Source organism: Atractosteus spatula, chromosome 1, assembly GCF_055471065.1.
Source record: "Atractosteus spatula isolate fAtrSpa1 chromosome 1, fAtrSpa1.hap1, whole genome shotgun sequence".
Lineage (NCBI taxonomy): Eukaryota > Metazoa > Chordata > Actinopteri > Semionotiformes > Lepisosteidae > Atractosteus > Atractosteus spatula.
Genome location: NC_142706.1, coordinates 12686784 through 12830962, shown reverse-complemented (window position 1 = coordinate 12830962; position 144179 = coordinate 12686784). Strand labels below are relative to the sequence as shown.

At 37.0% G+C, this 144179-nt stretch overlaps 1 protein-coding gene across 1 annotated transcript; it reads right to left on the bottom strand.

Annotated features, from left to right (window-relative positions):
• Nucleotides 1–28137: 28137 nt before the first annotated feature.
• Nucleotides 28138–94816, bottom strand: chrna8 (cholinergic receptor, nicotinic, alpha 8). Its single transcript, XM_088930221.1, has 10 exons — nt 94787–94816; nt 93519–93698; nt 65891–65935; nt 61874–61983; nt 47139–47218; nt 46502–46669; nt 41071–41265; nt 39059–39145; nt 34367–34476; nt 28138–30832 (listed from the first exon to the last, which is right to left on the bottom strand). Exons 1-10 carry the CDS (start codon nt 94814–94816, stop codon nt 30305–30307), a joined length of 1533 nt encoding a protein of 510 aa, XP_088786347.1. The 3' UTR covers nt 28138–30304.
• Between the last annotated feature and the right edge of the window lie 49363 nt (nt 94817–144179).

Genomic DNA, 144179 nt, shown 5'->3' with positions numbered 1-144179 from the left:
GCTCTGTCTATAATAGCTGTTTTATACACCAGTTCAGTTTCTGCATGACTGGTGAAGTATGTAATATTGATCGATCCAAACGATCCAAAGGAAAGGGATTCCTAAGCAAGTGACAGATGGAAGCAAAAAAGGAAAAAAGAAAAATTAAAGGCTGCTTTATGCAAATTAGTGGGCGATATTTTCTTACATTTTATAGCTACCACAAAATAAACATTACAGAGCTCAACATATTAGTACTGGGAGTAGGACTGGAGTAATGTGGAGGTGTATGACATTAAAATTGTGGGTTTAAAGTGCAAGTGCAGGACTGCTGTTGTACACTTGAGCAAGGCACTTCATCCAGATTGCTTCAGTAAAAATGTCCAGCCGTATAAATGGGTCCAAACCTAAGTAATTTTGATTAAAAGCATCAGCCAAATAAATTAATAATAATAAAAGCAGAAGTAAACAAGTTAAACGTGGCAGAGTGTGTGCTCATTCACTGGAACATTTTGTTTCCTTGCCCTTAATCTACTTTTCTGGATTTTAGCTTGAAGTCAGCTCTTTTTTCGGGTGTGCGTTACACAGCAACAAACAACCGAAGAATGAGAAAGAACATGAAGTTGAGACTTGCTTGGGTAGAAACTTGAAAAGCACGCTCACCTGTAATTTGTAGCCTGCTACTTCAAATATGTCTATATTCAGTTCTGTGGTTCCAAATGACAATTTCAGTGATCAGGCAAAATTACAGCTGAGACTGTTATAAAACTCAATTTTCTAAGGACAGTTTGGACAGAATTCTGTTTTGCATTCTGCATTTTGCCCAGCAGTTCTTTTACAGTAGTTAAGTTCCGTTTTCTTAGCACAAGCATGTCACACAAAAGGCCCAATGGGCCAAATCTGCCCCTCCAAGCTCATTTGTACAGCCCTTGTGGCAGATTCAGTCAAAGTCTCAGCTGGGATTCAATTCACTCCTTGTCCTGGCCTGTGCAGACCTCACACTAAGCAGGTGTCCTTGGTGATGTTACCATAAGACTCTAGTTTGACAAGGGTGTGTCTCTGCATGAAAACAATGAGAAAAATAGTTTGTTTTCTTTAGAACTGACGAGAATCGACTAAAACACTCTACCTTCCACCCAGTCGCTGAAATAAACAAAGGTGTTTCAAAAACAGAGACGTTATTTTTTTGGATGGCTTGTATTGAAGCAGAAGAGAATGGAAGAAATTCTGATTGAGATTCTGGGCACTGTCTGACAGGCATCGCTCTCTGAGTACTCTGTTGGCTCTGCGCAGATGTGGTCCGGGAACTCACAGAACAGCAGACCTCTTTGAAAAATTTGATTTATACTTTCCATTACAGCCATGTCTCATGCACTCACGGCAAAAAATAAACCTTGGAGGTTGAATGAAATCGTCAATGAATATAACTTGTTTAACCCTTTTAAAAATTGCAGCAAAAAGGAAGGGTGAATTTCCTTGTGGAGTTTAAAAGAACATTAACAATAATTGCTTGCATTTATACAGCTCTCCTCATCCCAAGAATGCTAAAGAAACTTACAGTACATATAAGGCCTACTTCATCCAGCAAACTGAAAAAGGGACATACAGTACAGTATCTACTGTCTATCTTGCACATTTTCAAGGTTGCAATATTACTGCGCATTGTGGAAGGTATTAGATTAATTGCAGTCATCCTTGTATGGCTGGACCAAAGTGAATGTTAAAGCAAGTTAAGATGATTTGTATTAACAGCTGCAGCAGCTAATTTCCTCCTATAAAGTTTTGAGAGTGGAAGTACAGTAGTAAACCTCTGACAACATGCCAAAGCCCCTAAGATTATGAAATGAACCTCTGACATGTATCACATGTCCCTATGTTGTATAAAGAGCTGGGAAACCCTTTCTGTTGGTCTGCCCTCTCAGTTCTCAGACCCAATGCTGCATTGCCATACAGTATGCACTATATCAGTTACGAATCCAAGTCAAAAAGTAGAAGGATCCTATGCAAATGAGAGAGAGGGTCGAGGTAACAGTAAGAATACTGGAGTCGAATCCGAATTGTCAGGCGAGATCTTGGTCAAAGAACGGAAAAACAAGGTCCAGATCCAAAGAAGTCGCTAACAAGAGGTTTTCAGAAAAATGGCGAGATAGGAGCTCTCGAGATGAGGAGCTAATACCGAGCATCGAGCAGAGAGGAATGAGGAATGTTGGATGAGATGGTTGGTTCAGGTGTATGGTCCAGATCTGAGGGGTCATGGATTCAAGCACTGAGGTTAAGGACCTGCACCTGTGGCTAGAAGGTTGCCGGTTCAAATCCTGTGGCTGGCAGAGGAATCCTACTCTGTTGAGCCCCTAAGCAAGGCCCTTAATCCCAGCTGCTCCAGTCGCGCCGTATAAATGGCTGACCCTGTGCTCTGATCCCAAGCTTCTCTCTCCCTGTCTGTGTGCCTGTGTCTCATGGAGAGCAAGCTGGGGTATGCGAAAAGACAAATTCCTAATGCAAGAAATTGTATATGGCTAATAAAGTGTTCTTATCTTATCTTATAACCATAATGCCGGTTAGCCTCTGGGTTCCACTTGCCAAGATTGGGTCCTTTGTGGGTTAGGGCTGTGATGGAGGCCACGACAGCGCTGAAATTTCAAATAAAGCCCTGTAGAAAATGACGAAGCCCAGGAAATGTTGGATCTGTTTCAGGTTGCGAGGGACTGGCCAGTCATTAATAGCTGAAACCTTAGAGGAGTCCATTTTTGACCCCAATTGGAGATATGATGTAGCCCAATATCGAGCTCAATAAAGACTGAAACTGCACAAGACTGACTCCTGCTCTTTTGAGAAAGAATTTCCCACAACAACACTGAATGGCTGCCCCTGCTCGGGTGACCAACAACGACCATTATACGTCAGCTGTAGTGTTTTGGCCATATTTTGACCAATCAGTGTCACTAGACCGGTCAGGTGACCACACCCTGTAGGTCCTCCTCTAGCCCTTCAGGGGGATATACTGTATAGTGAAGTAGGGCCCCTACTATTCTTTGTCCTCTGCTACCACCCTGATACACATCTTAGGACACTGCAGGCAGATTTGGTCACCTACAGTCATTTTATTTTAAAGAATCTGCCCAGTATTCGCAGCCATTGTTTAGCTTTATGGATGGGAGATCTCTTTTTAGGCCGATGATGGAAAAACTACTGGCCGACCAGCAGAAGAAAAGTCTATGTCTTGCTGCTCATAAAATTGAATATAAATCTGAGGTAATACGAAATGAGAAACTGTGCTATAGCACAGTTCCTTCAGGAATGCAGGTCCTGAGTACCAGTGGAATAACTCAGCTTATGACAGAATGAGGGCTAACCCTGCTGTCTTGGCTAAATTTCAATTCACGCTTGTTTAGTCTAGCCTTGCCTAAATCTCCCCCTGTGTTTACTTGGCAGAGTGAGTTCTCAGTTCTCCGCCTAATCTGCTGTGTACTAAGCTGCTGACACAGAATGACAGCTGTACCTCACCCAGGTGGTGCTGCGCTTCACTGGTGAAAGACGTGAGCCTGCCTTCTCTGTGCAAAATGCCTTGGGACCCTTCTGGATGAAAAACACTGCAATTGAAAGGAACTCTTACTCTTATCATCACTCATGTCCTGCTGTCTAGCCTGTAGGACTTTACAGGAACAGACACAATAACCAGTAGCGACGAGAAGACAATCTCTGATGACTCCCATCATACAAAAATGGCTTGCGTAACTGATTAAAAGACAGGAAAAGCAACAAGGCATGAGCCACCCTGTTAATTATTTTACTTTTGAGTCGTCAAGTTTTGCAGTTCTGAACTTCTGAACAGTTCTGAACTGGCAGTTCTTTAACTTCATCAGGAATTTTTACTGTCGGAAAAATGCAGGCACAGCTATATTTCTTTCATATTTAAGGCAGAATTTCATTAATTTCTTATTTATTTGGCTGACCCTTTTATCCAAAGTGGCTTACAGTTGAATGCATTTTTACATTGTGAAGTTTCACTGATGCGAGGAAGGAACTTTGCTGAAGGGTACAACAGCAGTTACCCCACCTGTGACCTCTGAACCCCACAACCTTCCAGTTACTAGCCCAGAGCTCCTAAGCACTTTTTGTCCGTGCGGCTATCAGTGTTCAGATATTCAACACAGCAGGCTGAGGAGTATCAAGACTGTTATCTTTTATACAGAATGCTGAATTTAAAATCAGCACTTGATTTGAATTTTCTTTTAGGATGGATAGTTGATTGCTTCTTTTTGATGGGTAATTTGCATAGTGAAGAGGTAAGAAGTGGCTTCTTCAGGAGTGATGAAATGTGGAGAACAGTGAAAAAAATCCTGCTTTTACAATATGATGTGTACAAGGACAGGGATAGGTGTCTCATCAACTTGTAAAATGTCATGAATATGAAACCATTAATCCTCAGACACAAGTCAGAAAGGGCCTGATTTAGATTTATATGTACAGAATGAGTATGTATGGCCTTTTTCAGAGGAAGCCCGATATTTTTATATTTTTAAATGCATTCATTTTTTACTTTTTCTAGGAAAATATCAAAAGTTGCATATGAAGGAAAAAATTGCATTAGGTTAACCCTGTGTCATCCTTTCTTGATTATGATAACCAGTCCCTTAATTTGCAATTGCAGTGAAGTCTTATTTTCCAGTGAGATACTGGGATGCAGTGTTCAGAGTCATACCAGGAAAAAAAAAATTCCATTATATACAGTAGTAATAACCCCAGTATATAGTAATTTCCTGAGTCACATCCATAAGCATTATCTACCCCATGTCTGAACACATTTAATCTGAAGTGTTTATTAATATTTTGAAAATTTTAATTTATAAATAAGAATAAATGTATAGAAAATACACATTAAGATAAACACATTAGTGATTACAATTGGCAGCAAGTGTTGGTGGAATTAAAGAAAAAAGTTTTTGAATTTTATCCCCTAGCCACCAAATAATTTCAGTCACCCCAATCTTTCATAATTTTAGATGTTCTGCAATCACAGCCCCAGACTCCTTACTCATTTAACAATAAAGAGATTCACTTCCAAAGAAAACTGATCTGCTTCTCAGGGCATTTCAACTCTGGACATCAACAGAGAATGTTACACATAGGGCATATGGAAAAAAACAGCCTGTGAAGTCCTTGAGAAACCCCTCATGAATTTTTATGCTCCAAACTCATGCCAGGCATCAAAGGAGCAGCAGTAGTTGTCCCCCTTCAGCATAAAAGTATCCACAGTGTATCATGTCCAATGATAGCAGTGCAACACAGCCATCAAATAACTTCTGAATCCTAATGGCTTCTGTCTTACAGCCCATACATCAAAGCCATGCCACTTTAAAAAAATATAGTAGAACAGAAAGGGAGTTCAAAAATGAAGGTAGAACAGCATTCTTAAAAAAAAATACACCGAGGAGAATCCATGCTGCAAGAAGAGAACAGGCATCGATTTTTCGGAAGTTAAAAAGAAACTTGAGTCAAGAAACCGCCATTGTAGGACAGTTTATTAAAATGTTACATTGTTTGCTTATTCTCTTCTGTCTAATTGTGTTTAGTTGCAAAGAGAGTAATAGAGAGTGACTCAATGCAGGAAGACAGTAATGAAAAAAATACTCAGATAAGCGAGACCCTTCAAGGTGTATTACCATGATGACTAGGTACAGTACATGTGGCAACTTTCAAGGCTTTTGCAACTAGTGCAAAAGTTAATTATACTGTAATACTTTTTTATCTCCAAATAAGATCCACTTAAAGTTTTGAATTTGCTTTTTACATTTTTTTCTTGTTTTTGTCTTTGCAATTCCTAAAAGAGAATCAAGTTACAGTTCTCTTGTGAACCTTTACTAAAAATACCGTTAGGTGTCGGCACATGCCTGTTTGGTTTCGCTAGGATTAAGTGTTTGAGCAATTATATTCTCACTGAGCAATGTGACGTTGGTTTGTGCAGTAGTGCAGTGGGGTTTCTTGAGCTTTCAGTGGCCTAGCTAGGACAACTGAATAAATGAATTAGAGACGTAATTTAAGCTATAATGAATGGAAACTTCATTGGCTGTGCTTGATATTAATTAAAGACTGAAATTTTACATTTTGGTAATCCCTAGGACCATCACTGCTCTGACTATGTCCACAGAACATCCATCCACATATTAGGCATTAATTCACACATACTGTACATTGTTTATATCATAGTCTAACAGAGATTTCACTGTGTTCTTCCAGGTAGAGACCAAAACTAACTACTGCATTCTAATTGAGCTTAGTGTGTAGCACCCCCACTCAGAAGCACAGTACTGACCATAGTATACCAAGTGCACATGAATTACTGCACCAAACTATGCCACATAATGCAACAGTCTCAGTTTGGAGTACAGTCCTTGTTTTTATCTGTGTCAGAACTGGACTGTCCTCATTTCATTCCAGTGCTGACATAGAAAGATAATCTGCTTTTAATAAATAAAGGGATTATCATTTTTCCCCAGCTCTCCTGCTTTTGACGTTTAAATCTCCTGTGTATTTCCATTAAAAAAATCAATTTTAGTCTATTCATTTTGCAGTTGAGCTTTACCTAAAAGGATCTATTCCCATGTCAAATATCAAGTAGAGAGAAATTATTCTGGTCATATCATGCAGTGTAATTCTGAGTGATGTAGTTTAGATTGTGAACCACAATGAAAGACAGAAATTCTCAAACACTATTAGTAAGATTTGATTGAAGGGCTAACAACTGTTAAATCTGATTCATTCACTAATCGTCTGAGGATAGGATTATTATAATTCTTGCACAACTGTACTACCTAAATCTTCCTTGGATTAAAAAAAATATTTCTTAGTAAGGACTGTATGCTCTGTTAGAGCAAATGCAGAAAAGGAAGGCAGATGTTTATTGGTCAGAAAATTATTGGTATGATTTAAACAGGACATATGCTCTTGGCTGCTTATAACTAGGCAGGAAGCACGTCACTCACCTTACATTGAATTGCATTTTTTCCCCCCAAATAAAAATGTTATATTTTGTGTATTTCGAAAACAGATTGATCAATGACCATTCCATTTTTCAAGAAGAAAATAAAAATCTGGTGTTTTCATATGGTGGTTTTTTTTTTAAATTGTGTTGCTGGAAGCGTTCCTCTACTAGAGCATTTTTATAACTTTCCATTGCTGATGTACTAGAGAAATATGAAAAACAGTTCACATTTTATATGCAATGTGGTAATTAACATTACAAGTTTAAACTGTAATATGCCTGTCTTGCCTTCTGTTAGTGATTACTGCTCCGGTTACATTGCAAAGGGCATTGGCTACACACGTGAAAAATATATCTTAAAAGACAATGTGACCTGTTCCTTAATTGCAATTTGAAAGGTTGATTTGCTGGGACTGCTCTCTCCCACATCTCTTTGACTAGTTTATTCGAAGTGCTTGCAATTGGAGAGGCTGTTATCAAGGGAAATAAGAAGCTTTAGGTCTAATAATGAAGGACAAAGCCCATTTCCTGCCAATCACTGTGTGTTTAAATGTGTGTACGGTACTTTATGTGTGTTATTTTCCAGAGTCTACCCCCCAGCTGTTTCCACTGCCGCCATCAATGAAACGACACTTTGGTTTGTCACAGTGGGGGGGTCTGACGTTTCCTCCCCTGACGTTCATATTGTCAGACAGCTTCCTTTCTAACTAAGTGGGTCAAAGCCATACGTGGCAAGAAATGCCTTTTCTTTTTCGCTCCGTATGTTTCTGTCTTACTAATTTGCTTGACCATTTTTGGAGTGTAGCCTGCAGACACCAGGGTAGAGACTCTTTAAATTCTGCGATTGCTCTGCAATCTTAAATACACCTCCAGTGTACGTCCAGGTGTCTAAAAAGTCAATCTCCTCAACTACCGTATACCTACTTGCATGTGGCCCTGATACAAAAGCATGATGAGATTACAATGCTGCAATACACCAGCAAACTACAAGTCTAGTCCTATAGAGCCCAATTCCATCAGGCTTTGAAATCATCTTCAGTCAATGGCCGAATCCCTTGGTATAGTACGTATATAATAATTATTAGTTTATATTATTATACAGTACTGACAAATGTTTTGGTACCCTTAATTGAAAACATTTTTACATTTTGTTTTGTTTACGCAACATTTTTATCAATAAAACACTTTCAATGTAAATTAACGCTAATTTATTACTGCTGGCATACAGCAGTAAAAAGTCTGGCGATGTAATGGAATTCAGACAGGAGACACAGAAATTTATCTTCGATTTGAATTACAGTGTGTGCCCCCTCCCTTCCCGCCAAGTAATTGGAACTTGTCACTGATAAAATTATTTTAATTTCACTGCATCAAAGAAGCTTAACTATGAAATACAAGATCATATGGTTATTACAGAATGTTTGAAAAACCTATTTAGAATCAATTCACTGCTGTAAGTCTTGGTACTATCTATTGTGCAATACAGTACTTTTAAAACTATCTACTTAAGTGCCTACTGTGTATTTAGAGATTTCCAGAATTACCCCATGTTCCAGAACCTTCTGTCCATAAATCGCATGTCTTCTTTTATTGCAGAAAGGTTTGATTTTAAGACTTGCTGCATCTAGATATGATAAAATACATGATGACAAGGGTCAGGTGTCCTTTGATGTGAATTACAATTGATGCACCCATCTCTTAACATTACATTACCTGTCCTCTGCTGGACAGTGAGGCAGTTGATGATAAAAAACCCTGTTATCATTTTATTAAACTATTAAACTATTTTTTAAACTATAGTATGATAAACTACTAGGCCTAAAAGAACAAAGATGTTTTTTTTTCTCCAGAGTTAATGTCCTCAAAAGTTTTAGACTTCTCCTTTTCTTCCTTTCTTTTCACTCAATATGTTTCATTCTCTATGCCGAAGCATGATTTCATGATAACCAATCGGTACTGCATCTTCAACGAAACCTCATAAAATAAGTTGTATGTTGAAGTGTAAAAAGTAGCTGTTTACCTTTATGGATGTGAAAAGCAACAAATCATGTTAAAGTTGAGGAACACCTAACAGTAATTCAATTTGAATTGGATTGATACATCTGCTGGATTAACTTTGACAGCATTTCGTATTGAAGCTCAAGCATTGATTCCCTGAGTTATTGTGATCAGGTTTTGGAAGATTCAGAAGAATGTGAGCTGCAGATTGCTAAATGAAAGCTTGATGTTTTCCCCATCCACACTGTATTAATAAAATGTCATGACAGTTAGGTGCTCAGTAAACCTTCGATGCTCATAACATACAGTACAGATAGTGTAATGTGCATGCCAGTTCAAAGGGGTTATTTAGACAGGACTTACCTGTATGAGCTCTGGTGCTCTGAGCACTCCACCAGTGTCAATGTTGCTGAAATACTTACAATGAGCCCAGTTGACACAATCTTGAAAGTATATCTCTTCGAAAAGCAGCACATTGTCCCCTAAGACATACAGGGAATTGGATTCTATTTTCTATCAAGAAAAGATGAATCCTGTTGTTGAACTGACATTGCCATTCCCAGTACATACAATAAAAAACCCATCTCTTTTGGTATTAAAATCTTGCAGAACACAGCAATAGGAAAGCTGTAGAAAAACTCACACATCCCTGTTCCAAATGTATTTCTGCTCACCAAAATATTTTTATTTTGTGAATGGGTTTAAGGGTATGGTTAACAAGAAGTGTTACCATTGAGAGGTGTAATTGACCACTGTTGTTGTTTTGAATTTATTAAAATGTGTCCCCTAACTGAGTGAAGTTAAGTGATGTATTCTGTACACAACAGGATGTTTAGGACTTGAGTGGATTATCCATTACTTTTCTTTTTTTATCATTTCAAAAGATGTTTTCCCGTTCTGCCTGGCATGTTCAAATATTATTTATTTTTGCTTCAAAAAGTACAAAACAGCCATATCCCATATCATAGGAGCTTAAGAAACCATTTAGGCATAATTCTGTCACTCCAGTGTTTCAAAGGTGGATGTCTCTCAATTTGCTTTCTTTGAGCTAGCTCACTAAAAACACTCAGAATCAAACTTCATCACTTCATAATGCAGTATTAAAGGTAGTTATCTACTGTATAAAATGTGGTGGGTAAAATGAAAAATAAATATGAAAAGCATATAATGCTGTTAAGTGTTAATGTGGTACCTTATTATTTCCAACATTGAATTTAAATAGTGAAGTGTCCTCTATTTAATTATATGATTATACTGTACTTTACTGCCATAATCTTTTCAATTTTTTAGTATTTTCATATACTAAAGTATCTGAAACTGATACTATGTGAAGCAAACTATCTGAAAGAGATACAGTACTAACATATCTTTCATTTGATATTCAAAGGCAAATCCAAGGAATTTTCATCACCTTAAAACTAACACCTCAATCTCCCTTCAGGATCAATAAAGTATTATCTATCTAAATAAATTAAACAGCGGTGCTCTTCTGAGGTGATTTTGCCATTGAAATCCCCCTATAAAGGATCTAATTCCAGCATAAAGCAGTTCTTTTTTGGGAGTTCCAATTGAAACAGGTGCTGAGTGAAAAGTAAGATGAGGACTTTTAGAAACCATTGGAATGAACGAATCAAAAAATTTCATGGATTTTATGCACTCGCTGTACGCATTTACTGTATGGATTGTGAACTCTCTAATCTTCTGTCCAGATGTTTTATCTGTTTTCAGTGTTTCAGTCAATGTACGGTAATTCTCCCTTTCAGACCGCTGGGGAGGTTTTCCTATTTTAGAACTATATCTGGATTCAGATTACGTGCATATTGAGAGTATTTATATAAATTGCTGTGGATTAGCTTTTGCACGAAAGATTAAGAGAATGTTTGATGATACTAAGAAAACTGAAAACAAACGAGAAGAATTTACATCTTTATCCTCAGCCTCTTAACAATGCAGCAAAACCTGTATATGCAGGGTAAGAGCCAATATACTATTCTGAACACACCAGAATCAATGAAGCTTATATCAAGCTCACATCAACAAATATTGCTTAAACCACAAGTTGTGTGATGAGAGGGTTTTGCTGAAATTCGAGTAACTGTCACAAGGGGGAAGGGTAACACAGTACTTAGCATGGCTGCCTCATGGAGCTGGGGTCCTGGGTTCAATTCTGGACCTGGGAATTTGTTTGTGCTCTCTGTATTTCTCTGGGTTTCCTCTGGGTGCTCCAGTTTCCTCCCACAGTCCAAAGACATGCTGGAAAGTCAATGGGCTTCTGGGAAAACTTGTCCTGATGTGTGTGCTTTCCTGTGTCTCTGCCTTGCAATGCAATGCAATCCTTGTGCCAGTTGCTTGCTGGGATACTGTAGGCACCAGCTCTTCTGTGACCCTGAATTGCATTGAGCAGTTAGAAAATGGATGAATATCACGAGAAAAGTCAAATGTTTTTTGGCTCAGTTTATCAATAATTTAATTAAAATAAAATGTTAATTTGGCAGGAAATGACAACTGTGGGAGGTGCTACAAATCCTAATTTTACATTTTCGCTCTCTTACACATAAATATCTTGAAGACTGAACATTCCTTTCAATTGTCTTTTCTGTTACCTCTCCCTCAACCCCAACTTCACCCTCGTTCAACCCTTAAAGGTGAGGGGCTCTTGCCAACCTTGACCTTACAGTTGGAGAATGAACATCAAATGTGACATTTTTAGGTAAAGGCTTTCCTTTAAATTTCGTAATCTTATCACTTTCACCAAAGAATTTCACCAAAGTACTGAAGTACCTGGTGGGCACTGCTTTGGACACAAAGCCTCTTTTTTTAAATTGAAAATGGCATTCAACATCGCTTTGCTTGGTAGGCGACATCTGCCGTACCTCGAGGTAAACAAATATGATTTGAAGTGAGCTGCTAATTAGATTTTAGAGAAGCTGACACTGCGTTCATGAGAGGAAAAATAAGTAGCAGTCCATGTAAGCATGTGATGAACTTCCAGTAAGGCAACCTCAAGCTGCACAGTAGCTTAAGTCCACAGAATGTACTGTAGGCCTGGATGCTGCAAGATGTTTATAGAAAGGTTCAGAGAGCAGCAATTGCATATAAAATAAATATCCAGTTGAGTGTCTTCGAAATGTCCAGGCTACACAGGATAAAGCAGTGTTCTTTTTTCAACTTTACATTCAAGACTTTTGCCTTAGGTTTCCGTTCCTGCCTGTGTGAGAAATAAGTACAGCCATACTGCGTGGCAATACTGCAGGTGTAGTTCTATCTTCCTCCAGTCAATCAGAATGCAGAGGACTGCCAGGTAAAGCAAACATTGTCAATGAAATATGGTCCCCAGCTGTCTTGTGCAGGACTTAATAAAATTTAGCCTTTATGGCATAAGCCAGAACCAGCAACTTTTTTTTAATTTCATTTTTTTTCCTGGCAGAAACTGTCATTATTCTTTTGGATAACATTTCAATACATGAAAAAAAACCTGCAAAAGGTCATTAACAAAGATCACTTACAGTACGTTTTCCAACGTCTTTCGGTTTCCAGTGTGGCTTCGTGTGTTGGAAACTGAAGGCTGCACCACAAGAGATGTGAGGAGTGAATACTCCATGTGATAACGCCACTGTACTCTTTTGATCAGTGGCTTTCATTACTGCAAGCCAGATGGCAGAAGCAGCGCGGGATCAATGATGAAGTGCTATAAAAAATCAAATTGGCTCCTGTTATTTTTAAGATGTTTTACAGGAACCAGGAAAAGGAGCAATCAGAGACCAGTTTTAATGCATGGGGTCCATCTGCCTAAAGTGAGAGGAAATGGAAGGAAAAATAGCACAAAAATACCCATAACGTTATAACGGGGTTGGTAGAACTACTAGTGTATTATATAATGTACATATATATATATTAATGTATAGTAATGGGATATTTAATGTAAAATGTTGCATTGGTCATACTGCTGCAAAGTAATCTTGTCATCCCACTTTAAGACTTCATCTGGTGTCTGAACTGTTAGATAGCTGCAGATGTGATTCTTTGTGTAGTTGAGACTTGCTGAGGATTGGCTAAATCCAGTACATGAGGCAACAAGTATTTTCCCAATTGTGGATTTGAACCAAATATTTACTTAAAGGCTGAAACTTAACTTCCATCTTAGTCTGGTGGCTTCATTTTAAGACTTACAGCACCTGTAGGTTTAAATGATACTGTAGATGATTTCATATATGTGTTTCTAGAAATGTAAATAACAACATCAATGTCATCATCATTTATTTTACCAGATAAAGTAAATAAACACATTTTCATTTCCAATGACAAACCCGGAGGCTACACAGTTGGCAGGCAATTTTACTGGAGCAATTTGACTAAACTACTTTGCTCAAGGGTACAACAACATGGATTTAAACCCATAACGTTTGAGTTAAGAGCCCAAACCACTTCAGCACATTGCTGCCAAAGAGAAAACCATTTTTCCACCTTGCCAGAACTGTGAAGCAAAACTAGTACTGCCTTTGCAAAACTAATTTTCTATCCTTTATAACTACTGTATTTGCTATTTGGTAATGATCTGTCAGCAGGATCAGGAAGCTACTGTACTTGGAGCTTTTTAAATTACAGTATATTTAGCACCGATGCTGCTTGTTTTGAAGGGGGGGGGGGGGACTTTATTACCTTTGGCAAAGATGCTCTTTATTAGATGTTTGTAATCTAATGGGAATCTATTGTTAAAGAACTTGTTCTGATTAATGGGTGGACACGTACAGTACTGTACAATGTGTGTCTGGAATGTATGAAAAATACAGAATATTTACAATGGTCCCAAACTTACAGTGGTACCCGGTTTACTTGAGCAACATTTTAATTGATTATTTCAATTTCACAAAAAAAAGAAACCTGTCTGTTTCAGTGGCTTTTGCTACTTGTTATTATGGCTAGTTGTTCCAAGCGTCCTTTTGTGGCAAATGCTGAGAGTTGATTAATCCTGGTGATTAGGGATTTTCAGACTGTACTCTGTAAAGCACCCCTTTCTAAATGCATATGAATAAGGACCCCCTACTTGAAATATAAACATTTCAACAATCAATCAAAAGTTGGGAGTCAACAGAAAACTGCTGTGAGGGCTAGTCCCCTGTACAAGAGTTTTGATTTTACTCTAACACTTTGCTTCTCCCTGCTTATACCATTCAGTTTTCTCAGTGTTCTGATATTATTCTAGATTTATGAGTCATAATATGCCTCTCGTCAAATACATAATTCTTCTCAGAAAAACCTCCAGGCTGCATTCTATTGTTGTCTTTGACAGAACAGAAAAGCAAAAAAGCTGATCGACACATACTGTATGTTTTCTCCAGAGTTGATTCCTGGAATGCCGGACTCTCTGGGGCATCTAAATTCACACTGAGCCAATGTTCGGAATTCAGCAGCCAAAATCCTTACCAGGTTGCGTGCAAGCAATCGCATTTCTCCTGTCCTGGAATCCTTGCACTGGCTTCCTGTCATGTTTTGAGTCAGCTTCACAATTCTCACCTATAAGGCTTATGTGACTTGAAACCTCAGTATTTATCTGACTTATCTTTCTACTGTTCACCTTGCAACCTTTGTGCAACACACTGCGATCTTCTATGCAATATGTCCTCCAAACTTGTTTATTGGACATTTTATGAGTGATAGATCCTTCGTGTGCAACACCCTGAATCTCTGGAATTCTATCATCAAAAATATCAGAGAGTCAGCTATCTTGGGTGCATTAAAATCTAGACTCAAAACTTTCCTGTTCAGAACAGCTTTTACTTAATTAATTTTAGTCTGCTGAATTTACAAATGTTGCTATATTTTATAACATTTTTTTAACAACTATTGAAAAGTGCTCTGAGGAGCTACTTTTACAGGGGGTACTGTACATAAAATAAAGTTTATATTATTACATGTAAACACATTAATTTAATTATTTAATTTTCACAGATTCTCCCTGCTCCCATGATTTCTCACCACACTTTGGATATAATGGAGTCCACCCACAAACACTTTGGTTAAATTTACCTCTATAAAGGTGTGGCAAAACTTAAAGCGATTTTGTTAGAAAGAAAAACACACCTCAGCCTTTCATACCTTTGTCTGAGTGCTGACTCATGGTCATTAAACAGAGCTTTATTGACAAGGATAGTGGCTGCGGCCATTGTACTCTTAACACGGACAAATCTGAAACCCTTTCCATCAGTCTTTATGTACCACAGAGATCTACAGTACATTACAGTACTGTTTTTGTTTTCCGCTACCAAAATTGAACTTTGGATTTTCATTATGTGAATGTAAACCTGAAAAAGGCACATCACGTTCACAAGCTACAGTATAATAACAGTTTAAATTGAACAAAAGTCTAAAAGAGTGTACAGTTTAAATTCTATAATTAGAGTCAGCATTGACTGGGATTCGAAACCGAGCGTTTTCTGGTGACAGCCCAAAAGTACCACACGCCCCGTTAAACTTTTACAGCTCCACCTGGGGGTTTTACGAAGAACTGTAGTCACACTACTGAAAATTTCTAAAATGCTGCGGTCTTCCGCAGTCTACCGCAATATTGCGCAGATGCTCAACCGTGAACTTCTGCAGTATCCCTCACACCTTCTGAATGGCTTGATCTGTAAATCTGTAAAATCTTCTTTTAAATCAATGGATCACTGTCACACAATGGCCTGAGGAAGGCCAAAGTAGGTCCGTTTAATAACCGAATGGCTCCGCCACAAAAGCACTCAAGTAAAATAAATGCAGTTTATTTACAGTGCTCCCAGTCCCCGACACCAGAAAACAAAACCCCAAAATAGAAACAAAACTAATTCTTCAAACAAAGATAAATCTTCCTTTTCTTATTGCTTTCTCTCTGTTTTCACTCACACTACCTGACATACCAACTACCAACAACCAACTCCCTCTTAGGCTGAGGAGCCAGCTTAAATAGAATGTAAGCCCCTCCCCCTCTGGAACAAACCATTTCTCCAATTCAATGCATGTGGTCTTTCCCATCTCCTTAAATAAGCCTTGAGAAGTGGGGTTAGGTTTGGCCTTCTGAGGCCACCATAGGCTGACCCACCCTGGAAGTACTGATTCCAAACAAACAGTGAGTATCATCAATTTTGAGAGCGCTCTCCATTCACACCACAATACTCACTCATGCCTGTGTTTAAGTATGTGTTTTTTTGTATGTGAATGTATATGAAATTAATGATGTGTTTATGTATGTAAATGTATATGAAATTAAGTAATAACAGTTACTAGTCAAGCCCTGAGTGTGCACCCTCAGGAACTTATCTAGCAACTGCTCAATGGAAGGTGTATGAATATTGTATTTCCCGTGCTATCTGCACCTCGTGACAGGCTCCTCTGTTACTATCACATTTTTACAGCTTATGTTGAGTGCAAAGAATATAAAAGGCCTTTAAAGAATCTTTATAGAATTACAGTATGGCTCAACCAACAACTGCAACTTTTGAAAACAGTTGATTAGGAAATATATTCTCTTATTTTGATTGAATTCATGAATACCCTTTTCTCAATTTGCAGATTACATTTTAAATGCTATTTTTTACATTTAAGCTATTTAATTTTGTTTTTCTATCTACACTATGCAACCTTTTTGTAGAGATCTAGATAACATTTTCCACTATTTAGGGGGTTACAAGTGTTTCATGACATCATATGCTGCCTTTCAAAATATTTCTGATTTAATATAAGATTTGTTTTGGGCAGAGCTGCATGAAAGCAGAAAAAAGCAAAGTTGCAGTTATAGGAAATGCCTTGGAATTCTAAGTAAAGCGATGATGTAATGGGATATTTTATAATATTTTATTTTATAGTTTAAGCTTTCTTGAAAGAAAGTGGACTGACAAGAGCAGTGGAATGTGCTCAATGTAAAATTTGAAATTATGCTTTTTATGCTTTTTTTAATATCCCAGAGCGAGATTATACAGTTTCCCCTCCTGGAACAGCTACTCTCTCACACTCTAATGCATTGTGCTAAGAGGGCGCATAGCCTCAGAAAAAGAATTTCATCCATTATTTATGTCTGGCTGTTAGCTTCTTGACTCCTGCTACCCTGGATGGAACTGTGGCTGACAGGGTCGTGCTTGTTGCTTGTTTTGATCAACCATTCCTCTATTTTGCTGATATATTGCTCATTCCTACTCCTATCACAATGCAAATATTTTGCCAGTGAAATTAATTAGATACCCCTCCCTAATACTCAGGAGGAAGGCCTGTTCGTCTTTGGAATCAATTATTTCAAGGCTAGGATAATGGTATCTGAGAGCTAAGGCCTTATTTCCAATATTGTTTGCCGAGGCAAGAGCAGTGAAGCTTATCATGAATGTACTTTGACGTAATATGACTTTTTAAGGATTTAAAACAGGGTTTGGTGGTCTGTGTGTGTATAGGATACTGTAGGTTCAGATTCAATGTATATTATTTTCAAGATCTGACAGCATGTCTCTTTAGGGCACATTTAAAGTCAAATAATATTTAATACACTTTAGTTTGATGGTGCAATATTTTCTTTTAATAAAAAATGCTTTGAAATCACCGTACCCTAGAGGTAAAGTTACAAAGAGTGCTGTAGACTTCTGACTACAAGAATTATATATTTAATGCAGTATTTTGTGGAACAATTTCATTTAACACAACCTGGTTAATTTATAACCCCAGTTTTTAGTCTCTGTAATAAAATGCATGAATTGCATGCATTTCTCTTTTCATAATTAAGTGCTTGGAAGCAAGATTTGAGGATTCATTGCTTTTTACAACAGTTTACAGAAGGAGGACCATTTTTCTCATTAATTGGGGCCATCTGTGAGGAGTTCTTCACCCGGACATGCAAAAAAGGACCAGTTATGATGGGATAATGTGTCTGAATACCAATGTAACAAATGACAGGCTAAAATTACACAGAGGGAAAAAGTCCATTAAACCAACAGAGAGCGAACAGGAGTGTAAGGATCATTTTGAGAGATGAGAGAAATACATAAATTGCCAAGTTCAAGGTCAGCCAGCATACAGCAGCACTGTAATCATCCCAAACAATTAAAATCCAGGCATTGAAACTGGGTCTTTCATTATGTCCCCACACAATTCATGTGCTGTTTTAATCAATCACAATTTTGAAGGAGGGTGTCTTTCTCTCCTTTAGCTTTTGATTTTTGCTTTTATTCATTTTACAAGGTTAATAGACATTGCCCTGCCCTCTCATTTTAGCATTCATATTGACCAATTTATCTACGGATGTTTCCAAGTTTTAAATATTCTATTTATTATTTATTCTTAAATGTTAGTGATTGTCACTTAGGTCGCCCAAGCACGTGGAACACATAAGTTAGCCAGCTCACTGTGAGAACAAACACTTTTGAAAAGGAACAAGTAAAGGTTTATTCCATGCTGAAAAGAGAAGAAAGAAAACGTAATGTTTCGGCTGTGTGTTTTCAAATGTGACACCTGTGTGTTTTCTTTCTTCTCTTTTCAGCATGGAATAAGCCTAATACTTGTTCGACTGCAGAATACACTATGCTGTACATACAGTAAGATCACAAAACAGGTCTGTACAGTATGTAATACCACTATAGTACCTAAGATAAAACTATCCATTAGGGGTTATGTGGCCATGTTATTTGCAGCAGATATTATTTTAACGATGGGTTATTTATGTTTGAATTGCAATGCACTGTAAAGTTGTGAAAAAATAGCCAACAAACAGTCCCCATATTTCATATATATATTTCCCCAATAGACATAGTTGGTTATCAGAACTACTATACATATCCCATTAAAGGAAAAGTTTTGACAAAAGCAAACTTTACAAAAGAGAGGAAAAGGTCACAGAGAAATCAGACACAAAAATCATAATACATTAACTCAAAAACTGTGATATTTCATTAAGAGTGATAAAACAACAGTGTTAACAGCGACATCAACATCAATAATAATATAATAATATAATTTTCTGTACTGTAGTTCTCACAAAAATGATGCATCAAGAAAAATATAACAAAATGCATTTTTTCGCTTTCATGAAACTTTTCACTTTCAGAACAGAATACAGCTTTGCGTATGTAACTGTTTTTTTATATGTATTACGTGTCCTGGACCAAAGTTAATACACATGCAGAGTAAAAGGTGTGCAAAATGAGACCACTAACAAAAAGTTATTTTTGACAATGGAAACCTTTTTCAAGTTTTGGTAATATAAAGTAGTATAATGCATTATCTTTGCTTTTGCTTTTTATGTTTAAAAGCCTTTCACCTTGTTGAGAAGTTTGTTTTTTTTTCTTGAATCATAATATTACTTTGCAGTTCTCAAATGAGTGAAAAGTACACATTATATACTGTACATTTTCATGTGGTGTTTGTTCATGTTCTGCTCCACGAAATCAAAGATTGTGAGACATCTTTTTCTTCAGGGTTTAGATGTGCTGCCTTACAAAAATGTGGGCAATATACTGTTAATGCTTTAAAATCTAGCAAGCTACATATGTAAAAATCTTTCAAGAGATGTAGTTTGCTCAGACTGTTTGATTTTGAAAAGATACAGCACACAGTTACAGAAAAGTAGGAGGCTGTAGGAGGTGGGTTAAGAGGTAAGTAGAAGTGTACAGTAATTGAAATGCAGACCTGTAGTCCAGATATCAATGGTTCAAATCTGGGCTATGCCATTAGCTGACTGTAGTGTTGCTGACAATTGGCCAAATGGCCCCACAATTTGTTGGATTTGAGGTTCCTATGGTAGTCTCAGCTTGAGCCACAGCTGCTTCCTTTTGCTAGGGTAGCACTGCTTTTGTAATTAATGTTCACTGTCCTGCATGGTAGCATGACGTTTGTGGCAAATAATGAATGGCTCTGAAGGATGAATGGAAAGGAAAACAGGCGCTGTGCTCATTCCTCCCTTTCTAGCCAAGTTTTGGGAAGGGGTGAACAGAAACATAAGACCCAGGTCCAGAATAACAAATATATGAAATGATAGTATCAGGTTCATTCTGCTCACACTGGGTGGCACCTTGGTTAGTGGTTAAGCCCTACAGCCTCTCAGCACCAGCATCCTGGACTTGATTCCAGGCTGGGGTTTCCACCTGTGTGCAGTGAGTTGCATGTGTTCACTGTGTGCATATGGGTTTTCTCCAAGTTCTCTGGTTCCCTCCCAGAACCCCAAAATATGAAAGTGTAACAGAGTGGCTGGTGTGTTTTGTAGTGAGAAAACTAAGTTAAGCCACTAGAGAGAAACATTAGAGGGACACTCCAGAGACAGAACTTCAAACTAATTTTGGTCAAGGTTATTAGAGGTACCAGCTTCAGCTGTCTACACACTGATTTCACTATAAGGAGGGTTCAACACTCAACAGAAGTTGTCTAATCAGAGTTCAGAATACCCTACTGAGACAACGCACTGGGTTAAAAGGTACTGTCTAGGGTTGAGACTGCAATAGGCTTGGAACAATACATTAACCTACTGACTACTGCTGTCCTAGCTGTTTTTATACTCTGTAGCTGTATTTATATACGTCCCTGGCCAAACAGGATCAGACAGTTTCAACATCAGAGATTGGTGGTCTGGCCTCAGTCCCAGTTCTTTATTTCCCTGTATCAGATAGGTTAAATGTTAAATTCTCCTATTATTGTTTGTTTCCATGGGGTTCAATGGGCTTCATACGTGGGGGGCTATGGGAAAACCAGGGAAATAGAACCAGGTGAGCTTGATGAGCTGAATGACCTCCTCTCATGCTCTTGTATGCTACATGGGACAGAGTAATCTCTGACATTCATCAGTTCAAGGCCAGCCCACCTTTAGTTGCAAGGCAGGGTTAACATTCAACTTAGGGTCTGGAGCAACAGGATATTTCATCTAATATTTGCAGCCAAATTTGCTGCTTTGTTTTCTGTTGTACCCTGGCGATAAACAGTGAACTCTGAGAATGCATGTGGCATTGTCCCATGTTTGGACATAATTGTTTTAACTATGTTATGCCTTATGGTTTGAGGGTATGCATGAGGGCAAGTAATGCAAAACATGAAGTAACTTTGTCATGCTATGTACTGTATAGTTATGATCAAGACCTTTGGGAAAAACATCACAAGACCTTTTACTTCTTTTCCTAAGCATGCTGCAGGCAGTGCTGAAATTTTCAAACTTACAATCAGCAGCTATAGAGCAAATCTGATGGCCGCTGAACAAATCTGATGGCCATTGAACAGACTAATCTTTAGTGCGCCCTCCATTCATGCAACCTGGTGAGTTTCACATGTATCCATAAAAGCTCAAGAATTAACCATAACAAAAAACATTACTCTTTCACCTTCATGGGTTGGTTAGTCAGCTAATGTATTTCAGTAGTTCAAGATGGAGTGAAAACATAATTAAAATTAGTTTGATGTGTTGACTTAACCCATCTGGCTGAGGGAAAGTCCGTTGGAATCTTCCCCTCTTAATGAGGAATGAGCCAGGGAGCTGCTGCAGGAGTGATGATGGAGTGCAGGGAGAGATGTGAGGTGATGATACGCAAGGGACACGTTTCAGAAACTCCAATTATAATACACTAACCCATAAGCCAAGCTGTGGATTTTTGTGAAACTTGTCTCAAGCCAAGGTTAAACAAAAGTCTTTCTTCCATATTCTATTCTTTTTTAGTCACCAAAAAATACATCTATTTATTAGGACAGTGCACTTCAGCTGTATATTTCGACATGCACAGTTGTGACAAAGAAATGACAGTGGATGTGAAATGGGCAGCATATTTGTCATTCCAGGACCCACAAACATGAATTATTGGTATCTACAGGAAAAAATGTTACAGCTCTACATTTCAGTGATTAAAATGTCGATACTGTTTCAAATCTTTCACTGTTGTGCAATCAAAACAATCTTTAAAAACACAATGTCCAATTAAGATGTGATTACAGTCTACAAATAATACACAGAAAAGGTGCCATTGCCTAAAATAGGTATCCATCACTCTAGTAGGAGAACTCTAGTAGTGTAAACTAACCTGAGACTAATTTAAGAACATTTGTCACATCTTCAGAAGTTAACAATGCAATAACAGACAGAAGAAGATTGAGAACATTGTATAAGTCAGCACAAGTTGAAGGTGGATTCTCAGGTATTCATGAAATAAAAGCTTTAGTTTCACAGTGACAATATAACTTTGTATGGGACAATATAAGCAAATACAGTACATGTAAGTTCCAAGATTACAGTACATACAATCACCAGAAATATTCATATTAAAATGTCTGAAGTCATTGTTGTTACTCCGGATTCTTTAAGACATTAAATAAGTTTGTTTACGTGGAGAACCACAAATATGGTTAGATTATTCACATACAGTAGATACTTAAAGTGTAAGTGGTTTTGGATCTGACATATTTTTACTATAAGTATTATACAGAAAACACCAGCTGAACTATCAGGACAGCCAATGTTTAATAACATTAATTGTGAATGTACTTGCTCGCCTTTGCACTAGAGACAGTATTATTTGCTGTTCCTATATACAAGTGACTGTTAAATCTTACTGGAGTGATATACTGGAGTGATAACAAAAAGTAATTTTGCAATGAGGCTGAACATCAGAATAAAATACATAGCAATTGTGCCAAATACTGTATGATTTGTGTTACACGTCTCAAGGGATTAGTAAGAGATTTGGTGCCTTTAGACACATAATGAAATTATGAGAATGTGAAAAATAAAGAAGATGTCTTATTTATGGATTTTAGATTAAAACGGCTTATTTTTTTAAGAATGAAGACAATTGGATTGCTTTATTTACCCAAGGATATGAAGTCTCAATATAAGACTGTGATTGGATGGCCTCTGCTTTCAGTGGCATCCAGCTTCTTCAAATATAGAGTAACTTTGTGATTACTCTCCACCTTGAGCCTACTTTAAATATGGTAACTCCCAAGCAATATTTCAGCTGTTCATCATGCACAGGTGGTCTTTTACCATATGAGTCTTTGCACAGGGTTTAGAGAGATATGAGTGAGGAGAATTAGTGCTGAAAAGTGAGACAATTAGTTTTCTACTCCATACCAGAATTTGACTCAACCTCAATGTTTTCTTCATTTGCAAATTTAATTAAAGAACTTTGTGCAAACTGTCACAAAACACATAATCCTCCTGTTCTAATGACAGGTTATTCGGGGTCAAGTGCATTCCAGTCATTGGACCAGTGCTGGACTCTGCTCTCCTGTGTGTAGACATACGTGATTCAATCACCTCAACTTTGTGTAACTTAAGTTCCAGTCAGGCCGCATCATTCTAAAGTATGACAGCAGGCAAAAAACACATGAAAAAATGAAGGCCATTTTCCTTAAATTGAGACGTGTCATTTTTAAAATTTTCGGTAGGTTATTCCATTCAAACTCCACACAATGGCACATCGGGCTTGAGCTTATCCTAGTTTCAAGGTGTGAAGTGATCAGAGGGCACTTGACATCACCTCTAGTTGGTATACCAATCCAATCCAGTGCCTTGGAGCAAATGGGATAATGTAGCTCAACCAAGGTACAACAGCATCTATAGTGGGGAGTTGAACCTACAATCCACTAGTTATTTGAGACTTACCTGCTATGAAATGCTGTCCCATGCAAGCCTGTGCAGTGTTGTACAGTTGGGTCAATGATGGTCTGGGCATATCCCTCATTGATGTCACTACGGGCTTGCATGAAAGCTTGGAAAGTTGGAGGGGCCACTTTTTCCTAATGAGCAGAGAGAGCCCTAGCTAACTATTATCTACTCTAACCTTGGTGAATTCCAGTTGCTTCACGGTATAACTCAGGCATCAGCAATCAACCTGTTCTAAGTACTATACTGTATAAGCATATTTATCGGTTTGGCTACTTGGGAGACCCTGTCATTTTTGTCCGCTGGTTACCCAGCCCTCACTGTAAAAGAGGAAAGGCAAAAATATTTGGTAGATAAAACACATATGAACCAGCTTGTAAGGGTGTCAATGCACATTTGCTTGCTAAAATATAAAGTAATGAAAAGGTAAATTCAAGCTTGTGTATTTAAAACATTTGTGAACAATATTGCTATTATTCTTAAGTATTATATGTGTAGATGTGTTTAGTTTTGAATACATACAGTATAATAATTGCAATAATAAAGTTTCTGATTAGTTGATTCTGTCAAAAGTGCTAACATTTGGAAACTAATATTATCTTTATCTTTCCACCCCCTATCCCTTTTAAGGCACAGCTGAATGTACAGTAATTCTTCATTCGTTTAGAAACCTCTGTTGTCAAGATATCATGACAGTATATTATATTTTATATAAATATGAAGACCAAAAAAAAAAATTAGGAACCCAGAGAAAATTTTGGAGAAATGAAAAGAAAATCTACAGCAGACGGAGTGTTTTGTAAAATAAATGAAGCATTTGAGATGTGGATTCTAATGCTATTCTCCCAACAGGCTTTCAACTGAAAAAAGAATCAGTGCTTTAAATAATCCATACTGTCCTCTTAAAGATTAAAGATTGCAAATAGAAGAATAAATTAAGAATATCACATTATTTATTCCTGAATGGCCTCTTCGAGTGTCTGGAAAAGTGTTTATCAAACGATGCCCCTTATTAATCACAGTCACTTCTCATGGTGTGGGGACCATCTGTCAATTCTGTAAAGATACTGATTCCCTGTAGATGCTTGACATGGCCAATCTCTAATTCCTCAGCTGCAGCCATGGCCTGAAGCAAAGCGGCATGAACAGTTGTGCTCGTCTCAACCTCAGAAAACAATATTTTTTTGATTGATAAACAGCATCTCAGTGTCTCAAACCTTTATGATGCCAGTCAGCAGGTTTATACTGGCCTGTGTTCCTTGTTACTTTAAAAGATTTCTGTACAAAGCCATCGATACAGCATTTCTTCAAACAGAACTGCTTGTCTACCTTCTGCTGTCTTTTTAGACTCTTTTTTACTTATTTTGTAAATTAATTTTAAAAAAAGTGAAGTCATCATTGAGACACATTATGTTTTTCCTCTAATCAGTCATTGCTGCTTTCATTCATTGGAATTGAAAACATTCCCATTTAATATTCCACAGGACTTTCAGTCTTTGATGCAGAATTTCCAACTTGGGGTTTTACATGACTTGTTATCATTGTTACAATTCATGTAAAGTAAGATAATGAAGGTGATTCGGGGAGAATGGTGAGAATGGAAGCTGGTAATGAAAAAGCCATATACAGTATGGGCAACAAAATATGGTGAATGTCTTGGCTTCATATAAACATTCTTTTCATGTATCTGAAAATAGACATTTTAAACCTAAATCAACCAAGATATGAATTTGATATAAGTAATGATGCTGACAGTGTATGCCCACAGCAAAGAGTTAATAGAGATTAAAAAATGTAAAAAGATATTTATTTCTTCAAAGCAACTGTATTTGCATATGTAGGGGATTATGTGACCAATATGCCAGGGTAGTAACCAGGAGTTAGAGCTCTTGCTGCCACATTGTTTTGCCCGTTACTATATGTTAGTACGTTGGGATTTTGAATCCCCCCCAATATGTGCAGTGGCACATAAAAAGTCCAATTTCCCTAATTGTGAAAAAGCAGAAAGAATTATTCTCATAAACTAATAATAAGCTCTCTTGAACTTTCCCAAGCTTGTCAACAGCTTATAAAAACTGAGATGGCAGCATCGTGTTATTAAAGTGTGTTGGTAGGTGTGAACTTAGATGTTCTTAGATCTCGACTATTCAACACTTGATCTCCAAAGTGAGCTCGGTCTTGGGTGAATGAAAGTAACAACAGAAGGTATTGAATAGCCATGGAGTGAAGCTGGAAAGTCTGGAGTGCCACTCACTTAAACACAGTGGTATTAGTGTAAGAAGAAAGTGAATGAAATTTAAAGTCAGATCAATGAAAAAAGCAATTGCAATGTCATTTCCAAATCTGGCACTTGAAAAATTGCTCTTCTGGAGGCCACAACAAGCCCAGAGTTCTCGTTGTCAATCTTCTATTGTGATGGATAGTGTCTTTTGAAAGAAAGCAGGCAATCCAACCCTTTTCATTTGGCTGGGGGCTCCGAGCTTTAATTTTACCTAGATACTGTATCCCAGACTCTGTAGAACAGAAATGTTCCTTTATAGGAAGAATGAACTAACTGAAGGAAGCTGGCATCTAGTCTTGCGTCTTATACCCAGTGGTGCTGAAAGCCCTCCATGCTGGCAGACAGCATATGTTTATCTTAGAGCAGTTAACAGAGTAGTTCATCAGACATGAAGGGCTTGCTTTGTCAAATCAGATGTATTTCTTCACAAAGACTAATATTCTTTGCAGTTTTTTTATTGTACTTATGCACATAGATAATATTGGACTTTGGCTAATTATTTCTGGGTTTTTGTGGTGTTACATTCCCTTGTTGAAATTGCCTCTTACTGTAGTTGCATAAGGTGGTATTCTCTTGTTTTTGTTCTATATTATTAATGTAAATTGAGACGTTGACTTTAGCATTTTATGCATTTTTTGTTTAATCTGAAAGCATTAGTGACCACCTTTGTATTTACTTTGATACTCCTTAATTATGTTTTCTTTTTTATTTTTATATTCTGTGAGAACGCATACTCTAATTATTCTGTTCAGAATTGTTCAAGTCGTCTGGAAGAATGGGAATGATTTTTATTATAAATATGATTATTTAAAAAAATATATTATTAGTTACTGTGGTTCTGATATTTAAAGGTTGGGAATATCAGTGTTTAGTCTGCATATCATAACACAGTAAGAGTCACAACAGTGACAACGGGAGGGGCCTGTGAGGTGTTGTGGTCCTAGTTGAGGCTCCCTCTCTTCCTTTGTTATTTTTCTGGGTAGGAGGCATCCTGTTCTTGTGTTGTTTGGCATGTTGGGTACATGTGTTGAGTACAGCTGTGACACCCTGTTAAGAAGGTTTAGGGTATCACTTAAGTCAATGTTAGTCTCTGCATTCTGGTTGCAGACATTTGACTATTCATGATGATATTTTTGTTCCTCTTTTAAATTATATTTGGTCTCTGATACCTGCTGTATGACCAGGCCTAGATGAAATCTCCAGGGAATTTCTCCAAACAAATATTATTCTGTAAAATCTGAATTTATGTAAAAGCTCATTTCAAGAATAAGCTCATCATTTATAAAAATATTTTGAAACATATGGCAGTGTGTAGATTTGCTGTTTGCTGACATGTCTGTTACAAACTTTATAAGCATTTATGCATTTTATCTGCATATTAATTTAATGTACTAAGCTGTTTTGAACAAGTTACAGTTATCCTTAACATTACCATTTCAGCTTTATCTTAAACAACAGTATTCATTCCTTTAAAATTAAGATTATTTTAAAATAAAATAGCTGTAAACTTAAAATATGCTCTTTGCTGTTTTAAATGTATTAAACTAAATGTAAACTCTTTGCTGATTGTCATTCAGTAAGTTCTGTTTAACCCCTGTTTCAATTATGTTTTAAAAAATTAATATATCAAAGTGTTTCAGACGAGTGACCTATATACACAGAACTTTTTAAAATACACGTACTTAGGATTCTTTCATCTGCCATGGGACATTTGCTGATTCATGATTTTGTTCTCTATTTGCTCACAAGAATGGCTACTAGTACTAATCATAATTGTGTATTCATGTAGAAAACAGAAAATAAAATTTGCTCTGAATTATTTAGGGTGAATATGGGAACATTGAGAAAAATAATGTGTAATCCATTCTTGTATCTTTTTGGCACAAATACTGTATGTTTTACATCTGAAGCATTTTTAATGTAATATGGTAATTTAATGTAAAGGTAATAGTACAACTCTTACTTTATATGGTAGATAAGTTGCTGACCCATGCGCATAAATAAAAGTGAATCAAATACTAGTTCCCTAAAAGTAATTAAATGTGAAAGTATGAAAATATGGGGGAAATACTTTCTCGGTCTGCTCCCAACCAGAGGTTTCACCTTCCAAATAAAAGCAATTACTCATACTGTATTTAATTGTGCAAAATAAATAAAATGACTTGAAGAAAGTCCGGTCTCTCCATATAGACTTCAAGATTTAACTTGTTCAAATTTGGAGAAATAAAACTAGCAAATATGTGTAATGTAGAGTCAAAGTCCATTCCGTGAACGAGTCCTGTGATCTCATTTCAAGAGACCTGACTCATCTTTCTTTTTTTACTTGAGTCTCCATTCTGTAACACCTGCCAGTGTGTTCCCATGGAAGTTGAGGTTGTCTTTGTAACAACTGCATAATCTGTTAGTTTCAGAGTAAAGCAAAGGGATTTGGATTCCTTTATCCTGACCTCACACAGGATGCAGTAGCATCGTTTTGGTTGGCCTCTCAGTAATTAAAAAATTGGGGGTAATGTGTTAAGAAAAATCTAAGTAAGGTTACAAATTAGAAGAGGCCACACAATTAATCTAGCCTTCAACAAAAGGGCTAGGTAGCTTGTTCCCACGGCCTTCCTGATCTTAGTTTTAAATGCCTTACAACATAGTTTAAACTTGTGCCTTCTGGTTTGTGTTTTACTGTTCATTCTGAAGATGTCTGTTGGGTTGACTTTGTCAGTGCCTTCGAGGATTTTGAATCCTTGCATCAGGCCCCTTTGCAAATTTGCAAATCTCTGTTCAAGACTAACAAGGTAAAGATCCTTTAGCCTGTCAGTGTACGACATACCCTAAAGCCCCTGAATGTATCTGGTTGCTTCTCTGTGGACTAATTCCAGAGCAGGATATATTTTCTTTTATGTAGTAACAAAATTGCACACATTATTTTAAACGAGGGCCTACTATTGTTATATAATTTCAACATAACATCTCTTGATTTAAATTCTACCACTTCTAAATATTCTATAAATATTTATAGTTTAATGTTTTTTCTTCCAGAATACTAAGCCCTATACAACGCCCTGTACTATTCTACATTAAATTTAGTATGCCAGGTGTTTTCCCAATCTTTTTCTTTCTTAATCTATTTGTATGTAATTTGCCACTTCTACTGTACATTGTTGGCTACTCTTCCTAATTTTGACACATTTCCTAATTACTAGAATCTACAGTAGATCAATCATATAAATTAAGAAGATTGACAAATGACAAAGACCTAACACAGATCCATGTGGCACACCTCCAATTACATTACCCAAGTTGGCTTATTCACCTCTTATTTATACAATTTTCTATTTAGTAACCAATCCAAACATTCATGTTTCCCAGAGTGCCCACCACCTGTAATTTGAGAATTAATCTATATTGAGGGATTTAAAAAGACGTCTCCTGAACATTTAAATATACCATATCAAATGCTCTTTTTTGTATTCATTACAGTGGTGGCTTGTTCAAAGACCTCTTAAAAAATTGTTTAGGTACAACCTAAATCCAAGCTGACTATTCCTCACTATCTGCTTTCCGTATAGGTGATCCTCTAATCTACTCTAGTTCCATAGATAGTTTCCATAACCTTACATTGTAAGACAGAAGTAAGAAGTAATAGAAGTCAGAGTAATTGGTCTGTATTTACTTGGGTCGATTTTGTTACCCTTTTTGTGGATGGACACAAGATTAGCTATTCCCTAGTCCATGGGTACTACCCTTGTCTTCAGTTACTGTTATCAGAGTAGTGTCAATTGTCTCTGAATCAAATCTCATGTTTCCTTGAGATGCCATCAGGCCATTAGTGGTTTATTAATCTTGAGTCCTTCTCGTACACAAAACACACCTCAACCTCTTTACTTCCACTGAGAACATTGTCCTATCACTTATACAAGCAGGAGTCTCAAGTTCTTAGCCTCCAATTTCCCTTCCCTATATTCGGATTCTATTGGACCCCGATATGAGACGGCAAGGTGTGGAGACATGAAGTGCTGCTTACAGGTTTTTTTAGGGGAAACCTGGAGGGGGGTAGCACTGATGGCTGGGTTGGAATTAAGGGGTGTTGTCTTCTAGTGTGACATTCCTATTTTGTTCTTTTATTTGAAAAATTTAATATAAAGTGGTTTATAGATGGACTTTGGCTTCACCACATATTAACTTACTGCTTGTGATGGGCTCCCTGTCCTTAACAACAAGGGCCAAAGTAACGGAACATGTTTTTATTTTTTCAGTTTTGTGGTAGAAGTTAATTATCTTAATTCTGAAGTGAATTAGTGGATGTGAAAATGTGCGGACCTTTTAAAAAATATAACAGCAGCGATTTCACAGTGAAGCTGGCGGGGCTTCAGTAGTTTATGTGATGCATATTTACACTTAAAATGTTATATTTAATTGGTTTTATGCTTGATTTAAATTTGACGTTTACTTTTTCTGGCAACTGCAGCGGCGCCGTGCGTTATTTTTATGTGAAGTCCTTCGAAACAGCTTCTATGAAATTGGGGGCTGACATCAGTATCGTGAAGGTGCAGATGATGGAGAACAGGGAGAAGGCCACCAGGCACAACCTGTCGACCACTGCCGCCGCGAACTTCCATTCACTGCAGATGGCCTCGCCCTCGTCCTGGTCTCTGAAGCGCCTGGCAATGTACTGCACCTCCTCCAGGATTTTGACGATTTCGGGGATGTGCTCCGACAGCACTTTGGTGTGTAGGGTTTCGGTGTCATCTGTGGGCGAGCTGGTCGTCCTTCCACACACGACCCCAGAGTCGCTGCTGGGAGGGCAGCAGGGGTTCTCCATGGCGTGGTAACCAAAGTAGATGTTCATGTTCCCATTGCTGGACTGCTGCCCTGGAACGGCATTCATCTCAATGCTGCTGGTGCTGCAGTGGTGCTGGGGGTGAGCGAACTTGTAAGCCAGGAGCTTCCGGTCTTCACCGGGCTTCTTCATTCGCAGGAACCAGGCACACCAGTTGAGCAGCACGACTCGTATCTGTGAAGGGTAACCCAAAAAAAGGGGAAAACTGCAGGAGCGACGTTGAGTTTTTGAACAAGGCAGCTTAGAAGATTCTTGGTATTTTCTGAATGGAAATTAAGTGAGGAGGACAAGCTTAAGTAAAATAGACTATATTTATATATACTGTATGTCCTACGACAGGGAAACTACTGTAATACTAAAGAAAATGATAAAGAACCTTTACAGAATTTTCTTTTAAGATAATCAAGAACCGTGTTTGAAAACTGATGAAATCTGAAAGCTCTTATCAAGGTGTTCTGCGCCTTAATAATTCTCACAGAAGAGTTTACATCAATGTTATTGTTTCAAGATACTCAGACCAAATAGTTTGTGGGGTTTTTTTTTGGTAGTGCAGCTGTATCTAGTACAGCTAAAACCTTATTCGTATTTGTTTGCAAGCATGCTTGTCTTCTTCCATTGATGTCCCCACAGTATGTCTTGAATTACAAATGATGTATACACATTCTTTAAAAATATTCATCAAAACCTAAATGCTTGGACTGAACACTTAAATGTTTTTAGCAAACCACTTTTAGCAAAATAGGCCAAGAAAAATAACATGTGGTAGAAGCATCTTGGGCAGCAATTACTGCAGTGAATCTTTTTGAGTACTTTTCTACCAACTTTACACATCAGGGTGATGATATTACAAATAGGGCTATACCCAGCAGTGTGCTAAATTATAACAAATCCATGAAATTCATAGTAATTACTATACTGCCAGTGTCACAAGAAAATGTTAATTAGCTGATAATTATGCACAGAAATTATTAGCTTTATTCCATAGGTTTCCTTAATCCTTCATACAAAAGGATAAAAGAAACACTTTGTTCTTTTTCCTTGTAAATATATTGTTTGATTGCTGCACATATCACAAACAACATTCCCAGCTGTTTAACTCGTACTATAGATTTGAATTTAATTCCTGTTATTTTCTAAGTGATTCATTAGTAAGTAGTTAGTGTGACAGCAAACACTCAGCATTTTTAAAGCAGTGTAATCTTATTGAGTCTTCCTTAAATTAAACAAAACTGATGCCCGGTTTTATCACACGTTAACTTTTGGAGGTAAAATCTGGTGAGCACTCTGTATTACACTGTTTATTAACATGTTATTAATGAAAACAGTGGGATTGACACATCGCACCAAAATCATACAAGACCAGTTCAAGGTTAGACAGGAGGGCCCAGTGTGAATGTACAGCATACCACTTTTAATCTCAATTCAGGTCAGAAAATCAATGTTATCCGGTGTCTCAGGAAAACCATTAGGGGTTCTGCACACCCTAGGTTTAGGGGAGCCGTGCTTTTCTTGCACTTTAAATAATTACTGTACCATCACCAAGGTGATTACTACAAAAAGGACTTTCAAACCACGTCTTTGTTCAAAAGTTTCCAAATCACTTTAGAAAGTGATTCAAAGCTTAAGTGGGTTTCTAGTAGTAATAATGCTACCATTACAGAAATTTTTATAATATATCAAATAATCTACCAATACTAAAGAATACTAATACCAGTATTATATCATATTATAGCAATATAATAATATACCAAACAATTGATTTATAAATGCAACTAATAAAAAGGAAAATGCAAGGGTTACAAATTAATTTTCAGTTTTATGGTTTGCCTTGCATTTTTTTAAAACAGTCTACAATCACGTCAGCTTTAAAGATGCATTAAATATGATGGGGTGATTTTCATTTTTACTGTCTGCTGTTTTGTAAATGTATAGAATATAAACAAGTGAATATCTTTTTAATTACCCTAATACAGTACGATTCTTTCAGTTCTTTTTCAATCTAAAGTATTCAGCCATTTTGAATAAAAAGTGTACACTCTTCTGCAGTTTCATTTCTTTTGCAGCATCTTGTAAAATCACCTACCTTTTATATTCCATGGTATCCCAACTATACGAAAGCTATAGTGCATATTACATCATTTTTATGTCCTTGAGAAAAGCATCTTAAATTAGGATTTTTTCTACTTTCTAGGGTAATCATAAAAAAATATTAATCCTACACTACTGTGTGTGAAAATGTAACCCTATCGGTCTTTGACCAGTACCACACTGTGCTAGAACATACAGTAAGCATACAAAATCTAGATACTTTTGCTTTTTTGGGAAAAAAAAACATTTACAATAAAAGCTTTTTGTGGGTGTCAGTTTTTACATGTATATAATTGAGCAATGTAAAATAAAGTAAATGTTGACTAAAATGTATATTTTACAGTAAATATTTGAAATCTGTAGTGCCATCAAATCCAGAATATGTTCTTATTCTTCTTATTCTTATTTTTTCCAAGCTCAGAGATATCCTGTCTTTCTGCAATGATTTGATCAGTTGCCTATGAAACCTTTTCCTTCAGGACAACAGCTGCTGAACTGCAGGATGACAGCAGGATAAAGTGTTTATTTTCTTTCGTAAAAAGACAGATTTTTATTCCAAAAATGACTCAATGTTGATGAACCGATTCAGAATCATAAAATCTGCTAGATTAATGGAGCAAAAATATCTTTCTGCTATCTGAATGGAGTTTGTATGTTTCCCTGTGTAGGTTTCCTATGAGTGCTCTGCTTTCTTCCCACACTCCAAAGTCATGGGTACTGTACGTTAATTGGTTTCTGGGACAACTGGCTCCAGTGTGAGTGTCTGTATGTGTTTGTCTATTCCTGCCCTGTGATGGGAAGATTGTCACAGGTTTAAACCAGTGGACATTGACAGATTTTGTCAAATAGTCAAAATGGGAACCATTTATTTTGAACAGATAGTGAACACAAATATTGCAAGTCTATGCAAGCTGACACACAAGTAGAAGGAAGTCTTACTGGCTGGGTTACTGTATACGACTGCCAACCCAGGAGAGACCGGATTGAGAAAGTGTGAAGGTTGTGCAATAATATATCTTCACTGGATAGAGTGATACAGACATAGTCTTAAAGGAGTACTTCAGGAATCGTAAGCCCATTTTGTTCAATAAAACATTTTATCAGCTGTTGTGAATGTTTTAACATGCCGGTACATGTGCTCAAATGGCTACCCTGTGCTTATAGGACTTAAGGTATTGTATGTACTGTATGTGTCAAAACTCCTCTCAGCATGGTGCTGACTCAGCTTTTGGCTCTCATCTATAATCTACAAATTAAAGCCCACAGCTATGGAGGAGTTTCACATACAGTACTGTAAGGGCACTGAACATCCCTACACCCTCCCTAATTACATGAACAATTATGCTTCTTAATCAATGTAACAGAGCTGTGTGTTATTTATGGCTGATTTACAATGTATTGGTTTTTCAAAACTATCCCTTGAACTTCCTGAGAGATGTCACTTCACAGAAACACTTGATATATGTGATTATCTTATCAAATAAGGGTATTTGCAACCTCTTAAAGGGATGAATTATGCCTTAATACTGGTACGCCTTAGTACAGCTGTTTGTAAGTGGATTCTTTTACACAGTCTTCTCCTGAGACTCGAAGTAACTGAACAGATGGAGATCTACTCACCCACTTTGGCATTTTTCCTCCATGGGGGTCATGGTGATGAAACTGAAGGACAAGCACTGTGACTACAACAGACAGGCCCACAATCATCATTGTGCTGGCAAAATATTGGGCTGAAAGGGTGGGAAATAAACACATTAGACACACATACGAACAATTCTGGATTTGTCTTCAATTCAGGTTTCCATACCTTGGCTTTTATACATTCAAATACATGAAAATGTAAGATAAGAGGAAGGTAGAAAAGTTCAGAGGCAGAAATTGCAGGATAAGAAGATTAATATTCTGAAGAAAAATCATGAATATAAGATCAAGTTGTGCCTTAAAAATTAGACGGTAATCAGCCATTAGTCTTTTTTTTCCTACTGCTTTTACTGAATAAATGTTTTTGGACTTTAACATCATCCTAACTTTTCATGAATTTGCTACCTTAGTAAGAAATCTTGACAGTCAACAGGTGTCCAACACTAAGAATTGGGAATAAAAGGGCATTTGTTCCCTGGAACAAAGATATCCCTGGATATCAAGAGGAATTAAAAATGGAACAAATTCACACTTAAACAAATAATTGTTGCATTTGTGAAGCCTCTCAATGTATATCAGTTTTCAAGTATACATAGAGGCCATGTACTGTAAGTGTTCAAGCATTTCGCTTTTGAGGTAGTTTTCTGAATAAAAAATTGTATGTGACATACTCTCTCTTGATAAACATTCTTCAAATACTTGGGCAAGAGCGATTGTTTCAAGGGCAAAGCTGTACAAAACATTTTAAAATTCAATGATATTATGTGCATCTTTTTGACAGTCCGGAATTTTTCAAAGATCTTGCCTTGAAGCAAGCCTTGTACACACCAGTTATAGTGCAAAAATGCTCTAGGTGATCTCAAGAACACTGACTAATAAGCATTCAAATAATTGTTCTTTTTCCTACTAACAGTGCCTTCAAGAAGACAATAGAAAAAAGAAAGGTCTATTGTGAACGTGCATTGGCCATTGATGGATTTTGTTGAATTTATAGATTTGCACCACATTAAAAAAACATCTACTGTACTTAATTTCAAGTTGCTGTGTTTTACATTAGGCAGAAATGGAATAATGTTTGAAACTCTCTTTAATTTTATTTTAATATGCTGGCTGATGCTTTTTTCTTGTACTTTTCCCTGGCTGTCTATCTTTTGAGCTCAGGGTGCTCTGCCTTTCCAGTGCTGTACTGTAAGTGCTTCAGTGTGGATAGAATGGGGGAGAATCTGTGCGTAGATAAGACTGTTTTCACTTTCTCACTCCAGCAAGTGAGCTTATGTTGTAAAAGAGTAAAAGATGATGCTGTGGATTCAATGCAACTGTGCAAATCTAAGCTACATTATAAGCAAAGTATGTACTGTAGGCGAAATGGCTGGGTTCAGGCAGCATTCAAGTTTGAGGTCACTGAATTTTTTTTTAGCTCTGCCTTAAAGTTTGATCTGGCTGTTTTATGTCTTGCCTGCTTGTTTTATTTCCCCTCTTCCTTTACAGTGCATCACATCAGGTTAAAAGTCCTGGGCATTTACTCTTTTTATTATGCTCAACATTTTAACAGCTACGCTGTATACCAATCAAATTGCTTTTTCATTCAATTCAGCAAATCATTTTGATATTTTATTTATTTGTGCTGCTTTTTTTAGACATTTATACATTTTTTCGTTGGTGACAATTATTAGAATTAAAGAACACAGGAAAAGTCAGTGTCGCAGACATCTTAAATTTTGTATCCGGTACTCACTACCCCAGTAGAAGTGCTGTCTTGCTGTATGAATAAGCCAGAATAACCAATTACACTATTCTGGCTTTTACTCACTCTAAAACACAATTTAAATCATTACTAAATAAATTGGTTTTGCAGCCGAGTTGGGTCAAAATTAAATTTGTTTGTAGTAAGAATAAAAGATAAAAACTAAGTGCTAAAGATTTAAAACTGCTAAACAGGATTAAGGAATCTGTACAACACAGGGGGTTTAGAGTGTGGAGCTGTGTCAGTGTGTGGGTAATAAATGAGCACATAGAACAGCTGTCAGTCTTGGGATATGGAGGTAAAAGCATCATCTTCAAAAAGGTGAAGACAACCTTCTCCTGAGCAAAGCTCCAAAGCTGAAAAGTTGTACATTTTCTTCTCCATGCTGACAATTTTAGTGTTAAAGAAAAAGTGAAAAGTGTCACAAAGACCCCTCAATCCCCATGCTATCCCACTGGAAATGTAAATAACCTTATTAAGTTAAATAATTGAAAGAATCAATACATTAAATTGTTTTGAGGGACAGCCTGGGTAAAAGTTTAATTTGCATTTTTGATTACCTCGTCTTCCCAAATTTCCTAGACATAACAGAAGAAAGTGTCTCTGCACCAGCCCCAATAGATTCAACATACTTTTGTTTGTATTTCTGTGTTGAAGGGGGTGTGAGGATTATTATTGTATATCAAGCTCTCATGAGGTATATGTACAATAAAAAGAAAACATTTCATTCAATGATGTAATGGAAGAACTGTAATGAAAATGTTTGATTATTTAGATTCAATTAAAAAGAGTACTGAATGTACTAGTTTTCTGTATTCTGCTTTATTCTTAAAATTGAGGTACAAAATGTATGTTTATACAGAAGAAAATGTATTTTATGTTTTTATTAAACATACTGTAAGTAGAAATCTAATTTTGCAGTACTAGTTTTATGTATTGATGTTCTTGTGGGAGCAGACATTGCTATAGTCAATTTAACTCACCTGGACAGCCTTTGAACCTGAAACTAATGTGCTACAGTATGTGCAATCGTTTGAATAAATAAATGAAAATGCAGTCTCTCACACTGTAAGTTTATTCCAGTTATAACCTAGAAGAACATACTAATAGATAAATTTAGACAGCAATTAGGAACAATTAAAGGAAAACTAAGTATTTGAAATGGAATTATTAGAATAAGAGTTGTGTAGTATGTTAATTCTGCAGAACTTTACTTCTGGTACAGAAGAAAGTAAAAAAAATGAGGTTTTATCTACAGTGTTTAATGCTTTAGCAAATCATGCCTGAGGGGAAATACTAGGAAAAGAACAGCAAAAATAACTAAAACAGTGGAGGTTAAGACTATATTTTCATTTTAGTGTACACTTTCTTTGGAAAATGCAGAAAATGGCAGTGAACTCAGGACCTGCATACTTTTTAAGTACTTAATGAATACATCGCATTGCTACTGAGCTTTTCATAGTGGCGCAGTGGTTAGCATTGCTGCCTCTATTCCTGGGACCCTGGGTTCAATTTTGGAGCTGGGGTACTGTCTGTGTGGAGTTTGGATGTTCTCCCTGTGTTTGTGTGGGTTCTCCTCCCACATTCCAAAAACATACTGGTAGGTCGATTGGCCTCTGGGAAAACCGGCCCTGGTGTGTTTGTGTGTTTTTGCCTGTGTGTCTGCCCTGCAATAGACTGATGTCCCATCTAGTGTGTATCCCTGCCTTGTGCCTGTTGCTTGCTGAGATAGGATTGGATGATGTGACTTAAAATGGATGAATGGATAATCCTCCAAAGGATTCCAAATGTCCTCCACAGGAGAGTTTCCACCACCAAGGTCTATCACCCACATAGTTACAGTACATATAGTATACATACATATATACTGTACAGTATATCACTTCACAGCAGAAACATCGTCTCATTTCAATGTCTCCTTTAAAGGCCAGCACTTCATACAGTACAGCATCCCCTATCACCATATTGGGATATTGATTCTGATATTCTGGTCCTCCAGTTCAGAGTGCCACCTACTGGTCTACCTGCCTCACTTACAGTACAACAGCAACCTTTACCAGGACTAGCCTGGCACAGTTTTGCCTAGCTTCTACAGTCTGATGAGATGAGCCTAGATGATGGTTATGCTGTTTTCAATAAGTGGTAATGCACTTTAATTTTAAACACTACTTGAATATTGATGGACTTTTTATCAGGGATCTCACCATTTTTATATAGTCCTGATAAATGTTTCTATGCTATGCTATAATTTGTATGACATATGGTTAATAAGTCTCATTTGCAGGATCATTGCTTATGTAATAAGTCTTGTTCCCATCTTCACTTTAGGATTGCTTTCTGTTAGAACTACAGTAAAAGTAATGAACTGAAACACAGCATACTGTATATGCTTTTTAAATCATAAACGTTAATGTGAATACAATATATCTATAATTTCCAGATAAACTCTTCACCATACATATATTTGACCATTTACTAAATAATTATCCTCTTTATAAGCTTCTCTTGCATAGTCATGATTCATTTTCTCCTTCTATAACAATTTTGTAAATGTGTTTAGCATACTTTAAGTGAAAAGTACAGTAGTTCATGTTTAACAGTCAGTAGCAGAGCTTAACAGTAATGGAATCTGTGTAATAGCTTTCCCTCTCTCTTTTAGGACATTCTGTTAAAGAAATAAGTTACTGTTGTTAATTATGTAAATTTACTTCAAATTGCTTTAGGGTCTAGCAATTAAAGAGAAGGACCTGGCACCTAATGACACCTAGCTCAGACAGTCACTGTGATCCTAAGCCTCCTGAAGTTCAATAACATAATAATGTTTAATAACAAAGACACTGCTTTTAAGTCAAGGTTCAATTAAAAAAGCGAAATTAAACAGCCTGTGATGTAATTTGTTCACGTACAAAAATTCAAATACAACTTACCTATGAGTGGCACAGAGTCTGATGTTGCAGGCATTATCTCAGCAACCAACAGCATAAACACTGTTAAGGACAGAAGGACAGTGATCCCTGAAAATAAAAAAAATGAAATAAAAGAAAATTATTTGAATTACTGGATCTCAATTAATGGCTTCCAGTCATTATTTCTGAAGGTTTTCTTCTTTTTTAGTAGCTTGGTGTACCTCATACAATATACTGTATTCATGGATCTGTATCATTATTGCATTTACTGCTGATGCCAAATCTCTCTATTATACTGTATTAAACGACTTTTCACACTTCAGACAAACTATATGTAATACGATATTTGCCATCTTAAAAAAACATATATTGTTGCTTAGGAATCAGTCCAGAGAAGAGCAATGAGATTCATTTCCAGGCTTAAAGCAATGCATTACACTGACAGGCTAAAACAACTAACAACTGAAACTTTTTAGTCTTAGAGAGAGGACTACAATGGGACCTGATCCAAATACACAAAGTTCTCAAAGGTATTGACAAAGTCAACCTCAATGGCCCCCACTGAGTTGAAACCTTTTCTCTAGTCCCATCTACAGCTTTATTTTTCAGCTTTCACGTAAGGACCCAACGACTTGTCAAGGCATTTCAAACATGTTTTCATTTACAGTTTTCTGGTACTTTTAACTTTCAAGGACAGATATTTGTGTACACAGTGAAAAGCAATATGCAGTAGCTATTCATTTAAACATACCTTATTTCTGCAGTATTAGGTGTGACTTTAATGATATTCCAAAACAGGAGAAAAATAGTATCAGGATAGTCTTTTTTTCCAAAGTTTTTCCAAAGTTTGGAAAAAGTTTTTTTTCCCTCCCCTAAATTTTGAATTCGTACTTGCCAATCAATTTTGCTTGTCCAACCGATCACCGCAAGGCAGTGATGCAAACATTCCACGCATACTCTATACAGATGACACTTTCATCCAAAGTTACTCATATTTGCACTCTGTTGTACATCTGGGCATTTTACTTGAACAGTTCAGGTGAAGCTTTGCTCAAGGCTACAACTGCAGTGTCTCACCATAGATTTGAAGCCAAATCTCCCAGTGTCCGGGACCCTAATCACTCCTCAACACTCCTGTTTGTCCAGCTGTCTGAGAAACCTGCACTGCTGAGCCACACTGTGAGACTCAAAACACCCATGTAGCTGAATTCACATTGATGCCACTCCCGTTGATTACACTGCCAGTTCACAGATGCCTCATAGGCCTTAGAAATTGCTCTCGCGTGGCAAAGGGTACCCTTCCTGACTCAAACCCACTCAATGCCAGTGTCTCCTGGACATGAAGCATTATGAAAGAGAAAAGAATGGGACAATTTAAAAAAGTTTCAGAACTACTGTTCTAATCCACTCCTTGGGGCCATAATCTAGAATGTGTCTTCACCTCATGAAACACTTCAGCACATCGGTGTCAAACTCAATTCCAGGGCCCAGTTTGGTTTGTGTTCCACATGCGCCTAATAGATGAATGCTTTGAGTTAACAATAAAAGACTTTAAGAAACATCCTAAATAAGAAAATAATTAGGTTAATTGTTTAATTGAGATCTCAGATTGGGTAATTAGGCAATTCCTCAAGGTATTCAGTTTGTCACCCTTGCTTTAAAGTCTGGGAAAGAGATTAAAATGATTCAATTAGGTGAACAATTGTTTCAATTAATTAATTAAAATTATAGTTACACTAGCCCTGGATTTGTTTTTGGTAAATGGCTGATTTTCAAATCCCAAAGCACCTCTTTCACTGCTACAGGTAACTAGTGTTCAAGCTGTAAAGGAACATACTGTACAGTGTAAAGGTTAATTATATGCTAATACAGTAAGTAGAAAGTAGAAATGTGGAGTTTCCAGCCACCAGAAACCGGGTCCAAATCTAAAATGCTGTGTCTTCTTCTTTCCTTCTACTTTTTAATATGAAATTGACCTCTACTTGTTCTTTACTGGTACAAATAGCCCCACTCAAAATGAACAAAAATCCTACCAAGTGAAATCTTCTCTCCCGAGTCAGCTGGTAAGAGAAAGACCAGAAGAGCCAGACCAGAAATGAGCACACAGGGGATCAGGAGATTGAGCCCATAGTATAGAGTTCGTCGCCGCATCACTACAGTGAATGTCACGTCAGGGTAGGGCTCCTTGCAGCACTCATAGTATTCCTCATTTCTCTTCCCTGGGACCCCTGTGTGTAAAACAGAAATCACAGAAATATGGTTACACATCCAGTACTGCGCTCCTGGGGACAGCAGTGTTCATAGTCCTGGACCTATACCAGGAGCTTGTGGGTTCAAACTGGTACTGTACCCAAGAAGCAAGACACTTGGCGCACAAACAATACACTGCAGTAAAATGCCCATCTATATAAATGTATGTGTATATATACAGTATAAATCTATTTTAGTAGCTCTGGATAAAAGCAACATCTGAATTACAATTATATTGTTCAGTTTTTGGCTCTATGGCTCAACCCTGCAATTATGAAAGAAAAATCCTTATTTTTAACAAATATATGAATATTTCTAACATAAATTCAAAGTTTTAAAATCTTTATGCTTTGATGTGCATATTAGATATCATGTGTGAAGATGCACTGAATTAGATAAAAAAAACATTAATGTACTTTCATGCAAACTATGTGATGGAAGTCATTGAAAGCTACAGGATAAGCTAAGCATTTAAAAAATTCAATATTTAAGAACATAGAATATAAATATCTCAAAGAAGAGGGGGCTATTTGGCTCATCTAGTATGCTTGTTTCTGGTAGCCAGTTGATCTAAGGATCTTATCTTCTTGAGAGAGGTCAGGGTAGTCAAGTCATCATTAATCGAAAGGACAAAGCTGTTATCTTTTGAAAATAACATTTATTTAGAGCTATTCTGAGGACAGAGTACAGCACCTAATTTTATTCAATCACACGATATCGTTAATGTACAATACAATCAATATCTTCAACAAACAAATACAAGTAAAATCCAGTCATTGTGAGCTAAAATAAGTTGATGCAGGAGTCTTGTGAAAATGGCAATGGTAAATAATTTTATTACAGTACCAGTGGAATGTGAATGCTGCAGGGCAGCCATGTCTTCTATTGTGTTTTCTCATATCATTTCTAGTGTTTTCTCAATATACTGTAATGTACTGTATAGTGTTTCCTCATTTAACTAAGATGGCAATACGAGCATGAATATACAGTACGTGAACCTGATGAATTTAAAATGAACTTCAAATGCCGAAGAGCTCTTTTACAACATAGGAGGGAAAAGTGGGATTTTAGGTAAATGGTATTTCACTAGGGACAACAACATCCAAGGACTGAGTGCTGAGAAAGTTTGGAATACTTTGTGGGGAAAAAAGTTTGGGTTAACTCGCTTGGTTCCTGGATAGGATACCCGGCCACAGAACAAGGAGGCACTCAGACTGAGTGAACCCAGGGGCAGCTCCAAGGGGGAGATGGGGCGGAGGAGGGATGTTAGAGATGAATGCGAAGGGAGGCGTCTGAGTTTGGTTTATGTAGCAAGTTTGGTGATGATAGCGATAAAGTGCAGCTGTGATCTGTAAGAATGACTCGTCAGTTGTTATCTCTCCCAACCTCCAGTTCATACAGTAACTTCCATTTATTCATCAAAGTTCACTAAAGTAACTTACTCGTCCTTTACTTTAAAATATATTGTTTTCAGTACTTGGTATTTAAACAATGAGATCACGTTCTTATAAAGGGGGTTTAATATGCATCATTGCTTCCATCATACATTCTGTACTCTTTTTATTTCTCTCCATTTCTTACCAGTTTTGGCAGCTGTTGTTAAATACATTTTAAAGACAATGTTGCCTATGCATGGTAGCCTATCTGATTGATAGACTAATCAGGAACCACAATTTTAGCATTTTCATGCCCAACAACCAGAAAATGAGACTTCTGTCCAGCACAGATATCATACTTGAGAGACTGGAGTCCAAATTAGGTGGGAAGTTAACGATCTGCTACAGAAAGGCTTAATTATCTGTTAAGTAAACAGTGGAATAATGCTTAATAGCAAAGTCCAATTAATTAATTACAGCAGTATGGGAAATTAGAGCATACACCATACATACAGGAATAAAGTAGTCGAGTTACACAAAATACATAGTTAAAATAAGGAATAATTATTTAATCCTATCAACTACAGCACAAGACAAATTGTACAGGAAGAAACACTGTCTAGGAGTTAATAAAGGACTAATTATAGTATGTGAAAAAGAAATGGTATCTATAGAACAGATAGATCTAGAGGATTTTCTTCCTAGCACCTTTATTCTTGGGAAGTGTCATATCTGAGTTAGAAAGGGCTGATCCTGTTGAAGTGCTCAAAGTAAATCACAGTAATTCACATGAAATAACATATTTAGACGTCCAGAATGTTTTTGGTAAAATAACATGTAAAACATTAATTCTCACATTAAAAGCTGCTGGAAATAATTGTGTGGGCGCACATTAGATTAGGAACTGGTTAATGTGTAGGAAAATGATAAGAGAACAAGTATAAATTTGAATCAGGGAAATTAATGAGATAATTAGAGGATTGAAAAATAATAGCGGAGTTAATCAGCAGTAGTCATAACACCAATAACGAGCAACAGTTGAAGTATCTGTGCTCTGCAGTGTTATTGTGGATGGGAATGGCATCTTTCTTTAGATGCAGGATTAACTGTGAAGATTCCCTTTCCTTTTGAACACATCAGACACAGCTTTTTTCTCACAATTCTTCAGAATTAGACTGCACAGTTGGAACACAATTGGAACACATGATTCATGGTACAGTATTTCATGTCTACTTTTCTGCCTATTGATTTACATTGATATTAAAGGCATAATTCTGACAAGAATACATACAATAGAAGTATGTAATAAGACTACATATTTTGCTTACTCACTTACAATGACTTGTACAATCATGTTTATGTGACACCTGAAGTACAGTGCTGCACCGTTTGGTCCTGCATGAACATGGAGTCCATTGAAATGATTATGCCCTCACACATCCTGCCACAGTTTCCCACTGCATGAATATTTTATCCTTATAACTTTAAACACTCACCCTCTTCAAGGGGAAACAACAAATTGTCTTTAACTTTTAACCTCTAACTTTTCCATTCTCATCTTCCATCCTCAACCCATTTATCAAAACTTCTATTACTGTCAGAGTGACAGAAGCATAGAACCTGCTTGGGTCGGAGGATTGTAGAGCAGTAGTACAGCTCTATACACCATTAATAATGGAAAGATTTTTGTCAAATAAACTTAATAAGCACCTTACAGTCTTTGCAGGCGCTATTCTTGGTGTCATGAATAAAGGAGAAAATTTATACCTTAGGGTTATTAAATCCAAAGCTCAGATTCGATCTCAACCTGAACAGGGATAATGGAATTCTAAAATCTTGAAGAAAATGGTTATATTTCAAGTGCAACTTGAATGTTAATGCATAACAATATCCAGATGGTAAACAAAAGACATTTTAAGCAATGCCTGTACAGAAAGACTGGAAGTAAATGAATAAAATTCAAAATCAGGAGTTGATCCTTTTCCCTCAGCTTTCTTTTACAGTAATATAACCCATTAACTTTAAATAAGATTGAATTACAAAGCAGCCAAACGAGCTCTCTTACTGCACAAAACAAAAATTTGCAATAAAAGAACAATAAGGACAAAAATCATAGGTTTGCTTTGCAGTTTCTGCAAAGGAGAAGCAAAGCGTTCCTGTCATAACTGAATATCTGCATCCTTTGTCATTTTAGTCCACACTGTAATCATATCCTCACTCCAGCTCCACACTGGGCTGTTGGCAAAGGCAATGACAAACATCCCCGCAACCTTCAGTTTACTGTCTGATCCAAAGCATCATTAAAGTCTGGTTCCAGCACCCTAGTGAGTTTGGAAGGAACTCTCTTTTTAAACCCTTTCTTATTTTGCTTTATCGACCTTTACAGACAGAGGTTTATCCCCTTTGAAGTTGTTATCTTTGCTAATACAGAACACAAGTGCCCCCCAAAACATCTCTCCACCCGGAAGAAAGCGATAAAGGAAGAGAAAAAAGAAAAAAGGAGAGCAAATTTAATGCTGAAACTTTAAAGCTCCCTATTAGACTCACACTCACAATATCTAATATATACACATATTTTGATAGTTTTGTAAAGTTCCTGAAAACATTGCTTTTATATTAATCTTCCATCTTGAAGATAGCAGTGTGTAAGGGAAAAAAAAAACAGCAAAAGATAGTACTGTTGTATTGCCGGGGTGGACAGCAGAGTTTCAGAAAAGACCTGGCCAAATTTTCCCCTGGACTTTAGCAATCATGGCCTCCTAATAATTCCCAAACATGAACTGGCTTCATCACTCTGCTCTCCTTCCCACTGATAGCTGGTGTGTGGTGATTGTACTATGTGAACTTTGGCTGCTGTTGCATCATCCAGGTGGTCCAGAAAAGTGCACAGGCTATTATTATTATTATTAGTGATAATATCATATAATATATAATAATATAATATAATAAAATATTAATGTTATATTAATATATTACTGTATACCCATTATATTGTTTAATTCATGTATTATTTTATTATTATTATTGGATATTATTGGATTGGATATTATTATTATTGGATATTGGATATAGTTAGGTGGTATTGATGTGACTTGCCTTCAGTCATGAATAAAGGAGAAAAACACAGATGTTCAAAGGGTGTTCCTAATAATTTACCCAGGTTCATTAACCTCATTTTATATACTGTAGAATAAATGCATGAACAGAAATGTAGGAAGTAAAAAGAAGAGAAGAAGGGAGAACGGATGTCTTCTTTAAATTGTCATCAGCATTGTCTTCATCACCATTATCATCATTTCCAAAGCTGTCCTGTGAGAAGGTTCCTTTATCTAACCAGACTGGGGACTACAGTGTAGATTCTGCCCAGTTAATCTAAGTGATAGAATGAGTTCCAGACTCATTATTATGCTGTTACTATATGATAATTTACTGTCTTCTTTATTTTAGGAAATCCTATTTTAGAGATACGTTGTTAGAATAAATAAGCATCTGTGCACAAGGGAGGATATTTAGTGCAGTACAGGATTCCTTTAGGATATTCTGAGCAGAATTCTGAATGTCTAAATTAAGAAGGATTTTGAATCCCACTGATTGGACATACAGTACAGTAGCTGTATATGGTGAGGGTTACAATTTATTGTTAACATATCTGTGTTTGTCTTGGCTACGTTTGGACCTAGTTATTACTCTATCATCAAGCTCCCCTAGAACACACATGCTGTGTAACACTTGATAATCCCTGACTCCACCAAAAGGATTTATCTTAATTTAATAATGGAGTGGAGTGTTAACTGAAATGGGTCTATCTATGACCCAGGGGCGTTCACTGAAAACGTACCTACTAAATCCCACTCTCCGTTCGGGATGTAAGTGGATATGTCCACTTCCAGCATCTGCAGATCCAGGAGCCAGCCGTTGTGTGTCCATGAGCCAAACTTCAGATTGCACTTCTGGATGTCGAAGGGGAACCAGCGCACATCGATGTAGCAGGTGCTCTTCAGAATCCCTAGTGTGCCACAACACAAGAAAAGCATCCAAGTACCACCTTTTTAAATTTTTTTATCTTAATAATAATAATAATAATTTGCAGTGACAGCAGTTATCAGAGAATTAGCTGCAGTAATGGCAGATTTATGAATTCACGATTTACATCTTAGATTGAATTAGAAATAGTGTGTGAGGATATATACTTATCCATACTGTACTGTATCTTGCAAAATATTATTTTTTATATGAACAAAACAGATTGTATGCTTTTGAATCAGAGAGTGCTTGCAAACCCTAGCCTTAAGAACATTTACAGTAAATTTAAGAATATATAAAATGATATAAGACAGATTGTATATATTAGCTGGCCATTCGGTAGTTAATAGCCAATTGGTCTCATCTAGATGTTTCTTGAAAGAAACACGGGTATTATTAGTTCATCACAATGTATCACATTCTTTGCTTGATTTGTTAAAGCATTAGCTTACCAGGAGGAATGTACTGGCACGACCCTGATGCATTAACCAGGACATTGGTGTGGAAGGTTGCATCAAATCTTTCATCTGCACTGAAAGTTAGAAAAAAGAAAACAACAAAATTAATGGAAACTGCTGTTATGTTATTGTGTTCATTGTTGCGTTTCCTGTCTCCAGATATTATAAAGACAATATGTTGGAGGATCATTTATATGAGACATCAAAATAATCGAATAAAATTGTTCCACATTTTTTAATGTGGAATCTTTTTCTGCTCTAAGGAGCAGGCCTTTTATCCATATGCTCAGAAAAACAGGTGTGAAACAGCCATAGACATTATAGTATATAAGTCTTTCAAATTGCTCTCCACACAAGAGTACTTTATAAAACACATTCAGCACTCTGCAGTGAGAAACAGTCAGGTACTGAAATTGTCTTGTCAACCTAAACATTACGAAGATGACTACAGTACATGAAGATCAAATTAAAGCCTTTACAGCATGAAAGAGTTCAAGCAAGCCTGGTGCTCTTGTGCAAACAGATTGGCAAAACGGCAGCATTTGACTGGGATGAATGAGAACAGGGTCTGCTTTGGTGACATAAAAACAGTAAATGAGGTTAGTCAGCACAGCCTGAAGCACAAAAATAAGTATATGTTAAACCTATTGACAGGGCTTGTATAACTAAGTTCTTTATACAGTACTACTGTTATAAGGAGTATACTATTATATTAATTATTAGTGATGCATTGCAAGTCCCAATCTTATGAGTCCACATTTCAGCACCAAGAAGAGCTTTGATGTGGAAGTGTTGTCAATCCAAATATTAAGTACCAAAAAGGAATTCAATCCAATACTCTGCAGTAAACATCCCCAGTAACCAATGCATTGATGCTGAAGTTTTTGATCATGATGAAGTGCAATTTGTTCAACAAATTTTTATGTACTTTTTAGAGAAACAACCTTTTCTTGTTCTGAAGAGATCTATAAGTTGAATTGAAGACTAAGTTGTCTTTTCATATCTGAAAAGATTTTCTTTTCTTTTACTAAAATAGGAGATTCTGTGTAGCAGAGTGATTTGGTTGCAAGAGGAGAGTAGGGGACAGACAAAACATTTGATTTACTGTATGTTCTGCAATTTGTCTGCTTCTCTGCTATGAGCCTCATCTGACTCAAAAGATGTCGTCAAAACAGATAAGCTTTCTAAGACGGACAGGTTTTGCAGTCTAACCCATTATTAGACTCTAAGGAAGTGACTTCAGTTACATTCTTGCAATTTATGTTACTATTCTATCATACAATTTAATAGAAATTCCCTGTCTGTTGCTAGAAAAGATACTATCTTTCAAGGGGTTTGTGTTTTTTATCTTCGTTCTGCAAATTCACTTTATTTCTTCTGAGGAATCAACATCGTTAATGACGCTTACACTCCTGGTAAAGTAACTGGAAAAGAAGGATTTTGACACCACCATCCATATCATGGTCATTTACTGGAGTACCTAGTACAAAGAAACTCTGACCTAATCTATCCCCCACTAAGGAGATTCTGAATCTTTCAAGTAATTCGAAAACTATTTGATTGAGTTTTTTATCATTGGCACACTAAGATACCCATATTCACCAACCAGGCTGAATGTGTTTTATTTCAACACACTCGTCTGACGTGAGACTGAATATTCCACCTCTAAAAACAGAAGCACATATCATTCCTATAAATCAACAAGCCCAAAAAGACCTCTGTCACTGTGGCCCTGTTACTGTGTCAGATTGCTAAATAAACAGTGCAGAGCTCCAAGGGGAAAACTTCTCCTTTCTTGGTGATTTGCGTTGAATCCTGACACATTTCAAGGATGATCTCCTTGGCAGGACTCCAAGACCTACCAGATTTATGAATGCATTTCACATCAACAAATAATGCTTAGGAACACATTAAACACCAGTGTTTTGCGGTGGTAATACGTAAAAGGTCTTTACCCCTCTGGGGTAAACCATGTAGTTATACAGAAAATAAATAGTTTAATCAAACCATCCCCTTAGGCTATATAAATTATTTTCCCCCGTTATGTATAGGTAAGAACATTGAACAATTGACTCATCAAATAAAACCTATTTCATTTAGTTTTTCATTTGGATAATGTCAAACTATTCTCTTTCATACCTCGCATTCCATCCTCAAATTAAATAAATGATATTCTTGTACTTCACTAATAAACATTTAGAACCAAATACATTATGAAAAAGTCCAAAAATACAGCCTGGTTCAAACTATTATAATATGCACAGTAAGAATGTGGGACTTGTACGTATGTACAAGAAAATCATTTTGTGCTCGTTGCGGCAGAGTGTTTTGACAATCCTACTTCATGGGGCTGAAACATGGACAACATACAGTAGACCATATAAACAATGTGGAAAACTCTGCTTGAGGAATACAGGTAGGAAGCATGAACTCCAGAGGTCTTCCCCAGGCCAGGAGTACAAACATTGACGCCATGATCATTCTCCATCCACTCCATTAGGATGAACATACAGTACTGTATATAACAGATGTCAGAATGTCATTCAGATTCAGCACCAGAGGAAGCCAGAAGAAGCAAATACTGTATCTCTTGAGACAGCATTTGCTTGAATTTTTTAAAATAATTAATGGCAAAGTAGAATTTCAGTATGTTGTTTGTCAAATGAGGTTAGATTTATCTGCTCTTTGGAGTTGTTGAAGTCGAACAAAAAAATCTTCTCTTATCTATTTTTCTTTGCAGCTTGAGTTTTAGTTCATTCCAATCTCATCATTCACTTTAATTCAGTTGGAAATTTAATTTTCTTCATTTGAATGAGAGAAAAGGCAAAAAAGCAAAAACCACAGAAATGTGAATATTCAGTTAGGGCTGAACTTGCAAACAATCCTGCAAGACAAACAAAAAAAAAATGTATTTGGGGTGTTTTCATTAATTGTTGTGTGTCCATTGCGGGCATTAAGACACTTCAGTTGAGTGTCTCTCCTGGCTCATGCAGCATGCATGAGTTAAAGATATACATCTGTTTGTTATTAAATGACAGCAAACTGAACTGAGCGTAAAAACGTTCAAACAAAAGTGCATGGGATCTTCATATGAGAAAAGAGTAAAAACTTTTTACAAAGTTTTTACAAAGCTTTGTACACAGCTAAAGATTTATGTAAAATATAAAATATCCCTTTATGGATTCATTTTATAATGGTATTCAGACATTTTAGTGTTTTTAGATAAATGATTATGACAGTGCCATTAGCTGTCATTAAGCATAACATAGAATAATCTTGTGACCACAGTATATTGTACTAAAATGCTACCTGGAACTGGAAAGTTGTTCTGTAAACAGCATCTCTGTGGGTGTCATTTAAGAAGGAAAGCCTTCTGAAATAGCTTACAAATATTAAAAAAAATAGAGAAATGAGAACCATCCTGCTTGAGGACTAATGCAATGTTATTTTAGATTTATACAAACATTTTAGTGGAATATCCTCACTATTAATATAATAAAGAGATAACAAAAACATTACATTATATAATCTAATAATTAGTATGTAAAGAACAACAATAAACTGTATCAAGGGTTACTCATTTTCAGTACTTATTTTACAGTGACAGTCTTTTTTAAAAGGTTCAGCAAATGTATGCATTACCTTCTGGGATATATTATGTTTTTATCATTTTTATCAGTGTTAAGCCTTTTTATTTTAATGACTAAAAATTAATTACTGGAAACTACCTGCGTTATCCAAGCAGTTGAAAAGTATATTGTCAGAATGTTTAAACAAAATGTGAAGTTTAACACCTGGGAAAAATCAACAGCTCTTTTCATAAATATCAGAAAACTGCAGGGCTACAATTCACTCCTGAAAATAATTCTGGGACTCGTGTCACCCGTAAATTATCCCTGAGAGACAGATGAGGCAAAACATTCAGTATAGGGATGTTAAGTGAAAACAAGCTTGCCTTGTTTTTAAATCAGCAGGGTTCAGTATGTTTAAACAGAAAATGGAATTAGCCAAGGGTAAGATTAAAAAGATGTTATAGGCCAAAAATAAACATTGAAAGGATGGAACTAATCATATCAAATACACCGTTTAACAAGTCCAAGTCTGCTTTTTAAAAGTGCACTGAGCCACATTTCTTCTGTCCTGCAGTCTGAACAAACTAAAGCTAACACTAAATTAAATGTTAACACTGAGTAACGATAACTTTATATTTAAATTAACAGCAGTGCAGCCATTAAGTGTCCAATGCAGAATTCAATGCACAGATGTCTTCCCTGAAAAACGTAACCAAAATGTGCTTATGCCAGGGGCAGTGTTAACACTGAAATCCCAAAAAACATTAACCTAGTACATTAAATACAATTTCAGGTTCTAATCTGTGACTGAAAAGTAGAGTTTCTAGAATTACTAAAAAATGAAATCCTGACAGTTACAATTACACCCAAATGACAAAGATTAGACTGTTGCAACCCATGCTTCTTACCAAATTGAAGCACGTACAATTTTACTAGTCCCCAAATATGTTTAGAAAAGATAGCGGGAGGGAAGTCTATAATAACTGCCCGAGGTATTTCGCTGATGTGTGTCCACAATGATGGAAACCATCAGACTGACATTTAAATAAAGTTAAATGTCATTTACCAATGTGTCTTCACCCATCACATCCTTGGCATCTTACAGTGTGTTTTAACTTGCTTGCCTGCCTGAAACACGACACAAGAACAACACTTTAAAGCCTCTAAGCCTTCTCCACTAGGCTGAGCTTCAATGTGTGTAATTATTTCTGATAATGCAATTATTCGGCTGTTTGGAAAGTACATGTAAAGTGAGGCAGTGCTGTAGAAACAGCGGAAAGAAAAGGGGTTGACAGAAATGACAGATAAATGGCACAATGAAACAGGCAGAATCACCACTGACTGATGACCAATTCAAGCTGGAGGGTTTTAGGAAACTATATAGTGTGTTCTCCAGTAATTTATGACTGCACAAAAATTATTTGATGAAGATTACTGATGAATGGTGAGATACAGAGAGATCTGATTCATTTTTATATGGCTGAATTTTTTGTAATTGCTTCATTTTTTTATTATTGAAAGCTTTATATCATAGAAGAATCTAACTTTTTCCTTCCTTGTAATCATTCAAAGCTGTCATGCTCATTTTTCTGTACTGATTTTCCTATTTGACTACTTAAGAGCTGTCTAGACGTTTCAAAAAGGTTTAAAAGAATGGAAGGGGTAGCATTTAAAAAAATATACTGTATACAGTATATTTGATATTTCTGCAACTGATATTTACAAAAGAACTAAAAGACTCAACAGTAATAGGTGTAAGTTTGGCCACACCTGATCTACAGATTCATAACAAGAAATCAATAAATAGAGGAATTACAGGCAAAAGGAGAATATAGATGAAATTAAACCACCCAAGCCAAGTGGCAACCCAAGCTGCAAAGTAAGAAGAAAGAACTGCTACACAGTATCTTGTGCCTTTTCAGTACTCAGCACCACACTGATTTACATTTGTTTGTATTAGGATGAAGCTGGTGCCACCTTGGTATTAAAGCCATTGTTAAATATGCATTTTCACTCTTGCATGCTTTGTCAGCTCTTGGAACATGATTGAAGCAGACATTTTTATAAATGAATGAATGTCAGGGCTTTTGCTAATGAAAAGGGAGCATACTCTATTACATGTCATTGATGTCTTTTCAAATGAAATTACTCTCAGTACAAAACCTTCAATTAAATAGCTTGAAAAGTAATTGAATAGCATTAGGCTTCCAAATAGTGGACGTTTCTATGCGTTTAAGAATTTTTTCACCCACGTTAAAATCTGCTTAGAGTATGTTCACAATCATGTTTAACCTGACGGTGAGAAACTTCATATTAGGCAGGTTTTCTAGCACAGATGAGTGAGTAAAGTGAGAAAAATTGGTATACTGCCTCCAGAGCTGTGCATTCCAAAAAAAAAAATTAAATTGCCTTTCAATTGAAATGCTGCATCCAATGTATTGAAACATTGCAGATTTATCAAAATGTAACATTTAAAATTTACACATGAAAGGTTGCTACAATAATTTTTACATCATCAGTGCTTCATTAATTATTTGGTGAAATGTGGACCAGCTCACAAAATCCTCAAAATCAAAAACTATTTGGGTAATTGACTCCAAACCCAGTGTAATGTAATTATACTTATACAAATACACTATATATGAAAATGGTGATCCTGTGCCATTATATAAGGATATAAGGTTATATAAGGGTATTAAGTTTCCTGTATATAAACGAACCACATTTTCTGTGAAGTTTCTTGCATTAATTCAACCACTTTTGAATTAGAATGGAAGTAGGAGACTAAAGTCAAAATGAGGATCCAAGAGAAAAACAAAACACAGGACCAGGTAATTAAGCTCTTATACCTAAATGCCAGGAGTTCAGGAAACAAAAGCATGAAAAAAGAAGCCAACACATTTGGAGGTGATTTTGACGTAATTAGAATCATAGAAACAAGAATCATGAAGAGAAACTGAGTTGAATGCGATTAGTGAATATGAACTTTTCCGGAGAGAAATGACAGAAGGATAGGGTGTGTTAAAAAGTTATTCAGGATCAGGAACTCAGCCAAGAAGAATCAAAGAAGTGTTTGTTATGGGGGATTTCAACTTTCCCCACACAGAGTGGGACTAGGAATGTCAGAAGGAGAAACTGAAATGGTAGACTTGGTTAGTGATTGCTTTCTTGATCAATCTGTTGGAATAACCCCAAGAAGCAGTGCTTGTGTCTTTTTAAACCATCAAGACAGAGAGAGGGAAAAAGAGGCATGAAGAAACCATGATCCCTGTGCTTTGAAGAACACTTTGAAGCCACACTTCACATTTTGAGTCCAAATCAAAATGTTACAATGTCAGAAAAGTAGACTTCGAAGGAATAGCAACAGTTTAAGACAAGTAAAATGAAAAAGGACAGAAAATGAAAAAGGTGGTGAATGGATGGTAACAATTTATAGATATTCCTCTTGAAGCACTCTTATCTCAAGAGTAAATCACAGGCTAAAAAGCAGCTGAACAAGTGGTTTAAAAAATCAATAATAAAAAGGAGAAAGAAATACTTTACAAAAATAATAAAAAGAGAATAGGATGCTGTTAAAGAAAAGAAATATAATGAATTTCAAGCGCAGGTAAAAAATTATATTATCATTATCAATATTATCAATATAATAATAGTATTACAATATGATATTATTTCATGCAGGTGTTTACCAAAGTTGTAGTCAGCAATATGCCTTAGGCAGCTTTAGGACAGAGTTCTGTATTAAATATTATTTGCCCAGAAGGTCCAGAAATGTTTAGAATACTTATAACCAGTTTCCTGTAATGTCTATTTAATGCAATGTACAATGCAATTAAATTACAAAATATCCTCTAAATTGGCAATAACAGTTGCAAAGTATTTGTAACATAAGTGGAAACAACAAAGATTTGCACAACTGCGGTGACGTTCAACAATGCATACAGTACATCTCTGCTCTACCCTCAGATGATATACCCATCGTGATGAAAGTATCCTCCCTGCATTTAAATGTTGAATACCATCTCTTTTTTATGAATAAATCAATTCTCCAACAGAATAACTCTTTTTTTATTATACAGTATAATACTGTATGTTAGAAGACTGGATATGCAGGTACAAGGAAACACACTTAGCAGAAGTAGGATTGTTGGCAACAACAATGTACAGTACAGTAGAGTGTTTGCATTCCTGCTGCCCTAGGGTTACTTCAATATGAGCTGCTTGCCATGGCAAGGAAGACAGGAACTAAAAAGGAGCACTATAACATCAACTGTTGTATGACACTTTTAACCAAGTGAGATCACAGTGCCGTTCAAAGTCTGAAACAAGAGCAAGGTGCTGTTCTCCAAAAAATGATTTCGGCGATAAGTTTTAGTCCCTCTGCTGTGTGTGATCTGAATGCATTGCCTGCAAACGTTTGACATTTACAGATGATGCAGAAATCTAGATTCATAGCTAAAGGCTGAGACAAGGCAAGCTGGATGTAATATCAGTAAATGCACATTGTTATATGTATGTAAAAAATTAATGTTGCATTCCTTTAGGAACTTGTACAGGGTAGTCTCACTTCCTAACGCTTTTTGAACAACAAATGTAACCAGTCCTTCTTCAACTGTTAGCGCTACATCAGCTGACACTGCTACGATTACACTGGGAATACTCAATACTCAGTCCGCTCAATGTTCAAGTTTTGTGTTGTAAAGTATACTGTACTGTAGGCACACATTGTCTTTGGCTTGTTTAAAGCACAAACAACATTTTAGCATCTGCTTGTTACTTTAGATAAGCACAATAAATAAACATAAAAAAACAACCTGGGTATAAAATATGTTTTTGTGTCCCCTGCACTGTCGCTGATAAAACCTGCTAGCTCTCTGGAGCAAAAGCAAAGATCAGTATGTCTTATAGTTACATGTACAGCAGATCTTCTCTACAGAAGGGTGATTTGAGTAGATACCTACAGTACAGCGCAAGTTTAAACAGGAACCAGCAAACCAAAGCTCAGTTAAAGAGTTCAGAGAATTTAATGAAACCACTTAATGACATGTGCACACAGCTGAGAGGGCAAAAACAAATCACTTACCAGAAATGGCCATGCCGGGCTGCCTTCAGTGAGAATAGTACAATGAACTCCCCACTCAATGTGTTGCGTAAGACAGAAACCTCAAACAACCTCAGCAACATACTGCAAAATGGTCTATTTTAAGAACAGCAAAGGAATGCTTAGACAGACTTTGGCCACAGGGATATCTGAGTCTCCCAAGCAGTTGAGGCAGCAGGGGCCACAATACGTTGGTAAGCAAGAGTCAGAAGTAGAGCTTGTTAAAAGGAGAACCTTTTTTTAAGGAAAGCTTTTAATTCTCTCTACTAACATTTATCATTGGAGACTGAAAGTACACAAGAAGCTCAACCAAACTATCCCTGAGTTTTTTCATTCTAGATTCCTTGCTCATACACTTCCCTGTGTTGCATCCGAGGGACCTTCACAGTCTTCTCCCAGATGATCCAGCTACCAATGAATTCTTATTGTTAGGAGATTCTTATTAGAGTGAGTATCTACCATATTTGAAGTCCTCCAACACAGCAGTTTATACTGTACACGCAAGAATGAATCTGGCCAATGAAGCATGTTCAGAGTAGCACTTGCACAGTCAAGACATTTCTTGCAAGGAAACGGTGAGTTAAATGAGTTACTGTAAGTTTGCAGACTATTCAAAAATGAAGAGGGTTAGCAAAGAGATGTATCCGCAAGGCTTATTATTACTCTCAGAATTAAATGTTATTAAAGATATCTAATACATTTGTGTTGCCTTGACAAGGTGGCTTAGAGCTCTCTAAGCCACAAGCTGGAGAAAATCCAGAGGAATGTGGCTAGGAGGATCCTGTGATAAGAGACATCATAAAGCTGTGTCCAATGCTGAACCATCCAATGATATACGTATAGCACAGGTGGGCTCCAGTGCATCTGTAGTCTTTTCTCCCCAAGACCATGGGTTCAAGGTCACTGTCCATCACCCAAAGGAAGATCCACTAATGAAGGACCTGCAGGGTGGGTACCAGAACTATACAGTACCTGGTAACATTCTCAACCAATCACCAGCTGTGATGTCTCATCTTAAAAGCTAGGACTCAACTCATTTTTGCTTGGTTAACTCACTGGCTCCTCTTCTCTCTCCAACTAAACTAGAAATCTTACTTTTCCAAACATGTGACTGCAAGTAGTCCCAGTCAGGACTTAAATGTTTCTCCAATAAAAAGCAATAAAAACTGTTTTGTGTAACGAAAGCAGCACCAAAGCTACAGTACTTTCAACGGCACAAACCGGCACAAATGCAGCGCTGATGAATGAGGTGGGTTTCATTGTTTGTGCTGTTTGTAGGGGGGGCAACTTCACAGCTTTACAGACCACAGGGTGCATGCCCTCTACTGAGCCCACTAACACCCCTTCCAGCAGCAACCTTAGCTTTTCCAGGAGGTATCCCTTCCAGGTACTGGCCAGGCTCACACCTGCTGAGCTTCAGTGGGTTTCCAGTTGTCAGTTGCAGGGTGATGCAGCTGATGGCAAAAACTAATTTAAAAATAATTTCACTAGGTACTTTTTTTATACAAAGTGTTGTAGGAGTCATCTTGTTAAAGCTGACACCACATCTTTTTTTCAAGAAATGGCTAGATGACATCCTTGGATCAATCATCTGCTAACACCCAAAGCAACTGGGTGAGACACATAGCCAAATCTTATCTGCACCCTTTCTTATACTCATACAGTATGTACTGTATGTGAAAATAAGCGAATCCCACAGTTACTGTATATGACAGGTATACAATTGATAAGAGTCTCTGAGTGATATTGGTGGTTTTAGTCTCAAATAACCCATAGATGATATTTTTTACGAGGCTTCTATCTCTTAAACATTTTTATAGCTTTTTATTTTTGTAGTTCATGCTTATGCTGAAAAGCTGAAACCCAGAGGGTTTCTTATTTTTTTTCCCAATAGGACCAACAAAAACATATCATTACTTGCAGTTCACTAAAACGTTATTTTTGTACAGGCTGGAATCCACAAAAACAGATATAGCTAGAACTAATTTGGTTTAGGAAAAGTCACAGCTTTCAGCTATATACACAGAAACTCTCCACAGACAGTGGTTTTCTTCTTGATGTGTGTGAAATATTGTTCTCTGTAAAGTCAATACTCCTGACACACTAAAGATTTAAATTCCCTTTCAAATAAAATGTGGTGAACTGAACAGTGGTTTGTGTATGTATGATAGTGAACATGATCACTAACATCAGTCATTTTTTTTCTTCTAATAATAACATGTACAGTATAGAACCATTTTACAATTTATGTCACTTATGCAAAATTATAGCTGTTTCTTGAGGTTGTCTGCTGACTTGAATCATATTTAACTGTAAAGTGTCTGTTATTTTCCAGTTTTTCCATTTAAGAAAACGTGGTACTGTATCTACAACCCTAATCAAAGAGCACACTTAAAAATGTCGATTGCATACTGGAATTATTATAAGTTACATTTTTTAAGAGGACAGTGATATTTCCAAGTTTTGGGAAATAACATATTTTTTCCCTAAAGAATGCCTAATTTTAATGTATTGCTATTTTGTTTGTATTTAGAAATCTGCAGTAACTGATAAATTGTCTGGCTCATCAGAATCCTCTGCTAAAAAAAGTATCTCTATTAAGAGGCGTTTAACATGCTTGGATACACAAGTGAAAACCTGGACAAGTTGGAAGCAAAAGCCAGCCTTGCATCTGTGCCAGCATTTTAATCTTATTAAATCCTGTCTCTGTGTCATACGGCCAGGAGGGTTGTTGTTTTTAGTTTCTAGTACGTATATCTCAAGAAGACCCAGGTCGGGCACTTCTTTACCCAGTATGAATCAAAGTCTAGTGAAATTGCACAAGGATTTCTTTTTTTTTTTTGCCAGTAGGACCAGTTTCAACCAGTTTACCATTTTCAGCTATTTTCTTCCCGAAAGTTTCTAAAATACATGTAATAGTGAAGGACTGAAACAAGTACTAAGATAAATATACACAAAATCTAGCATATATTAACTCATAAGAAAAAAACTCCAGCTTATATAGTTGATCTACATTACTAAGTAGGTCTACTTAAAATAAAAATAACCAGCAACTGGACAAATATTAGTAGTTTGCAGCCAAAAGGTGGTTAACTATTATTTTCTTGGTTGAGGCAGTATAGCACATGGTGCACTAAAATGCTGAAGCAAATGAAAAATGTTCACTTCACTTTCTTTGGTACTGAGTGAGATTTGGAACCATGGAAAACTGTTTAGTTTCAGCTGAGTCTCTCCCAACAGTCTTCTGTTATTTACAGTTTGCCTGTTCAGTTTTGTTGCTCCATCAAATATGTATTTACAGTCTGATGCTATAGTGCACCAATTCTTTTTCCTCCTGTTGCTTGTTCATTAGATTCAAGAAGCATGTGGACAACTGGTGTGAATGTTACACTCTACTTATATACAGTATACTTATTTTTAACTTATTTAAATGTGCACATCATTTATTTATAAGATAATTGTTGCTTTTTTTTTGCTTACATGTCAGTGTTGTGTAATATCTGCACATAAATGTATCAGGCTTACAATGTCTTTTCCTATGCAAAAGTAAAGTCTTGTCTTTTACTTTTGAAGAAGTAGGACGTCCGATCCCCAGTGTCAAAATTCTTCATGACTGCATCAATGAGTGATGTCCTGTAACATTGTCTGTTACAGTCAAATTAGCGTTCATTTATCATCATGATGCCCAGAGGAAATACAGCATAGTTTTAACGTCTTGCAAATAATGTTTTCACCTCAGAGGTAATGCTAAGCACAGATGTGGTCTGAAATCAATCCCCCTAGAACAGAAGTTCCCAAGCCTGAGTAATGTTAAATTGGTCCATACAAGCTTTTGAGACTAGTTTAACCGTAAGGAGCTTAGGATTTTAAAAAAATCTGTTGGAATTCAAGTCTGCAGAACGCTTGCAGAAAGATTACGTTGCAAGAGGCTCTGGCAGTGGTCTTTTTTATTATTTGGTACAAGGACATAAAAATTACATATCACTTGTACAGTATGTCACACAAGATACTGGTGCAGAGTGTTACACACACAACTCTACTGAAAATAATTAAAATCTTCTAAATTAAGTTCCCAATCACTTTCTCTTGAGGGCATATCTTATTGTAACGAATTTACAACTCAGAACGCACAGAAAAATGTTAAAAGTGCAACACAATTGGATTGGAACCAATAATATTTGCTAAGATATTAGTGTCTCTAAATGTATTTTAAAAACAAACAAAAGATACACAGGATAATCAAATCGTTATATTACATTTTTTTGTTTTGAGAAATGTGCTTTTGTATATACTGTATTTCAAACAGCTATGAGATGACAACTTTTAAATTCACCCTATAAAATTATGATTATTATTACCACCATTGCCATACGTAACATTATTGTATAGTACAAACACTTCTTTTAGTGTATTCTGAGTAAGGGGATTCCTCAGAAGTGTACATGTTCTGTAAATGCTCCACAGTAAATAACTGAAATGACACATCACTATGGAGTTCCACATGTAACACTCTTTAAACCAGAATACATTTATATGTATTTTAAACATTTTAATTCTGAGCAGAAGAATAATCATAACCATCACTTGTGCATTAAAATCATTATAAAACATTATGATGGTTTTATAGTGATAGGAAATGTTTAATGTGTGTCATTTCATTAGACAGCGAACCTATGCTTCATTTTAAAACTCAATATTAGCTGTACCAAAATCTCTCTTGCTCTATTCCAAGCTTCATTAAGGACTTCAAAATCACCTTCAAGGTAAGATGCACTCCTGTAATAAATGAAATGTAATAGTCATTCTCATAGGGCTGTCTCCTTGTATTATATTTGGACGAGAGGGTAGGTGGTTCCATGTGGCCTGCATATTTTAAGAGCTCAGTCTGTGAACTGTAAAAATAGAGTATTCAGGAAGAGCAGGGTTTATTCTGAAGGTAATTGCAGGCAGGACCTCATTTACAGGAAAATGTGAAAACCCATGGTGAAATGTTTAAGGGACACATAGATATTTCATTAACAAGCTTCTTAAGTCTTCTATAGGGTTTTTTATATAATTTTGTGATGTAAAGTTTGCCTTTCTATTTACATTTTTAGGGAGCTTAAGTAATGTTGCACCTGAAGCAAAAAAAGAGAAACTTCATCATAAAAGGCTCCGTTATCTGCTAGGTGCACACAATGTGCACATAATGATTGATGATAATATAATTTATGTGGTAATCACATTGAGTACTGATATTTAAATATTTGAATAACAAAATCGTTGTCTACCAAATATACCTGTATAAAGCATGAATGTGTGCTGAAGAAAATAATTAAAAGACACAGTAGCATTGAACTCCATACAATATATTTGGTACAGTATGTTGAACATTTGGAGTATGTGTTTAATATTTCCATGCTATGGATGTACTGTATGGAAAGTTCCACTTTTGCCTCTTTATATAAGTACCTCTGAACGTACTGTATCTTCTGTTGCAGTTATTATGGCACCAAAATCAATGATCTGCAGTACATACAGTATAGTATACTGGAAGTTATGAATAGTTATTAATTTTATGTTATTTAAAAACACATATACAGATACAGATATAGTACAGGTGCATAAGGTTAAAACAAGGTGAAGGATTTAGACTTTCATTTAGTTATATACAGAGAATTACAAGAACCGAGACAGAATCAAGGTCTGATGAGCAGTTTGTTTCTGCTCCTCGTGTCTTGCACTCTAATTAAAATCAGGGACAAACTCTAATCCAGCCCGTTATTGGTGGTTTCATTATTTATATCTATAATTCCATCCATGTTTGCCTGTGGCTCAGAGGATTAACTGCAGGATCCCTTTGATAACCTTGAAAGTGCTACATACTGTATCAAGGTATTAGACCTCTCCAAGATGCTGAATTGCTATAGTGAATACCTTGCTCTACAGTGTCTGCACCATTTGACCTTCTTACAGCTATCTGCACCACAATCGTTAAGATACCTCGTTATGGACACTTCCCATAACTCTGTAAGAACAGTCTTGAACTGCTATTCCAGAAAGTCATAGTTCTTTACCTGTTATATAGCAGAATATCTGGCACCCAGATCTGATTTGAGGGAAACCGCAGATTTTGCACTCCAGGGTAGTGTTCTGTGTTCCAAGACAGGTACACATCCGTCCAATGCTGTCGACAAAGACAGAATGAAACCAGGAATATAGTTAATACACTGCGGTGACGAGAAACATCTTCTATATAGCAAATCAGAATTTTGACCCAGTAAAATAGTATCTTTCAATCTTTATTGGTAAAAGTCTCCATGAAGTACTGGATGTGATGCCACATGACACAGTCTTTCCCTTACAACAGGGTCAACTTTAAATATGAAATTAAAATTCAATATAAGGCATCTTAATTATTCAAGGAAAAAGTGGGCTCTGCTTATTTGGTAACAAAGGAATGGGAAAAACAGGGTTAGTTCAGAAATCTGAATATCAAACCTGTGAGTACTACTCAGAAATACATACGAGTTTTCACAAATACTTGAACATTTTAGCCTGTTTCCCCTGATTAGAAGCGATACAAATTCCTGAAGGAGAGAGAGGCAAATCTCAGATTCAAATTGGCCATCCAGAACCCTGGCAGAGGAGCCTTTGGAATATCTTTGCCTAAGATGAATAAATAGGGCAAGCCAAGGACCACAATTTGGAAGTTAGGCTTAGAGGCGGAAGTTAGGCCCATAAAGTTAGGCCAGCAAGGACTGAAGACAGGCCAAGGGATGTCAAGACCCGAGGAAGCCAGTACACCAAGGAGAAGGCATAGGAAGCAGCTCAACCGCGGGCCTGTGAAGCAAAGTCCGATATGCTGCTCCACCCTCTCCAGCCAGCCCTCTACTTGTCTTTCACAGCAATGCTGGATCAGCTCCTGACACAGGTCACACAGCTCCTCTAATTAACGAATCCCCACAGGTCAGGTGATGTCTACTTCTCCACTTTCCATAATATAAGCAATAGGAACACAAAAAGCTTTCCTAGTTTGCACACTTTCTAAGGGAATAGCTCACATTTACCTTGCGCTTGGGTTCAGTCCTTGATAGGAACAACATAAAATGTCAATCTTGGTAAGAAGTTTATGTAACTTTTTTTACTTTTACCTCAAATTAGAATTTGAGTGTAGTACCATAACCAGATTTGCAGTTACAGTATGTCAGTGCACTACATCGTCATAAAAAAACATTTTTCTACTTCATACTTCATACTTTTTCAGCATGGAATTTACTTCTTCCTTCCAAGTTTATTATTTGCGTTATATTATTTAATTGATTCAGTTGCCAAATGAAGAAGGAATAAAAGCTTTGCTTTGTTAATATCACATTGTCTGTTAGTGCTTGTTAATTTACTGCTCTGTAATTTCTCTCTAGAGTCTGAGGTGTTTTAAACACTTTCCTATTAGTTGTTTGCTGTTGAGTCAACAGTATTTATTCTAAATTCATTAGAGGCATTGATCATTTGCTTTGCCAGATTTTGTTCTGTGCAAAACGATGAGGATTCAATATGTATAAGGTTTGATGTTTCAAAACCAATTAAGTATGACATTCTATAAATATATTAAGAACCCGAGTACGCTTTAATTATTTTCTCAGAAAACAATTGTCTGGATGCTGTACTGTTCTAATTCTTCCTTAACACAGCTGTTATTCCCTCTGTTGTAGCCTTTTCCTCTGCCTGTTTCCTTCACAACTCGTAAAGTGGACAATCAACAGAATTCATAAAGAAGAGTAGCAAAGACACATTTTCCTTCAGGCAATTAGTTTTTATGGACTACTGTCAACAGAGCATGTGCATTGTAAACATAAAATTATAATACTACTAGTGATACTGTAATTCATTAATTTAAGCTCTATTAACTTTAAATAGCATTTTATGCAACAAAGTGCTAGATTTAAAATAGTGTCAATACAAATACACTCCACAAATATATGCTGTAGATACAGATAAAGGATACAGGGATCCCCAGGACGACTAGTGACACTTCAGTGAAGGAAGTGATGACAAAATGCAAAGCATTTCACCTGATTCCAGGGTCCAAAGTTTAACTTTTTTCACAGACCATGTTAAAACGGAATATAAGAAAACATTCCTTGAAGAAAATGCCTAATTTCAAAGTCAGGTCACTGCACAGAGAAATTGTAATCAACTCTCAGCGTGATGAGGAAGAAGTCCCATTCACTTCTGAGCTGTGCTGAGTAAATTGCTCTGATGTACACGGGGCATTCTCAAAGACCTCTCTGTGATACTGGCATGTTCCCAGGCATAATCCAGTAATTAGTAGCGACCAGAGTTTTTAAAGATATAAAAATATGTGGTGTTGTGATTGTGACCGTTTAAACAAAGACACACCAGCTCTTTGTCTACAACCAAGGTCATAGTATACAAAGAGTCTGTTGCAGTGATGCTACTCCAGGCTATACAAATGGAGTGTGCCAGGGGTTTGGTCATTTGGAGCAGTGGAATTGGTGTTTAAAAGAGTGGTGCAGCTTTGACGATTAGAGTGTGCCTTGATAGTAGTTTAAATCTGAATTTGCTACAGATCCATCATTTAACAATCCAAATGTTGACGGGTCTTTCAGTCCCACAAAAAGTATGAAACTCAGAGGTATATTAAAAAGGAGGGCTAATAACTTCACATGTGCATGCATAATCTGGAACGTTTGCAATTGCTTCCTATACAAGTTTATAATAACGTAGTTTAATAAGTTACACAACCTAAAAACCATCCCAGATTATAGCAGGAACGTTTCTGTAAGATAGTGACAAATGCTATGGAGTCTGATATATTGAAAAACTTTATCTGTAAAATGTAATTCCGGCACCACAAAAATATTCCAGCAACTGTCAATGTGTTTTTCACGCTACAGGTTGTTTAAAAAATAACACTATAGCTTTACTTTTACAAACTGTGTAAAAAATGTACCAGGGAGCAAAGACTTTGATGGATCAGTCCCATGAAAAGATAACATTGACGAATGGCACAGCTGTGCAAAGACATCAGCCAGTATATAATTGTTTTTTGTTTTTGTTGTAGTTTTTTTTTTACATGAAGAAGTATTTTAGTTGAGTTAAAGAAATGGGGAAAAAAAAGAAAAAAACTGTTCACCCCAACTGGTGCTGAAACACTTATGCCACAGGCTGCTGTTATTGAGAATGGACATTCTTTAGAGGTTTGTCGAAATAAACATATCCAGAGAGTTAGCAAACTGGAATCTGTAGCTTTATTATTCTTCTGGCCCTTGCTTTAATGAACGACAGCCAAAGTGTTTAAGAAAAGGAAAGGCCTCGTTGACTTAACTATAGTATAAATGAACTTGATAGAACTGCTTTTTCCTGTACTTGGAAAGGTTTGACTTGGACATCCACATCATTGATCACATTACACATCTATGTATTTTTGCAAAGTACAAAACCATCCCAAGACATCATTCTTTCCAAGGTATGTAAACATTTGTACCATACACGTTTGTTCATTTAGACTGGGTGTGTGCTGGTTACAGAAAATACTGCACTCCATCCATCCACTTATTTTCCAGTTGCTTTATCCAATTCAGGGTATTGGGGGAGCCGAAGCCTATCCTGGCAAGCAACAGGCCAAAGGCTGAATACACCCATCGCAGGGCACACACAGACACAAACACAGACACTTTTACCTACTATAGGGCCAAACGTGTGTACCACCGCATCAGCAAATTAAACAAAGCCAAACATCTTTACCCTTTCTTTACAGCGGCACAACAAAAATAATTTGTTAAACAACTAGAATTATTGTCACTGACCTCATTTGACTTAATTGTTTTCAACAGTAGAACCTTGTGGATTTATACCATTTCAGCAGGCTTCTTAAAATTTACAATTTAAATTACGTTTTTTTAGCTTGACAGGTTACTGATTATTCAGTATATGGCCTTTAGCTAATCAGAAACATGATAATACGCGCCAAGGACTAGAAATTATGGGCCTTGTCAAAAGTCTTTATTTTGTGTGGGTGAAGGGGCTATAATAATTGCAAAGGCACTGGTCAGAAATTGGCAAAAGCTTACCAGCTGCAGCCACGCATTGGTCACCAGGACCTGATTCTTCTCATCCTGGAAAGAAAAAGAAAACAGCCCCTTTGAAACTCAAACAGAATTTGAAATAAAACTGCAGCAATTTACGTTAAGATATCATTGTGTTTTCATCAACTGGAACCATTAAAGGGACCACATGATCTACATATGAAATGATGAATAGTAATAACTTAAAGAAAAATTATTTTTAACCTTGAAAACTCGATAAGTGACACTTGTTTTTTTTTTTTGATTGTCTGGGCACTTGAACAGGTGTATGCCCATTTTTCCATGTGAAGACACACTGAAGGTGTCAGCAGATATAGATTAGGTTTAACCGCAATTGGAAGGGGTGATCTTTAACTCAGAGGAAAAAGAAACATCCAAATAGCCTTTTTTGCCTAATAAATTTAGTAAATGCTCCTTTATATCATGAGAAAAAAAAAACAGTTCCAAAAGAAGAAAGAATGGGGCAAATGAGTGAAATGAAAATGAAAGCAATGAATGACTTTTACTTCTTTACCCATTCTGCCCCAAATTAAAGTACACTTGGCAGAGTATCTGCAGACCAGAGCCATAGTTTTTTCATGGTTTTATCACAGCATCCTGTGATTGTAATCCTGCCTTCACTGTTGTTTACTGCAATACACTCGACCATAAGAATGCCGTGATAATCAATGATAAAAATCTTAAGCTATTGTTTACTTCAGCACTCTGTGGTAAAGCACAGCAAATTCATATTTAAACCATAGAAAACCATGTCATGGTACAAATGTGGTTTTAATATGTCTCCATAAGCAGATGTCTGGCATTTTCCACTGTGAAAATTACAAGGTTAATTGAAGAGCCCTGAATATAATCCCAACATTACATGATAATACAGAGAAAGAAAGCTTTATTTACCAAAAATGTCTACCAAATCCATTGATATCCTTAAAGTTATGTATTGGGGAAGGGCACAGCAGGAAATACTAACAGGTGCTTTTAGGGATCCACACTGATAATCGCAAACTGCAGTACTTCAGGAAGTTTCCCGGCAACAAAGATTTTAAGGACACCAGACGGGCTTATTGACATGGTGCCAAGTGCGTTTGTATGACTCTGAGTTCTCAGAATGTGTGTTTTTATTATTGTTTATAACAATAAACAGTAATTTCCTGCTTTTCACGTTCATATGTACCGTATAACAGAATTCAGCCATGTTGAATAATACAACATGATAAGCAGAAATATGATTTTTTTTTGTTGTGTGCTTTAAGATGCATGAAGCTAGCTGGAATAACAATGAATTTTATTATTCATTAGGAATGAATTAAACATAAGCAGCAGAAAGAGAAATGGCTAGGATTCCACTGTGTGAGAAGAAATGTAGTGAACTAAAGGCTGAAAGCACAAAACTCAATTAATCTGGACTTGCAACCCAATGCTAAAGTCCACTTCACCTCCTTTACTCAGTACATCATCTCACTGCCAAACAAGTAACCTGCATTTGTTCATTAATAAACAGTAATCCTAAAGCTAAAGTACAGCGTCCCAAATAGTTCAATTAGGAATAACACAAGGGAAAAGGAAGCGTTTCATAAAATGATTAAAAAACAACCGAATCCAGTTACCGAAAAGGAGAACAATGAATTGCAAACATAGGACAAAAAGGATCTTAGAAAGGCCAAGACAGAGAGATAAAAAACATAAATAATCAAAGTGCTGCAAGAGCAAAAGAACCATCAATGTTTTAGTAAAATACATGAGGGACAATGATGGGGAAAATCTAGACAACGAAAGGGAAATAGCTAATGTACTAATTGACTATTTCACTGGGGTGTTCAAGAAGGAAGGAGTGTGAGGGGCCTCAGGTAGGGATGGGTACAATTCTGTATTAAAACGTATAGAAAAGGCAGTGTTGTGCACTAGAAGTCCTGAAGATTAATACATTCACAGAGCCCAAAGGTATCTCAAGGAAACAAGAGACATTACTCAGAATCCATTGGTGTAACTATTCCAACAGCTGTCCAAGACATTTAGTACAATAATATTGTAGTGTTGGTACAGTAGTATCGCTCAGACCTTATCAACTCTCTTCTTAACTTTCATGAGCACAACTACAGTATGTATGTACAGGTACGTACACTTTTCCAGCCTGTAACCACTCTAAGAACAAGCAATAACATTTGAATATTAAAATGAATTTCCTCCAGTGGTTAAATCTACTGTATGCTTTATTCAAAGTTACTCTAAATGCTGTCTTGCATATGAAATTAATATATTTAATCTCCACAGGCACACAATGCTTAACTCATAGCAGTTTATACATATGCAATAACATTTTTTCAAATAAACAAAGTCTTGCTGTCTGGTGAATTTATCTTTAAAAAATAGATCTTCATTTGCAAATGGCTCCCTGTACCCACTGCATACCAAGAGTAAAGTCATTCTGTAATTTGACTGTTTGAGGTCATGTAAAAAGTTTAGTATTGGAAAAAGAGATTTTTCAATGTCAGTAACTTTAGCTTAGCTTAGCGTTAGAGGTACAGTAGGTACTGTATATTGGTGAGAAATAGCCATTAGACACATTTACTGTATGACTAAAAGTAGTTGGATGCTTTCAAGACAGACACGGAGATGCTGTTGTGACTACTATAAAAAGTAATATGCATGCAAGTGGATACTGCACTTTAGAAGTGGATATATGGATCACTTCCTATGTGCTCTGAGATCCTTTGTGATGAAAAGCTCTATATAAATGTTCGGAATTAATAATAACATCTGACAACAATGCAACATTGAGATGTGCCTGTTTATTGTGGCACAAGTAACATGTTGGAATGCTTTTCCACTTGTTTCAAAATGGCTTTTCTTTTCTCACAGTCAGCTTTTTAATTTCAGACTTAAATAAATAATGCAAAATATTGCTCTGGGAAGAGAAATTATACAGCAGGAATTAACTGCTAATTATAAAAACTCAGACTGAATTGTCCATCTGGGTTAAGAGTTCCATCTCGGTGAGCTTCTGTAATTTACAGTAAAAGGTAATAATGCTGTTTTTGAACTTCGCTGTTATCTTTGTTTAATGACAGTGCCCAATGCACCTAAACAAAATTTGGTCAGCTTTAAATAAAATCTGAAAATAATATTCACATAATGGGAACAGCAGAGGTAATGGATACATAAAAATAGAGTGACAGGAAATTGTTGAAATTTGAACTAATAATACTGCATTTCTGAAGGGATGCATTTTAACCTTAATTCAGCTAAAATTTAGGACACGCTGTGAGTTGTCTAATTTTAGGAACTCTTTAATCAAAATAAATGTAGGCATGAAAGACCAAGACAGATGTAACATTTGCCATATAATAACATAAATACCAAAACATGAATATTTTCCTTTCTTTTGTTTCTGTCAGATCTCTATTATAGTTTTCCTACAAGCTGCATCAAAAAACAAACAAACAGAAGAGCTCATCTTCTGATGGAACAGGACCTTAAGTGTACTTTTTGTCTATCTTCTACAGGCAGACAACAGAAATAATAAGCCAATTTCTAAAACTGAAGAGTATCAATAAGACTGGTCAGCTTCAGATGGATTGTAAAACCAGAGCAATGAAAGAAACCATGTCAAGCGCGATGGCGAGATTTTTTTCAGTGCTCCGTCAAGGTCAAACTCTCATTTTCAGTCTATTGTCAAGATGTCTATCTGTTGCATTGAAAAACACAGCGCACAGAAGCATGCATTTAAGTTCTCAGATTGTATAGTGAACTGTGTCATGTTACAAAGGCAGAGGTTTAGCACAACAGTTGCCATGTGCTCTCCTTAAATATGAAATACTGTATATAGGGCAAAGTTAAAGCCGAGTGGGCTGGGAAAACATGATATCTATAAATCAACTAAATGAACTACATCTTTTCATTATTGCCATGCCAATGACCTTCTTTAAAACAGACCTAGGAAGAGGATACTAACCTTAATACCCTTTTGATAATTCAATGAACCAAGAAGCTGGGCCTTTGAATATTTGAACAAATAGGAATTAAAAATGTGAAACCCTAGAAATGGCGCACTTGTCTTTTATGGTGATGTGACAACAGCAGCATGCATTCTGATGTTTACAGAAACGTTTTGTCTTCTTACGTAGAAGTAAATGCTCCCATAATTATTCAGCATCACTTCACACTGCAGCATGAGAATACTCCAAAACATATGGTTTATGCACCACATACAGGGGTCTATCAGGTGAAAAAAGTGGGCTATCCTACTTTAGCCAAGTCTTAAATCCATCCATTTTCTAACCACTTTATCCAATACAGCATCGTCAGGGAGCTGGAGCTTATCCCAAGAAGCAAAGCAGGATACAGGCTGGACGAGACACTAGTCCATTGCAGGGCACACACAGACACAAACACACATGCACTCACAACAGGGCCAGGGCCTTTTTCCAGAAGCCAATTAACCAACTATTATGTCCTTAAACTGTGGGAGAAGACCAGAGCAACTATAGGAAACCCATGCGAACATGGCGAAAACATGCAAACTCCATGCCTATAGCACCCCAGGAATTGAACCCAGGGACCCAGTGCTGTGTGGTAGCAATGCCAACCACTGCACCATCGTGCCACCCTTAATTTTAAATCTTTTGAAGAGATATGAGCAAAAAACTGACTTTTATTCTCTGAAAGTGAATGTACTAAATCAATATGTGCCACTACATATTTACGTGGACTTAAAAATTGTCCGAAAAAGTGTGGTAAATGTGGCAAACCTAATGTGGCAGGAGGTGCTTTATAAATACAGAGTACAATGTCTACAAAAATGATTAAAGTAATACCCTGCATTTTTGTTTTCCTGCAGTCTTTCACACTGAATGTAAAGCTACAGTGTTTTAGAAAGCCGCTAATCAGTCATCTCCTTTATTGAATTGTTTTCTTAAACATTTTTGTTGGATGTTATGCAAATGGCAATGCAGACAGGAGCAGAGGGTTTAGATGTGTGTGTGTCAAAAAAAAAGCAGCTTTCAGTATCTAGCTTGTTTGTTCCCCAGTTAATGTCTCTATAAATACTACCTTTGTTAGTGCACATTCTCCAACACCTGAGGCTGCCACTCACTCCTAGTCTGAGCTGTTGCCTCCTGCTGTTTTGCTTTGAGCTGCAGGTAGGTAATTCCATTCAAGCCATTCACTGGCTCACTGGGCCAGAGCTTATACTGCTTTCTTGGTGTGAAGCGATCAGACAACATTTGCCCCTAGCAATACTGGTGCCCATTAATACAGCTGGGTAGACTGGAGCAAGTGAGGTAAAGTACCTTGCTCAAGGCTCAGCAGCAAAGTGCTGCTAATAAATAAAAACACACTTACTTGGACTCATCTGACTAAAAAGATTTGCTGAAAACTGGAGTTATGAAGGAAGTTCATCATTTTTCCAAAATGAATCCTTTATTCTGGCTGGCTGTGGCGATGGTTGGTGTCATTTTACTACCTGACCACTACATTTTGTAACATATGCTGACTTAAAAAATTCATGTTGCACATTCCTGACAGAAAAAAAAAGATGCTGAATAAGTGATTTTATGTAATCTGACTCAAAGTAAGAAGAATGATTTTATATGAAGTCATATGGTCTAGTTTTCACACTGTACATTTGGGATACTGTGTTTCTGCTTTAATCATAATGTTATCTTAAAGATATTGGTGCCTTGAAAAGAATCTGCTGTGCAGAAGCTGAGGTGATATTTTACTGAAGCCTTCAAAACGTTATTACAGTGATCAACGCAAATACCACACTTCTTGATGATGCTTTAATACTGGTACAGTATATCCAATGCAATATCAGATAAAAAAGTTGAGCTTGTCTTACTTCAAAGGTTATATTGCAATGTTGAAATATCCTGATTGCTTTCTTTGTGGTTTTCTCTTTATCTTCAGTTTACTGGTTTCCTCATGCACTTTGTTTTGTTGCAAGCAAACATGCTCCTGAAGATCTATTTTGTCGAGTGATTTTGACGCCATGTAAATTTTTTATGTATAATTTTAGTGGCCTGACCATAGGCTGACAATGTAGATTATGTGTTTCTGGGGGTGGGGGTTCTTTTGGAAGTGATGTCTAAGAATCAAACTGCTTTGCGCTTGGCTGAGCAAGCATATGTCTTGGAAAAGACTCATTTGAGTATTAATAAACCATTGAAAATGGTGCTTCAGGCAAGTACAATAAGCAAACTGGGAGAGATCACAACAAATGAGGACACTGCTAAGTAAATACTGATTTAAAAAAAAAATATTTTAGTTTGCTGCAAGTTGGCTGAGGTCAGTATGTTTCCAGATAGTGGAAAGGTGTTTGTTTATTTTCTCTTCCCTTGACCTTGCTGACCTGATTTGATTGACTAACTTTTCATTTCAGGATCCTTTGACAATGCATAAACCCCCAAACCGCTTTTGAAAACAGCTTCTTTATTCCAACTCAAAGGGGGGTTTTATCAAAAGGATGTACTGAGAATATAAGAACTTAAAGTCTGAGATGGAGAGGAGGACGTTTAACCCATTATACTAATCTTATTGCAAGGAACTGACTGATCAGAGAACCCTGGCTGGGCCATTTACAGTATTTCAAAACACCATAGTTCTTTGTGCTAAAACGTGCCTACTATTGCTTTTATACTGGTACCACTGTGCATGTAATAATATTTTTTTCCAATAATTTATAGAGATAAATGTCTTAACTGAGATAAGAAACAATGATTGTGTTGCAGAGTTTTATATTCTCAGATGTGGAGTAAGGAGAAAATGGACTCAGCTTTAGCACAACTCAACTACACTCGTCCAGAGAGCACAGAGAGGTAACAGATCACTATTTGGTGTTAATTTCATGAGTCTGAACTAGAAACATCCAGAAGTATCAAATTTGGAATGAAGCATGCAATAATGTGAAGAAGTGGATTAGACATGTGGCCTAATATTGATGTTACACTAAATTTACTGGCAAATTTTGTTCTTTTAGTGCTCCCTGTTGCTGTTATAAGCTGATTTTTAAGCTTTGTAGCAAAATAAATCCTTGTTAATCAAAGTACTCCCTAAGCCTTGCAGGTAAAGTACATGATAGATGCCTGGTGTCTTGTACTAATGTGGATATACAACCTGTGAGCTGGTTATCTCATGAACCAAACCTTTCCAGATAACTTCACTTCACTTTCTGAAGGGCTAAGCACTGCTTATGCATTACTAATCTTCTTTTCTCTACGTGTATGCTGTTTTTGCAACAATTATTGTACTACTATATATTTTTGTGTTCCCCAATGTATAGGTGTGTCTTCTTCTGATACTGCATCGTCTCTATTTACATCATCTTGTTCTACTCTAGCTTACTTATTTGTTACATTTTAATAATTTGATTTTTAACTTACGGAGACCACAGATTGATTGAAAAAGTCATATATTTTATAGTGCTCAGTCATGCTGTTTCCAGGCACCACAGTGGTGCAGTGGTCAGCATCTCTGCCTTGCAGTGCTGAGGCTCCGAGTCCCTGAGTTTAATTCCATGAACAGTATGCTTGGGTTTTCTCTGGGTGCTGTTGTTATCTCCCACAGTCCAGAGGAGGGACATATTGGTACAGTAGGTTGACTGTGCATGTCTGTGTCTGCCCTGTGATGAGCTGCTGTCCCATCCAGGGTGTACAGTATCTTTCCTTGCTTTCTATGCTTGGCAAGAAAGAGAGGCTAGACTCAGGTTCCAGCTCCCCTGTGACCCTGCATTGGATAAAACCGTCAGAAAGTGAATGGTGAATGGATGGATAGTCTTGCTGTTTTGAATTTCCCATACTACACAGTTGCTGATATTACTGTACTCTTGCAAAAACATCAATATCCGACCATTTACTGGTTTTCATTAATCTAAAAATCCCAATGTTAAAAGTCCTGCTTATTTTAGGGGATTTACATGGGGGTCAGACTATGAAATCAGTTTCATTTCAGATATTAATTTAGGTGTTTTATGTTTTTACCAAGGTTATCTGATAAAAGAAATACAGAATAATGACAAAAGATGAGAACTACTGTATGTCTCCCTAAATTTTCAAGGATGAAAGGACAATATTGATACCTGTGCAGTCAAAGACTTCTTTAAGGTCAAAACATACTCATTTGACAATTACAGTTTTATCACATTCTTTTCTATTCATATTGCACCAAAACAATGCAGTAAAAACATAGTTTATATTCAGAATATAAACTGGTTATAACCAGCTACAAGCACAGTAACTTAATATGGGGGTTAGGGAATTTGAGTAGAGCGTAAAGCCAAATTCATATACAGTATAGTTAAGTTTTCCCCTATAACCCTGATAAAATCACCCTACTAATCTCTTACAGTAATACAATATATTTAATATAAGTATAAAAATAGTAAATAAAAGTAAATCACACAACTGTATAGGCTCTCTAACTAGCTCTTGAAGGCATGTTTGAGAAATTCTTCAGAGAATACAGCATCTTTTCAATATTTTTATTTTCCCGAGCCATCCACGCACTGTAAGTATGAGAATTGCGAGAGCACTGTATTAACTTATTTGTCAGGAACAATGAAATAATTAAATTCAGAGTTTTCCCTAATTACATATATACAATGATCTTCAATCAAACTTGAAAAAGAGTCGTTGTTCAAAGTTCTGAAACATCATATCAAATGTGTAAACTAGTTAAACATTGTAAATTACTACATACTGTACAGCTGCAGCATTTCACCAAAAGTTTACTGTATATACACAAAAGCTTTGTTTATGTACTGAGAGGTATTAGAAATACAACAGATAAGTATTGATACTACTACCATTTTTTTTTGTTTCTAATGCTTTTGTTTATTCAATGAATATGTTTAAATGTGCTCACATGTGCATGCTTGTGTGTTTGTGGGCAACATCTTTGTGTTATAAAATTAATAAACCTGCTTTAGCTATGGAATAATCAATCTTCATAATTGAGCAATAAAGTTTAGATCTCATAATTTCTTACCAGTGTAAGGGTATGCATGCATGATTTCATCAATGTGAAAAGAATGTTTCAATTACTGAGTCAGAAGGATGCCTACAAATGAAAGTTTCTATTGCAATGCCATCTACTGCAATTGCATGCAGATATTAATATGTGTATGTGTATGTGTACACCAGATAAAATAAAATTGAAATGTACGCTGTTGCATTAAGGGTGTACTGTGCTGTATATAGTTATACCAATATGGAGTATCATGTACCCACCGATAACCATTTAGCTCAGTATTGAAGAGGACAAGTTGTTGTACAGTGGCCTGCAAATGTTCATAATTAATAATTAGTATGTTCATTATTCATTTTAGTAAATCAATCTTTCAGGTTCCTTATTTTATAATTTCACTTGTATAACTTTGCTTGCAAGCTGGCATCAAGACCTGTATTTTAAACTGTTTTACCTTATTTACTGTACTGTATTTATACTCCTTATTTATTACAGTTGACATCAGAGCGTATCTAGTCCCAACACAAGACCCCTTATCCTGGCTGTTAAAATAATCTAAATATGAATTTTAGCTGTTGGGAGCTGTGGGCCACAAATCCACAATAAAGCAGCTAAAATTTAACTGAGCATGAGCTGCCTTGTGCTCTGCACGGAATAAAAGATGTGAGCTATCTAAAAGAACAATTTATTAACCAAGAGAATGCTTTGTCAGTGCAAGCACGTTAGGTTGACTACATTATTCACAAACTCCTGTCACCATGGCAACTGGTGGAAACATAAATTGAACATGCTGTCATACTATTAAGGCAACTGCTGAAAACCCTGAGATGCTAAGAACATACGGTAACACCTTGAGCTGACATTTACAAAATGTAAAAGGTGAAATACAGCAGTCTGGAAGCAGTGCTTTTAGGAGATAGAGACTTCACCTATAGATGTTGTTCATGTTTGTGTAAGTAATATGTCAGCAACAGAAGAGATTTGTACCCATCTGCTATAACAGAGCTCAATGTTACAATGGTATCTGTGTTTTTCATAAATTTGGCCCAATGGGACAGGAAAATGCCAGCAGATGTAGATAATAAACAAATGAAAATACAAAGTATGCAGATTTGGGTTTGCTTGCACAGGTATACAGTACCTGACCATTCTAACCTTTTACAATACGTGCCTCTACGTTACCCCCCAGTTACTGGAACAGCACATACTGTAGTATAAAGTAAAGGAGAAAAATTGAAAAATGCCCAAAATAAAAAGTGTAAAAGGTCTCATGACACACTTTAATATATGAGCCTGATAATGTTTTATTTGCAGATACAGTACATCAACTGTATCTGTATGCCAATAGATATTTCTTTATACCTGAGAAACCACAGTAGTTTACTCAACATGATTGTCTGCAGTGATGTAATGTTGTAAGCACGCCTTACAATAAAATACATATCAGACACAAATAAACTCATTGTGTCATATTCATTGTGTGCAACACATGGATATTTGAAGAACATATACAGTACCACTACATACGGTATTTGCTTTGAACTATAATTGTTTTAAATGTCATGAACATTTTTTAACTTCATTTGTTTTTTCTTTTAGTCTATAATGCCTCAAAGACATCAACATTTCCATATCAAAACTTAAAATAAAGAGGATAAGACATATTCATAATGTGGGCTCCACTATATCCATGTGATGTATATTCATCAGGAATTCCTTGAAATATGCTGCACCTTTTCTGCTCTTCTGAGGCTCAAATATACAGTATGATGGCACAAATAACATCGTTTCTATTCAAAATACATTATTCAAAAACAAACCCTGTGGAATGGAAGAAATAATGGTGATAATAAGAGCAGAATAATCAAAAGGCATTACAAGAATAAATGTTAAATGTGGAGTAAAAACAGCGGAAGATCTTTATATAAACTTTGAATGAAAGTAATTTATTCTTGAATGGAAGATTAACAATCGGCATCAGTGTTCTGCTCCGCTGAAAATTAGCATATAAAACATTTGTCACGTTTAGTGCCAGTACCCTTCCCATAGATCCACCGAACCAATTACACACATCCAAACCTAATCCTTCAGCCTAATGTAAGAGCATCTACAGTATAACCCCACAATTGAACTGAGTGAATCACGAGCCGCCCAAATCAAAGGAAACTCACTCAAATACAAACAACACACACGGGCAAAAACGGCAACATGTGATTTATACTTTAGGGAAAGTAAAAATGTGAAAATGTCTAACTTTCTGAAATGTAAATTACTTATGACACAAGAGCTGCAGTTTATTTTCCCATTTTTCAGGTGGTGAAGCATTAACTTCCATTCCATTTCTAAGGCAACATAAAAACTTGGCCAAATTAGTATGCGTCTACTGACAGAAAATCAAGACATATGAAGGTCAATGGTTCCTATAACCGCTCATTAAATCCTTCACCCACTTGGTAGCGTTTGCTGGTTGATGTTAAATGACAAGCATGTTTCCAAAATAACACTGAATTAATTGGTTCTTTTGCTGCTCTAACAAGGGAAAGCTAATTGCCCTTGGATTGTTAATTACTTTAATAAGAACTGTACCAAGATTTAGGCTTGAAAGGGCACAAATGTCTTAACATTTGCAGCACGTGGCTGTCTTTTGGCTAATTGAGAGTGAACATTACATTTTTAAATTCCGCTCTCCATCATAGGAAGCTTTTCAGAAGACAGTGAAGTGCCTGATCAAAGTGTTGTTGTGGTAACTCTGGAGCTGAACAGTTTAAGCTGAATTATGCTACCTTGCTGAGTGTTATTTGCTATAAATTTCAAATCTCTAAAACATCTGTGCAGAAGAACTGTTTTATTTTGGTGTTAAATTGTTTCTGTTAATTGAGAAACAATTGAGAGCAAATGCTATAGTACAAAGAAGGAACTAAATCTGCCCCTGAGTTTCCATCTACAGCAGATTTATAAAGCAGGTCATACAGTATAAACAAGGTTGTAAAGAAAATAATGGATTCCATTTGGTTAATATTGCAATCATCGAGTTTACTTGTGAAATTACAATATTTAATTTTATTTCATTTTCTGTAATGTGCTTTTTATGTATTGTGAAGCACTTTGTAGTGATTGTTTTTGAAAACATTACATGCAATAAAGTTTACTATTATTAATTAAGAATCTATACCTGTCTTGTAAGATAGATTGTTTTGATGTACCGATTCTAAGTGCTATTGTCTCTAATTTGGTCAGAAAAAAAATGATTTGCCTTCATGGAGTTGGAAAATCTGAAGAAATACAGTACTGTATATCTACTGTACCTGCAGTACAGTATTCTGTGCACAAATTAGGAATGTAACGTTTAGTTGTAACCCAGAATCAAGATGTTTTAATCCTTGCTGCTAATGCACAAATACTATTTGAAACATTTTGTTCAGTCATGCAGTATACAGTATGTGAGTGTCAACTGTAACACAGTGCCTTTCCGATTTTCATTTTTCCTCAGTGAACCAATCAATAATAACCTTTGTAATTGTGTATAACGTGCACAATGGGTCTTAACTTCTTTGCTTTTGAAAGTGACAGCACATTATGATAAAAGAAAAAGAGAACACTAAAAGTGCCTTAATTTAATTACTTATTGCTCCTTGTAACTTTCCTTATTACCAGTATAAGATTGCTTCTATTACATAAGACCTAAGAGTATTTGGAACTGCATATTAATAAATGGAATGGGTATTTTAATTTATTTGCTGTAGTTTAGGTACTGCCATACCCTAAAAAAAGAAAACTACTGTATTTGCAGTGATTTAATTCAGTTCAGTCCCTGCCTTTTAATGTTCACATAACATAACACTGGGAATACTGTCTTTATTGTTACAAGCTTGCTTAACATGAAATCAGCATTTCTTTCTTCGTTCGGAGAGTTAGCACAACATAAACCTGAATAACAGCTCTGAAACATACACAGAATACTAGGTAATACAGAAGAAATCGATAGAAAGGTACAGAGTAGTCCTTACACAGTATACATACAGTATAATCAGTCATTCTTGCCTGACCATTTGAAATCACTTATCTTTTTATCTTCTAAACATTAGATGTTAGCAAATTATTATTTCCACTATTCAACTATTGCATGTTGGTAGTGTTGTCCTATCACACTACTTACTCTCAATGTCTTTGTGTGATTATCTTAATTTAGGGTGTCACGGAATTCTAATGAATATATTTGATAAATTGATATTATTAATGCAATTGACTCCCCAGATATTGGCCATTGCAAAAAATAACACACTAACACTAATGGTGATTATAATATTATTCCAGTGCATGACAATTATTCTCTCTCATTTTTCATTTACAGCAAACTCTTTTTCTTCCTGGTCAGAGTGTATATTTTCTTATATCGAAATATAGGATACCCTTGAAAGAACGTTTCCGTTATGTAATGTGAGTTTGAGATGAGAGTCTGAAATGATTTTGCAGTAAATATAAAAAAAGAGTACTTTTTTCCAGGATGAGTACTGTATATGGACGACAGCAGTGCCACTGCAGTGCTATTAAAAGGGTGGTGTTTGCCACCATAAACAAGCACAACAGAAATACAGTAGGTAACTTAATTAAGAGCTGATTGATTTTGTTTTACTTTGTGGTTTGCTGGCCCTTTAGTTGTAACTGCTTTTGAGACAGTTAATCTCAAATGGATTTCCTTGGTTAACACAATGAATAACTAAAAGCTAATATCATTAATTTACACAACGTGAAACCAAAATACAGATTCTTTAGAGAGATCAAGATCTTTGAGCACTTTCTGCTAATTCACATGTTTATTCTTCTGTTCATTAAGTCCTGCCAATTACCTATGTGCAATATTGTGCAGGGAATTATTTAAAAAATTTTTCCTGATGTTGTACAATCTAATTTATTGGACTACTGGGTTAGTCACAAGGGAATTTAAACCAAAAGAAAAATCAATCTGCAACCCAAGATAACAAAGAAATCGTTTCAATTAGTTGATCTTCCTTCACTGAAACCTTTACTGTCTAAAGAAAACATAGAAAAGTGACTTATTTTTTTGTTAATGCAATGCTTGTAAAGCTTTCAAGTGCCAAACGTATGATAGCCTTTTCTGTCCCGCTGCCGAATTCCAGTGTCAGACACAGATGAGCAAAATGTCTTTCATTCCCCTCTCAACGGTAAGACAGGTGCAAACCATAGATGTGATGGATCCTGAAATACTCTCTGAGTATCTAAAACCCAGTTATATGGATCTAAACACAGCCCACCTCAGAAGCACCATCTCAAACAAATATTTATTGGCTGGAACCACAAAAAGCTTTGCTATCGGATAAATATTGAATAATTGTGAACAACTAGACTCCTTCCTTTAGGAAACTGCATATTTTATGCAATGAACCAGCCAAAATTAAAAACTGGCAGTATTTCTCCTTTAATGGTACAGTAATTTTGATTCTAGCCATTTAAGCCTGTGTGCTTCATATTGCTTGATATGGATCTGTTTACTGTGCTTCCAAGCTAACATATGCCTACTTGACCAGTCAAAATGGCCTTTGCAATATTCACTGGATATTTGAGATCAGATTATGAGCTGATTTATTAATGCAGTGCGCAGTGCAGTGCGCCACTTTCTTGTCATGAATGAAAGTAGAAAGGAAATTGCCATAAGGAGTGATGCTAGTTTTTATCTGTTCTGGTTTTAAAGCTTCTTTTCAAGTGTACTGCTTTGAAATGAACCAATTCTAATTAAGCTTCAAAAATGGAATAATATACTTTATACTTCTGATATGAAATATCGAGCTTTCATGGGGTTTTCAATGCAGCGGTGTTTTAATTTTTCATTCTTTGTAACAATCTATCTTGAAGTCATTTTTCTGACATGAATGCTTTCAATTAATGGAACAATGTTTGATCTTTAATATAAGAATATGAATATATATCAATAAAGATCAACATTATTGATCTTTAATAATGTTTGTCTCAGCTTTGACTTTCCATTTCTTTTGCATTATTAGTCAGTTGTTTAAATAGAAAAGTGCTAATAAAATATAGTCTATACATATACAGTAACTGTGTTAAAATACTTTACAATTTTAACAATTTTATATCACTTTAATGCAGTGATATACTGTACACACTTGGACCTGGTCCACCAAATTTTACATGTCACTTACTGCATAATCCTCAATGAGTAAAGACCTGAAAGCAGTGGTAATAGAACCCCAATAAAGGAATATTTATTTCAAATCCAGTCATCAAGTGTCTGAGGTGAAATTAAAACAAGAAACTGAAGTAGCTCTTTGGGATCAGGAGTGAATCTTAGTGATTTACACTCTAAAAGATAAAGCTTTACATATAGTATTGTATGTGTCACGTTCGTAGACCCCTCCACTTAAGGACGCTCCAGCCCTTCCTTGTTCTCCACTCATCGCCCGCACCTGCTCCCTGTTCCAACCCCCTTTCAGTTCTCCATAAAAGCCAGGCGCTCACTTTATTTTTGGGGCTCTGCATTGATCCCCGTATTGTGTGAGTTCGGGACCTGGAAGCGCCTGGTCCTGTTAAGGTTTTATTTCCTGTTCCTGTTCCCCACCGGTTCCGATCCGGTTCCCATTTTTAAATCTTGTTTGTCTTGGCTGGACCGCCTGGTTTTGGACTTTTGCCTTCGTTTGGATTCCCCCTTGGATTTTCTCCTGGATTGTTTGCCTCGGCCACACCTCCCCCGTACACCAGCGCACCAAGGACACACCCCCTGTTTTCATCCCCGTATCCTGCATGACTTTTCTTTCCTCTGTTTCTTCACTTTTCCCTGGATCGCGTCGTCCGCATAGGGTCCGGATAGAACTGTTCGTTACAGTATGGGACCCACTGTCTCATCAGTCTCATAACATCTCTTCCGAGGGATGAGGCATCAAACAATTTTATGTCCCTTGTCACCATCTTCAACCATTTCTTTGGAAATTCGAGACCAGAGGGAAGATTGCCACCTACTGGTCGACACACGACTGTAAAGCTACTGCCAACCTGATGTCACTACATGTCTGGAGACACCTTTGGTTTCTCCAAAAGAGGCCTTGGCTGTGCTCTGTCAATTATTGTACTGTATGTGCTCATGACTTGTGCAATTCCAGGCCACAACTGGCTTGTGACGTGTCTTACAAAAACTAGATCGTAGAGGCACCTGGAAACTTGGGGAACTTTAAAAAAAATTATTATATATAACAAATCATCTTGAGATTATTACAGTATATGTAATACATCTTCTTGTGATCTTCACAGCATGGCAGGGTGTCCAGGAACTTGTACTTATCAGTTTGTACCGCTGTCAGGCTACTGCCATTGCGCGACACAAATCACTGGGTCATAAGGCACTTTTCCAACACTTTTTTGTGCCTTCAGCCACAGTCACAGTAATGAACTTCTTGCAGGATCTTATACATCCAAACCGCTGCTGGCGTTTCTGCAAAGCTTGTTCTACTGTACTTTCTAGAAGTTTCCATTTCTTTTGTTTGTCCTGAGCCATCCAAAAGATCAGTTGGGGGTTCATGCTATGCCACACGAAAGAGGTCAGTCCTAAGCACAATACAGCAATTTAACTAGCCTTACCTTAATTTTTCTAACACCTAATTCCCTAAGCTAGTTACCATTACACAGAAGCAGCTGTCCTGAGCTGTCAACTAATTAAAATGTAGTCATGCGTTCACAGATTCACCGCTGATAAGGCTGAGTAAACGAAACCCAGTCAACCATTTCTGTTAGGGCCTGTGGCCCTGAACCATATGGCTCATTGTACTGAATGCTCCTGTGTATTTCACCTTCTTACTATCTGTCTTTGTCTGCCAATAAGATTGCAAGATGCAATTTATGGCTATTCTTGAAAAAAAGTCAGCTAAATGTTTGTTTTTTTTACATTTAAGAGTTGATTTACAGTATGAACTTTAAAGATTAAGTGGTAAAAGTAACGCAGTGTGTCAAACCATGTGAGATTTCAAACCAGATCATATAATGAATGTTCAGGGAATTTTCTAGAAGTTCAAATGACAAGACACACATACTGCAAACGTTCCTTATTAAGATATGATGAACTCCAGGATTGTTTTGATCCAGGAAACCAAGGTTTTAGTGCTAAGACCTCAAGAGCTTACACCTCGGCCTCCTGAGTGACTTAACCGGTAACAGCGCTTGCTCAAGCTCCGGCTGTGCTCTGTGGTCACAGTTTCGAGCCTGGGTCCTGTCAGTAATCAACGTGGACAAAGATTCCCCTCAAGAGGCAGCAAGCCATTGCCTGAGCACCTCCCAGGATGAAGTGGGATTAGTTGACAAGAAAGCTTTGGCTCTCAGTGACACAGTGACCCCTGTAGCCTACAGGATGCTTGCAGGCTGAGACAGCATTTGGTGCTGTTGGTGAGTTACTGTACATATGTGTCTCTTCTCTAATTGATGCTGAGGCCCCAGTACAGGGCTGTATTGCTTGTTATGTGTTAAAGGATGAGTGGATCAAAGGCAGGAGGGTCAGAGGAGGCTGCCCATGTTTCCTTGTTTTTCCCATCAGTGTGGCTGGAGATGTAATATTGTAGACACAAACTGAGACATGTAAAACATGCAATTAGTGATTCCGTACTGAATGGGTATAACAAAAATAATTCTAAATGTATTAAAAAGAAATATATTGGCACTAGAGGCTCATTTTTGTACATGCTTTTTGTTCTGTGGGGGGCTAATTTGATTTCATCCAAAGTTTTGGAACAGAAGATTTCTAGCTTGTTGTTGGTTCTTTTGTTGAACAATGATTCATCCCTTGATTTGTCAGCACTCCTGATTCAGAGCTGTGTGTAAACTAAAAAGATGATTACACAGTGATGACACAATGAAAGCATTGATTAAGACAATAGTTATTTCTCCAGTAGGTTGCAAAACCCTCATTCACAAAGAATCCAATCGACAGCAAGAACAAGACAAAAAAAAGAAAAGCAATATATACTATAAAACATCATTTGAAAGCTGCATACAAAACTAAGTTCCTACAAATCAGGTCTTCACAAACTACAATTGTACTCAATATCTGCATGTCTTCAGAAAACTGTTCTCTGCCCATGTAACTTTAAAAACGATTAGTTCGTTTTTATCTCAGTGAGAGTCAGGAAATACTGTAATGTCAAAATCCCTAAAGCAACAACCTAGTTAGCAAAAACAAATATCACAAAAAGAAAAGAACTGTCAGGGATTTTACTTTTTTAAACACATTTAATAAGTACTAATCATTAGCAAACAAAAAGCATGCTACATAGCCGTGCTGATTATCAAAAAGACAACAGTGTAAAGCAAACTGACCTGAAATAACAGTTCAAAGCCTGAATATGGTTTTACAAGAATTATTCTACAGACTGAAGACCAAGCAAAGGAATAACATTTTTTCATGATCTCTCAGGATAATTGTGAATCGTCTTGTTTTGTTTTTTTTTCTCCCTGCTCCTCAGAAGTTTAGAATACTAAAAAAATGGAAATGTCTTAAAATTGTCATTCTGAAAAATACAATGTTACATTATTAAGCAAAAAAAAAATACACCAAGGACTCCATACATGTAGGCAGACTAACTGGATGTCAAATATTAGCATACTGTAATGCCATGCTGTCACCGTAACATTAGCAATAGCAATAAACAAGGGAAAATGGTACATAAAAAAGATGAATGTTTGAAATGCAGTACCCAATGTGAAAATATGATACCCAATAATAAATGTCTACAGTAGATAATCTATTTTTTTCTAAATAGGCTGGATCTTGCTTCCTTACTTTACAGGGAGAAATAGCATACAGAATATAGTAATACAGTATATCAGTTCAAATACAGCACAGTATTTTCCCTCAGATACTTTCTGTAAATGGCTGCTGAAGCCAGGTGATAGCAAAAAAAAATGGTTTGTTCAAACCTGGGCCCTGACTTGGCACAATGCCGTGATGAGCAGAGTAAATAAATTCATTGGTTATAAATCAATGCCTGTTTTAACGATTCTCGAAACTTCTGAGAAAAATGTAGACGCCAGCCAAAAGCTGATTAAAACCTCTTACTGTAAAATGAAGCAATCTTTTTTTTCTCTTTCCACACACAGAAATAGCAAGACTCTCCCCTTATATGTAGCAGGTGGCTCTAATGAATGGGGTGACATACTGTAGTTATACATTTACATTTTGGGCAGATTCCACCAGCCCTCAAAACCTTTGCTAATATCACATTCCCCGGGCAGTGCTTTCAGGAATTGACACTGGGGGTGGAAAACAGGGCTGTATGTATTTGACATACTGTACCTACAGGGGATGGGGACTGAAAGCTGCTTTTAATATCATGAAAAGCAAAGAAAAGGGAAAGAAATCCAGAAATCCATTCTTCCTCATTAGCAGGCAGCTGCAGGCTACAGTGAGCAGAAACTTTTCTATCTGTCTGTATTTGCTATTTAGCTGATGTGTGTCACATACTGTACCTGCTATTTCATTTTTTTCTTTAAGGTAATCTATGCAGAACAGTCTGTGGAAGTGATGGAAAAGTTTGGGCTCACTGAGAAACTGAAGACATTCAGTTCTCCCTGTGCTTCCTAATTCTGTTGCTGGAAATAAAATTACATTTTAGTTTTCAGATGTCTGATGATTAAATATATTGATGTTTATTATGTTTACATATCTTAAATATCTACATTTATTTTCAGTTTGGACTGAAAATACAATAGGAGAGGATACATGGAACAGAATATACAGTCAAGTGGTTGGATACAACAATCTGAAATCCTTCAAGGAGTGACCAGATGAGATTTTGGAGTCATTTAGCAGTCAAGTAAGCAAGATGTGTTCCTCGCATTCTTATGTTCTTAAAAATACACATTTTCTCTGGTTTCAAATGTGTATTTTAGTGTCAGACTCTGTTTGCCTTTAGCTCACAGAACGAGCAGAACTTTTCACATCGGTATCTGCTTTGCTGTCTTAAAGCAACTCAAAAACACTAATATTGACATGATCTGCTTCATGTTTCAGGAATTGTATTATTGTGATACTGAATACAGACACACACATAATACTCATCACTATTGAGTTACTTGTATGCTTTAAACGTTTGTTACTCCATACTGTATGTTCATAATACAAATGCAGGTTACAAAATATAGTGTATTTGTGTTTATTTTTTTAATGAATGTGTTCAAATGGGAAGGAAATCTTCTGGACCCAGACTGGGGTGCTTTGGTTAATGCGAAAGGAGCTCCTTAAAGATCTTTTCAACAATACAGACTTTTGTTTTATGCCAGTCTGAAGTCACTCAAAACAAAAGTATTGTATGATTTGAAGTTAAAGACTTAGCAAATCAGATTAATAGTTCCATTATGACAAACGCTTCAGTAACTTATTCATATAACAGCCAACTTTTTTTTTAATCACATCTTCCACTAGCCAGATCCTGAAGGCACCCTTGGTGTACTCTTTTTATCAGGGATGGTCTGGAAAGCTGTTTTGCTGATAGAATACCTAAAACACCCTTTGTAGATTACTCCCCTGAGAAAGGTATCCCAGATTTCTTCACTCTTTGTGCACAGAATGGATTTTAGATACAGAAGTCTCACTAAACCCAAGCATGACCTGACCAAACCTTTTTTTTCTGAAGTTGGTCCTCTGAGAAATTTTGCATCTGACTGCTGAAAATTAGGTTTGGTGTAACTCTGCTGAGTGAACTGGAGAATGAAAATCATGGCCCGCGTGGGAGAGAACAGCATGAAAATATATTTTGTGTAGATAAGAGGCATGCCCCTGCCTTGCCTGGGCTCCCACAACACTGAGGAACATGGATGTTAAAATATTTGATGGCATTTTGCTTCTGCTTTCTGCAAATCTTATGGGTGATTGATTCAGTGTGCAGAAGAAATTGCAGCTCTAAAGTGGAGCAGGCTCTTCAAATACTGCAGTATGAGTAATTAATGCCGAAATTTCTACCATCCCCAAGCTTACCTTGAAAGTCACTGGTTTAAGCTGCATTTGATTTATTTGTTAATTTAATTTACTAACTGTACATTTAAGAATTCAAGTTTTTTTTTAATTCATACTCAAGACACTCAATAAGATTAAAACCCTACTGTTATTAAATTATTTTTGAAAATATCTGTAGAGCCTGAGGTTGATTTGGCATTATTTTTCAGAATTAATTTTAAATGGTCCACACTCATTACACAGTATAAGTCACAAATGTAAGAACCACATATAATTTTACTGTTTCTGTTTCTACTGGCACTAGGAATACTCTGAAAACTAAAAAGCATGGCTTGATCTTGTTATACCAGTTGTTGTCTCTCATCCCTTTCTTAGCTGGATTAGTGACACTTTTCAATAATGATCGAGGATAGATAAATAAATATAACTTTCTCACATTCTTCCTGTTAACCCTCTTGTGGAAACTCCTGTGCACTGTGCTAAATGCCGAATGTGCCTGACAAGTTCAGACATCAAAATAAAACATACAGTATATAGTCCTCATTCTCTTCACTGTGGTGCAAGATACTTTCTAAAGGTGGTATAAGCAACACTTTCTGTGTCATCTGATCATTCAGCACAATCACGACATTATGTTCTTAATCAGATCAGTTGTCTACCCATACACTATTGCCAGCAGCTACAGGTATATCACCCTGTAACTAACAACTGGCAGACCACTGAAGCTAAGCAGGTGTGAGCCTGGCCAGTACCTGAATGGGAGACTTCCTGGAAAACCTAAGATTAGTGCTAGAAGAGGAGTTAGTAGGACTCACCCTGTGCTCTGTGTGGGTCCCAATGTGCTTATGTAGTGATGGGGACATTATACTGTAAAAGGGTTAAGTCCTGACTCTCTGTGGTCATTAAAAATCCCAGGGCATCTCTCAAAAAGTGTAGGGGTGTAACCCCAGCATCCTAGCCATATTTTCCCCTGGCCTTTATAATCATGGCCTCCTAATAATCCCCATCTATCATTTGGCTTCATTGCTCTGCTCTCCTCCCCACTGAGAGCTGATGTTTGGTGAGCGTACTGGTGCACTATGGCTGCCGTCACATCTTCCAGGTGGGGGCTACACATTGATAGTGGTGGAGGGGAGTCCCCATTACCTGTAAAGCGCTTTGAGTAGAGTGTCCAGAAAAGCGCTATATGCTGTAAGTGTAAGGAATTCTTATTACCTATACAGTATGTTTCTTAGTCTCAAGGCCATGACTAGGTTTATGAACATTGTTTATGCTCCTGGAGATTATTATTTCACAAAGACAGTTCTCTGTCATTCTAATCAGACCATCAGCAATACTTGACAATACATAAACATAAACAGATTATGTTCATAAATGAAAGGCCTTCTGCCTGTTAAATCAACCAAATATTTAGCAGTTGTTATTTCTGATCATGTTCTCCCTGGCTCTCGACCTTTCGTTTCGTTTCTGACACGAAAAGTCCATTATTATTTAACTCCCTTTTGCTCTAAGGAGAAAGAAATGGAAACACAATCTTAAATCTAACCCCTATTTTCCAGCGGAAAAACAGATCTGACAATATCTCTGTGGCCACACTTATGGGAACCTCTGAAGGCTGTCTGTCAAAATCAGATAATTTCTTATTCTGTCTACACTAGCCAAACAATGAAAATCTAATCAAGAAGCACTAATTAACTCTACAGTATATTGGTTGTCGATCTCGACTATTTAGTAGCCACCACACAAGAATGATATAAGGAATAATTACCACTACTGATTGTTTGATCTTTTTTCCACAAATAAGGATGAAAGACTGTTACTTCACCTGCATAGTGCATATGAATAAGGAGATCCAGCAAATAGATTCCTTTGTCATCAGAACAGATGAAAGGCAGCCCGCTGTTTCAAAACTCAAGTGTGCTGCTCCTCCAGGAACCTTACAATTAATCTGAGATAGCTAACGAGTTAGCTTCCTTTTCTATCAGGCTGAATGCTTCACCCCCTGCTGATAATTCACATTTGCGTGTGTTTTTTAAGTATCTTGATTTTACAACAGTCGACAGTCAAGAGCTACAGTAAAACAACCCAATAGTTGGGTGAATTCTTCCCGCCATTAGTTCAATAAAAATAGGAAGGCACTAGTTAAATATTAATTTTCTTCAGTATTAAATATTCTTGCCCCTATACTGTACTCCTTTCTGCTTAAGAGGAAACCAATCAACATGGCACCTTCTCCATGGCTAGGCACCATTTTATTGTTACTGAAGTAAAGGGGTTATTTCTCTGAGAATAAAGTACATTTACAAGTATCAGTATAAAATACATTTCTAAACAAGTTAATGTTTTTAATTTAAGCGTGTGGCATGATACTACCCTGAGCACCCCCCTTTGATTAAGCTTAAGCTTAAAATTTTTGAATATTAAAATAACTACAGTAGTTCTCTTTCTTCCTTTTTTTCCAAAGAAATCTGAACTCTTCTTCTTTTGATCAACTAAGTGTATAGTCTTCTTATAGTTCAATCTCTCTCCTCACCTCTGATGTAAAAGTGATGACTAAGCAGCTAGTTTATCCTCTTGAACTTCTACCATTAGTTGCTTGTTTAGTTGGCTTACTCATGATCAAACAGGGTTAATATCCAGGGACATCTTACATTTTGTAGACTTCTTAATACAATTCAGTCATCCTTGACCTTTGCTGATCTTGCAGCCTGTAAAGGCTTTTGATAGAATCCAGTGGGATTATTTATTGTTTGCATGTTTGAAATTTTATTCCTTTCGTATATCGCTTTCAAATCACTTATTTTTACAAACACAGCAGGATCAGATTAGTCCCGAAATATACATCGAGGACTCACTGTTCCTCCTCTCCTGTTTGTTTTGGAAATTGAACCCCTCTTGGTTACACTGAGGACATTGCCAGAGCTGCAGAAGGTGAGAAGTGGAGGGTTAGGAGTTTGGTTATTTCTCTGAGAATAAAGTACATTTACAAGTATCAGTATAAAATAAATTTCTAAACAAGTTAATGTTTTTAAATTAAGCGTGCGGCAAGATACTACCCTGAGCACCCCCCTTTGATTAAGCTTAAGCTTAAAATTTTTGAATATTAAAATAACTACAGTAGTTCTCTTTCTTCCTTTTTTTCCCCAAAAAAATCTGAACTCTTCTTCTTTTGATCAACTAATCATCGTCTCTTTCATCTGACAGAACAAAGTCTCACATACCTCAAAATTATTCCTTCTTCAAAAAAGGAAATCAGATTGTAATTTAGCTTTCTCTAATTTTATGATTTTGGCACTGCTAATATTCAGAAAATCTCTGTTTCAGCTTCAAAGTCCTGAAAATGTGTGGTGTGAAACAGAGGTCTGTTACTGCAGCACATCTTTTCTACCTGCCTTAGTTTGTTAAAATACAGTACATTCAATAATGCTGATATATTACTTATGTCAGGCCTTGTAAATATGAAGAGAATAAAAAGATAAGACAAGCCATTAAATTGTTAAGGAAAGAAAATATAGGCTTACTTAAATATAGTAATCCCACATCTTTATGTATGTATTTTAATTGATCAAATGTTTAATACTATCTAACTTCAGTAGTGTTTCCAACATAGATGAATCTCATATTACAATCTTCACTTTCAACTATGCAAGTATAGAAAATAAAATACTCCTGTATCAATCCAGAACTGATTATTCACCTTCGCACATTAAAGCAGTAGAACAGTCCAAATCTGCTAATGCAGTAATAGGAAGTGGATTAAATTAAAAGGAAGGAATAAATAATACAGTTTCAGCACAGAAAATCAGTAAACGTTCACTCAATATTTTTTCTTCTACAGTAGTAGCTTTTCAGTGGTTTACACCACTTTAATCTGATCAAAGCAAGTCAAACAGACCATAAATAACACATTGATTTATTCAGGGGGAATTATGTTTCCAATACTGTAAAAGTTGTCTATTTTCAAGGAAAACTGTTGGATAAGAAAAAAACACGTCTATGAAAGAAAATGCACTGTAGGAACGTTTGAATTAAATGGAAGCTTCCATTTTTTTATTCACCGCACTGAAAGTGAGTTCAACCAATACTGTAGTTCAATATTATCTGTATGGATATACTGTATGTGAAGATATTTAAAGCTTAGCATTATGTTCCCATTCACCTTTTACCAGGACTGGGTTTTAAAATGTCTCTTTCACAACGTACGGTACACTCTCAACAAGTACTGTATATGCCACATTAAAACAGCAGCGATCTCACTTTCCATTAAAATATATGTAAACAACTGCAAAGTGTGTAAATACAGTGCTTGATAATGACAAGGTATTACAACCATTTTACTTTAGAAAACACTTTAAAACATAATAGTCTGTTCTCTAATGCCCATTTTATTAACTCAGTACAAAGGAAATGTAAGATTACTAATTCATTGCTTGCTTACACCTTCCCCGTGATAATTTTTTATTATAACATCCTGGTTTAGAAAGGCACTACTCTCAAGCCTCAGATACATCAAGCTTATGAAATATGGTTTCCTCAAGTACCTTAGGAAGCTAGGACATAATTTTTGTTTCTCATTTTGCTTTATACACATACTGTACACCTTTCATTTTCTGTAAATATTCTAAAAGTCAAGGGAATAGTAACTTGCCATGGGTAAATCAACCGGCAGAACTAATGTACCACAGAGCTCGGTTTTCTGCAATATGACCCTTTGTCAATTTCTGTTTTACCCCCAGGAACAATAATTTTCCACCATAAACCTTATCTCCAAACCAGTATGTGAGGAGCATATTGTTTTTCTTCACTCATGGGCACAAAACAAGGTAACAGTAAAGATTAATTCTGTAATGGAATCTGTATTTTTACAGCTAATGACACACCTGAAGGGACTGGTTTTTTTCTTGGTTTAGTTATTTAGTGAATATTTTGTTATTTAAAAAATGTATTACGTGAGAGAGGTACTGTAAGTGGTAGCTTTTGTTTTAATATGCATATGGCTTCACAGCCGAAACGTTGTGTTTGCTCTCTTCTCTTTTCAGCATGAAATAAACTTATTATTTGTTCCTAAGTAATAAAGTACAAATGTGTTGTTTTTAATTTCCTACCCATTCAGTAAAAAATCAAATTCAAGGATACATACAGTACATGTAGAGCTGCCTCAATTACAGTTGAAGATGTGAATTTTGTTTGTTTACATAAGCACACAAGAAAGGTTACAAATAAAAGTAAGCAGTTCAGTCTATCTAAGTTGTTTATTAGTAGCTAAGTGCTCTGAGGATCTCAGCAAGCTGAGTGTCAGCATAGACAGCGGAGCTAGGCCGCTTGTTCCATATTCCCATAAACCTTTGTGTGAAAAAAACAGCCTTAAAGGCACTTCCCCATAGTTTCCACTTGTGTGCTCTGCTTTGTGTGTCAGTGTTTGTTCTGAAGAAGTCAAGTGGGTTTTGCTTCTTCAGTGCCCTTGAGGATTTTGAAAACTCAAATTAAAAACTTCTGCTGTGTTCCAGAATAAAAAGACATGACTGTTTTATCCTGGCATATTACAATATTCCTTAAAACTCAGGGATCTGGCAAGGCTTTTAACTGATTCCAGGAATATGTTTTTTTTGTATCGTGGAATCCAAAAATATTCTAATAAATTATTCTAAATTAGTTTTTACTAGTACATTACAGAATTTTAAAAGATCTTCCATTGATTGAAATTCTGCATTTTTTAATTCAGTTCCTGAGGTGCTCTCTGGGTGGTATTAGTATGTTCGCTGCGTTGTGATGCCACAGGGGTAGTAGCCACCACCCTGGGCATGAAAAGGAGTGTCCCTTACTCCAGACACGCCCCTCATAACCTTCTCGGGTTACACAAACTCGCTCACGCCACTGACCTCCGGGGGTCTTTCCTATCGTCGGGCCTTTAGCTCTTGGTTTCCCAGGCTTGACAAGCTTCACCCTCAACACCAATGACACTCTTCTCTCTCTCCAGGAGCCTCACTCTTTTCACACTAATCTCGGAGCCTCCTACTCCCTGATGACACACAACTTCCAGGGTGACGGGCCCTTAGACTTCCAAGGTCCGCTTTCAGTTGCTAACATCCTCCTCTGATGTTATCAGGAGAAAGCACAATCTCCAGCGCTTCACTGTCATGCTGAGACTCCTCGCACTAACAGCACCGAGTCTCTCTAGAAGCACATCCCACGTCATGCCGAAACTCAACACACTTTTCCTACACACTTCCACAGCCTTAGGCTGTGCCCTTCCCTCATGCTCAGCCACCACTGCCCTCTAACCCCCATGCAGTATCGGCAGCTCCCTCACTGTGTTGCCACCTCATGCTCACCACCTGAGGTCTGGAGTTAAACAGACCCTACTCTCTCCCATGCTACGCTCTCAGCTGGGGGAGAGCCCCTCTACCACTCTGCACTCTCTGGCACTCTCTAACACTCTAACACTGGACTCACACACACTCACACATTCTCTCTCTCACACAGCGGACTTACGGACAGCAATGTTCTCACACACCATAACCATCCCTTGAAATCTTCAACTTTAACCAGAAGCCCGATGATTGTTAACAGTTCAACAAGACAGCCCATCCCCACTGTACAGTATATCTGTTGCTTGCAAACACAAAGTAGGGCCATGGCTGTGTTTTCTTTCATGTTACAGTCCTATACTTGTATCTTCAGACTCACCACATCAATAATCTGCAGCAAAGTCATCCCAAGTTCCACGAGCAGCGGCTGGGAGTCATTGAGAACGGGCCTTTCCAGACGGTTGTAGTTCTCCAGCAGTTCTTTGTACAATTTCCTTTGGTATTCGCCCTGATGGGATTCTGCATGACAACAAACAATAAAACAGAAGGACTTACAAATCTTCAGGGGAAATACATACAGCATACATCGTCAGCCACTGTATCATCAGTCAGTTGTACTATATCTACAGTGCCCTCTAAATGTATTGGAATTGCAAAGTCAAAACTATTATTTTTGCTTTACAGTTAATATGTATACAGTACATTTTATAATAAGTACAGTAGAGCATACAGTTTATTTATGGGTAATTCCATGCATGTATGTGATCACGTTTGAACAAAAACATTGTATTTAACCCTGTGATTTCAAATTACTGGGACACATTTGCATTAAGTCAATTTCAGAGTGTAAAAGTCTGTTTTGGTAGCATATTCCTTTGAGGCAATAACTGCATGATGTCGATGACCCAAATTCTTTGTGTATTCCTTCAAGATGCTTTTCTCCTGCCACTTTGAGTTCTTTTCTATTCTATTGATGTTCTGAGTTCAATTTGTTCTTCAGCGTGTAAAATACTTGCTGGTCTGGATTTAAATTTGAAGATTAACTCGCTCAGTCTAAGGTATTCTGCTTTTCCTGATGCACTCCACGTTTGCAATGAATTGCAATGAGAAAGGCATCGTGTCTGTGATTGTTTTTAATGTAATGTAACCTAGCGTGGATCACAGCAGATGTATAATCTATTATTGGGGAATCTGGATGATTGTTAGGCCTACTGTGATTAGCTTTAGGTTACATTTAGAAATAAATAAGGTTACAAATGGAGAAGAGGAGGACTTTCCACCCATATTATATGCAGTAGTTGATTCAGTTTCGAGTGTCTAAGTAATCTGAAGATCTCATCTCACCATTCCTTGAAAGAAGCCAGGGTATCAGCTTTGACAGTATGGTGGTGTAGCTTATTCCATAATTCCATAGTAATCACATAATTGTAAAAAAGAGTCTCTTGATCTCAGGTCTAGTTTCCTCCCTTGCCCTCTGGTTTCTATATCACTTTTCTTAAGAAATCCACTGAGCTAACCTTGCTGTGACCTTTGAAAGTTCTGAGTATTTGCGTCAGATCCCCTCATAGTCTTTTCTGTTCAAGACTAGGACATTTAAGTGACTTTGGCTTGTTAGACCAATATATTCCTTTAAGCCTTTGAATGTACCTGGTAGCTCTTCTCTAGTTTTAATTCCATACTTGGTAACCACATTTGTACACATTATTTTAAATAGGGTCTTACAAGTGCATTTTACAATTTTAACGTAACATTCATTCGACATACTGTAAATTCTACCTATGTCGTTTTAACTCTGTGTTCTCACATTCGTTTTTTATGACTTGTTCGTTTTTTTGAAAAATGAAGAAGTCAAAATAGAAAAGAAGGCAAAAGAAGTAAATCTCTCCGAAATTGTTTGACATATTTAAAAAGCAAATTTCACAATGAATAGACCATGACAGATTCAATTTTTATTATGTTTGTACTCATCATCAATTTCCATACTGTCATAAAGACATTCCATAAAGAATTACAGTACAGTACATAATACTGTGTAATGTAATATGTAATACTCTTCTTTATGATGGTTTTAAACTTTTTTATATGATGTCTTATGAATTTCATCACCTATTCCAGCTTGCAAGTTGCTGTTGATTCAGAGGACTAGTTAGACCGAAAAATTAACGAAAGATGCACTGCAATAGAGGTATGGAGAAGATGGAACACACAATGTTTTAAGCCATTTTAAAAACAAATCAGGAGTGGGCAAGGTGTGTCTGCAGAGTTTCATTCCAATTCATCTCTTAATAAGTCAAATCAACTTTCTATTGTTTTAATGGGACCAATGTAACCATTTCTCCCAGCTCCCGAGCTGCTTTGAGAAGACCTTGAAAACCTCAGCCACACATGTGCTCCAGGACCAGGACTGCCTGTCCCTGATGTAATTGATGGGCAGGAGTTGCACTACATTGATTTAAGAAGTCAAGGAGATTTTGGAAAGTGGATACAATCACAATCTTCTTAAACTCAATATGAGGCATGTTCGTGTTGCTGTTATCTCGTGTATCCTGGATTTCTATGTCTGCAATGGCAGTGCTTTAACTTCAAAGCATGATTCATTGCTATAACCACCAGGTGCTTACTGTATATCTGAATGCCTGAAATAAAGTAGCTTGTTAAGAATTATGTTCAGATACAGGGTATGTCGGTTCAGACACAGCACTAAAGGCTGTAAAGGCTGAAGTGTGTATTTCTATAGTGTTTCTATCAGCCGGGAGACTTTCTAATGTTTCCAAAGGGGGAAATGTCCAGACCGCTTTAATAAAGCTTTTACATTTCATATTTAAAAATATAATAAATATTTGATATCCGTGGCTCTGCACATTAAAATCTCTTGCAGCACAGAAAATTAAAAACTCCCTTAATTACATTTTAATGTTAATAGTTTTATTGCATTCCTTTTTGTCTTGAACATTCATTAATGTTCTATGTTTCTGTATAATTTTCTTTCATCGGACACTGTTCATATTTAATGCCTGTGCAAATAGGAACTCTTGCATAACAGTCAGAAGACCACAGGTGTTCCTTTTTCTTTTTTATGGTTTGAGAAATTTTCTTCTCTACTTATTCACAGTTCCCTTTAGGCTACTGCAGGTTTAACCTGAACAGAATCTCGATTTGCTCAGAGCAAAACTTTGAAAATGAGCAGCTATCCTAATGAAGCATTAGCAACCCTGCGATGACATGATGAGACTTGAGGCAGCATTCCTAATCCATTTTTTAAAATTTCAAGCTTTTTTGAATGCTCACAAATCTTTTTTCCCCCTTCTTCTTTATTTCCCTATGTGCCGTAAAATGCACCAAGTACATCTAAATTAGAAGGGAACAGAGAAAATCCATTCTTTTGCTGTCAGGTCAATGAAGGGAATAATGTGAAATATGATTGGGTAGCTGAGGCCCACTTTGGAATGAATCAATGCTCTGACCTGTCTTGCTAATTGAAATGTCTTTGGGGAAACACCTGCTCTGAAATAAAGCTGCATATTTCCCCTGTAGCTTGACAACTATATTTCAGTTTGTTTTTTCCATTACAATGTCAAAGCTGTAGTGAATGTTCGACAGAGTGTATTTACACTACCATTTAACGCTTCTCATCATAATGATTGATCAAAACTACTGAAACGAAAGTGACTGATAATTCATTGCATTATTTCTTGCGACAATAATTCCAACACTTTTTTTATCCCAAGGAATTCTAAAGCCAATTCAATTCATCCATTGATGAGCCTCCTACATTTTCATGCAATGTACTTCATTTTCATTAACAAAACGAAACAATTGTTCGTTTCTTTCTTTTTAATTCTGCTGTTCATTATTTAATAATTAAAATAATAATAATTTAATTATTTTAATCCACTGTTGCGGAGTACAGTGAAAGCAGGTAAAGTGAGCTACAATGTTATAATTGCAACCACAATTCTTGAAGGCTGCACTGTATTATTATTTTTTTAGACCAGAATATTGCCTATTAGTTGTATCACAAGAAGTCAGAAACTGAAACAAGGGCAGTTTGCTGGTCAGCGCTGATATGAAGCTTTTCACAGCTATCAAGTGGATGATGCTACTAATACGATAAAAGATGAATACACTGTAGCTTTAGTAGTGCTGTGCCCTATTTCTAGTAGTCACCAGTAAGTGGAGGGATATTAAAGAAGATTTAGCACAAGGGTGGTTATTTCTGCGCAACAGGTAAACAGCAGTTGTGACTCTTCAGAAAGCGGATTCTCAGTTAGACAGGAGCCTCAGAAATTGGTTCATAAGAAAAGATTCAGCATTCCTGGTCACATGGTGTGAAACTGGTTTTTATTTTTCATCAAGGCAATCTGCCTTGTCACTGCAAACAAACAGAAGAGAATGAATCCCCTGAGATCTTAAAAGATAGTTGCTGGTGTCCGTATGAAAAGCCCTGTGGAAGTGGCTCATCACTGTTTGGGTTTACTTCAGAGGGCCATCCCTCCCAAATGAACAAGACTATAGATGTCTCCTCATATTAATGTTTGGTCTGGAAAACTCAAAAGGTCATGAATTTGATATAATGCATCCCATAAAAATCAAATGGAGAGCACAACGAGCATGGTTTTATTGTTGACTTATCCAGTTCATATAATTTTATAACAGCCGTATCAATGACCACCTATGATTAACATTCCAGTACCTCATCTACTTTATCATCCTTCACAAAAGCAAATATATCTCCTCTATACACTGTCAATTTTTTTTTTACTTGAATAATCTTTACAGGTTTAACAAACAAGTCATTTTATTTCCCATAGCAACCCTAATGAAAAAGAACATTACTAAGGATACTACAGCTCGAAGCTTTGTGAAAGACAAAACTGCATAGTGTACCAACATTTTTTTTTAAATCTGTTCTCAATTACATACAACGGTCCCTTCTCGACTACAGGAGGGTGACCTTGTTATAATCTGAAGGACACACTTGAGGCCTGAAGAGTTTATTTTCCTTTCATAGTTACATTACCAGGCAGCACAATCTTCTCTGCTTATTGTCATGTGTAACTGAAAAAAAGTGTAATTGACAACACTGTTGTGATATCCAATAATAAGTCATAAAAATAAGCCTGGAACAGCAAAGAATAAATGTTTCTACTTTGGTAACTTCTTTAAAAGTTTCCAAATTATTCTCAGGGGAGCAAAATGTGTGCATGGCATGAGAGCATCAATTGGAACCAAGACATTTCTACTTGTGAAGTGGGATTTCTGAAATCTGGGATATCTGCATTTGTGTGTAATGCCTAAAGCTGGCTGATTGAAAATAACAAGGCATACAGTAGCAGTGGGCGTATTAGTGACACCCCATTAAACTTCAAAGAATGGTAAGACCTTGCTTCTTAACCCTCATAGTTGTTCCATAAAGAATTGACATTTTAGCTAGTTGTTTGGAGTTTAATGTTTTGAATCTATAACTAAATCCCTTTCATTTAAAAATGAAAGTGATTACAAAGGATATACAGTATGTGAAAAACTGTCTCTCAGTAACTGCAAAGGGAATATACAGTATACATATATTATATACTGTACAGTACATACAGTATTCATCTTTAGGCAAATTTTCAAACAGCTGAAAAACGCTATGGTATTTAAATGACCATTCATTTTAGCCCAGTGTAGGATTAGTGTTAGGATAACCATTAAATACCGACTCTAGTTACACTTCTTGTTACATTTTAAATGACAATATTAACAGCATTTCCCCCAGTAGAACAGGTTTTCTTAAACCTCTTGATCTGACTCAATTTTGGAGTTCAATTAGATTGATTTACTACGATTGTATAATTCTGTTGTGTAGCAAAGACAGAGAAATTTCTATAATCATCAATAATCACTCCTACACCATGTTCCCCACAACGCAAAATGGTAACTGTAAGCACATGACATTACCATCTTCTTTTGTGCTATGACTACTGTATAGCTTGGACAACAAACTTTTTTACACTTGCCCACTTGTGGCCCAAAAGAGTATACTGTAGACATCCGTCATTACACATTACCTTTATTGTCCTTTTCTGTTTCCACAATATAATGAATGTCCCATTATTAGTACACCTACTGTATTATTTCTGTATTTTTAATACATGACAATCACTTTATTTTACTGGACATAATTAGGAGCACTAATTAAAAAATAAAGCATCAAAATGTCTGACGTGCCATCTGAGAACTCTGTTGGCAGCACAAAATAATTGCTATTATGAAAAAATCAATAGTTTTACATCACTAGCCATTTGCTCTAGAAGAACAGCAATACTCCAGTATGGAAATAGAAAGTTTGCTATGACAGCTATTTTATAATTGTGAAATTCTCTTCAAACCTAATAGTATGCAGATAGCAGTCTCTTGGCAATCTTGTGTCAAAAAAAAAATCTTTTTACTAGGAAAACAAACATAATTTGCATAGGAACTGGATCTGTTTAGGTGTTGTCAGATGCATGCTCTTGTCTAAACCCAGCTTCAGGATGTCTTGAGTCTGTATTGTACTTTTTTGTAGGGTAGACAGGTGTTCAGTATGAAGTCAAACATCATATTCTACTTCATATAGTATACTACTTCATATTTATAGAAAAAAGGTATTATAATCTGAATTTGCTAAAACAGCTTCACAATTCTTTTCTGCCTACTTTAATAAGGAAATATTGTATCGTATTAGGAAACACCCTTTGCAGAAAACTTTAGATTCCAGTTGAAAAAGAAAACCTAACACTGTATTATGATTGTAATTTAGAGTAAATTAAGCATATCATTATTTGAGTATTGCTACACTCTTGTTTAGATATGTCCACTCTGTACTTTGTGCAGCAATTTCTTCTCATGACCATGTCTACATAATTATACATGAGTACATATTTAAGGAGAGGCAATAGCAGGAGCTACAATTATTACCATGAAATTACTTTTTCCTTCTTGCGCTGAGGTTCTCAGGACAAACCATGAAACCTGAAGTGACATCTGAAAGAAAATCTCTTTGGGCTAATATTAGTTTTTGGAATTTAAACACATACAGTACATATGCACGCTTTTTTACGGGACAAAACATTTTGTCTTTTCATCAAAGGCAGATGGAGATTTAAATGTATTGCTACTTTGCAACCTATCAAAACCAATCTTCGTGCAGTATGGACCAATTCAGGCATGTCTGAAGGGAAGTACAAGTTTGATTCTTTTGACAAATTTCTCCTATTAACTGGCATATCATGTGATCTTCTGCGGTCATGTGAGACACTCAGAATTGGTGAAATCTGAGAATCTGAATGGGGAGGCTTAAACTATTGGTTCCTTGTAAAAGTATTCACAGCCTTGAACATTGATTTAAACCACCCAACTACAGTATGCTTGGGATACAAACCTGACTTATTTCTATCAGAACATCATGCACATCTGTCTGTTTTTCAAACAGACCCACCTGTTCAGTCTCCGGAGCTCTGACCAAGCCTCCAGTGCGTTCTACTGGCTGTGTCAGTTTCAATAACAAGTCCGACTCTTTCCATCTCTTCACATGTCAGATTAGTCACCATGATGGTAAATCCCTTAAAGGCAAGTGCCCCACTTGACCTGCAACGTATTAGTGCCTAGTTCTTCTAATAACTATTGTGAACTGTATCCACCACCAGCACACTGTTTTTCTGTGTTTCTCTATTTGGTTACTTTCTGATTTATACATACTGCATGCATGCCAGCAAATTTAACAATTATACCTGAACAGATTTCTTAACACTGAATTCGAGTACCATCAATTCAAATACCATCTGGAGTATGTCATTAGTGCACAAGAATACACATCCTTCTTTAAAGGCCCTTCTGTGCTTGACACTACATGTCTCTTCAAGGGCTGATCTACGCGAGACAATACCTGCCTGAACACAAAGCTGGCAGAAATGATCTAACTGCTTCTAAAATAAGAGGAAAGTTAAATAATAGTGTTAATCAGAATGCCTTATGCTCCATGTTTGTAGTGTTTCCAGCAGGAAGACACTATAATTGAACATATAGTACAGTATGCTGTCACTCACTGTAGCTTTGAGTAAATTACTGTATGAAGCTCAACCTGCACGTTCTAAAAATTCAAGATAAGGCTATATACAGTACAGCACACACAAGCCCCAGTTTAGGTAACATCTTAAAGCAACATTATACTGTATGTAATATAAGAATGAACAAAATAACAGCAATGGTACAACAGCAGCCAAGCACAGGTCCATCAAAAAACTAATGAACATCAGATCCGTGCTGATGCAAGTTAAGTTTTCATAGGAGTCATTAATTTACTGTCTATTTGCTTGATCCAGCTAATCAATTAAAAATAGCTGAATAAGAGTCATGCTGATTTCCTTGTGTAGGCAGCTATCCATGAATATTTCTGCAAATTAATTCACACAAAAAAATTGCTGCCCTGGTTATTTCCATGATATGGTCAAGTAAAATGAACACAATTTAACTGATAGCTGTATTGAACTTAATCAGTAAGAGTAAATACATTCATAAACAATGGATTTGTTGAATGCACCACATTTCCAGATGTACAGGCTTTCAATTGATCACAAAACAGACTAAATAATAAAAGCAAATTCAACTCTCCAGTTACCAGTATAAAAATTGTAATTGACATCCATTTTAAAAAGAGAGACTGAAACAGTATGCAAAAGAAAAACCATAGCAACTGTTCATTACAACTATAGTAAGGGAGAATCGGAGGCATATGCCAAAACTACATTTTCCCTAATTATCATGCTTTCTTCCTTGATTGTATTTTATTAAACAGTAAACCTGGCTTCTCAAGTGTTCTCCTGACCAGAACAAAAAATGTAAACTATGAGTAGAGGCCATTCAATCATATATGAAAAATTAAGCTTTCAATCTTGATTAAATAGAGCTCAGTTCAATTTAGAATGTCTTGGCTTGATTCTCTTCCCTTCCTTTTTAATTAATAACCAACGGGCACAATATTTTCAAAGGAACTGCAAATAATAGCTTTCTTTTAATTAGCATTTCTCAATTTTTCCCTTGGTCCACAAGCACTCATCAATTAATTTTCTAATTCAAACCATGCAATTTTCCCCCAGTGGATCACTGAAACCATTTACTTCTTTTGCGCCATGCAGACCAAGACAAGAGCCTTTCATACACACCTTACAAACGTCAACCAGACAGAACAATTTCCTACAGTCCGTACATTGATGTGTGTAGAATATGCTACATTTTCTGCCCTTGACACTAATTTTCAATTTTCACAAAGCCTTTCAGGATCAGGGCAGAAAAACAAACAGGAAAAAATAAAAACGAGAAGACAACTACCTGAAGAACAGAAAAATAAAAAATGCAATGGAAGAAAATCTTTTGGTATGTTTTTACTAATTACTTGTTGGCTTAAGATATTTTTGTACTTGAGTCTTATATTAGATTCTTAAGAATCTTGTTAAGAACAATGTTTCAAAGGAAAGAAGACTATTTGCTTCCTCCAGCTCAAGTTATACGTTTAGTTATTGCTCCAAGCATAGTGGCTTCAACAGCATAAATGGATAGCTTTAAACTCTTGGAAAAAACCCCAAAGATTTAAAGGTTTCATATAAACAAACTGTATCCCTTTTCTCCTAACTCCAGGACTGTTAAAATTAAAAGCAAAGTAAAATAAAAAGCATGTTTTGGGCAAAAAAGTTGCTTACCACTCTCCAAGTTGACTAACTACAAGCTTGGAGTTGGTACGGCTGTGAAAATATTATAATAAAAACACCTGACAGAAATGTAAGAAAAATATGCCCCTGAAGAATCGTGCTGCTTTTTTATTGTATGATACTGTAAATATAATAAGTATGATACTAAAATTGACCCTTTGTTCTTCCATATGTTGACATGATAATCTGGAATTTTAAAGTTATTTTGATTTTATTGGATTGTCTTAAATCTCTAGTCTGGTTTTAAAATCCAGTTTAATTAGTGAAACTTACCATATACTTAGGTACAGTGAGATATTGTCTCTGAATACCCATTAAAATCTGTGATCACTGGTTTTCAAGTAACCAACCCAGTTGATACAGTTACTCTGCTGTTCGTCGAGTCTTTTACTGAAGTTCCTGACCTTCTCATCTGAGGCAAGTTTAATAAAAGCCACAAATACAAAACGAAACCCAATGAATTACTACATTACATTGTTTTATTGATCTTTCTCCAAAGAGCTGGTCTTAATCACCTTCTTTCTCAAATTGTGGCTTTTATACAAAATGGCTGTTGATACTCCATTTCTCTATCAAGGAATTGATTGACTAAAATCACTTTAACATACTGTAATTGTAACATACTGTAATAAATCACTGAGCCACTGGAGTGAATTTCTAAGGATTCGCCCACAGGTAGAATTGACCTTATAGCTTTGCTTCACTTGTCAAAAGGCAGTACACAAATTAAAATGGTATATCAAGTTGACTGCTTACATGCCTATGTATGCTACCAATTAACAATTTCATGAAAGTCTGAAGAAGAAAAACAATAAATAAACTTTTCTTCTTATATGTAACACCATTTTTAGAGAAATAAGTCTCTGTTATAAGAAAATGGGAATAAGCATTAAGTATTGTAAGCTGTTATAACTGACAAAGAGAACAGATACATTTAAGAAATGAAATGAAGAGTTATCAGTGCCAGAAAACTACATACAGTATACAGTAGATTTATGCACCCCAGTAAGTTTGTTAGAGCTTATTTGCTTATTTGGTCTGATTTTGTTAAGGTAGGTTTTGTAGCACAGGGGCACTGTAAAAACAATTCAGCAACATTAACAAGGAAGGACAGAGGTCAATCACATCTGTAAGACCTATGATAGCAACTTATGATGTTCTTCAGTGGCAGAAAAGATATATGCTGTGTGATGTGCTGTAAGACATTGGTCATCATAATACATTTGTAGTGGCAAACACAGGAGCACACTATGTCAGCAAGGGAGGGAGTAGTGGCCTTTGACGATCAGAAGATTAGACAGGCTTGTCAAGTCTGGCTTCTGTCAAATTTTAATGTCATTTAATGCGGGGAGCTTAAAGCTAACACATACTGAAGCTGTATACTCATACAGATCACAGCCAAATCCTGGGTGCAGATCCAAATATCTGGGCCAGATCAGTAATTGGGAAAGTAAAGGTAAATAAATATTAAATATTCAAGCAAACAAATGATTTCATCTTCACAAATCGTTTTAAAGAATTTATATTTCTTGATATTCTGCTCTCCCATATAAGCAGACATCCATTTCTTCAAATCCCCTTGCACAGGTTAGCTTAGTTGCACAGATTAGGTTCTAATACCTGTAATGTAAAAACTCTTCACCTACAGTATACTTCTCTCGAAGGTAACAATTTTTTTTTGCAGTAGGCTCTCATTAATGAATCTGAACCTACCACGATTTAAGGTTCTTCATGAAGGAAAACTGCAATTTGAGGGAAATAGGTGACCTTCAAATCTTGAAGCGCTCACACAGATGGAGGGTAACACATGGTGTGTGTGCTTCTGTGCACACACATCAGGCTATCTTACTGAAGTACTGTAGGATACTTCATGCACTTAATTTAGAAGTACAACATCTGCAGTTTTGATCTCACCGGAAGCTGACAATACAGTCATCATCTTCTTAACCATCATCACAACAGAGCCTGAATGGATCACCAGTCACTGAAGAATGTCATCACACTTTTTTATTCTATACTGAAATTTTCTCTTATGCTTTTATCCCCTTTTTCTAGCTCACTGATCAAATAGTAACCTAATTTTTGTAGAGCAGCGTATATTGCAAAACATTAATGAATGCCTCAATATTTGGCATTTCTTTTGCTGCGCATAAACATAGACATACAGTAAATAAAGATTTCCCCTTTCTGCGAAATTATGAATTTTCATAACTTGCCCAATTAATGTGGAAGCGTTTGGGGTTACTGGGCCAAAATTGTTATTGTCGGCAAACTGCCCATCTAATTCAGTCGTGATAGATGGAGCAATTTTCCCCACAGCAGAAAATAAGGCCCATTAACCTCATAGAATGTCAAATGATATTGGCTGGGTGGTTTTCAAGGTTTATTTGATTTTCTCTCGAGTTTAGAGATTAAAGACAGTACTGCCTGGTAAAGAGAAAACAAACAAGTGTTTACACAAAACTTAACTTGGGAAAATGAGTTAAAAGTTTAAATGGAGTCATTAAATGTAGAGCAGATGCTGTAATGAAACATAAATCTTCTAAATTCATCCTGTTGCTGTTTGTTTTACCACTTAGCCTGTTTCCTCATTTAGTAGACCTGGGTTAAACACCTTTTTCTCTGTTAACCTCCATTTACATTAATGGCCAAGGCCAGGAGCTATCATGTTGCAACTCACAACTGGCAACCCACTGAAGCTAAGCAGGTGTGAGCCTGGCCAGTACTGTTATTATTAACATATCCACAGATTCTAAGACATTCCTTTGGGACATTTCAGTAGTTTGGTTAGATTCTAATGAAAGCGACACAGGGATGAAATATGTATAAATTACCTTGCATGACTCACCTAGCTTAGGGAATAGTAGTCTACTTGTGAGGCTACTCACTATTGTTAGAAGTGAGTTACAGAGGTGCTGTAGGGGTGTAGATGTGATGGCAGGTGGAGCTCTAAAGAGAGATGTGTGAAGAGAAATCCTATTTGTGACATATAATGTACATATGTACCTGTAGAGATTAGGATCTAACCTTCCTCCTGAACTTCTGTCATGTGTAAGTTCCATATCAGTATTTCAGTCCTACCGAATGCAACAGAGAGCCAAAATGCTTAGGGAGTATTTGGTGTCCCTCGCCTAGCTGAGGGATTGGCAGCTTAGACGTGAGGTGAAAAGAGCCCCCAAAACATGCAGAATTCTTAACTATAATATGCACAAGGTTTTGGTCTTATTGAGTCTCATATATGATTGATACGCTTCAGAAGACTATTGGCCTGCAGTTAAGATGGAGGGATTGATATTCCTCTATGAGCTGTAAAGCATGCTGCACCCATTCTGAAAGAGTGGCAGGAGAAGTGAACAATGCTGAAGCCAGCTTAGTTAACACACTACAGTATTGCAGGCCGGCAAAGTCCCAGGTGCGAGATATGTCTATGTATATGTAGGAGAGCTGAAGAGGGCGAGACTGGGATCTAATATTCCTAATAAATTTATGTTATAAATTCCATTAAGCGGAAAAAAAAATAGAATAAATAAAATGATAAAATAAGCGATTAATGTCAACATCTCCTGCTGGCTGCCACCTTCAACCCAGGAAACTGATTTGCTTTGTAACTTAAGCTTTGATGAATGTGCTGAACATGTTTCGGGAAGACAACAACCCCACTCCAATACCCTTCTCTCACAATCAGGGATCCGATTTAAAGTTTCTTTAGAGCAAATTGTAGGAACATTTTATCACAGGAGGTGTGAAGAGAGTGAAACACAGGAGAGTGGGGAAGGCAAGAGCAAGAGGAATTAAATTAATCTTGCCAGAATTTCTCAGAACATATCCCAGTAAAGCCTTCTTTAAGCGAGGTGTATTTCTCCCAAAGAGGAAAACAGAAGACATGCTGTATTGATCCATTTATCCATTTTCTAACCATTTTATCCAATACAGAGTTGCATCTATCCCAGCAAGCAACAGGCAGGAAGAATATATATCAATGTCCAAAAAGCAAAACAAAAGGGTTACAATCTGTTTTTTTCAGAAGGAACTTTTGCCATGCTATACCTCAAATTGAAATGCCACTTTCATCTGTAAAATTGAGGCACTGTTACAGAAAGACAGAAGAAGGAAGAAATAAAATAAAAACAGGATGTCTATTCTGAAGGCTTTAACAGAATTCTGCTAACGGTTTGACTATCTGCCTTATGCATGTATATAAAGTGCAGAGGGGCATGCATTTAAAAAAAAATAAATCTGTATTTGTTTTCCTCAGTTTAAATCTACTATTCTTCAGTTCACCAGCATTAAACACCAAATTCAATTTGACTACGAAAATACTGTGCCCTGTTTTGAGAGCAAGCCTTATGCAATAAATAATACTTGAAGAAAAGTGCCAATCAGCAAGATCTAAGCAGGACATAAAAATGGACAATGGGTTTAAATATTCTACTAATATACCATGACTTCCTTTTGTCAAATTCATGAAACAGCTTTTTACTGTCTCCGTTTTTGTGTGTACAATTCCTAGGAATTTCCCTAAATTCCAGTAACATTCTGCTTTTAAAAAATACATTTTTTTAATATTAACAATTTGTGGGGAAATAAGACTAGTCTGTGTCACCAATAGAAAGGTAAAGAAACGTAACTATTCTCACTAAACATAGTGTAGATAGTATCACAAAACAGTTTTACACAGCAAAAGCTCATTCAGAGATTGGTTGTGCAGCCTCATTGAGTAGAAAGAATGAATGATTTGGTTCACTCTAAATGTGGCTTTATGTCACATTAATGCAAGCCCATCTGTCATCTTTGTCACTGTCTGAATGTGACAATATCCTTACTGGGTTTAATGACATTATCAAAATGATACTTATGCAAGTGTTCTCTTTTATAATCAGCTCTGCATGAGTTGAGGTTGTCGTGTACAAACAAGGAAGGTCAAAAACAAGAAGAGGTCTTTCTGCCCATCCACGCCATTTTGTTAATAGTAGTTAACGAATCCAGGGATGTCAGCCAGCTATTTCTTGGAAGAAACCAGGGTGTCAACAACATGCCTGTTGCTTGTTCCACACTTCTAAAACCTAGCTGCTTAATGAAACATTATAGAAACCTTATGTAATAAATGTGTACAGTACACCCATTATCATACTCATTCTGTCAGTTACACAATGAATGCTTAGAACAGGTAAAAAGTACAATCTATATACAGTACTGTACCAGGAATAGGAAAGTGAATACTGTAGTAGGATTGAGTGGAATACAGTATGTGTCTTGTCTCTGAGCCTCCTTTAATTTACAGTCAAGCTTTTACTGGTTTATGTGACTATCTAAATGGAGTTTTTAATGAAAGTTCGGGAGGAATGAAAGCAGCCGAGCTCGTTCGACACAGCTGCTGCAATTCTCACTAATCCTGACGTAAGCAACCGGTCTCCATATATACCAAACGTCACCCTCTCCTCTTCCTCGTTCGTTTTCTGCATCCCTCCTCCACCCCCTCTCCACCTTTGCAGCTACCCCATTGGTCACAGGGGGGTCCTATCCTCCCCGTCCAACGGCCGGGAGGTTGGCCCTCAGCCAAGCGGGTTACGCCAAATCTCCACATCACAATAAATGATTCTAATTTCTCCCAAGCTTCCGGCTGCCGTCATTCCTCGTGAATTATGATTAGAGTGATTAAGGACATCATCAAAAACACTTTTCTCATGAACTGCACAGCACGTATGAAGGTACCTGTCACTGATGTCAGAAGGGCTAGCTGTGGAATGGCCAGGAAAGCAACAAAGACCCTATGCGTAGCGGTAAAAGGGGGGCAACACGGGGGTTAGCCCAGGCTCAGGGCTTCAGACAATGTCGGTATAGAAACCCAAGGCCTTAGGCCACGGACAGGAGCGACCTGGTGCTAGGCGGGTCTCAGGGCATCCGTACCCTCAATGCTGAGCCAGGAGCAGAGCAGACACAGGAAGTAAATAGGCTACACAACAAGACACACTGGCAAGACATGAATAATTACAGGGAACTAAGAACAGAACAGAAGTAGAGCGCCCTCTAGGTGTACAGGGCGTGACAGTTACATCTTATTCACGTGTCAAAGTTAAACATTATAAAATAACTCAAATCTGGTTATTGTAAATATAATTATTTACAGAGGGAATGGAAAACATATGAAAGTTTCTGATTCTAAGAGAAAGCCACAGGTGAAATGCATCTTTGCGATGATGCCAAAATGTCGGTCACTTTTTTAATGCATCAAAACAAGCAATGGAAAATCAACAAGACTTTCATCAATAAGCATTGCCCTCATCAGTCTGGTGATCACACTGAGACAATGCAACAGGTGAGAATATGGTTAGAAGGGAAAAAATTCACTTTTTGGAGCCCTTCTTGCTAAACATTATTCTGTAGACGGTTGATTTGTGTTACTGTTTCATGAATTAGAAAGGAATAAAAATAAAAATACTTCAATGACGAGGTTTTGATTTGATTTTGACATAGGAAGCAAAAATTGAGAATATATTTGGGAACAGGAAACACCTAGGAAACATGTTCATGTCAACTTAGATATACTATATGTGGGGGGTGGACCAATTGCTAGGCTAACAAGTATAATGTTTGTGTATGAATGAGCAGTGGCATATTTACAGGGATAACAGTTCTGAGTAAGCAAGATTGCTTTTAATTCAGGAGCCAGCTTCCTGAATTTCTGAAGTGAGAGTGAATCAGTCATTTGAATGACATAACCACTGAAGGATACAACACGCACAGATTGCAGATTGACAGGTGTGGTATCTGCGTACCACTTGTAATGTGAAGTGAATGAAAGCACCCTTTGTTGTTGAAATGAACACCAGATATGACTGTAAATGAGGACTGTCTCAGGGAGGCTCCCAAAGGCAAGCAGATATGAAAGGAGAACAGGTTTTTCACACAAGTGGTATCCTAAAGGGAAATGTGGGATATTTCTGGAGTTCACTGTGCTGCAAAACCACTCTCCCCAAACCTGCAAGTAGGAACATCTCTAAATCTTCGAAGGTTTGTAGGTGACCAAAGGTATTTGCTGTAGAAAGTAATACTACAGCATTATTTAAAATACAAGCGTGACAGCCTAATTTATAACTTGCAGTTTAAAAGATGCATTGGTGTACGGGACAGCATGGTGGCATACTGTAATGGTTAACAGTGCTGACTCACAGCACTGGGGCCCTGGGTCCAATTCTGGACCAGGGCGCTATCTGCATGGAGTTTATATCTTCTCCCTGAGTTTGTGTGGGTTTCCGCCAGGTGCTCCGGTTTCGTCCCATAGTCCAAAGACATACATACAGTACTAGTACTAGAAAACTTACTCTGATGTGAGTGTGTGTGTTTGTGTCTTTGTGTGCCCTAGAAAGGACTGGTGTCCTGTCCAGGGAGAACCCTGCCTTGTCCCTGTTGCTTTCTGGTATAGGTTAGAGCTCCCCCATTACCCTGAATTGGATAAAGCAGATGGAAAAAGGATGGATGGTGGAGTAGGGTAGGCATACAAGAGGTGAAACAAAAGAGATGGGAAAAATATTGTAAGAGCCCCTTAAAGAATTATGAACATAGCTTGAATGACGTACTGTAGCTGAAGAGGGACCTGAATTCATGTTTTGTAAAGTTGTGAGATTAAAAGTACATGAATGAAGTGAGACACGATTACATACTGTATGTTATTTTGGTCATGTTTCTTCCTTTACAGTGAAGCACACAAGTAGAATAGAAAACAATGGATGTGTAATCCAGAAAATAAACAATTGGACTATTGATACCGGGGATAGGAGAGTTCTGAGACTGAAAGCTCAGAATTGTGCTGTTACAGTATGTGAGAATAATTGTGAGCCCACCTATTAGGCTACGTTTGTAGTCAGAGAGAGGAAGAACAGAAAAGATGATAGATCATGAGTTACTTTGCTACACGGAGCAAGGACTGGACAGGGCCAGTTGACATCGAAAGACACTGCTGGAGCCAAGGCATAGAGGAAGGATTGGCTGAAGACGAAAAGGTTTGGGTGGATTGGGAATAGAAGGAAGACAAGGAGAGCGGTAGTAACCAGAGGACAACTGGAAGAGGGCTAGAGAGAGGAAAGAAGGGAGAGTGAGAGGAGTCAATGGAGCACTGTGGTGGCTGTTGAGTGGCCTCAGGAATTATAAAGTTGTTGAATTAGAAATCAAGAGCCTGGGAAAGGAAAGCAGGTTGGTTTTATGTTAAAAAAAGGATTATCCTGCTTACAGTAGCAGACAAAGGCGTGGAAATAAGTAAATGGCCACTGGAAATGTACAGTATTTACTGGGAAATAGATACAGAAAGAGATTGCCATTTACAACTTGAATGGGAGAATGCAACTCCTCTGGAAGTGAAAAAGAAAACCAGGTGAACTGTGGGCAGAGAAGCGCAGCTGGGAGCCAGGTGAACTGTGGGCAGAGCAGCGCAGCTGGGAGCCTGGTGAACTGTGGGCAGAGCAGCGCAGCTGAGAGTCAGGTGAACTGTGGGCAGAGCAGCGCAGCTGGGAGCCAGGTGAACTGTGGGCAGAGCAGCGCAGCTGGGAGCCAGGTGAACTGTGGGCAGAGCAGCGCAGCTGGGAGTCAGGTGAACTGTGGGCAGAACAGCGCAGCGGAGAGTCAGGTGAACTGTGGGCAGAGCAGCGCAGCGGAGAGTCAGGTGAACTGTGGGCAGAGCAGCGCAGCTGGGAGTCAGGTGAACTGTGGGCAGAGCAGCGCAGCTGGCAGCCAGGTGAACTGTGGGTAGAGCAGCGCAACTGGGAGCCTGGTGAACTGTGGGCAGAGCAGCGCAGCGGAGAGTCAGGTGAACTGTGGGCAGAGCAGCGCAGCTGGGAGTCAGGTGAACTGTGGGCAGAGCAGCGCAGCTGGCAGCCAGGTGAACTGTGGGTAGAGCAGCGCAACTGGGAGCCTGGTGAACTGTGGGCAGAGCAGCGCAGCGGAGAGTCAGGTGAACTGTGGGCAGAGCAGCGCAGCGGAGAGTCAGGTGAACTGTGGGCAGAGCAGCGCAGCGGAGAGTCAGGTGAACTGTGGGCAGAGCAGCGCAGCTGGGAGTCAGGTGAACTGTGGGCAGAGCAGCGCAGCGGGGAGTCAGATGAACTGTGGGCAGAGCAGCGCAGCTGGGAGTCAGGTGAACTGTGGGCAGAGCAGCGCAGCTGGGAGTCAGGTGAACTGTGGGCAGAGCAGCGCAGCGGAGAGTCAGGTGAACTGTGGGCAGAGCAGCGCAGCTGGGAGTCAGGTGAACTGTGGGCAGAGCAGCGCAGCTGGGAGTCAGGTGAACTGTGGGCAGAGCAGCGCAGCTGGGAGTCAGGTGAACTGTGGGCAGAGCAGCGCAGCTGGGAGTCAGGTGAACTGTGGGCAGAGCAGCGCAGCGGAGAGTCAGGTGAACTGTGGGCAGAGCAGCGCAGCGGAGAGTCAGGTGAACTGTGGGCAGAGCAGTAAGGCTGTGAGCATTGTAGAAAAGCCCACTGTTTGAAGACCTGCTGGAAGAGGTCTTGAGCTCCTGAAATAATTGTGTTCTGAGTGAAGATCCAGTACTGTTGTATAACCAAGTCCAGGTAATTGTTCTATAACACTACAATAGCACTACAGATGTCAGATTTTTTTTTAAATTAGGTAAAGAGTATCTAAAAAACACAACAAGATGAAGAATCAGAGCCTCTATTCCAAATCTTTCCATTTGCATAAGAAAGGGCCATACCTAGAATCCATTCCTGTATCTTGAATTTCAAGATGAAAATCACCTTCTAGCAAAAAATAATTATAAATAAGCCACTGCATCTACTGTATTTGGGATAAGAAATAATCAGTAGATTTCTCTAAACAATAAAGCAGTTTTAATACCACCACTATGTAGGATGCTGGTATACAAAGAACCAGCATCCATTGTAATAATAATACCAGTTTTCATTATGTTCTGTAATTAATTGATAACATCAGTTGTATCTCAAAGGTAAGATGAAAGGATATGTATGAATGGCTTAAGAAATGAGTCAACAAAGAAAGAGATTCCGTCAGTGATGTTAATCCAGATTTAATGTGTCTACCTGGTGGATTTATGAATTTGCGCTAGATAATAAATCACAGCTTTTCTTGCATGTTTTAGGAACAGAAACTCAAATTCATTTTAATTGATAAGTTATTTCCAATTGTAGTTCTCTAAACCTCTTAGACATGCTTTAGAAATATTACAGTGTTTTTTCAGCAAACTGTCTTTAACAAAAGTTAACTGCAGATCTTATTTTTATATTTGACAGTATCAGTAACTACTGTAACCTCTTTATCAGTCAGACCAATTGTTACAGTACATGTGAATCATTCATTTATTCACATGAAGCTTCTATTAAGATACTTGAACGGCCCTCTACTCACCTACTGTCTTAAGATGAGTCTGAACCACAAGGGGGTGTTAAAGTGTTTTTTGGGGATTTTATTTATTTCAAGACTTTTTTTGTGAAAGTTTGCTGCAGGTTCTAAAGGGAAATGATTCTATAGTTTTATTTTAATTAAACAATTTCCATAATCCTTAAAAATATTATTCTCTAATATATTGTTAGATTACACCCACTTTTTGTATTTTAACTCAATTGCCTGAAGTGCTTCAAGGTGCTTTTCAGTTTTTCCCTGCGGACATCACCTTTCTGTAATGTTGAAATACAGATTAAATTTCTGTACATATTTCATTTATTATGCTTTATGTGTTTCCTTTTCATGTCTCCTTTCCTAATTCCCTTGATATCTCAGAAAAACATATCTATGGGTATGTTTAGTGAATTTGTCTTTATTTGAACAGTTTAGATTTGAATTTCACATCAAGTGAAACAACTGTGAAAGATTTGCTAAAACACTCTAGTTACTTCTCTCCTCCAGGTCTGCTCAGTCCTGAAGCTAGTAAAGACATAACAATAAAGGCATCCTTGCTAAACATCACATGAGCATTTTGGTGTGGTATGGTAAGTACATTTTGGGTGATGAATGCTTTGATAAATATGGCCCTTGGTTTTCCATATTTGAGTTTCTGAACGGAAGTTTGTTTCAATGTGTTTTGCTTGGTATCTCAGAAATAAACCTGTACCAGAATACTTTCACACTAGAGTTTAGTAAACAGGCAAGCAAAATCTGTAAATTAATTTAAGAAATGGAAGACACTATGTTGTTGAAGAGAAGCCCCACAGCTTTCTAAAGAATATTTTCATGAACTGTTGGATTTAAAAAGCTAATGATTTTTTCCTACTTATAAATTATTTTTGTTGTTATTTTTCCTTCAGGAAAATCACTTGTCTGTTACTCTTATAATCTTCTTATAAATTCACAAAGCATTAGTGAGTTTAGTTAATGACATTTTCATAAATTGACAAAGTTAAACTAAATCTAATTAAAAATAGAAATGTTTAGAAATGCATGTACTTAGTAGAAAAGAATTGAAAAGATAAATACTGTATATGACTCTCAAACACAAGTCAAGAATAACTCAAAGTACACAATGTTTCTATGACAACAGACAAAATACTGTGCAGAAAGGCAAAGTAGCCTTATGGGGAATATACTGTTTTAAGGCTTTATTAATTTAAATTTATAGAAGAATTTTCCCTCAGCCATGGTAAAACCTATTGTACTTGAATATTTAAGAAGAACTCTGAAGAGAAAACAAGAGTTCAAAGCTTTATTATAACAAAATCCATTTAATAAATGCCAGTTGAAATTATTCTTATATATGAACCTACTGTTATTTTACATCATTTAGCTGAAGTCTGGCTGTGTGTATATAATGTCAATATCATGTTCAGAATCCATCCCTTCACCTCTTATATTGTCTTTCAGAGGGTAATGCCTACAGTAATACTGAATCATAGTTGGAGATGCTCATTCAGAAGGATAGTAATAACAGTATTTTTTTATTTTATACACTATAGCATCTTGCATGATACATAATCTCAGTGTGATCTATAATAAAATAAAGCAAAACATTAGAAGCCTGTGAGGGTCGATAAAATAAATTTAATTTTAAAAATGTATAAAAGACTGGAATTAAAAATTGTGACCAACTTGCATGATCTTATACAGGCTGGGAGATCATTTCACTGCTTTGGAGCCACAGAAAACATACAAAAACCAACAATCCAGGGTTTAAAAGTCAGGTTTTGTGAAATAAAATTTAGAGGGAACATGACTTGTCAGTATGTAGAGCGATACCAGTTCACTGATGTATTCAGAAGCCACAGTATTAAAGACCTTAAAAGTGAGCTGTAGTATTTTTACTTAGATTTTATTCTGAAATTCCCAAGGAGACAGTTCAAAGACGCTATAACAGGAGAGACATTGTATACTCAAATATTGTAATCTGAGTTAATCTGAACCTCTGAGTTTTAAGCACATTGCAACTTAAAATAATTAAACATTAAAAATGTATTAACATTAAAATAATCAACTTGAAAAAGATGTTGACCTCTTTCTATCATACTGGGAGAAATATGAATGGATATGAACAATGTTATTAAGCAGAGAAAAGAACATCACTGAATTGTGAGCAGGGGTTTCAGATGCAAGATGGATCCATGATTCCTGACCTGCGTACTTGGTACCACCATCAACAGTCAGTTGCAGAGTTCAGAAGATGAGACAAACAACAAACTTGAGTTCAGATGTGAATAAGTTTTGGCATCCATTTTCTAAAGTTATCTAAGCAGTGTGACAAAGCAAAGTATATGATCAAGGTCAGGTTTTGTAATGGAAGAAAGACGGTGAGATCATCAGCATTAAACATCAACAGCACTAAAGGTAGCACTGCGGTCCAGCAAAATAAGAATGAATAAAGATGCCATCAGCAATCAGCAGGAAATCATTGATAGCCTTAACAAGTAATGTGTAATGAATAATGTGAAGATCTGAATTTGAAATTCACACTACTTACTTGAAGATAAACAATCTTGCAACTAAATTGTAATGTTCTGTTTTAGTCCTGTGGACAGTCTTTTTAGTGCAGACGGTGATCTAGACCAAAACAGGCAGTAAAGCAGGAAGTAGCGCTCTTATGTTCATAGCGTCAGCAGTGCGAATGAGCTCCATGAAGCCCAGGTCAATCCTTGTTCGTAGAACTTAAGAATACTATTGCTGTAAGTAAATTTTATTGTTTACATGTTTCCAGTTATATACTGAAGAATATTTTGTACATGCAACCTTTCGAAACATTTCTATGCTGCTCTACGCAACATATGACAGTATGCTCGCACTTAACACTAACAACTGTTAATGCTATACCAATTAAGCTATATTGTTGTATATTTATACATACTGTAAGACCGTTTAAAGTTTCTTATTGGTTGAAAAGTTGTTTATTGATTGAATAGTATTAGAATTTAACATTTGTGAAGCCTGTGCAGTACTGTGAAGCTTGTGAAAGGTAGTTAGTAACTGCTGTATGTTCCTTTTTCTAGTTTTACTCTGATTCATAATACCAAACAAACAGCTCTACTTTGTTCTACCATTGATAATGTCCATTAAACAATGGAGCTATTACAGCTATTACCTGACTCGCATGTGTTTTATGAATAGAGTTTGGCTGTCTAACTAGAGTAGATAAATCTTCATACACAAACATAAGGAGGAAAGTACAGTTAAAAGCCAAGAGATCATTAAGAAAGCAGTTTAATACAGTGTAGCATTCAACGCTACAGACACGGAAAATGAAAATAAAGATGATAAAGCTTCTGTAAACTAGTTCAAGGCACACATGCTCCTCTCAGTCATCAGCTAGCAGTGCAGCAGACAGAGCTCGAGCCGTAGCTAAAGCTGCACATGCATGATTTGCAGAGAGGGAGTTGGCTATGAAAAGAGAAGAAGCAAGACTAGAGGCAGAGAACTGTAGCACTGTAGGGGTATAACCTCAGATTTCCCATTGGCCCCCTTCACACAGTGACTTGACTTAGGGTTCTTGAAGGTGAAGTTTGCCTTGGCACAGTACATTGTTTGAGACGACCAAAGATGACAATAAGTGTGCTCTGTCCTTCAAAGACCAAGTCTTTTTAAAGACTGTGGAAGAGGAATTCCACAAAGATGAAACAAATAGCTGGTTTGCTACTTTACCCTTCGGAAGGGTACTGGTACCTACCATTTTTTGGAATACATCATCCTCAGAAGCCTGGCCAGATTAGGGTAGTCTTCGACTTGCACTGTGGCATAAACCTCAATAATGTTCTGCTTACAGGACCAGACCCTAACAATCCTCTGCTTGGTGTGCTGATCTGTTTCAGAAAAGAACCTGTAGCAATAACCGCAGACATTGAGCAAATTTTCTATGGTTTTGTAGTAAGGAAAGACCACCAGAACTACCTGAGGTTTCTATGGCACAGAGACAATGACATAGCTAAAGACATAGCTGAGTACCAGATGCGAGTGCATGTTTTCGGGAATAGCCCCTCCCCTGTAGTCGCTATCTATGGGCTGAGACGTGCAGCTGAAGAAGGTGAAGCTGAGCATGTATCAGATACATGTCAGTTTGTGCAGAGAACTTTTTGTGTGGATGATGGTCTCACACCTCTGCCAACAGAATCAGAGGCCATTAGTCTGCTGAAATGGACCCAAGCATCCCTGGCACAGTCAGATCTTAAGCTGCACAAGATTGCTTCAAACAGTGCCACAGTAATGAAAGCCTTTCCAGCTGAGGACTTAGCTAAAGGCATAAAAAGACTTAGACCTCACTGAAGAAATTCTGCCAGAATTCAAGAAATTCAAGCCTTGGGCTATGTTGGATGTAATAGTCATACACATTCACCTTCAGGATCTCTGTGGTAGAGAAACCATTCACACGTTGTGGGGTCTTGTCCACAGTCAATAGTCTGTTTGACCCTCTTGGTCTAGTGGCACTAGTGACCATACAAGGAAGAGCTCTACTGCGAGAACTCTCCATTGACACTTGTAATTGGGATACTCCACTTTCAGAGGATAAGCTAGGAGAGTGGAAGGCATGGAGGGACTCACTACAGGATTTGAGAAATCTTCACGTCCCATGCACATACGCCCCTCACGGCCTGTCCAAAGCAGAGTACTCTGAGTTGTGTCTCTTCTCAGGTGCCTCTAACAAGGCCATTTGAGTAGTGGCATACCTCAAGAGTTGTCACCAGGGATGGACAGAGCCATGTAGGATTCGTCCTGGGGAAAGTTAAGTTGACCCCACAGCCAGAACCAACCATACCCCTACTTGAACTGTGTGCAGCAGTGCTGGCAGTGGAAATGGCAGAACTCATTCTGGATGAAATAGACCACAAGCCAGACGTAGTTAAATTCTACTTTGACAGCAAAGTAGTTATTGGGTACATATTCAATGAGACCAGGCATTTTTGTGTATGTGCACAATAGGGTCCAGCATATTCAGCAGACTACAAGGCCAAACCAGTGGCATTAAGTGCCCACAGATCAGAATCCAGCTGATTTTGCAACAAGGTTGGTACTTGCATCTCAGCTTACCAGTACTTCATGGTTTATGGGGCCAGCTTTTCTACATAAGCTGCTACAAATGCCCCTTGAAGCACAGGAGCACTTTGAGCTGGTCAGTCCAGAGCTGGATGCAGAAATGCGTCCACAAGCAACAAGCTTCATCACTCACACTAAAGGGAAGCTACTTAGGTCCGACTGTTGAACAAACTTCATCGGAGCCAGTAGAGAATTGAGACGTGCAAAAGACCCTGAGGAGCATCCTAGCACCCAGCGATATTTAAGTTGAACAGGGCTGCACATGGGAATTCAACCCCCCTCACGCATTGCATATGGGAGGCGCCTGGGAATGTATGATTGGCATGACGCGTAAGATCCTGGACTCCATGTCATTACAGAGCAGACCAGATCTCACCTCTCCCATGAAGTCCTTTGCACCTTTTATGGCTGAAGTGTCAGCAATAATAATAGTGTCAGCAGTTTGAGGGGCCTGTGCAGTACTGTGAAAGGTACAGTTAGTAACTGCTGTATATTCCTTTCTTTTTGTAGTTTCACTCTGATTCATAATACCAAACAAACTGTTCTACCCTGTTCTACCATTGATTACTGTATGTCAATTTAACAGCGGAGCTAGGACACTATTACCTGACTCGCATGTGTTTTATGAATAGAGTTTGGCTGGCTGTCTATGTACAGCTTCATACACACACGTAGGGAGGACAGTACAGCTGTAGTTAGATATTACTAAAAAAGCTGTAGTCTAAGCCCTTCCTAAGAACAAGAAGTGATAATTTAGTTAATGCGTTAAGAATTATATAATTAAATTATATTAAAACTTTAAATGATTAATTCATTAAATGCATGGCAATGGGTCAATGAATTGCCAAGTCTGAATAAAGCAGTGATGATGGGAGGAGAGGAGCATGTGATGGGTTTCATTTTAGACATCATTGCAGATATCTGCTGATGGGAGACTGAAACTCTACAAAGCAAAATGCACCAAACATGAAAGAACACAGAACCCTGTGCTAACAGAAGTGGAAAGTAAAGATAGTCTGACTTCAGATCTTGAAAAATCATCAGATGCATTAGTCTGAACAATTACGGGAGTGTTACTCATAACCAGAATGAAGAGATGATGAATTGTGGCAAGAAAAGGTTCTAGGATTGCTACTTAATGGAATGAAATTGGTTGTTATAAGTCTTATTTCTACATATTTCTCCTAGTATGTTTTTTCCAGATATAAACATCTGAGAAAGATCTAAGGGTCTAGTTATAAAGTGCAGTGGCTCTGTGGCTAAGGATCTGCACCTGTGGCTGGAAGGTTGCTGGTTAAAATCCCATGGCTGGCAGAGGAATCCTTCTCCGTTGGGCCCCTGAGCAAGGCCCTTAACCCCAACTGCTCCAGGAGTGCTGTGAAAATGGATGACCCTGCACTCTGACCCCAAGCTTCTCTCCCTGTCTGTGTGTCTCATGGAGAGCAAGCTGGGGTATGTGAAAAGACAAATTCCTAATGCAAGAAATTGTATATGGCTAATAAAGTGATCTTATCTTATATTAGTTGAATAGCAAAATTAGCCCCCAAAAAGAGAACCAAAGTTTGTAAGCAGATACTGTAAGCTCCAGATTAAAAAAACACAGTAGCTAGATGATCTGGAATATTCAGTTCAAGGGCATACAGGTCTCTTACAAGCAGACTACAGTTTATAACAAGGTTCAGTATCTGGCCTTTGACATGAGTGGACACATTTTCATGCTGAACAAATAATTTTGAGAGCACAGAATTCAGAATAATAATAAATAGTGCTGCAAGTCATTAAGAATATTACATTCTCCAGAGGTGACAAAATGCCCCAAAAACTCTGCAAGAAAAGGTAACCAGCGGGAGAAACTGTTTTTTTAAATGTAATTTTAATGATGCCAAGTTACAGTTAAACATAAAAGTTGCTAAAATATTATGTTTACTAAAATAGATAAAATATCAAGACATCAACTATAAACCAATATTCGTGCATATCAAGTTTTAATGTATTGGCTCTTTCATTAGCAAGTTATATTTGTAACAAATATCTAGACGGATATTTTCTTTTTAAAGCCTACTGTTTGTTTACCTTCTGTCTCTCCACAGGCATGTAGATTTTCTAAACTCAGTAATTGATTAGCATAAATGAGAATGGAAATCGAGTGCATCTCAGAAACATCTGTTTTATTTTTTTTTATCTGTTTTAATTTCCCTGCATGTCATCAGGAAACCTGTATCCCTTTTGAACACAATTCTGAGAGTGGCCATAAAAACCACTGAGGTTATAAAACAGATCTGGCAATGATCAAGATAACAGGTTTGTTGCAATAATCAACAACTACCTCTGGGGAATTAAACAACTTTCAGGATGGTCTCATTGAAGAACAAGCTGTTTCTTTCTTTATTAACATCAAGCAGTAGCCTGCCCTATTAAAGAGGTAGTAGTTTATTCCAATAGCCCAAAAGGACCCTTATACAGTAGGTATAGTAAGCATTTTTAGGGATTTTCAGAATTCATCTTATGTCTCAGATATAAATGATGTCTCAGGAATAAATGTCACAAAAATGATGCATGTTACATTTAGAAATGTGTTCTATATGGCAGTGCTATTTTCTGCCTGTCACAAGATGAAAGCCTGATATGTGATGTGGTTTGCAGGACAGGAAACGTCATGAGGAGAGCTTGGAGCAACTTAAAACACACCATAGAAGAAAGTAAATAATGCCCAGTGTTAAGTCCTGGTATGAAGGGAATATCATATTCAGACAGTTAAGGGAACTGAATGTTTTAGCCTGAAACATTCAAGATCACTTGGGGCATTCATGCAGGCATTGACAATCCTGAAAGGCTTTGGCAAAGTCAACCAGGATCAATACGTTATGAGGAACTGCAGACACAAGTGGAAATTAATTTCAAGACAAAACAGGGGGTTAGACCTGAGGTTGTGTCCTAACCATGTTGTTGGACACTATGGGACTCTTTTGAAACAGCGTTATGTGATCCATGGATCATTAAGCTACTGACTGCCAAACCAGAAAGAGGGCTAAATACAACACATACTGTACCTGTATTCTAAAAAACGAAAAAAAAAAAACTTTCTATACAGTAAGTCTCTAAGTACAGTATTCCTTCTGTTTCCATAAACTTGTCTAGTGTCTGGCATCAAGACATCTGTATTCTGTATGTGATGAAGCACAGGGTTTAAACATTTCTCACTTGTTAACTCAGAAATTATCAGGGCTGTTATTCTCTCCATTTTGAGAATTATAAAAGAACCACAATGAAGACACAAAGAATACAACAGTTTGCCTTTCTGCTGTGTCTCAAAATTTGGCTTACAAACTGGATACATCTAGTTGTCTTCAAAAGAACTGAAGTACCTGATTAATTGGTAAAGACTGGAAGAGAGCTCTGTCTGTTAATACTAGTTGTCACTGGTTCAAAGACTGGTAGTTTTGGCTGTGGAGCACTTTTCATGTGTGTACAGGAGACTGGGCAAAGCAGAGATATGAAAAAGAGGTGGGATGGAGCAAACCACAGACAGACTAGGGGAGAATGGGTTGGAGGTCGGTAAAAGGGGATAACTAGGTAGAAATGTAAGAGACTGATTACAAGCAGAGGTCTGAAAGGCAGCAATTTGTAAAGAAATTAGGAGATTAAATAGGTAAGTGAAATGTTAAATGCACAGGGAATGTCTAATCCATTTTAATAGTGATTCTGGCTGCTAATGTCTCTCTGGTATCAGGGTCCCTGAAGCGCAAAGAGATCATGATGGGAAGAAGTAGATGGTGAACTATCACATCAGAGACGTCAGTAAAGACGTCAAGACAGGAATTTCCCCGTGCACTGCAAAGATGTAATGTGAAGCACACCACATCAGTGCTAAAGTGTGACCAATCAACAGATATAATCCAGAATAAAAGCTCTGAGTCATGGATAAGTTGTATATGGATGCCCAAAGTAACAGTGCAGTTATGTGCGGTTTTGTATCCTATAGGCTATGATTTTTTTTCTCATCCACACATTATGCAAGCATGCTGTTAATAAAATAAGTTAGGCACCACAAAGTTTTAATCATATGTTGCCAATGTTGCAGGGCAATTGCTTTCTATATTGCCAGTGAAGTGTGTGATTACCGCCTTGGTTTTCAATCTCTTCAGATCTCAGGAGCTAAGCGAGGCTGGGACTGATCACTGCTAGAATAAGAGACCTATAAGGAAAATCAGGTTTCTGCTCTACAGTAATCTAGTTCCATAGCACTCTATGTATTTTTTTGGCTGACGCATGAATCGATGAAACAAACAATGTGTAATTTCAGTCTCCCACCCACTTCACATACAGTATCTGTACTACCACCAAACATACTGTGCTTACATCAGCAGATACTGGGCCTACATTTTATTACAGCTTGGGTTGAAAATGTAATGGGCGAACATAAAATTAAACAAAAACAGTTTTTCAAGGAAATTAAAGATGAACCATAGTGCTGAGCACAAATAAAGCATTCAATTTGTTGGGAAACTTATTTTATCTATTTAATTCACTTGCCTTTAAAATCGTCTGAAGGTTTTCATACATTTCAAAAACCCCACAAAACATATTATGTAGAATTCCTAGATGTTAATTACTCAGGTCCTTTGAAAACTATCGGATACTGTACGTCCATTTAATTGCCTAGTTTGAAATGTGACCAGTATTTTTAAAACGTCACAGAAATAATCTTATGTTTTTAAGATGGTAAGCATCTTACCTGCCTGGCTGTTATGAAGAGGCAAGTGCAGAGGGGAAGTTTAGGTAGAGTTCAAAATGGAGATTAGGTGTTTTTTTGGTGTGTTTTTGTGTTTTTTGGTTTAGTTCTCCTCTCATTTTTTTTTATTCACTACACAGCTCTGAGATTGTGTTTGTTTTGCCCAGAGCAACCTAAAAAAAGACCCCTGAAATGGCATCCTTCTTTTGAGCATTTCAAAATGTAAAGTTGCACATTAACATCATTCTGGTAAACCACCAAACATGAATGTAAGATAAACAGCATAGTCACTTTCAGGGCTAAAGATGTCTTAAAGTGCTAAAGAGAGCTGATGGAAGCCTGTGATAAAGACAGGTTTAATATGCTGATAAAACAGTATTATGGGCTGAGTTAAATTAAAAATTTGACCTGAGCACCAGTCGCAAATTCCAATCTCAAGACTTACAGTAATGACAGCTTTCCATTAGGTAGAAGGTAGAAGGAGAAGGCTCTGTCAGTCTGAAAAATACCATCAAGGAAGGGGTGTAGATTTTGCAATTTGCAGTTGTATCAATGTTTTGACTTTGCTTCAAATGACAGGATACAACAAAGAAGTTAGTCTGAAAGTCTTCTGTGCTTACTAATCCCTTTTCTATTAAAAACAGCTAAGGAATTCCAAGCTTTAAAGTGGGAACTGTGAGCATTTCTAAGTATTAGGACTTTAAAGATGTAATTGACACTGTTGACTCATATATCTTTTTTTTTAAATTACCCTAATGAAGGTTTGCTGTGGTGAATATATTGGGATGTTTTCCCCTATTTTTTTAGTGTTTAGTTTTACCTTAATTTTGTTGTGGTTTCAACTGGTCTTACCATTCTTTCACTGTGTTGTACAGTATTTCACCAAGAGTAAATGAGTAATTTAACTTTTCCACGTTTGTTCATCTCTGTGGTCTGTTGTCAGACAAACGTCAGCTATATTGGTAAGATTATCCAATTTTATATGTTTTCTTGTTCTTCTTATACCACATTTGATATGCCTTCTTTTTAAGAGCAGTAAGTAATATATTTTGACAGAATACAAAACATTTTGCTCATACTATTTCTAAATAAATATTGGGATATTTATCTTTTAGTGATACGGAGATATACAGTAAATATACAGAGATACATTTTTGTCTCTTAATAAATAATTAAACTATGCTAATCTCTCGGTAGCATTAATATTCTGAATTAGAAATAAAGAATGGACTATAATCTGAGATGCTTCAGTTTTCTCTTCAGAAACAAAAAATGTTCATCAAGATGAAAAACTGATATGTCCTTCACTCATGCTGAGTGATTCTGTGTGCTGTTCTGAGCACAATCTCTTTAGCAGCAACCTCAGCAGCTGATCTCAAGCATCAATCTCTGTTCTTCCAGGATGGCACCATGTGGAGAATTCCTCTACACCAAAAGGCCAGGCCTTCTATCTCAGGAGATGCCAACACTATGGAGCTTGAAAGGGGATTTACACCTGTAAGACAAGCTCACCACCAAATAAGCTCCATCACACTTGTCTCTACATAAACAATAAAAGGAACACCTCATTCTGAACTCTTTACGGCTTGTGGATTTTTATAGCTCACAGCTTGGTTAGAAGAGTTCAACAGCTCCACAGATCCAGGGCACCATTTTGATATTCATTGGTTATTTTAATTCAAGCAACCTAACTCTTCAACAGGTACACACAGTGCAAAACTTCAAAAGCGAAATAAGTACCATGCAATTCAATCTAACCTGTAACACTAGAGGTTAACGAACCTGGCCAAACACAGCTATTATCCTGTAAGTCTGTTGTTACAGTAATTTTAACTGTTAAAGCTTAAAGAAGTTACATTGTTCAATTTGTCTTTAACACTTTATATTTCTTAAACATACAGTAAATATGACTTTGGCTGCAGTATACCAAATGTAAAATCTCATTGTACTTTGTTATTTGCAAAAAATGAATGCACATTTCATCTGATGTGTGCCTAAGGGGGTAATAAAACGATATATTATCTAGTGTTTCACTCTGTAGAGGGTTTACTGTAATACGATGCTTTGACATCCATCAGCAATAATAATTTAAAAGGGTGCACACAATATAGAAATAAACTTCTCCACTCTGTTATCACCATCTCAAAGATTGGTAAAAATCCAAGCCTAAGTCTCCTGCTGATATTTCTGTACATGAAAAAATGGAAAAGGAAATTATTTTTTGCATAAATTATTACTACATCAAGCTTAACCTCCAGACTCATAAATTCATCATTAAACAACTATGCATTGTCTTAAATATGGAAGAGTCTCACTGTTGTAAGCTTTGGTTTTGTTAGTGGGGTATCCATAACCGGGGTCACTGGTTATAAATTTTAAACGGTTCAAGTATCAGATGCAGCAGTTTTTTTCAAAACAAAAAACAATCCAAGAAAAAGCTGGAATCCACACTCAGTCTTGTACACTGGTGATATCTGGGTTATTGCGTTCAACATGTGCTCCAAACTCTACCTGTAGTTGTCTAGCAGCTCAGAGGGCCATACTGCAATGAAAGAGCAGTGCCAAAAGCAAATGGAGGACCCATTATTATTATTATATTTTAGGACCCATTAACAAAGTGCTTTAAAGGACATTGTGTCTGACCTACATTTCAGGCCTTTTAATTGCTGTGATCAAGATACAGTATGGCCCAAATACTGATTTCTTTACCATCAGTTTTCACTCTGGCTGATGGCTAGCATTAAACAAGCGATTGACTATAGGAGGGCACTTTCAGATGGCTGTGCAGGAACAGTAACCCATGGACCTTAGCAGGCACCTGCAATCTTGCACTGTTGTCAGGAAAGCTACTTAATGCACTGAATCGGTGAAAACTCTGCTGTGAGGCACTTTTTGAGCACTCAGCATGCAAAACAGGGTATTGACTCTGATAAGGCCAGTCCTCATCCTTTGCTGGTCCAAGTCACTGTGCTAAAGTTGAATATCAAAATGTCAGTTCCACAAAGAGGAGGGCTACGTGGTTAATACAGTAGGTGGTTGAAAAATCCAAATAAAAGAAAACTTGGTTTGTTTTTTGGAAAATGTGGAAGGCAAGGTGGTTAGATTTTAATGAACGATTTAGGATTTGGGAAATTAAAATTGGATTTCAGGGCATTTAATGAAATGCCCCTGGATATTCTTTTCAAGACTAAAGAGTCTCAGTTCCAATGGTCTATACAGTATATGTCTGACCTTAAAGTATTCTGAAGGTCAGGACAGTGCATGTCACAATGTAATCATATCATGTAGGCCATATCTGAGCACAATGCATTGAATAGTTTTAGTATGATTTCCCTCGATTTAAATTTTGCCCTTTTATATCCAAGCTTCCCTTTATTGCCAAGATGATTTCAGTGAGCAATCAGCATAAACTAGGCTACAAAACGCTTGTGGTAAGAGATCGGTTTCAAATACTATGCAGTCTTTGGTAACTACTGTATGGTGCAGAAAGAAAGTCCTTCAGTAAGCCGGAACCTTGTGATCTGTTGTTAAAAGGGAAATAATTTTGAGTGTTTAAACAATAACAACACTTCATTTAACTTATATTTAAAATCCTAATAGCATGGCTTTTGCCGTCATTTGTTGCCCACAAAAGAGATGGAAAGGACATCCTATGATGTCCTTTCTTCTATTACAGACTTGCAGATTCCCTGCCACCAGCTCAGGAACGAATGCAGACATCTGGTGGGACAATAGAGCACAGCCCTTCTACTTGTACTTGGAAGGATCCGCAAATACGTTAGTGTGGTACAGTGCATGGCTTCCCCTAGCACCAGCAAATCAGAAATGGAAAACGCAGCAAAATCATGACTGCCTTAAGTTCAAGCATCTCTTGGAACAAAACTAGAAAATCTGTACTGTCATAAGTGACGCATTAGTCACAACATTCATGAAAGCCTGCCTTTCACTAATGAATGCACAAGAAGCTGTTGAGTGTCCTGAGATCTCACTGAAACCTGGCCAATTACAGTGACAGCTACATTCAATTTAGCATGAGCTGGCGTCCAGTGTCTACTGCTATTATCACATTTCTTGTTTCTGCTGTAAAGTTATCCTGTTTGAGAGAGGACAATCTTACAAAAATAATTAATAAAACATTTCACTGCATGGATTTCTAGGTAGTACGATGTGGTTATTTTTGCTGTGACTTTTTTAGGACCATCTGATTTATTTATTCCCTTTACATCTACAGCTACAAATCTGTCTTTAGTTTTTGACACAAACTTTAAACTGTTTCATGTTATTTGAAGATGACAGAACATCCACAGTAGGTGGAGTTGCAAAGTAACAGCACATACTGTAGTGCTCAGACTCAAAGTAGTGCTCATACTGTAGCAATCATACAAATTCCTTGTCAGATGGGAATGTCATGCTTGAACACATTATGGAAAACATTTTTTTTAAATTTGGAACAAAGACGATGCCATGAGAATTCGATTCATTCAAAATCATTAAGAACAGGGCCCCATTCACCCTGGGGAGGGACTGCAAAACAAGTACTCAGAGTGAGAGATTAACTTTAGGAGCATTCAGGGCAGTAAACAGGAGACACTTCTGTTCACAGAATGTTGTGTGGAACCAGCTACCTTGTAGCGTGTATTGTAGGTGGGTTCAGACTTCGTTGCTCATAGGGTCATGTACAGTAGTTGTTCTTCAGATCAAGTGGGTTAAAACCGAACATATCAAGAAATACTCCTTCTTTACTGCAGCCTTTGTCTGCATCTTCTGAAATTCATCTTAAACAATGACAGGACAGCCTTCCAAATATTTCTTCCTGTGTGGACATGTACTAGCGAAAACATCAACCGGTTTTTCTAAATAAAATAAGCTGTTTTGAGAAGGTCTATATACAAATCAAAGCCTGTATTCTGGAGCTTAAATATTTTTATATAATATATCCATGTAAATTTAGTGTATTTCTGCCTTATTGACTCTACACTGTTAACCTTTTGCTTTACACCTCATAATTTCCACTGTTTTTGTACCACCAAATGTGAACTGACCCAACTCTATACATTCACAGCAGATGAGGACCTTATGCAACAGGACCTGTTGATCTGCCATCAAGCCATCAGCTTCTTCTTGAAATGAAAACCTACATTTCACATAATAGGGTATTAAGGTAGCAAGAGTGGCTCCCACCACAGTTCCTGGAGGTACCCTACAAGTAGTAGGAGTATTCAATGAACGCAGATAGGAGTCTTATACCATCCACAGTCCAAAGACATATTGGTTGTTTCATTTCTTCTGGGAAAATTAGCCCTAGTGTGAGTGTGTGCCCTTTTATAGACAGGTGTCTGTCCAGGATGTATCCTGTCTTGTGCCCATTGCTTGCTGGGACAGACTCTTGCTCGCCGTCTATTGGAAGAAGCGGTTGGAAAGTGGATGGATGGGATCAAACCAGTGACATGTAGGTCATAAATCACAAACTTTTTCCAAGCATTTATTTTTTGGTTGACGAGGTTGAGCCAGTCAGGAACCCCACATGTTACTGTTCCCATGTAAGTTCTATATTCAGGCAGAGCAAGTGGAAGTTCCTCTTCTTTTTATCTCTCCCTTTATCATAAATTGATTATTGGTCAATAAGACGATAAGATAAGATGATTATTGATTCCAATGATAAAATGATCTAAAATTCTCCACATTTATTCTTCAGAAGAAGTTCCAAACCATCATAGCAGTGAAATTAATTAATTTATAGCAGGTTAAAATTGAAAGTTGTGGAGCACTCTGACATGTTAGATAGTTAACTGATGTGGTACAATGCAGGGAGTGTCTGGTGTGGGGGGGCGGAGCCCTGGATGAAGGGAGACACGTTGCCATGGAAACCACACCTGATGCAAATCAGTGAATGAAGGGCAGGTGTAGAAGTGGTTTAAAACTACCCTGAGTACTTCCTGGAAGGGGGGAAAGATCTGGTAGGATCTCAGTCTTGCTGTCACTGCAGTGGTGAGAGGAGAAATGCGGAGGTTCTGCCGTGAGAGAGTCGGGCTGAAGCATGACAGTAGTGGGTATGAGACGCTACTAGTCGGGGCGATGTAAGAAGAGCGTGCCGCCATGTATTAGTGAATGAAGAGTGACTAGCCGCTATGTCAACCCCGTGAGGGGCTGGAGAAGAACAACAATCCCGGAGTGGATTGTGGAGAGGAATAGCCTGTGAGGAAAAGAGTGAAAACGTCAGTCTGCGAGGAGACTGACAGAAGAAACAGAGCCTTATGAGATCATCAAAAGATTTAAAGTGACAGCATGCTGCTAGGGTGCGAGAGCAGGGCTGTCATGTCTACTGTATGAGTGATTTGTGACTTGATGAGGGGCTTGTGTGATAGAGGGACCCTCCCCCTGGCAATACATGGTATTGGGGAAGTGAGTTGGGTCTATCGAACTACACCCTCTGGGAGGGCTGGGCACGATGTGAGGTGCACTGGCAGCTGAGTTCACAACCTAAAGGGCATGAGAGTGAGGTGCCAAAAAGGTTGTGAGTGTGTGTTAGAGAGGGACAGTGTGTTGGGTCTCGGCACTGTGTGTAGTGCGAAAGAGACTCGGTGATGTAGGTAGTGTGTGTTTGTGTAACCCAACCTGTTGGTGTTGGGAAGAGGACGTCAGGGCTGGAGGTGGACCTGGGAGTCTGAGGCACTGGTTGTGTGTGAAACAGTGACCTAATGGAGTAGGAGCAGGAGGCTGAGAGCAGGACGTTCCTAGCAGTGAGGACAACAGGATGTACTTGGTGAACTTGAGACTCCGAAGGTAAAGGGCCCAGAGTAATGGAATGTGGAGTCATATCCTGTTATCCCGATGAGGGGGTCAGTGTGATCACCACTCTTGGAGGAGAGTGCGTGTAAGATAAAGAAAAGGAACCCAAAAGAGCTTATAAAGGGGTGTGACGGGGAGAATGGGAGTGTGACCATGCCCAATGTGGTGTCAACTACCCCCATGGCTCCACACTGGTTCAAATGAATGCTTTAACTGAAATAAGATACAGTATTACAAAAGTTCTTTATTTATTGCACTATTTTTTTATACCATTGAAATTCAAATGTGTAAAAGTCAACCTTGAATAAAATAAGAGGAATGTTTTGGAAATGCTGAATGCAACATATTCTACTGTATCTCACTATATCATGTAATGATATGCAAATATTTTAAAGAGGGATTCTATTTACTTTTGAAAGAATATATTGAACATTACAGCAACATGTTTATTATTATATATTGCAAAGTGTTTTGTCTTTATGTATATAACTGCTTTCTACATCAGTGCATTTAATACTGATGTAATCCACAGTTATACATTTAATAGCAATAGCCTACAGAACTCTCCCCAGCCTGATGGTGTTCTATCTACTGTATATGTCCTATATCTGCTGCATATGTGAGGAGTATTGGACTTCCTACTGTAGATTACATACAGTATACGTAAGACCAATACGCCTTACTTCCATTAAATGTCAAGTTAAATGGAATTGGTAATGAGAGCTAGGGTACAGAATAAGAAACAGTTGTAATAGGTACAAAACATAGCATAGGATACTGTGTATTTAGATTTTCAGAGGTGTATTGATGATGTACAGTACCTCATAAAAGTGATTATCAAATTGCACAAGGTAATGCATGTATTTGGACTGAAAACTGTTTGATTAATAGAAAACAAAGTATAAACAGGGGGTGAATTGTCAAATTGGGGTGAATTCATTTGTGAACTGCCACAAGGTATTGGTGCCCCTTCTAAATTTCTATCAATGATCTAGGTTCTTGTTTAATTAATAACCTAGTTTTCAGATTAAACCAAAATAATCGGTTTAGCTAAGAGGTGAAATTGAAATTTCGAAACGTTACACTAACTGGGTAAAACCTGGTTTCGTGCAGATACTAAAATTATAAACTACAACCTTTGTGAGAAACACTGATCTTGAGATCTGAGGTTAAATCTTTGTTCTTGTTCTTTTTTTTTTAACCTTTATTCTATAAAGAAAATCTTTTTAACAGAACTTTATTGGTTAGTGGGAACATTCTTAAATTTTGAAGCTGACATATACTGCCCAAGTAACCCAATGCTACTCTATAGAGTAGCAGTCTTCCCTTATACTTTGAATTAACGCTCACTATAACTCTCTTCTTAAATGATCACATCCCCAAAACTCACTATAGACTGTTCGATATGCTGTCAGTTACTGTATGTTAGACCCAGGCCTTCTCACCTACTGATCTGAAAATGAGCACTCATTTTACTGTATTTCAAGGATTCAGCTTATGTGCATTTGTTTATGCAATATTAAATGCAATTAGTCATGATGAAGTCTGTCATGGATCACTTAATTTTTTGACAGGCTATGCTGCTGTAATGTTTGGTGATGGATGCCTTCTGCTCATGTACTGTCATCTCGAGAGTTTCATTTGCTTGTGTGGAATGTGGGCATCTTGCCCTACAATGAGCATCATTTTCAAACTACTATTTATGTCAGATAGCTGGCAAAACCCAAGACAAATGAATATCATTCAGGTAATCTGCAATACTGGAAGACTTTTTTCATATGGTTTGTGTTGCAGAGTGTGACATTTTTATTCTTTCATTTTCCTTTCCCACCACCTTCAGACTATACTGTATTTCAGATATACAAAAGCTGTAACTGGAGAATAGTTGAACAAGACTTAAGATCTATATGAAGTTAAATATTCAACGTTCAATCTTCAAAGTCCGCTTCAAGATTTAAGATGTCGAAAAGCACTTTTATCAAAAGCACAGAATTATACATATATTATTTTTAAATGTTTAACATCGATACAATTAGGAGTCAGGTCCATACTGTAGCTCACATGTCTTCGGTTACTTGCATTCATTTGAAGCAGGAAACTGATACTGTGGATGTTTCGATGACAGAATTTGTACAACAGCCCAAAGACTGAAAAACTGAAACGGATCATTGCTGCGCCCTGGATGTCTTAATCATTTTCCTGTACCTACAGTATACTGCACATTGGAAAGCCCGTTTTTGGTAGCCTCCCTCGTTCTGTGACACACTACAGTGTACTGTGGGTAACCAGATGTGATGGATACAGCATTAAAGGGTCAGCGGCAATCATATTGTCTGACCAAAGCAGAGTTTGACATTGGCAAGCAACTAAGACATTTCCCAAATTTTTCACGCATTCTTGCACGGGATGCTTTCCACGGAATATTTATATTCATTCTCTTGCTCTGAAAATACAATCATATATAAAGTATAGTGGATAGCCCATTCCAAACCAAATCGATCTTCCAAAGGCTCATCATATTAAGCAGTTAACGCATGCTGTAATGATTGGTGATACTTAAAAAACTACCAACAAATAGCCCCCGTGTTTTTCTGTTAAAGTCAAAATCAATATACCGTATTCGTCAGAACTATCAAACCGGTCTTTTTACCCCATTAAACAATGAGAACTTGCGTTAATGTTCTGCTTTCACACCCTGAATAATCATACTGTATGGCTTCACAATAAATGTGTATCCCGAGATTAATTAATTTTAACATTTTAGAATAAAATGTTAGTTAAACGTAGTTTGTTACAGGAAGAGTGCACTGCAGCATCCATAATACTTCTCTTGAAAATGTATTATAGTACTGGACAGAAAAAGTTAACGTTGCCTTAAATAGCTAAACCCCACGTTGGATCCACTATTTTGTTAGCGCGGATCGCAATTCCTAACATTTGTAGCATAACGAAACCTAACGTTTATTTACCAAAATAACCGGTATTCCTAATAAAGTAATAATGGGGTAAAGGTTTACAAAATAAGTACTGAGCATAAAAGAACTGGTTCGTTTTAATGACATTCTTACACAACTTTTATTGAATCACTGATCCTTAACGGAAACCCATTACTCATTAGTGACAACGGAATACTGGAAAAACAACGTCCTGCTTTGAGATATAAAAAATATCAGTATTTCTTACCTCTGAACAAGTACGATGTCCATATATGAATTCCTATGTAAGCAAATCCAAACAGCTTGCGACCTTGCATTTTAAACAGCCAGCCGCTTCTGTCTGTGGAAAGTCGAGTCTGAAAGAGGAGAAGGAGAAGAACATTTGGCGAAAGCCTTTTGGGGGCAGATGGAGAAAGGCTTTTTAGCGCACCTCCACGTCCAATTGAAACGTGCGCTGGAGCCTTCACCACAATCACAGCTACCAGAAGTTCTCCTGTCAGAATCCGCCTGTTCTAATTAGCGCTCTGATCAGAATCATAAAATGGTCAAATTAAAAGATGCTCGTTGGCGAGTAGTAGTTACCTGCCTTCAAATAGCAGAAAGATGCGCTGAAGTGCTCAGAATTCAGAGCAACCAGGTTACCCACCTACAGACTCTACTCCCAATGCTTTCTAACAGATTGTGTTGCCAGAAAGTGTAGGTGACAGGTTTAGCTTTTCTTTTTTCTCTCGTTATCTTATGAGAATAAACAGGGAGAAAGAGGAATAAACAGCCTGCGGTAAAAAAAAAAAAGAAATTGCGCGTAACAGCTATTTAAACCACAACAGGATAGAAAACAAACAACAGCTCCTTAAATTATACTCCGATTAAAATTAAAATCGACACGTTTGATTTTATAAAAAAATATTTAATACAGAATGAAATTTGTAGTATGTGCAGGAAGTTCTATAAGTACAACATTAAATAAGAATTAAGCAAATCTTGCTGTTTCTGTCGTGTAGGACGTCTTTTCCAAGAACGTTTACGCGACAGTATATATATAGTTTATATATAGAATATATACAGTATCTACGTATTTCTATCTCTTCAATGACAAAGATATTGTAAATATTAATACACATTAGTAGTAATATAAATAGCAGAAACAATTTTGTTGATATTTCTTTTCTTGTACATTTTTGTTGAGCAATTATTTGTAATAGTAATATTGTGAACAGGTATTACTATTAAAATCAAATAGAAAAGACGACATGTTTTACATAGTTATCAAAATCTATTACAGCTATAAAGTTGTAAGTTGTAACTCATATAGATGTATCGTTATACAGTATATAATGTGTATATTTCTTAATGAAATAACTAATAAATTAAGAATTTAAGGACTATAAGGGATGTAATTGACTATCGAAGTGTATTCCGTCCTAAGATTAACAGATCAACACTCACTGACGTCTTAGTTATTTTTTTGAGACAGTTAACCATCTCTAAAGATAACTTGAGAAACATTGCTTGATTCTACCCTCTATTTAAAAAAATAACGTATTGCTATATCATTTGAACATTATTAATCTTCATTCAATGCAGTGATGTTTAGTGTTTAAAAACTCAGAGCTTGTATTTGAAATATGTTTTTTTAAAGTAGGCATTCATTTTAGCTTGATATACTGTACAGCAGTCAATTCTGATTGTGGTTAATGAATTATCAAACAAACATTCCCTTGGTTATTTCTGCTAAGAGTGTTTCTAAATATTAATTCTCTGAGTTCCTCTTTCCCTTTTCATTATTTTTCCAGCTGAGTTCTTAATTAATTAAGCATAATGAGCCCTTTATCTAACACTTGGTTGATTTTAACCCTTACCTTCACTCATGTCTTAGTCTCAGAAATAATCTATTTGATTTATATAATTTCCAAGAATTGCTTAAACAGAACCCTACTTCAGCTTCATTTAAACATTACATAGCTTTCAGAACAACTCCTAATTGCTAATTAGGACCTAATTACAGACACGGGTGAGACTAACACTCACAAACAGATTACAAGCATTCTTCATGTTGTATAAACCAATCTAATCAATTTTACTTTCAAACAAACCTAAATAGGAGAAATTATTAAACACTTTTTCCAGGACTAATGCTAATATCTAACCTTCTTTTTTTAAGAACTGATAATCATATTTGAAAAGCAAATATTGAAAAACGTGTGGTTCAGGACTTTGAAGTGTGCTAATGTACTCCTTGGCACAATTGAACTTTAGTAAGTACAATCAATATCGTAATACCTCTGTTCAGAATAATCTAGGACATTTTTTTTTTAAATTGAAGCTATGAAACTTGACAGAAATTGAATTTTGAAGAGGAAAATAATATGTCATTCTTGCTCAATTCAACCCACTCAAAAAAGGCCAGTTTCAAGCATAACCATTTCAGAGAAAGTTGAAACGACAGTTGTGAAAGATTACTGGCTGACTGTTTTTACTTGTTTCTGCAATTCATGTGAAGTTTGACTTTTGAGCCATAAATAACATACAAGGTAAGGCAGGTTTTGAAACTGCTTTGTGTAATTGTTAATTTAACACACTGAATCTTGTGTCATTCTGACAACTGTCAAACCTTTCTTTTGTGGATTTCACACTGGAGCACCCATCTTTATATTGAAAATTAGCACAGTTCAGTTTTAATTACATTTTTAATATACGGCCTAACATGAATAACAGTACAACTGGAGGCACATTGTTAATTATATCTGAATTTCCTCAAGAAGCGTATGAACATTATTGTTTTTAATGAGGGTGTATTGTGTTAGCTTTTAAGGCTTTGGTTTTGCAGGAATTAAGACATTTTTAGCAGGGCTCAATAACTCTGTTAACAGAACACAACACAATATGCAGGTGGCATGGTGGAGCAGTGGTTAGCATTGTTGCCGCAGTGCACTGGGGTACGGAGTTAAATTCCAGGCCTGGTGTGCTCTCCGTGTGCAGTTTGTACAGTATGTACTGTATGTTCTCTCCTGTATTTGTGTGGCTTTCCTCCAGGTGCTCTGGTTTCTTCCCACAATCCAAAGACCTACAGTACTAGTAGGTCAATTGGCTTCTCGGAAAATTGGCCCTAGGTGTGAGTGCATGTCTGTGTGTCTGCAGTGCAATAGACTGGTGTCCCTTCCAGGGTGTACCCTGCCTTGCACTTGTTGCTAGCCAAGATAGGCTCTGTCTCCCTCTGCGACCCAGAATTGATGGTTAAAAATAGGATGGATGTTTACTAGATAAACAACTGTTTAACTAGATTGTGACTGAACTAGAGGTAAAAATGATTATTTATCTCCAATGGTGGGTAAACATGGCAGCCACACACTTAAGCAGAAATGATATGCACGGTATAAGAAATGAAAATGAAGATCCAAAATAAATAAAACTGAAAATGTATTATCCTTGCTGCTCCCCCCACACTAAACTACACTACATTTTCTAGTTCACGCAAAGCATGTTTGACATCTCTGTGAAGCAGGTGAAAGAATGTGAATGAGGAGAATGAAGACAGCAGGTACTTAATTTCTCAGAATTGTTTCAGCGCAGTTTAACACTCTTAAAAGAGGCAGATATTTTTTTAAAAATCACTGATTTTATTTCTGATACCCAACCACATTCTAAATGCTTTGACCAGAAAATATTATGCAATCCACTCTGCATGTAAGCACTGTCACAGCTGTCAGGTACCTAATAAGCCAGTGTAAATTGTGGCACATAAAAAGGTTCATTGTCCGAGATGATAAAGCAATATGGGCTTGTCATTTTTTTTCCAGGCCTATAGCAGAAGCTTCTAAATACAATCAATCTGGAGGATAAAACAGGAGAGATTCCATACTTAAGCATCTAACAGCTAAGAAATACATTTGCAAAAGAATCATTGGAGATAAATGGTAAAACACATTGAAGATGTCATTTCCTCTAAAGTAAACTAAATAGAAAAAAAAGTATTTTTTATGTTTGTCTTCTGATATAACACAATTAATCCTTCTGTATTTACTTATGCTTGTTCTTGCAGGCTGGTAATATCATGTGCAGATATTAAATTATCAGTAGTGCAAATTACTGTACTTCAGTCAAGCGATATGTTCCTTAAATTTAAAAAATAATTTTTCAATATTTTTTCAATAATGATCTTAACAATACAGCAGCTTACAGAAGAAAATTTACTTTAACAAAGGCTTCAAAGAATTGTGTTTCTAATGGTCTGGGCAGAGTATTTTACTATCCCAAGAGACCAAAACCCCCAAAATGAAAACATGTTTGCATTTTATTGTAAAGGTGGAACTAATCCTCAAAGAACAGTGAGCTTGTCTCACACTGAACGTTGTGACAATTCCTGTTTTAAAAATGAATCTCTGATATTGCGTGAGCATAGGATGACATCTCACATTATGTCACATCAATCGGCTCTATCAAACTATCACCTGATAAAGCCAGACGGAAGAGTGTCTCAGACTACAATGGATTGTCACCTCCTGCTTATAACTAATCTACAGCGCAGCTCTCAGTTTGAAATGCATCAAACTCAATATCCTAAAAACTGAAGTAGAATTTTCTTTGGAACATTTTTTCCATCTATAGAAAAAAGTAGACAGGCAATCTTTACCACCAAATATCAGTATATATATATATTTTCCCCGTCAAAGTGAAGAAATACTATATTTCCACAATACATAACTCGACTGACTATTCCACACATTCATTTCCCAATGTGTTAAGAATGTATTACAGTGTCAGTGTTATAGGCAAAGCCTGAAGTTAGGCACTTGGCAATCTGCCCGGCTACCATGGACAGAAGACAAGGTCGTGTCTTATTTTATCTATCATTGACTTGTGCCCGGACACTTCCGGAAATACCTGATGGCCACAACTCAATTGATGCCAAAAAAAGTTAAACAGCTACAGTCTGAGGTCGGACTGACTGACATTGGTAGAATTTTAAAAATGCTTTCAGTGTTGCGTCCCTCTTGTCAACATCTTTATTCAAAAAGGTGGGGAAAAGTAACCGGGCACACTAATGCAATACTTAGAACAGTACAGTCTCTAAAAACATTAATGTGACACTGTGAACAACTGTTGTTTTCTTAACTGCTTCTGGCCCAGTGTGAAGGAGTGGTATAGGTAGGACAGTTTCTTTGTGATAGTCACTTTTCTAACTGCCTGGTCAGAAAATGGAAATGATAATTCAGCCTCTGAGAGATGAGCAATATTTTCCAAGTGCTCTCTTTCTGCATTTGTCTATACCATAAGCATAAAATCTCCTATTGATTAGAATATTTAAATTATATGATAAGCAAGTCAATCCTATGGAAATCTTCAGGACCAATAATGAAACATGAGTCATAGGCCCAGGTAGAAATTAGATTGAACTGCATTTAACATTGAACACAGAAGGCACATCTTTACACAAAGGGTTGTGGGACTACTGAATAAACTCCAAATCCATTCTGTTGAAGGCAGTATCCTTGTTTCATTCAAGAAATGGCTAGATGAGATTCTTGCATCAATTACCTACTAAAAAAAACAAAAGAGCAAGAGGGTCTTGATGACCATGTGGCTGTTCTTATGGTCTTATGAATATGTCTTCAACCTACTTGTTGCATTGGTTTTTAGTTGTCCTCTTGAGTCTTTATTGAACACTTCCAAGCTTTCAAAGACATCAATCACATCTCCCAACCTAAAATCATCATTTACAGAGAATGAAGTAATATTGCTAATTTCATGTCTTTATTCCCCTGGAAAAACATTGAATGCGCTCGCTAGGAGACATCAATACATTTCATACAACAGAGGCATCAAAAGCGCTTGTGGCTATGACCTGAAAAGGGATTTGTATAACTTTGTCATTGCCTCTTTGATATTTTATTTGAATGCTGGGAGAATTCTTGCCATCACTCCACTTTCTAACCATGTCATCCAATGCAGGGTCACGGGGGAGCTGGAACCTTTCCCAGCAAGCAGCAACACAAGGCAGTGTACACCATGGACTGGAGCCCAGTCCACTGTAGAGCAGACACACAGACACCATGTGTCTTGTGGGAGGAAATTAGAGCACCCAGAGGTAACCCACACAAGGAACACACAGCACATATACCTACGTTGCGAGGCAGAAAGGCTAACCACTGTGCCACCATCCCACCTCCTGGAAAGTACAAAATTACAGTATATTTCACTTTTTTCATGAGTGAAGACAGCCTGAACGCCGACTAAACTCTTTCCACTTACAGTACATGCCTTTCAGGCCAAGATGAATATGAAAGGCCTTTACCCTGCCACAGTTATTAGCTTTATTTTTTAAAAAAGTGACTTTTTATGTAAAATGTGATGGGAGTAAAATGTTTTGCGTTGAAACTTTTAGCTGTGTGGAGCATATGCCTGTAGGTGATTTCTGTTTAAATTCCAGTATCCTAGTCAGACAGTGCCAAAGACTACAGGTTATGGTATCTCACTTCATGACAGCGGCTTAATAAGAGCAATGTAGTGCCTTCTATCTCGTTGGTTTTTTTTAATGGCTTTACAGAGATTCCAGACGACAAGACTTTCCCAGCCATCCTCTGAGAGTGAGGAGTGAGATGGATGAACAACAGTCACAAGGGCAAACAAAGGCCTTGGTTAGACACCAGATAAGTTGCATGTGGCAACTTTAGGAATGTCCAACACAATTTCTTGTTTGGAAAAAGCAGAACTGAAATACCCAATAAGTAATTGAAGCGGAAAACAGTATCTGAACTGGGAGATTCAGTGCTGAAAGCATTAAATAGGTATCCAATATTGCAGGTTTGTGACCTAATTTTAAAGTGATACTGTTTAGTAGGTTCAATTCTTTAAACTTTTTTTTGCTTACTGTATATAAATAATGAAAAAGGCTATAAAATTGCATTACATTTTTCTACAAGGCATTAAATGTAGGCATTCAAAAGACTGAATTATAAGAGTAGTGAATTATTGTTGTTGCATAAAGTAAACAATGGGATGAACACCTTATCACACCAGGTTATGTGTAAAAATATCTGTACTGTACGATATCAATATGAGAGGGACTTTCAGAGAAGGTACATTATAATGTTATATTCCAAAGTCAACAAGTGCAAGTGATTTCTGCCAAAACAAAAAAAATACAGTAAATCCTTTTTTAAACTGAAGTAATATTGATGATTCAATTGTTCCTACTACTAAAAGTCCAGACAAAAGTGGGAAATAGCGTCCATTTTTTTAATTCCTTTTATTTTGGAGGATAGTTAGGACGTTGTACATTGTTTGCTGCTTTCTTTGTGAATATGGACAACGGAATCTTAACATGAGTTCATTTGGAGTCTGTGCATCTGTTATTTTGTCTCCAATGATGTGTTTAGAATCAAGAGCAAAGATCTGCTAAGTTGTATTAACTGGGGGTGATATTTAGATATTCCAAATCATCAATCGAAAGAAATCCAGATCAGAATGAAGAAATCCTATCATACCTGGCATTTCAATTTCATATTCAGTCATCGCACCATCTCATCAGTAGGAAACTTACAAGTATGACTCATTTTGTTCCAGGAAGTCTTTATACGTACATTTGTGCATGAATACAATTTTTTAGCAACGTGAAAAATATCGCTTTTCTGCTTGTGGCCATGCTAACTGTGTCACGACTGAGCTACATTACGTGAATAGATAAGGGGGACATAATTGGCAGCTGACTCCTCATGTCTTCTTTTTGGTTTTCCTTTATCTTTGGAGGAGAAGACGTTGTGAATTGTAATTTGGAAGTGGCAGAACAGCCTAGGAGGAGCTGTCCAGCACAGATGGTGCTGAAAAGTACAGTTTATTAGGCCATGAATAGACCCTCCATCCTGGACTCAATTATACTCAAGAATTATTTTACAATGGTAGGCAGTGTGCAGTCCAGGCAAGTAATTTCGAAACACCCACACACACATGCTCACAAATAAACAAACTAAATATTATGTGAGTTTGTGACCTTCCCATTGTGAACCTAATTACAATATGCTCCTTTACAGGGCAACTCTGTGAACCTTGTACAGTCTTTGGAGTCATACATATCTTTATTTACACTACTGTTTCATGTTTATGCCTGAAGTTCAGTATGTTCAGGATCACTGAAGTATACAGCACTTTAATAAACCTCAATATAGTCATTCTAATGGCCAAAAATTGTCTACAAAATAAATCAGGTATACTGTACAGTACTTCCACATTTAAATGCACAGTACATTAACAGTCAGTTCAAAAGACCACCATATTGACCATTACATGGTTTTGCAAGGAGCATGTTACAATGTCTGAGCCACAACTACAATATATCATATTACACAGGATACCATTTGCTTCACCCTATAATCCTTACAGAAGCTTGTGATTTGAACTGACGCTAATTGTTATGCTTTCCTTTCCTGGCAAAACCTGGATATGCAATGGTGACACCTAGCTGTGGAGCAATCTAATGCAGTAACTACATGTTACAGTGAGCCAGCTTTTTATATTCAGAGGAATATCCTCACATAACCAAACGAAAGCCCATATACTATACCATTTCCACCCATTATACAGGGTGACATATGAATAGGGCTCTACATTCATACTCAGGCGTTTCTTGTGTGGTGCAAATCAAGTATGCGCATTCTGGAGACATCATGGAAAGTTACATGAAGATGCAATGTCATCAGAGTTGCACGGTAAGGAGTATCTTGGTGCTAGCTGGTGATTGTGTGTGCTGGGGCTAACGCTCATTAATGTCATAGAAAGAAAAAGGTTACTACTGTAATGATGATAAATGACAAAGATAATAATATTATCTGCTACTTCCAATTCAAGGTTATCCTTCAAAAGAGATTCGTGAGTCTCTTAGATGCCATTGCTGAAAGTAGCAAAAAAAGATTAAGTGTCACTTTGCAGCAAATTAAGACACCCAGTACAGCACCATCAGAGCTCATTAATTTTAATGTTTTTGTGAGAAAAAACACATTTTTTTGTTATTATTCATCAGATTATATTTTAGTTATCACTTTTTCACACAGGGCCATGTAGGTTTGGATTTTTTTTTTCCCTTAATAATAAAAACCTTCATTTAAAAACTGCATTTTGTGTTTACTTGTGTTATCTTTGTCTAATATTTCAATTTGTTTGATGATCTGAAACATTTCAGTGTGACAAACATGCAAAAAAATAAGAAATCAGGAAGGGGGCAAACACTTTTTCACACCACTGTATATACATTGCTTATGTATCACATGAAAAGTAGTCCATGTACAGTACAGTACAAAGCAATCCCATTTTTGTTTGTTTCCCAAATAAGCATTTAATCCATAATATATTTTTAAAAGTCACACGGATTAAATTAGATACTGTATATAATAATGTCCCAAATGTGTAACCTAATGTATATACAGTCTTTGATCTTTATTATGTTAAAACAAAGGACATTATGCAGCCCTATGGGCTGACGTACTGGTTTGTACTGCTGTCTCATAGCTCCTCAGTGCTGGATTCTAAAAATGTCTCATTGTCTACCACATTGATGGCTGCCATCTCAGCAGAAGGCAGAACTGTAATAGTCAATCACCTTCATCAGTGTGTGAAAGTTATCACTCGTCACCTCTTGGCCTATATTAAAAAAATTACATCACATATAGAGGATATACGTATATTGTAATATCAGAAAAAAACATGACAAATTCCCAAGGGAAATCACCAATTGTTTACCAAGGCAGCAATTGACAGCATGGCCCACACAAAGCACAGAGAAAGTTGTTCATTAAATAATATTAGAACAGAAGAGGCAGAGGTGTTACCGGTAGTAGATGCACTTATGATAAATCTCAAAGGCCTGACTGTCTTTTACTTACTTCACAAGAAATATTATACATAAACTATTAACGAAACTTTTCCAATTACCATTCAAGTCAGCTACTGTGTAATGCCCATTGAGTAGAAAATTGCTAATGCATCGTTCATCAATAAAAAAGGGCAACACTACCAAACCATGTAATTAAAGAACAAGAAGTCTGACTTCTATTACATGTAAGGATATGGAAATGTTAATTAGCACTAAACTAGAGGATCATCTGGAGACAGGATCTTAAGGGGATAGGCAGCATGGATTTTTAAAAGGTTAAACAAGCAATAGCAGAATAGTGGTGCAGAATGATAAGGTACATCCATATTTCAGAAGGCTTATGAATTTCTCCCCCTGTCCTTCCTTTTCTTACATTCACTTTTACTTTCCCCTTGATATCCTATATTCTCTAGGGTAAATGCTCTCAACAATGAGAAGCCTAGTCATTTTTGCAGACTCAACCAAAATACTTGGACAGTGGTCTATAAGATGGAAAGCAAATTCAATAAGGTTAAGACAAGTTCATACAGTTCAAAACTGGGCAAACACATTGCAAATTATGTTTAATTTAGTGCGCCTAAACTATAAATATGAAACGGGAAACACTGAGCTTTAAGAACTGTGTGAAAAAGATGAATATTTTTATACTGTCAGTTCATTTTCATTTTCTATGTAATGTAGAAAAGCAGTAGAGGAAAACAGTTTTTTTTAGTATAGGAAATATCATTTTAAAGGTGGGTGTCAATACAGGGATGTTATGTCACAAATTACAATGTGAAGTAAGATTTCTTTAATAATGTATTTTTACAAGGGAAGTTTGCACGGAAGGCTGTGAGAGTCTAGAACAAGCTTCTCAGCCATGTTGTCAAAGTTGATGCTTCCTGCTTCTTTTAAACAGTGACTGGATGAGATCGTCAGACAGTTAGCTAATAGGAGCTAAATGAATAGAAGGCTAAATGGCTTCCTCTTGTACGTACTTTTCTATGTAGATCAATAAGCATTGCTGGTCAGCTTTAATCTTGAAAAGCATTTTCATGGATTATGGCAGCCTAAAATCATCATGGAACTGATCACTGTTCTAAAGCACGTATGAACAATGGATATAGTGGCCTGATGCAACTGGAAATTTGTAACCTAAAACAATCTCTTTTTTTTTTTAATCTGTACTTAACGACTACAATCAAAGCATAGAGTGCTCCATTTTGTTTCCACTTTTGGAAACAGAGAGGACTTTGGTTCCCCCTACTGGATGAAAGTAATATTCCTTCTAGTAATGTTCCTTCTAATCTAAGTCACTAAATCACCAAAAGCACTCTGCTAAGAGTTGTGACAGTAATTTAATATATTCTTGTGACTGATAGTTTGAAGAAAAGATCTGTATGTAATTCATGTGCTTGGGAACTGGTGTGGATGAGCTCTGATAGGGGTGGAGTAACATAGTAATGTGGGTAGTTATAGGCTTAGGGTTCAGGTTAGGGTTTGAAATCTGTTTGCTACTTACCTCCAGCTGGTGTTTGCTGATAAACAGAGGTAG

Coding starts and splice junctions, on each gene's coding strand:
- chrna8 (XM_088930221.1), bottom strand. CDS start 94,816: ATGGAATTAAAACTAGAGAAGAGCTACCAG. Junction 41,266..46,501: donor CGGAGAGTGGGATTTAGTAG/GTACGTTTTCAG, acceptor TTTTACACACAG/GGGTCCCAGGGAAGAGAAAT. Junction 34,477..39,058: donor AGACTCTGTGCCACTCATAG/GTAAGTTGTATT, acceptor CCACCCTTTCAG/CCCAATATTTTGCCAGCACA.